This window comes from Phocoena phocoena, chromosome 9 (assembly GCF_963924675.1).
Source record: "Phocoena phocoena chromosome 9, mPhoPho1.1, whole genome shotgun sequence".
NCBI classification, from domain to species: domain Eukaryota; kingdom Metazoa; phylum Chordata; class Mammalia; order Artiodactyla; family Phocoenidae; genus Phocoena; species Phocoena phocoena.
This window is the reverse complement of record NC_089227.1, coordinates 22,881,855-23,026,033: the sequence shown is the minus strand read 5'-3', so window position 1 is coordinate 23,026,033 and position 144,179 is coordinate 22,881,855. Positions and strand designations below refer to the sequence as shown.

Below are 144,179 nucleotides of genomic sequence, written 5' to 3'. Positions count from 1 at the left end.
CTTTTTATGGCCGAGCAATATTCCACTGTATATATGTACCACTTCTTCTTTATCCATTCATCTGTTGTTGGGCATTTAGGTTGCTTCCATGACCTGGCTATTGTAAATAGTGCTGCAATGAATATTGGGATGCATGTGTCTTTTGGAATTATGGTTTTCTCTGGGTATATGCCCAGTAGTGGGATGGCTGGATCATATGGTAATTCTATTTTTAGTTTTTTAAGGAACCTCCATACTGTTCTCCATAGTGGCTGTATCAATTTACATTCCCACCACAGTGCAAGAGAGTTCCCTTTTCTCCACACCCTTTCCAGCATTTGTTGTTTGTAGATTTTCTGATGATGCCCATTTTAATAGGTGTGAAGTCATACCTCACTGTAGTTTTGATTTGTATTTCTCTAATAATTAGTGATGTTGAGCAGCTTTTCATGTGCTTCTTGGCCATCTGTATGTCTTCTTCGGAGAAATGTCTATTTAGGTCTTGTGCCCATTTTTCGATTGGGTTGTTTGTTTTTTTAATATTGAGCTGCATGAGCTGCTTGTGAATTTTGGAGATTAATCCTTTGTCAGTTGCTTCATTTGCAAATATTTTCTCCCATTCTGAAGGTTGTCTTTTTGTCTTGTTTTTGGTTTCATTTGCTGTGCAAAAGCTTTGAAGTTTCATTAGGTCCCATTTGTTTACTTTTGTTTTTATTTCCATTACTTTAGGAGGTGGATCAAAAAAGATCTTGCTGTGATTTATGTCAAAGAGTTATTCTTCCTATGTTTTCTCTAAGAGTTTTATAGTGTCTGGTCTTACATTTAGGTCTCTAATCCATTTTGAGTTTATTTTTGTTTATGTTTTTAGGGAGTGTTCTAATTTCCTTCTTTTACATGTATCTGTCCAGTTTTCCCAGCACCACTTATTGAAGAGACTGTCTTTTCTCCATTGTATATCCTTGCCTCGTTTGTCATAGGTTAGTTGACCATAGGTGCGTGGATTTACCCCTGGGCTTTCTATCTTGTTCCACTGATCTATGTTTCTGTTCTTGTGCCAGTACCATATCGTCTTGATTACTGTAGCTTTGTAGCAGAGTCTGAAGTCAGGGAGTCTGATTCCTCCAGCTCCGTTTCATTCCCTCAAGACTGCTTTGGCTATTCGGGGTCTTTTGTGTCTCCATAGAAATTTTAATATTTTTTGTTCTAGTTCTGTAAAAAATACCATTGGTAATTTGAAATGGATTGCATTGGATCTGTAGGTTGCTTTGGGTAGTATAATCATTTTCACAGTGTTGATTTTTCCAATCCAAGAACATGGTGTATCTCTCCATTTGTTGGTATCACCTTTAATTTATTTCATCAGTGTCTTATAGTATTCTGCATACAGGTCTTTTGTCTCCCTAGGTAGGTTTATTCCTAGGTATTTTATTCTTTTTGTTGCAATGGTAACTGGGAGTGTTTCCTTTATTTCTCTTTCAGATTTTTCATCATTAGTGTATAGGGATGCAAGAGATTTCTGTGCATTAATTTTGTATCCTGCAACTTTACCGAATTCATTGATTAGCTCTAGTAGTTTTCTGATAGCATCTTTGGGATTCTCTATGTATAGTATCATGTCATCTGCAAACAGTGACAGTTTTACTTCTTCATTTTCAATTTGGATTCCTTTTATTTCTTTTTCTTCTCTGATTGCCATGGCTAGGTCTTCCAAAACTATGTTTAATAAACGTGGTTTGAGTGGACGTCCTTGTCTTGTTCCTGATCATAGAGGAAATGCTTTCAGGTTTTCACCATTGAGAATGATATTTGCTGTGGGTTTGTCATATATGGCCTTTCTCATGTTGAGGTAGGTTCCCTCTGTGCCCACTTTCTGGAGAGTTTTTATCATAAATGGATGTTGAATTTTGTCAGAAGCTTTTTCTGCATCTATTGAGATGATCGTGTGGTTTTTCTTCTTCCATTTGTAATATGCTGTATCACATTGACTGATTTGCGTATATTGAAGAATCCTTGCATCCATGGGATAAATCCCAGTTGATCATGCTGTATCATCCTTTAAATGTGTTGTTGGATTCTGTTTGCTAGTATTTTGTTAAGGATTTTTACATCTATATTCATCAGTGATATTCTTTAATTTTCTTTTTTTGTAGTATCTTTGTCTGGTTTAGGTATCAGGGTGATGGTGGCCTCATAGAATGAATTTGGGAGTGTTCCTTCCTCTGCAATTTTTTGGAAGAGTTTGAAAATGATGGGTATTAGCTCTTCTCTAAATTTTTGATAGAATTCACCTGCGAAGCCATCTGGTCCTCAACTTTTTTTTATTGGAAGATTTTTAATCGCAGTTTCAATTTCATTATGTGTGATTGGTCTGTTCATATTTTCTATTTCTTCATGGTTCAGTCTTGGAAGCTTATACGTTTGTAAGAATTTCTCCATTTCTTCCAGGTTGTCCATTTTACTGGCATAGAGTTGCTTGTAGTAATCTTTTCTGATCGTTTGTATTTCTGCAGTGTCTGTTGTAACTTCTCCTTTTTCATTTCTAATTTTATGGATTTGAGTCCTCTCCCTATTTTTCGTGATGAGTCTGGCTAATGGTTTATCAATTTTGTTTGTCTTCTCAAAAAACCAGCTTTGAGTTTTATTGATCTTTGCTCTTGTTTTCTTTGTTTCTCTTTCATTTATTTCTGCTCTGATCTTTATGATTTCTTTCCTTCTGCTAACTTGGGTTTTGTTTGTTTTTCTTTCTCTAGTGCCTTTAGGTGTAAGGTTAGATTGTTTATTTGAGATTTTTCTTGTTTCTTGAGGTAGGCTTGTATAGCTATAAAGTTCCCTCTTAGAACTGTTTTTGCTGCATCCCATAAGTTTTGGATCATCATGGTTTCATTGTCATTTGTCTCTAGGTATTCTTTGATTTCCTCTTTGGTTTCTTCAGTGATCTCTAGGTTATTCAGTAACGTATTGTTTAGCCTCCATGTGTTGGTGGTGTTTTCTACATTTTTTTCCCTGTAATTCATTTCTAATCTCATAGCCTTGTGATCAAAAAAGATGCTTGGTATGATTTCAATTTTCTTAAATTTACTGAAGCTTGATTTGTGACCCAAATGTGATCTGTCCTGGAGAATGTTCCATGTGCACTTGAGAAGAAAATGTAATCTCCTGTTTTTGGATGGGATGTCCTATAAATATCAGTTAAGTCTATCTGGTCTGTTGTGTCATTTAAAGCTTGTCTTTCCCTATTAATTTTCTGTCTGGATGATCTGTCCATAAGTGAGGTGTTAAATTTCCTCACTATTATTGTGTTACTGTCAATTTCCTCTTTTATAGCACTTAGTCGTTGCCTTATGTATTGAGGTGCTCCTATGTTGGGTGCATAAATATTTACTATTGTTATATCTTCTTCTTGGATTGATCCCTTGATCATTATGTAGTGTCCTTCTATGTCTCTTTTAATGGTCTTTATTTTAAAGTCTATTTTGTCTGATATGAGAATTGCTACTCCAACTTTCTTTTGATTTCCATTTGCATGGAATATCTTTTTCCATCCTCTTACTTTCAGTCTTTATGTGTTCCTAGGTCTGAAGTGGGTCTCTTGTAGACAGTATATATACATGTCCTGTTTTTGTATCCATTCAGCCAGTCTATGTCTTTTGTTTGGAGCATTTAATCCATCTACATTTAATGTAATTATCGATATATATGTTCCTATTACCATTTTCTTAATTGTTTTAGGTTTGTTAGGTCTTTTCCTTCTCTTGTGTTTCCTGCCTAGAAAAGTTCCTTTAGTGTTTGTTGTAAGGCTGGTTTTGTGGTGCTGAATTCTCTTAACTTTTGCTTATCTGTTAAGGTTTTAATTTCTCCATCGAATGTGAATGAGATCCTTGCTGGGTAGAGTAATCTTGGTTGTAGGTTTTTCCCTTTCATCACTTTAAATATGTCTTGACACTCCCTTCTGTCTTGCAGAGTTTCTGCTGAAGGATCAGCCGTTAACCTTATGGGGATTTCCTTGTATATTATTTGTTGCTTTTCCCTTGCTGCTTTCAATATTTTTCCTTTGTATTTAATTTTTGATAGTTTGATTAATATGTGTCTTGATGTGTTTCTCTTTGGATTTATCCTGTATGGGAGTCTGCTTCCTGGACTTGATTGACTGTTTCCTTTCACATGTTAGGGAAAATTTCAACTATAGTCTCTTCAAATATTTTCTCAGACCCTTTCTTTTTCTCTTCTTCTTCTGCTACCTCTATAATTTGAATGTTGGTGCGTTTAATATTGTCCCAGAGGTCTCTGAGGCTGTCCTCAATTCTCTTCATTCTGTTTTCTTTATTCTGCTCCCTGGCAGTTATGTCCACCCTTTTATCTTCCAGCTCACTTATCTGTTCTTCTGCCTCAGTTATTCTGTTATTCATTTCTTCTAGAGTGTTTTTAATTTCATTTATTGTATTGTTCATCACTGTTTTTTCCTCTTTAGTTCTTTTATATCCTTGTTAAATGTTTCTTGTATTTTCTCCATTCTGTTTCCACGATTTTGGATCATCTTTACTATCATTACTCTGAATTCTTTTTCAGGTAGATTGCCTATTTCATCTTCATTTTTATGGTCTTATAGCTTTTTACCTTGCTCCTTCGTCTGTAAGTAATTTTTTTGTCATTTCATTTTTTTTGTTTTGTTTTGTTTGGTGGGTGGTGCTATATTCTTGTCTTACTGGTTGTTTGGCCTGATACGTCCAGCACTGGAGTTTGCAGGCAGTTGGATAGAGCTGGGTCTTGGTGCTCAGATGAGGACCTCCAGTAGGCCTCATTCCTACTGATATTCCCTGGCATCTGAGGTTCTCTGTTAGTCCAGCAGTTTGGACTCAGAGCTCCCACCACAGGAGCTCGGGCCCAACCTCCAGCCTGGGAACCAAGTTCCCGCAAGCTCCTTGGCATGGAAAAAAAAAATGAAGAAAGAAAGAAAGAAAAGGAGCAGTACAATATCAAAGAACAGGAAACAAAATAAAATTAGAAAGATAAAAAATATATTAGGGGGCTTCCCTGGTGGCACAGTGGTTGAGAGTCTGCCTGCTAGTGCAGGGTACATGGGTTTGAGCCTTGGTCTGGGAGGATCCCACATGCCGCGGAGCAACTAGGCCTGTGAGCCACAACTACTGAGCCTGCACATCTGGAGCCTGTGCTCTGCAACAAGAGAGGCCGTGACGGTGAGAGGCCCGTACACCGCGATGAAGAGTGGCCCCCACTTGCCACAACTAGAGAAAGCCCTCACACAGAAATGAAGACGCAGCACAGTAAAAATAAATAAATTAATTAATAAACTCCTACCCCCAACATCTTCTTAAAAAGAAAAATATATATATATATATATATATATTAGGAAAAATAAAACTATAATTGAAACAACTGAAACGAGGTAAAATAAAACCACAGCAGAAAAAGGGGGAGGGGGGGAGGTGGGGAACAAGCCAAAAGGAGAGATCACTAACAAAGTATAAAGAATAAAATAAAATTAGAAAAATAAAAGTTTTTTCAGGAAAAATAAAAATATAAAAGAATCAACAACAGTGAATCAACAAGGTAAAACAGAGCCCTAATCTATAAGAGGAAAAAAGAAAAAAAAAAAAAAAAGAAAACCTTGGCTCTGGGGGCCAAGTTTAGGCAGGGGATGGAACTTAGGCAGGGGCAGGTTTTAGGGTAGGGCCGGACCTACGCGGGTTGATGTTTGAGTGTGGGGCGGGGCCTCTGCTTAGGACCTGCGCAGAAGGGGAAAGGAGGGCTTCTGGAGTGTGGGGTTCTGAAGTTTGCAGGTAGGGCCCTGAGTGAGGGTGTGTGGGTGGGGTTTAGGCCCAGCTCGTTAGAGGGGATCTCAGAAGGGGTCTCCGAGTGTAGAGGTAGGGCCCTGGGTGCGGGTGTAGGGGCAGAGCTTGGGCTCTGCCCAGCAGGAGGGTGGCTCCGAGGATAGAGGATTAGGCCTGGGAGCCCAACAGGCTCCCTGGTGCCTAAGTGGACAGAGAAAGCGCTGGCCCCGTTCCCTTCCATTCCTTTGTGCCCCTCTCCCATTGTCTCCTCCAGGGTCTCCCCCATCGCCGCTGGACCCCTAATCATGGGTGTGTCCCACTGCGTGTAGGAACTCCTTCCCTCCCCCAGCCACCCCTCAGTGGTGCTGGTCCCAGAGGTCCAGCCTTTACTTTTGCTCCCCCTTCCCTCCCTTCCACTCCCTCAGGACCCGCTGGCTGGAGGGGGCCTAGGTGGGCAGAGTGTCAGGCTTGGGGTCTCAACAGGTTCCTGGGGTCCAAGTGGACAGGGAAAACCTGGCCATACTCTCTTTTGATCCTCTGCCCTCCCAATGGTTCCCCAGTATCCCCCTTCGGGCATGGGATCCCTTCCCCTCCCCCTGCTGCCCTTCAGGGGCGCCAGTCCCGTCCCACCTCCACTTCTCCTGCTTCACTTCCCCCATGCCCCACATCCTACCCAGTTGCTGGGGGTTCCTCCCGTCCCCTCAGGTGTCCGTGGTCCCCCACCAGTGCCTGGTAGGTGCCCTAGTTGTGAGGAGAGGCGAATTCCACATCCTCCTAGTAGGCCATCTTGACTCCACCCCCTCCCCCTTAATATCTCGTAAGGTTTTGAGAAGACCAAACTGACAAGACAAGGTGAAATTTTGGACAAGGTTGTAAGAAATAAGGCTAGCTAATTACAAGAAGGCTGGGTTAGGGTGCAGCTTGTCAGAGAAGTTTAAATTGGGTTTAGTATGAAATAGGAGGTAAGAGGAGGGGTTTTATATCACTAGTGATATGAATTTACCATCACCTGTTTGACTTGCTTGCAATCTAAGTAAAATCACACTTCTTATTTTCCAGTTAGTTGTTTGAGTTCTCAAGTGTCCTTATATAGAATAAGGTCCTCTGTTTCTTTTTTTAAGATGTCCCCCTACATTCCTGCCCCACCCCTCACTGAATTTTCTAAGAACCAAGGGGCTTACCCAATACAAGTGAGATTAGTTCTGTTTCCAGACACCAGACAGGAAGAGAGGATGGTACAGTCAGATTAACCCACATCCACCATTGGTTTGGTCATGGGCATTTTACCCAGTCAGATGATGTTTCTCCCCTCCTGCAGGGGTGCCCTTGTCACTTCTGATAACTGATCAGGATAGAGTTGTGACCATCTTTCAGCTTCAGGAATACATATCTTAGATAAATATTTTCTCAGACATTGTTTCCTAAAACAGGACACCATACCACACTGGCTGGGTCTGAACTCATGCTGACTCACAAGGGAGCAAGACCGCAGAGATGTTCTTAGAGGGTGAACTCAAAATTCCACAGGCTCTGCCCCCTGGCAGCTGATCATGGAGTAAACTTTGCTGCCCTGCTGCAAATTGGCTTCAAGTTTAACAATACCAAGTGCTCTTGAGGATGTGAGTAATCTGTAAGCTTTAGAGAATGCTGGTAGGAGTACAAATTGCTTACACACTCACCTTGAAAAACAATTTCACATCTAGTAAAGTTCAAGATGTGAATTTGCTTGTACGCACTAATTCCACTTCCTAAATATATGCCCAAGAAGAGCATGTTCATGGCGGTATCGGCAGAAGAAGGGGAAATGGTCGAAATGTCCTGCAATGGAGAATGACTATATAAATTTTGATACAGTCATGCAATGGATTAAAATTCAGCAGTGAAAATAAATGACAAAGAGCTACACATGCCAGCATGGATAAATCTCACAAACAATGTTGAACAACAACAAAGGCAAGTCATAGAAGAACACATGCAGTTTGAGGCCATATACATCATTTCAAAAATGTGAAAAACTGAACAATATATGGCTAAAGGATATGTACATGTGTGGTAAATTAATAAACACAAGGGAATAATAAACACAGACTTCAGGGTCCTAGTTAGCACTTGAGAGGATGGAGAGAACTGTGATCAGAGACAGGCATATGGGAGGCTCCAAAGATATTGTTAACTTTATATAATGTAGAGAACAAAGTGTTTGTTTTATTCTTCTTTAAACCAAACATAGGCATTTTATGTTTTGCCCACACCCATCTACAAACACACATATATATAATTTCATAATTAAAAAATTTTCAAAAAATCATTTAAGTAGGGAGATGAAGAACTATTTGCATAAGGATCTCAGGGGCTCTCTGAGAGAGTAAAGACCAAAATATCACCTCCTCCCTAAATGTTCTCTACAAACAACCACAGATATTTGTAACTGTGTCATCAGATGTTCAGAGAACTTCCTCACGTGAAAGGCTTCCTGTGGATGACGGGACCCCCACATCTTCCCACAGTTTTATCTTCAAGTGTCTCCTCTCCAGGCAACCATGCCTCTTGTTTACCTCTTCCAACTTCTTTTTTCCTTCTCTCTTCCTTTCTTCACCTACTTCCCTGATTTTTTTTTAACTTTATTCTCTACTTGCGAAATCTTAAAGCTCAAAGTAATAAAGATTAGGTAGGAAGAAGAGAAAAAGAAAGAAGTACTTCCAAACAAGTTCTAAATATACTCATTGTGTCCCTGTAGGTATTTGAGGGGGGTGGAGCTTCCCTTTTTAAGTATAGCAGATATTATAAAAAATGTGTTTTTTTTTTAACATCTTCATTGGAGTATAATTGCTTTACAATGGTGTGTTAGTTTCTGCTTCACAACAAAAATGTGTTGTTTTCTAGCAGGACATATCAGAGTCTTTGAAAATCTAAGAGGAAGATTATAGTATGTTTATTTCCAAATTTGTTTGACAAAAAATTTCCCTGTTTTTCACATGCCTATCTTGGATAATACTGTGTTCAGTGGGAAAATTATGGGAAATATGGAGTTTGAATTATGACAAAGAATGTTCTCACAGAAAAAGAGGAGTTAAACATACTTTTTCAACATTACATATTGGTCGCAAAATACTTTAATTGGATTCTCCCACTTTCTACAATGGATTCTTTGTTGATATGGATAATACAAATTCTTGATGGTAAATATTACAGTTTAGTGAGTACTCTCTCAACATAATCACCTTTTAAAAAATTTTATATCATGCTTTCTCCCCCACTACTGAATGAGTCCCCACTCTATATTAGAATCTTAGTGCTAGGGACATAATAGTAAACTATAGACATAATTACTGATCTCATGGAATTTACATGTAAGAAAAAAATTGTTAGAAATTAATCACCCCTCTATTAAATGCACTTAATGTAATAGTAAAATAAGGAACAAAATTTTTAAAGGCAACTTGAGTGTAATTTTTAGTCCCAAGTATCTTTTTTCCAAATTATTACAACTCTATGCAGGTAAAAGCCTGAATTAGTTACCTGGGTGTTCATTACATATTTGAATTCCCCATAGTAAAAAATCTTGCATAGGGAAGGAAAAGTCATCATAAGATGAAAATTTCATTTAGAGCTTTTGGTTCACTCTGTGCTCAAACACCACTCTTCTGTTAATAGCACTACATTGATTCCCCCATGACAGCAAGGTCTTTACCCATCCAAGATTTTAATTTTGTATTTTATGACCTGATGTTCTATGCAAATACAATTCAAGCTATGAAATAAAATTACCAATGTCATTGAGACTCTAAGATTTAATGCAATTGATGAAAATAATGTTGGAAAAATACTATAAAGAAATCCCATAAAGAAAATCTGTCAGAATAAGAATTGTTAGCAAATAAAGGGAAATATTTATAAGAATAACAAAATAGATTACTCAGGGGCGAATTATTAAGACAGTTGCTGGAGAAATTTGGTATGCTCTCAAATATGTTTTTAGAAAGGATTCTTTAAGATCATTCCACAAAAACCAAATATAAAGGCAGTTATACTCTTACACATTTTTTTGTAAAATTCTATACCGAAAGAGTCAACTCTTTTGCTTTACTCTTTGTTCAACAAATTAGAGCACAATTGAAATGTAATCTAAATTTTGTTAAACGTGTATTTTTAGAGTTTTCCATTTCATCTGTCAAGAAAATATCCAGTCAACCTTGTTTATCACTATTTATTATGGGTTTCCCCCTTATCTTAAAGGTATTCATTTTAAAAGTCACATTGAAGTTTGGAGCCCTGTTTTCTCAGTAAATGAGTTCCTTATTCTGGTGTTGGAAATTGTAGTTAGCTGACTTAGCCATGTGCCTGAGATTGTTAAAATATTGAATCTTTCATCTTTAATAGGACAATATTTGGTTCCAAGTGCTATGCTTTTGACACCAAAGCAATGAAAACAGCAAGTTTCTGTAGGCTGAATATTGGCTCCCCAAAGATGTTTATGTTCTAATCCTTGGAACCTGTGGGTATGTTATTTTACATGATAAAAAGAACTTTGCAGATGTAATTACATTAAGGATCTTAAAATGCAGGAGAGGATCCTGTATTATCCAGGTGGGGCCCCATGTAATCACAAAGGTCCTTAGGAGAGGGAGGCAGGAGGGTCAGAACATTTATAGAAAATGTAAGGGTGGAAGCTGAGTTCAGAGAGAAGAGATTAGGCTTCAGGTGTTGAAGGTGGAGGAAGGGGCCACGGGGCAAGGGATGCAGGCAATCTCTAGAAGCCGGAAAAGGCAAAGAAACAGAGCCGGGAGCCTCCTGATGACATGCAGGCCTGTGGACCCATTTTAGACTTCTGACCTCCTGAATTGTAGGAGAGATTATCTGCATTGCTTTAAGGCACTAATTTGGTGGTCATTTGCTACGGCAGCAAGAGGAAACCGATACAGTCTCATCTGAAATTTTCATGCTTTCTGCAAACTTCACCTTCCCCTGCCCATTTCCCTTTTAGGGGAAGTTTGGCAAGGAACAGAGAAATGGCTTTCCTTTTCTAACCATTCCTTTTATGGGTCAGTTCGAAAGTCTTTTCCTCCTTGAGGCCTTAAATCTATCCCCTGGCCTCTCCTATCAGGTTGCTTTTATTTACAGTGACCATAGGTCAATTCTGAAGGTGCAATGGGATGAAATTAATAATTATGCTACAACAGGGACAAACTGGAACAGTGCTGGGACATATGGTCGCCCTACGTATATTTCCACTGCAGTACTCATTTTGTCTCGTATTTAAATTACCAGTAAATTCTTGTCTTTCTTCACATCTCCTTCCTCCTTCTGCCAGAGGTAAGAGAAGTTTTACTCCTCACCTGTATTCTCCATAACATATCCATCATCATTATTGCCTGCATCATCATCGCCATCATCACCATCACTATCATGGTCGTTACAGTAGTTGAATCTTCCATCATACTTACTATATCTCCAGCACATAGTCACATTACGTGTAATAACTCAGTTAATCCTTGCAACAACTATAGGAGGATGGCACTATGTTATCCTCATTTTAGAAAGAAATTATTTGAGGCTTGGAGAGGCTCACATGCTCAGGGTCACACAGTAGGAGGTGGCAGGACCAGGATTCAGTTGCAGACAGTTTGGTTTCTTTATCACTATTGCCCCCAAATAGGACTTCTCATAGAGAAGGTGTAAATAGTCATTTGAAAAGTAAGGGACACCCAGATTCACATGCTTATACCCCTAATTCTGAATTTTAATAGAAAAAAACATTTAGGAAATAATTTCAGTATAATAATTTGTGTTCTATCTATTGCAAATATTAAAAAACAAAGCAGATATGCATACAAAATGTTGCCCCTGGTCTTCTAATAAATTATTAGAATTGATTTGGGAAAGTCAGAGTTATTGGAAGGAGCATACACATTTTTGTTTATTTTCCAGTTTTGTTGAGTTATATATAATTGACATACAGTACTGTCTGTGTTTAAGGCACATGGAATAATGATTTGACTTACATATATTGTGAAATGATCACTACAATAAGTTTAGTTAACATCCATCATCTCATATTGAAAGAAAAAGAAAAAGGGTTTTTTGCTTGTGATGAGAACTCTTAGGATCTACTCTCTTAATAACTATCAAATATACCACACAGCAGGGTTTACTATAGTCATCACGTTGTACATTACATCCTCAGTATTCATTCATCTTATAACTGGTAATTTATACCTTTTGATCACCTCTATCCAATTCCCCCACCCTGCTCCCCCCACTTCTGGTTACCACAAATCTCATCTCTTTTTCTGAGTTTGGTTAGGGTTTGGTGGCAGGGGGTGGGGGTAGTGTTGGTTTGTTTTTAGATTCTCCAAATAAGTGAGATAATACAGATTTTGTCTTTCTCTGCTTAACTTATTTCATTTACCACAGTTAACGTCAAAGGTCTCAAGTGGCAGGATTGCCTTCTTTTTATGGCTGAATAATATTCTATTTTGTGTGTTTACATATCACATTTTCTTTATCCATTTATCCATCAATGGACACTTAGGTTGCTTTCTTCCAAGCTATTGTAAATAATGCTTGCTATGAACTTGGAAGTGCAGATATCTCTTCCACATAGTGTTTTCATTTCCTTCAAATATATTCCTAGAAGTAGAATTGCTGGATCATATGGTAGTTAAAGTTTTAATTTTTTGAGGAAACTCCATACTGTTTTCCATAGTGGCTGTACCAATTTACAATCCTACCAGCAGTGCACAAGGACTACTTTTTCTCCACGTCCCCTCCAGTATTTATCTCTTGTCTTTTGGATGATAGCCATTCTAACAGGCCTTAGGTGTTATCTCATTGTGGTTTTTGATTTTCATTTCCCTGATGGTTAGTGATGTTGAGCACCTTTTCATGTACCTGTTGGTCATTCGTACATCTTCTTTGGAAAAATGTCTATTCAGTTCTTTGTCCATTTTTATATTGCATTGTTTTATTTGCTATTCAGTTATATGAGTTCTTCATATATTTTTGTTGTTAGTCTCTTATCTGTTATATGGTTTACGAATATTTTTCCCATTTTGTACGTTGTCTTTTCATTTTGTTCATTGCTTCTTTTGCTGTGCAGAAGCTTTTTAGTTTGTTACAGTCCTACTTGTTTACTTTTGATTCTGTTGCTGTGCTTAGGTGTCGTATCCAAAAATAATCATTGCTAAGACTGATGCCGTCTTGCCTATGTTTTCTTCTAGGGGTTTTATGCTTTCCAGTCTTACATTTAAGTCTTTAATTCATTTTGAGTTGATTTTTGTTAGTGGTGTAAGATAGGTGATCATTTCAGTCTTTTACATAGGAATATCCAATTTTCCCAGCTCTGTTTATTGAAGAGACTGTCTTTTCTCTGTGGAGTTTTCTTGGCTCTCTTGTCAAATATTAGTTGAGTGTATATGTATGGGTTTATTCTATTCCATTGATGTGTGTGTCTGTTTTTATGCCAGTACTGTATTTTGATTACTATAGCTTTATAGTATAGCTTGAAACCAGGAAGTGTGATGTCCCCCACTCTGTTCTTCCTTCTCAAGATTGCTTTGGCTATTTGGGTTTTGTGGTTCCATATAAATTTTAGGATTGTTTTTTATACTTCTGTTTAAAAAAATGCTACTGGAGTCTTGATAGGAATTATATTGAATCTATAGATGGCTTTGAGTAGTATGAACATTTTACCAATATTAATTCTTCTCTTCAATGAAAACAGAATAACTTTCTATTTATTTGTGTCTTCAATTTCTTTCATCAGTATCTTGTAGTTTTCAGTGTAGAGATCTTTTACCTCCTTGGTTAAATGTATTCCCAAGTGTTGATATTTTATTGATTTATGCTACTGTAAATGTGGTCATTTTCTTTCTCAGATAATTCATTGTTACTGTGTATAAATACTACTAGTTTTTGTATGTTTATTTTGTATTCTGCAACTTCACTGAATTTGTTGATTAGATCTAACGGGGTTTTTTGGTGCTGACTTTAGGATTTTCCATATATCAAATCATGTCATCTGCAAATAGAGACAATTTTACTTCCTACTTTGCAATTCTGATGCTTTTTCTTCCTTCCTTCCTTCCTTCCTCTTTTTCTTCCTTTCTCCCTCCCTCTCTCTCTCTCTACCTCTCCTCCTTCCCCTCCCCCCCCCCTTTTTCTTTTTCTTGCTTAATTGCTCCAGCCAGGTCTTTTACTACTATACTGAATAGGAGTGGTGGAAGCACACACCTTTGTCTTTTTCCTGATCTTAGAAGAAAACTTCTCAGACTTTCACCATTGAGTATGATGTTAGCTGTGGGCATGTCATATATTCCTTCTATAACTAATTTGTCAAGAGTTTTTGTCATGAATGGATATTGAATTTTTTCAAAGCTTTTTCTTTATTAAGATGATCATATATTATTTTTCTTTGATTCTATTAAGGTGATGTATCACATTTATTGATTTGTGTATGTTGAACTGTCCTTGCATCTCAGGGATAAATCCCACTTGATCATGGTAAATGATCCTTTAAATGTGCTGCTGCATTCAGTTTGCTAGTATTTTATTGAGGATTTTTGCATATGTATTCATCAGTGATACTAGCTTGTAATTTTCTTTTCTTGAGAGTCCTTTTCTGGCTTTGGTAACATGGTAATGCTTGCCTCCTAAAATGAGTTTAGGAGTATTTCCTCCTGTCTGATTTTTCGGAAGAGTTTGAGAAGAATTGGCATTAATTCTTCTTTAAATGTTTGGTGAAATTCAACAATGAAGTCATCTAGTCCTGGGCTTTTCTTCACTGAGGGATGTTTGATTACTGATTCAATCTCCTCAATAGTAATTGGCCTGTTTGTATTTTCTGTGTCTTCCTGATTCAGTCTTGCGTTTTATATTTTGAAAAAGTGTCCATTTCTCCTAGGTTGTCCAGTTTGTTGGCATTTAGTTGTTCATAGTAGCCTCTTATGATCCTTTGTATTTCTGTGATATCAGTTGTAACGTCTCCTTTTTCTTTACAATTTTGTTGATTTGGGTCCATTTTTTCTTGGTTAGTCTAGTTAAAGGTTTGTTGATTTCATTCATCTTTTCAGAGAACCAACTCTTAGTTATGTTAATCTTTTACATTGTTTTCCTGTTCTTGGTTTCACTTATTTCTGCCCAAATTTATCATTTTCTTCCTTCTGCTAACTTTGGCTCAGTTGTTGTTGTTTTTTTCCCCTAGTTCCTTGAGACATAGAGTTAGGTTATTTGAGATCTTTTTTTTAATGTAAGTGTTTATTGCTATGAGCTTCCATCTTAGAACTGCTTTTTCTGCATCCCATAAGTTTTGGTATGTGTGTTTTCAATTTCATTTGTCTCAAGATACTTTTCAGTTTCCTCTTTAATTTCTCCTTTGATTCATTGGTTGTTCAGGAGAGTGTTATTTAATTTCCATGTATTTGTGAGTTTTCTAGTTTTCCTCCTGTTAATGACCTCTAGTTTCATACCACGGTAGTTAGAGAAGTTACGTTGTATGATTTCAGTCTTCTTGAATTTACTAAGACTTGTTTTGTGGCCTAGCATTATGGTCTGTCATATAGAATGTCTCGTGTGCTTATGAAGAATGCGTGTTCTGCCGTTGTTGAATAGAATGTTTTGTATGTCTGCCAGATCCATTTTGTATAGAGTGCTATTCAAATCTATTTCCTTGTTGATTTTCTGTCTGGATAATCTATTCATTGCTGAGAGTTGGGTATCAAAGTCCCCAACTATTACTGTATTGGTGTTTAGTTCTCTTTTCAACTCTGTTAGTTTTTGCTTTTTATAATTAGACACTCTGATGTTGGGTACATAAATATTTACAATTGTTAAATCTTCTTGAGGGATTATCCCCTTTATCATTATGTAATGATCTTCTTTGTTTCTTTTTACCAGTTTCAGTTTAAAGTCTATTTTGTCTGATGTGAGTGTAGCAACGCCTGCTTTGGGGGCAGGGGTTACCATTTGCTTGAAATATCTTTCTTCATCCCTTCACTCTCAGTCTATGTGTGTCTGTAAGGCTAAAGTGACTCTTTTGTAGGCAGCATATCATTGGATCTTGTTTTTTATCCATCCAAACATTCTAAGTCTTTGGAGAATTTAATCTATTTACATTTAAAGTAACTATTAATAGGTAAGGACTTACTATTGCCATTTTGTTAATTTTTTTCTTTTATAGATCCATTTTTCTTTTTTCTTATTCTGCTGTCTTTTTTTGTATTTCATGTCTTTTAGTATCAGTATGCTTTGACTACTTTATCATGTTCTCTTGTGTAATTATTACAGGTTTTCCCTGTGGTTACCATGGAGCTTACATAAATATTTCAAGATTATAACACCCTATTTTAAACGATAACCACCTAACTTTGATAGCATTCCTAAAGTTTACATTTTTACTTCTCCTCACACTCACATTTTAGGTTATTGATGTTATAGTTTACATATTTTAATATTGTATATCCAATAACAGATTATTATAGTTATGGTTACTTTGCTACATTTGTTTCTTAACTTTTAGAATTGTAAGTGAATTATCACCGCCACTACCATATTACATATTTCTTCTGAGTGGTCAAGTCTGCTTTTGAAGCTCTCTATTCAGTTCTTCAGGTCAGTCATTTTATTTTTCAGCTCTAGGCATTTGTTTAACTTCTTTTGTTCATGTATTATTCTCTTAAATTTGTTTAGTTGTCTGTGTGGTCTTATAGTTCACTAAACTTCTTTAAGAGAATTATTCTGAATTTTTCGTGTGACAGCTCCTAGATCTCCATTTCTTGAGCGTCACTTATTGGAGCTTTGTTAGTTTCCTTTGGTGCTGTCATGTTTACCTGATTTTTTGTGATTCTTGATTTCTTTCATTGGTATCAGCACATCTGAGTAAGTGGTCTCTCCTTTCAGACTTTACAGCTTCACTTTGGCAGATAGTTCTTCACCAGTCAGCTCAGTTTGAGCTTCTAAATGTGTCCGCTTGTAACATCCTTGGGCAGATGGAGCTTGCTATCAGGGTCTGTTTTCGGGTGAGTCCACTGCCCAAGCTATGAGGTTGGGGCGGGTGTGTTGTTGGCTGAGAAGAGCTGGTTCCATGACTGTGACTGCTTTCTTGGTTCCCTGCCCAAGCAAGTCTGAAGGATGGGTTCTGCAGTTGCGTGGGTCCTCTGGTCAGGCTTACTAGATGGTTGGGACAGAGTCCTATACTCAGTAGTAGGTGGGTCTATGAATTAGCTTCCCTGCCCTGGTAGGAGAGCGGAAGGGGCCCCAGGGCCTGCATGGCTCATTGTTTAGGGACCTAAATCAAGCAAGACTGTGCCCTGAGTTCCCTAGCTAGATGAGAACACCAGTTTTGCTCTGCAAATGGAGAAAGCCCTGGGCTGGACACTCTGTTCAGGTGCCACTGTAAGCAAGGATGTTGCTGTTTGTGGTCTTGACTCAAGCTCACCCATGCACCAAGTTTTCTGCCTGAAACAGGCCACTGACTTGGCTTTGCAAACAATCAGCTCTGCCTGACAGACTCTCTGCTCACGTGTTGCTGGGCTGTGAAAATTTCCAGTTGCTACAACCAGGCTTTCTAGTCAGGCAGGGTTGGGAACTATACTTAGCAGTGCACTGGGCTACGACTCAGACTCTCACTTCCCCACCCCCAGCCTGGGTAGGGGCAGACCAGGCTCCAGAGCCAGCAAGGTCTTTATCCGAGCACCTGAATCAGGCAGACCTGCATCCCGCCAAGTTCCCTAGTCTGACTGCACCACCATCTTGGTTCTGCAGATGAGCAAAGCTGCCGGTCGTGTCAGTCAGTCTGTCAAGATCCGAGTGCTGGTTTGTTACAAACCCCTCCTCCCTTCTCCATCACAGTCACATTCTAAGTGGTCAAGCCCGGGACATCCACCAGTTAATTTCCAGGGGGTGAGACTGGAGTTGGGGCTCCCAAGAAATAACCCAGAGTGTGGGTGGATGTCCACCCTGGGCTCTCTTTTCCCACTGAAGGAACTGTAGGCTCAGGGGTGCTGGGCGGCCTAGGGGAGGGGCAATGCGGTCAGCATGTAGCGGCTCCTCTTACTCTTCGAATGCAGTCTGTCCTGGTCTCTGTGTTGCAAGGGTGTGCTTCAGTCTCACCCCTGTGTTCTAGGGTTTTCTCAGTGGTGTCTTGTCCATGAATAGTTGTCAGTTGTTTTTCTCATGAGAGGGAGCAAAATCAGGAAGGACGTATGTTGCCATCTTGGTGACATCATTCCTGCATTTTTAAGTTGCTTTTTGATTAGCAATTAACCATAGTGTCTCTAAGTGGAGCTGGTTTAACAGGTCAAATGCTTTCCAGCTGTCCTTGACAGTAACTAAACAGAAAGGACATTTTTGCCAAAGGTTCAAGGAAAAAGGAGGTAACATTTAATTAGAAAATATGGTACTTTTATATGGCTTATTAGATGAACTCTTGCCAAATTTGAGGCAAGTCATGTTGAGAAAGAGCTGTGGCCTGGAACTGCCAAGCCAAATGTGTGACGTCTTCTACTGCTTAGTAAACAGAATAACCATTGATTCTGATTATCCACACACTAATGCCAAGAAAAATCACAGGCCTAAAAACTAAAGTTGGACTCTTAAGAAATTAGGTAGAGGAATGCTGCTGCTTTTTCCTATGGAAAATAATGGTTCCAGTGTGAACAATGATGTATTTAAGTAAAGGTAAATGCAGTCTACTCATTTAGTGATACGGAGGGTAGAAACAGACTTACCAGAATGAAGAAAGGACTTGTGTATGAGCTTGATTTGATCTCCTAAAGATGGATTCTTTCAAACATTAGATTGTTTGATATAAAAAATGAATATAAATTTACTTGAATATTAATGCCTTTAATGGATACATAATCATTTAATTAAATGATAATTAAGTGGCTATAAAACCTATTCTTTTTCTTCCTATAATTGTTAGAGCAACTTAAATCAGCTTTAATCATTTAGGCTATTCCAAACTTTAAAAAACCCCAAACTAAACATATTTCTAAAATGTGTCTTGATAATTTCAACTATTTACCAATGAAATTATTCACATATCCCAATATAGTTTTATTTGGTACATGTTGTACTGAGTAGAAAACATTATATTTCTCATGGAATGATTTATGTATGTATACTCTCATTAGAAGTATGGCTAAAATATGCATATATGTCAAATAATCTTTCTCAGATTGATACTATTCAATTAATGAACTCAAATCCTGAGGGAACTTTGAGAATCTAGAAAGCTTCGATTATACAGAGAAACAGATGTGATTTTATGGAAACTTAGAAGAGATGTGATTTTATTGCTGTCTTCTGTCTTGATGAGAAATACAAAGCATGCATCTAAGACCTTGGAATATTTGGTGTCCTGTCTTGATTTAAGCCCTGCAGAATATCAGATTCCTGTCCTCCTCCACACCTCCAGGGAGCTACTCTTTCTGAAAAAAGTTCAGAAGCTTTTTTAATGCATGACTGTACTCAGCCCAGTCCTGTGGGAGGTGTGGAGGAAGAAAGGAATTTGGCTGGGGGAGTTGAAAAATATTAAAAAACAAAACACAACACAGTAACAACATTAAAAAGAACACTAATATTGTGATTTGGCTTAAGAATGCTAAAGAGATGGGTTTGTAAACCAGGATTTAGTAATTTTCCAGTGCCCTGATGCATCTACTCCTATTCCACTTATTGGAACTAAAAATAAAGATACAGCTATTTGAAAAACTCAGTTTTAGTTTTAGAGTATGGATTTAAAATGTGTATTGCTCTCTTTTATTACAGCTGACATATTTGAAGTGAGAATGAGATAGCCAACCCCCTTCCCCTGAAGGTAAAAGCCATATTACACCAAACCAAACCATAGCATTTTATAACTGGAGTAGTCTTCAAGTCTTAGCTTTTTATCCATGGTATCTGCTTCTCTTAAACTTGGGAACTGTTCCATGGAATGCAAATAGAGTTGTTGTGGAAGAAAAAAATCAGTGTTTCACTTCCAAGTAGAAAGATAATGCAAGATGCTTGAGTATTTTATATATTCCATGAGGCACATTAACCAAATAAGGAGGAACAGGTGGAATTTTAAAGATATATTTAATTTAACTCGGTATATCCAAAATATTAATTTAACATGTACATTCTTTGTTCGCATAAATCTTGGAATTCCTGTGTGCCTTTGCCCTCATGCCACACCTCAGTTTGGACCAGCTACATTTCAAGTGCCCTGGAGTCACATATGGATGGTGACTGCTGTGTTAGCACAGCTCTAGGTTTGTAAATCAGCGGGTTAATACACACAGGGGCTTCTTTACTGAAGGACTTTTCATGGCCATTGACACGCTAATGTACACCAGGCACACTTCACATCTGCTTAGGCAACACTATTTGGGACACACTGCACAACACCCTGCGGCACTCTTAGGGAAAAAAACCTCTTGATGCGACTGGATTCTGAAGCCATGGCTAACAAATGACTTTCAGCCCTGGATTTTACTCCCACTCTGCCATTTGCCAGGGATTCAGCATTACACCAGATACTTAGCCTTTCTTAATTTGTCTCCTTATCTGAAAAATGGAACTTTGACCAATGACATTGCAGGACTTCTCTGATGACTAAATGGGAGCATTCGTAAAGCACCGTGAGAAGTCCTGGGACACAGCAGACACCAAGGAAATGTATTATGTATGCATTTTCTATGTATAGTTATGATATTAGAAGGGACAGGTTATGTGTAATATATTAGAAACTTATGTATAAGCTTATCGTGTTGAAGGAATCCTTATTATATTAGTAAAACTTTTCAAGGGACTCAATTTAGAACTATGTTGGGGTTTTGTCCTATATAAATGAATAAATAAATAAATATATTTAAGCTGAAGTACAATTGATTTACAATGTTGTGTCAGTTTCAGGTGTACAGCAGAGTTATTCAGTTACACACACACACGTATATATGTATATCTATCCATCCATCCATCTATATTCTTTTTCAGATTCTTTTCCATTACAGGTTATTACAAGATATTGAATATAGTTCCTTCTCTACTATACATAAAACAGACAAAGAACTTTGTTGTTTCAAATCTGCCCTTAGAAGCCTTAGGTGTAAGAAATCAGAGGTGGGGTCTCAGAGAGAAGAAAGGACACTTTATATTGGTTCTATGCTTTCCCCTCTACCTTTGTCCAGAAGAAGTCTTTAATCATTAGATGTTAGATGAGTTTCCTTTTGACAAAAAATATACACAGTTAAAACTAATTGGTAATCTAAAATAATATGGAATTTAAGAATGGAGTAAAATATATTCCCAAGCCTGCAAAAAAGTTCCATTAATTAGAGGTTAACTGCCTTGTAGATTGCTATGAGAAATGGTCACTTATATTAACAGGTTACTTATGTTTGTGAAAAAGGGAAACACGTTATATTCTAGTGGAATGCTGCACGATGAGCACCACAAATTAGATAAAAGAATTTGCTGCTGGGATGGTCCACATTCCACAAGCTACAGAATCAACAATTCAGTACTATCGGGTTGGCCAAAAAGTGCCTTCGGTTTTTAAGTAAAAATAAAAGACAGTTTTCATTTTCATCAAGAACTTTATTGAACAACGTATTCACCCTTTTGTTCTACTACCTTCTGCCATTTTGCAGGCAACTTCATAATTCCGTCTTCCCAAAACTTTTTATCTTTTTGAGCAAAGAACTGTTCCAGTTGCCTTTTACAGTCTTTTACAGTCTTGCAGGGAATGGAAATTTTTTCCATTAAGAGAATTTTGTAAAGACCGAAATAAATGGAAATCCAAAGGTGCAATGTCTGGTGAATATGGCGGATGAATTAGAACTTAGGGAGGAGCTCATAATAGAGGACTCCCTTCTAATCCCACCATATACACATTACCTTCTTTGGATAGAGACTGGCCTTGGGTGCTGTTGGTGGTGGTTCATTTCACTTGCCCCATGATCTCTTCTGTTCCGCATTATTGTACAGTATCCCCTTTTCACTTCCTGTCACAATTTGTTTTAAAAATGGAATGTTTTCATTACATTTAAGTAGAGAATCGCATATGGAAATATGGTCAAGAAGGTGTTTTTGCTTAACTTATGTGGAACCCAAATATCAAAGCGATGAACATAACCAAGCTGGTGCAGATGATTTTCAACACTTGATTTGGGTATTTTGAGTATGTCGGCTATCTCCCGTGTGGTATCATGCTGATTGTTCTCAATTAATGTCTCAGTTTGATCACTTTCAACTTCAACTGGTCTACCTGACCGTGGAGCATCTTCCAGCAAGAAATCTCCAGCACATAACTTCACAAACCACTTTTGACATGTTCGATCAGTCACAGCACCTTCTCCATACACTGCACAAATCTTTCTTTTGCATTTTGGTTGCATTCTTTTACGTTTCTTGAAATAATAAAGCATAATATGCCGAAAGTGTTGCTTTTTTTCTTCCATCTTCAGTATTAAAATGGCTACACAAAAATTCACCAATTTTAATGTGTTTTTTTACACGCACGCTGATATGACAGCTGTCGCATACAGTCTAACAAAATTGTTTCGAATGAAGCTAAAGACAACTAAGTGCTACTAGAGCCATCTTACGGAAAAAAGCAAATGAACCTTTTTGGCCAACTCGATATTTTTTTTCCTTGAATGAGTACATTTTTATTCACAAATAGAATTTTAAAGGTGGAAGGACATCAGGCGTTTATTCCTTATTCTACTTATTTTTATTTAGATATAATTGACATTGTTTTCCACAGTGGCTGCACTTATTTACATTTCTACCAACAGTGCACAAGGATTCCCTGTTCTCCACGTCCTTACCAAGGCTTGTTATTTCTTGTCTTTTTTATAATACCCATTCAACAGGTATGAGGTGATAGCTCATTCTGGTTTTGACTTGAATTTCCCTGATGATTAATGACTTTGAGCACCTTTTCATGGACATGTTGTCCATCTATATGTTTTCTTTTGAAAAATGTCTACTCAGATCCTCTGCCCATTTTTAAATCAGATTGTGTGTATTTTTTGCTGAATTGTAATGAGTTCTTTATATATTTGGTCTTTATATATTTGGATATTATCACCTTATCAGATACATGGCTTACAAAATTTTCTCCCATTCTGTAGGTTGCCTTTCCAGTTTGTTTATGGTTTCCTTTGCCATGCAGAATCTTTTTTAGTTTGATGTAGTCCCACTTGTCTATTTTTGTTTTGTTGCCTTTGCTTTTGGTGTCAATTCTAAAATATCACCACCAAGACAGCTGTCACGTAGCTTACTGCATATGTTTTTTTCTAAGAGTTTTATGGTTTCAGTCTTACGTTCAAGTCTTTAATCTATTTGTAGTTAATTCTTTTGTATGGTGTAAGGTAGTGGTCTTGTTTCATTCTTTTGCATGTGGCTGTTCAGTTTTCCCAACACCATTAATTGAAGAGTCTGTCCTTTTGTCACTATATATTCTGGGATCCTCTGTCATAAATTAATCGATATGTAGATTTATTTCTGGACTCTCTATTGTTCCTCAGATCTATGTGTCCGTTTTTAATGCCAATATCGTACTTTTTGATTACTATAGCTTTGTACTATAGTTTGAAATCAGGGAGTGTGCCTCCAGGTTTGTTCTTGCTCAAGATAGCTTTGGCTGTCTAAGGTCTTTTGTGGTTCCATACAAAATTTAGGATTGTTTGTTCTATTTCTGTGAAAGACGCCATTGGAATTTTGATAGGGATTGTGTTGAATCTTTAGATTGCTTTGTGTTGTATGGATACTTTAACAATATTAAGTCTTCCGATCCATGAGCATGGAATATCTTTCCATTTATTTGTGTCTTCTTCAGTTTGTTTTATCAGTGTCTTATAGTTTTTAGTGTACACCTTTTTGGTTAAATTTATTCCTAGGTATTTTATTCTTTTTTGTTAATTTCTCTTTCTGATTGTTTGTTATTAGTGATAGAAAGGCAACAGATTTTTGTTGACATTTATAGTGACTTTATATCCTGCAACTTTACTAAATTTGCTTATTCTAATAGGCAGCAGCTTTTAAAATATGAAAATATATATAGTCCTGTGGGACCACAAGCATAAATCCTACTGGCCATCAGAGCCAGGTGATCTGAAGCCATCTTCTGGAAAGCAGTTGCAAAAATTGGGGCATGAGATGAGTGTGCAAGCCCCTTTCCAGGAGATACTGGCAACGTGGAGTGAGGCAGAGGGAAGCACACAGATGGTGTCTGCTTGGCCTCCCTCCCCTACACTTCAGTAGACCTGTAGATATATGCGAAGTCAGAAGCCTGCCCCATAGGTTGCAGCTTCAGGACAAGCAAATAGGCCTCTTTCCCATAAAGACTGGGGGTGTGTTTCAATCTGCTGTCTGCGCTGTTCCCTGGTGGTGGTAACCAGCTAAGAACTCTCTCTCCATTTGTTACAGTCCCATGAAACCTATGGATGAAAGCCCCATTTGCTACCAGAGACAGGCAGTCAAGGGGCATCCCCTGGTTGACAGACAGAAAAACTGGGCCACCAGACGTGTGTACAAGCTCCCCTCTGGCAGGTACTGTCACTCAGGAGCTCAGCAGAGGGAGAGTGAAAAGAGAGTGCCAGCCTTCTGAAGTGTCTGGAGAGGATTAGAGTTGGCCCTTAGATGTGTGTTTAATAAGCAGCCTGCCCCTCAGGCTGCAGCTATGAAGATGAGCTAATGTAGCACTTTCACAGAAAGGGCACAGCAGTCTCTGCTCTCTTGCTGGGTCCTGGGGATGGTAGCCCGTTAAGAACTCTTTCTCTGTTTGTGACAGTCTCTTGGGAATGGCGAGTGTAAGCCCCACTGGCCACCAGAGCCAGGCATTCTAGAGGTGTCCCCTGGGCCGCAGCTGCAAAAATTGGGGTACCAGATGAGGGTGAAGTTTCCTTTCCAGGAGATAACACGTGACCTGGAACAAGGCAGACGGAGCCCACTGTCCTCTGTCCCTGGAGAGTATTTCAATAGGTCCCTAGATGTGTGTTACGTTAGATACCTGTCTCTCAGGTCCATGCTTTAAGATAAGCATAAAAGCCTCTTTCACAGAAAGTTTGGGTGCTTTTCAGTCGGCTGCCCCTGTGGATGGGCTGTGGCATTGGTGTGTCTGTGCTCCATCCCTCTGAGAAGTGTTTCTGTTTGCTATAATCTTGTGGGTCTCATGGACATGAGCCCACTAGCTTCAAATCTAGATGTTTTGGGTGCTCATCTCTGAGGTGCAGGCCTTAAACGTTGGGGTGCCCAATGTGGGGTTCAAACCCGTTGCTCGTCAGGGAGAAGCCTGGGGTTTTGAGTTCTGTTCTGATTGTGGGTTGCCATGCCGTGGCTGGGTTTTATGACAAGATTGTGTCTCAGTTTCCCTTACGTGGTTCGATGTGGTTTTTTTTCTCATTTGCCCAGTGTGTAGGAGTTGCTCAGCTAGTTTTTCGGTTTTTTTCCAGAAGAAATTTTTCCACATGGAGCTGTAAATTCAGTGTGTCCGTGTGAGGCGGCAAGTTCAGGATCTTCCTATATTACCCTCTTGAACCAGAACCCAGGATTATTTCATTCAATGAAAATTAAAGACAGAATTGTTTAGAAGCAGCTTTGACTTCACTCAGTTTTGATTTTCAAAAGTAAGGAAAAGGATCAAAGTTGAAATTACTGTGATATTTTCACAGAAAATAAAATTCAAGAGGGCATGACAGAAAATTCCAGGTAAGATCCAGTCTTCATAGTGGCTTATTTGTAAGACTGGCTTTACAATGAAATTGTACAAATATGTCAATTTAGTAAAAATTAACTGCAAAATCGTACACCTGTGTTGGAAAAGGACTTTCTTTGGTTTGGATTCTTAGGTTCTCAAGAGTTCTACTCCACGTACTTACTTTCAGGTGAGGCACTATGCAGTTCAGAAGGATGTGGTACCTTCTTTTGCTAAAAGTGGCACTACCGCCTGCTGAAATAATAGTTAAAATCTGCTTTGACTGATCGTCTGCTAAATGCTAGCATCTCATTTTTAATCAGTTACAGTGCATTCTCAATTTGAACAACTATCCCTTGGCAATGTTTCCATTCAGTTTGTTGGTATGGAGACCCAGGAAGATGGCCAGTGAATCAAAGAAGTTGAAAATATTTGACCTTATATATGGTGCTCGAGATTTATAACACGGTAGGCCTGTCGCAGTTCAGGCCTCCTCAGCCCTGGCCTGCTAGATTGCAGCAGATCCCTGCCTGTGCATATCTGGGTGTTTCTGGACTTGATGAAATGTGTTTCATAACTTTTAAAGTAACTAAAAAATCCAAGTAAATAATAGAACACATCACAACAGCAAGCAGTTGTTGGTTAAGGGAAAAATGCCTAGGAAACAGGCCAATGGAGTTGTAAAACATAAAAGTTTTGATATAAATACCATTTTAATTATTAAGATGGGGGTTTTCAGAAGCAAGAGAAAATTTCCCAAATTAACTTTAAAATAACATAAATCTCGCATATTTTTGGTTACGTTAAATAACATCATAATAAATAACGCAAATAATAAAAAAAAATAAAGATAACAGAAGTGTCCTGAAGTTAAGGAGGTGCATTCTTTTTCTTCTCACATTTTTCCGATTTCATTACCAATGTGAGACACTCTGAAGTTTTAACTATAAAGATGAATTATGATAGTTATCTTGTTTGGAGACATTTCATTCAAAGCTCATATCAACAGCTGCTGGTCAAGCACTGATTATGACTTTAAAGGCACCCCCAAATTAAATAGTTTTTATAGTCTAATAGCAATAATACTTCCTGAATGTTTACCACATGCCAGGCTCACTTCCAAGTACTGAACATGCATGGGAACTTAATATTAATGGTCTGATTATTTAATCCCTATTTTTTCAGATGATAAAAAGGAAAGCGAGAAAAATTAAATAACTTGCCCAGGTTTACCCAATTAATAAGAGATAGAGCCAGGGTTTGAACTCAGACTGAATGCCAGGGCCTAGGCCACCCCCACTACTTTCAACTTCTCTCTAAAATAACACATTAAGCAATGACAATGCTAACATCTGTAATAGAGATTACATTATTAAACTCCTGTACACAAGGCACCATGGGTGGTTCTGTAGACAATAAGTGATGTAAAAATGCCCATCACTGTTTGTCCCCTTAAGTGCCTTCAAATCTAATGGGTGTTGATAACATAAATAGCTTTGATACAAGATATAATAAGTATCATATATATTGTTTGAAGTTTTAATGTATTTTTATTGATCATATAACATTATATTAGTTCATGTGTACAACATAATTATTTGCTATTTGTATATATGGCAGAATGGTCACAATAAGTCTAGTTAACATCCATTACCATATAGTTACATATTATTTTTCTTGTGATGGATGAGAACTTTTAAAATTTACTCTTAGCAACTCCCAAATATGCTACCCAGTGTTATTAACTATAGTCACCATGCTGACTACAGTTAGTTAACTATAGTTAACTGACTATAGTTATTAACTATAGTCACCCATGACTCATTTCATAGCTGGAATTTTGTAGTTTTGACTTTCTTCACCCATTTTGCCCACCCACACACCGCCTCTGGCAACCACCAATCTGTTCTCTGCATCTATGAGCTGAATTTTTTTTTTTTTTGGATTCATATACAGGTGGTATCACATGATATTTTTCTTTCTCTGATTTATTTCACCTAGCATAATGTCCTCTTCAAGGTCCATCCGTGTTGCCGAAAATGGCAAGATTTCATTTTGTTTTATGGCTGATATTCCTCTGTATATGTGTGTATCATGTTTTCTTTATCCATTCATCCATGGATAGACACTTAGGTTGTCTCTCTGTCTTGGTTATTGTAAATAATGCGGCCATGAACATGAGGGTTCATGTCTTCTTAAGTCAGTGTTTTTACTTTCTTTGGATAAATACCCAGAAGTACAATTTCTGAATCATATGGTAGTTCTATTTTTAATATTTTGGGGAACCTTCATCCTGTTTTCCATAGTGACTGCCCCAGTTTACATTCTCACCAATAGGGCACAAGGGTTCCTGTTTCTCCACATCCTTCCCAACACTTGTTACTGGTCTTTTGAGAATAGCCATTCTAACAGGTGTGAGGTGATAGCTCACTGTGGTTTTAGTTTGCAGTTCCCTGATACTTAGTGATGTTGGGCAATTTATTATGAACCTCTTGGCCGTCTTTATGTCTCTTATGGAAAAAATAACTTCATATTCTCAGGCCATTTTGTAATCGGGTTTTTTTTTGCTATTGAGTTGTATAGTTTGGGTATTAACTAACCCCACATGAGATACATGATTTGCGGTTTTTTTCTCCCATTCCCCAGGCTGCTTTTTCAGTTTGTTGATGGATTCCTTTGCTGTGCAGAAGCAGCTTCTCAGTTTGATGAGGCCCCACTTATTTTTGCTTCTATTGCCTTTGGTTTTGGTGTCAAATCTAAAAAATTATCACCAAGACCAATGTCAAGGAGCTTACTGCCTATGTTTTCTTCTAGGAGTTTTATGGTTTCAGGTCTTACATTCAAGCCCCTAATCCATTTTGGGTTTTATTTTTGTGTGTGGTGTAAGATAATGATCCAGTTTCATTCTTTTGCACGTGCTGTCCAGTTCTCCCATCACCATTTATTGAAGTGACTGTCCTTTCCCCATTGTGTATTCTTGGCTCCTTTGCCATAAATTAATTGACCACATATGCCTGGGTTTATCTTTGGGCTCTCTATTCTGTTTCTCAGATCTATGTGTATGTTTTTATGCCAAAAGAACACTGCTTTACTCTAGTTTTCTAATATAGTTTCAAATTATGGAGAATGATGTGTACAGCTTTGTTCTATCTTAAGTATTTTTATTCTAAAAATATTATGTTTCAGATAAACTCAGAAGGCGAGAGTGGGAATGGTTAAAAGACTACTTAGCCGTTTTCTGGAAATAAGGTAGCGTTATTTGGAGTTCTCTGATAGGCATGAAGTCAGAAGTCATAGGTTTGAAACCTTCATCTTGCTCGTTAATTAACCTCTCTGAGCCTTTTTTGATATATCTCACAGTTACTGTTGGCATTCAGTAAGAACATATGCATTTTATAGTATGGATTTTGGGGGGGAAAAGACTGAAACTGAATGAATGAGATGAAGCATGAAAGTATTTTTTAGAAGGGTACTGAAATAGATGGAAGGGGATTTTAGAAACCAGAAGAGCTTTAGGAACTTTGGGAATGGGAACTAGGACTGTGTGGTTGGTTCAGCTGGGGTGCTCGCCCAGTGATTCCCCAGTCCAGGGAGGTAAGCACTGTGATTGGCAGCCCTATCAGAACCATGCCGTTCCCAGGAGGGTGGGCTGAAGAACAGATGCCAGTTGATCTAAAAAAGAGACCACAGGGCTTCCCTGGTGGCGCAGTGGTTGAGAGTCTGCCTGTCGATGCTAGGGGACACGGGTTTGTGTCCCGGTCCGGGAGGATCCCACATGCCGCGGAGCGGCTGGGCCCGTGAGCCATGGCTGCTGAGCCTGCGCATCCGGAGCCTGTGCTCCGCAACGGGAGAGGCCACAACAGTGAGAGGCCCGTGTACCTCAAAAAAAATAAAAAAATAAAAATAAAAAAGAGACCACAGACAAAAGTGCTAAGAAATAAAAATAACAACATTAACAGACCTGAATGAACATTTCCCATGTTCCAGGTATTGTTTTGAGCATATTTCAGGTAGTATGAAGTACAATACTTGAAGGAAAGCCCAGGCTATGCACAAAGTATTATTAGAATGTGAGGGAGAGAGGGGGGACATAGTGAAGTGGGCTCAGATGATGAAGAGCCTGGAATGGAAGGCTAAGTTAGATTTCACTTTATTGACAAGTCAGAGCCAATGCACGGAAAATAACGCAGCCAGAGTTCTAGATTAGGATAAGTAACCTGGATTAAAGAAGGGAGAAACTGGAAGTGGGGAATGTAATAAGACATTTTACGTGGAAGTTAAGCAAAGACCTGAATTCAGTAGGTGGTAGTGGGAATGGAAAAGAGAAAACAAACAAAAAACACATGTGAGGCACTGGGAAAGTAGACTTGTGAGCAAATGGTGACTTATACGGCTGAAAAATTCCCCACTGAGGGATTAAATGAATGACCAAGTGCATGACAAAGTCAGAGGGTGAGAACTTGTTGACAGGGAAGATGATGAATCTGGTTTGCACATACTGAATTGGAGCAGGCAGTCACTTCTCAGAAGGGGATATCAAGCAGGCAATTCCAAATGTGGTACCACATCTCATGAGGAAACTTGGGGCAGGGAAAACTCAAGCTTCTGGAGTAGATGAAATTGCAGAAGGACAACACAGAGAAAGAAGAAATGAACACACAATAGACTGATATATAATGGTAATGCAAAACATGTATTAGCCAACAGGTTTGTAAAATTTTAAAAATTCAAATTTATTAGGTTTTATTAGTAACACAATTACACAGACTAAAGTTCAGGAATTCATCAATTATGGTCACCAATATGTGCTTCTTGTGGCGTTTTAAACTTATTTCTCATGATTCAAATTGATTTACGGGATAGTTGAACTTCATACATAGCTTCATAATATGAATACAACAGGTCTTCCATCCATAAAATTAATGAAAACATATCTTTCATCAAAGGCACATAAAGAATCTAAACTAACACATTTGAAGAATTTTGTTAAGAAATTTTTGAATTTCTCTACATTACAAAGAAGAAAAACAAAGCCCCAAAATGAAACGGTTATACACACGTGCGCGCGCACACACACACACAACCACAAAGAGACTTCAACAGAATGACGGCACACAACTAAATTTAGAAACTACTTACCCATGAAGCTTACTGAAAGACTAACTTTTTCAAGATGAGTAAAAAAGAGAAGTAGGGTATGGAATGCTATTCACTTTGCTGAAACAAGGTCATAGAGACACACCATGAATAATTAAAAATGACTATCAAAATTCAGTATCTAGCAGAAATGGAACACTTACTTGAGGATACACACAATCACTGACTTAATTAAATCCTGCTACTCATTTTCTAAGTGTAATTGCCCATTTCATTCTCAGAAATAATAGCACAGTTTAAAAAGAAATAATACAAACTCAGGCAAGTGGAGGCAATTTGAATAATCTAAGGGAAAAAAGTAATTTTAACAGCGTGATAATTAAATTTGAAACTAGTTACTTACATGTATGAATTTAAAGCTTGCATTTTATCATCAGCAGAATATTCAAAGACCTTTCTTGTTATCTTCTAAACAAGGAGCTATCATGTATAGTAGGTACAAGGGATTTCCCAAAGGAAATACGCAAATGAATGTCTCAAAATTCATTATGCTAACTTATTTTTTACCCACAAAAATGCTCTCACACCCACCTAAACTTAGTTATAAATAAAAATGTAGTTATTTAAAGTGTATAAAAATCTGGCATCACCTTTAAGGCAATGCATGAATACCATCCAAATATTAAAATTCAAAGTGAAAACAAACCAACCGAATAAAAATTAAGAATTTATAATAAGTCTGTAAGTATATCCTCAAAAATCTGAAATTTGTTTTCAAACCAAATCTAATGTAGAATCAGATTAGCATGCATTCTTAAAAGAAAAACTGAAATGCATACAATGTTTAACTGATCCAAAGGCAGGTAGTATACTCCTCCACTTCAAGAACGTTTCAATGAAACACATTAAATTTAAAGAACAAATCATGTTATTAAAATAGTCTGTGCAATGTTTGTACAAATAACATTTTTATGATTACAAGTATACATATAATCAAGACAAGGGCTGCAATGTGTCCTAATATTAATGACTGTACTTAAAAATTTACAGGATATGAACATAAATAAAGCTGTTTAAAACTGGCAAACATAATAGTCTTTCAGTACAAAGTACTTAATATTTCTGTTATTTCCCAAGCCATCACGCTAAAATCATAAGTTGCCACTCTTGATACCTAAAAGTAATGTGGAAAACTAAAGTCATAAATACATGTATACATACATTTGCATATTTACACTTACACAGAAGTCATCAGTACACTAGAGTCCAGCTTTAACACTGCCCTTAGTTTCACACTGCAGGACCACCTCTCACATTTAAGAAAGGACCTTCCATTACTTCCAGTTAAAAAAAAAAACCAACAAAAAACCAATGCTGGTCAGGTCCCAGATGCATTTCCCACATACTACATTCTGTGTTGCTGCAGGACTCTAGTGTAGAGAGAGCCACATATAAGTACTCATTTGGTTTGAAAATGCATTCTACCATTTACTGCAAAACTCAGAAGAGACCACAATCTTTTAGATTATTTTTTATGATGACATCTGTTACAGCATCAAAGACAAACTGCACGTTCTTGGTATCTGTGGCACATGTGAAGTGGGTGTATATTTCCTTCGTGTCCTTTCTTTTATTGAGGTCTTCAAACTGACATTGAATATATGCAGCTGCCTCTTCATATGTGTTTGAGCCTGATATGGGAAAAGGAAAGAAACATAAGGCGAAGTTAAAATGAGTATACCACTAAGCAACATGGACTTTAAAATACTGAAATCAGTTTCTTATGTATAAAATATGTGGACTCTATAATCGTCTTTGCCCTTCGAGACTAAGATAAACTATTTCTTCTAAGTGAAACATACCCAATGTTAATCACCCTGTAATGACTATAAGTTACCCTTAAAAACAAAAAAGCACGGTATTCCATGTTCCCCATGATCTTTGTTCTTGCCTCAATCTCCAACTGTCAGAGTCCCTTTTTTTCTAACCCCTTATACTCTACCTCCTAACATGGTGGCAGCACACTATTTCACTTCTGAGCCTAGTGGCTGGATCAAGAAATGTTGGCCGATGCTGACTGGTACTTTTTATTCCCCTTCCTATATATACATTAATTAGCATTTCTCAATTTTTGTATTCAAAAACTGTACAAGGGTCTACAATGTGGTTTATGCCTATGAGGTTACAAAAAAGTGAATGACACACTTCTGCTTTCAGGTGACTGAAGATACAACACTTTGATACTTGGCAGTATCTAAAGATAATCACACATACTCTGTGACCCAAGAGTTCAGTTTTCCAGGTGTGTCCTTGACAGAACTATATACATATGTTCACTAGAAGACACATAAAGACTGTTAACAGCAGAACTTCTACTTTAGGAAACAACCCAAAAGTTCATTAACTGTAGACTGGCTACAAAATCCTGGTATATATTCATACAATGAGCTGCCATAGAGAAATGAGAATAAAAGAACTACTGCTACACACAATACTATAGATGAGCTTCATAAACATACTGTTGAACAAATGAAGGCAGACACAAAACAGTATATACTGTAAACAACTAATGTTTAGAAAACAAGTTTGGAAACAATCAATATTAATCGATGAAGACAAGTCATAATAGTGGTTAACTCTTTGTGTGAGTAGGTGGGTGGATGGAAGTTGATCAGTTAAGACTGGGGAGGGGCATGACAGGGTTTCTGGGGACCTGGAAATGTTCTATTTCTTGACCTGAATGGTGCATATTATCAGTGTTTTCACTTTTTAAAATTCAGTAAGTTTCACATTTGTGCTAAGTATGTGAGTATCTATATACTTTATCTATATAGTTCATATATGTATACATATGATACTTCAATAAAATGTTCCTTTGAAAAAAACTGTTAATTCTGTCTCTTGCAGTAATAACACAAAATTATATGCCTGGACTTCAAGGTCCTCTGTTACCCAGCCTGCTTGGTAAAGCCATTCTAAGACCCTCTGTTCCACATCTGAGGCTCACTCCATGTCAGGAGGAAACCTGTATTCAAAGTACCACCTGTGTTACTGCAGTGCTTTCCCTCCCCTGTACTTCACCAGCTGTTTTCATAGCTTGGCTACTCTCTAAGTAATGCTGCAGTGAACAGAGATGTGCATGTATCTTTACCATAAAGCGTTTTCATTTTCTTCAAATAAATACCCAGAAGTGGAATTGCTGAATCATATGGTAGTTCTATTTTTAATTTATTGAGGAATCTCCATATTGTTTTCCATAATGGCTGCACCAATTTACATTCCCAGCAATAGGGTACAAGGGTTCCCGTTTTTCTACGTCTTTACCAACGTCTGGCATTTCTTTTCTTTATGATAACGGCCATTCTAATGGGAGTGAGGTGATAGCTCACTGTGGTTTTGATTTGCGTTTCCCTGATTGTTAGTGACGTTGAGCACCTTTTCATGGACATGTCGGCCACTGGTATGTCTTCTTTGGAAAAATGTCTATTCAGATCCTCTGTCCATTTTAATAGTGAAATTGTGTTTTTGTTACTGACTTGTATGAGTTCTTTATACAGCTGGCCCTCTGCATCTGTGGGTTTATAACCAGCAAATATGGAGGACCAACTGTCCTATGCCATTTTATATAAGGGACTTGAGCATCCATAGATTTTGGTATCTATGGCAGGTCCTGAAACCAATCTCCCAAGGATACTGAGGGATGACTGTACATTTTGGATATGAACCCCTTATCAGATAAATGTTTTGCAAATATCTTCTCCCATTCCTTAGGCTGCATTTTTATTTTGTTGATGGTTTCCTTTGCTGTACAGAAGCTTTTTAGTTTGATGATATCACCCAACTTGTTTAGTTTTGCTTTTGTTGCCTTTGCTTTTGGTGTCAAACTTAAAAAACAAAATCACGACTGTCAAGCTTACTGCCTGTGTTTTCTTCTAGGAGTTTTACGGTTTCAGGTCTTACATTCAAGGGTTTGAGGTCTCACGTTCGAGTCTTTAATCTGTTTGGGTTTGTTTTTGTGTATGGTGGAGAAAGCAGTCCAGTTTCATTCTTTAGCATGTGGCTGTCCAGTTTTCCTAACACCATTTACTGAAGAGACTTCTTTCCCCGTTGTATATTCTTGGGTCATCTGTCATAAATTACTTGATCATGTATACATAGGTTTACTTCTGGGCTCTCTATTCTGTTCCTCAGATATATGTGTCTGTTTTTTATGCCAATACCACACTGTTTTCATTACTGTAGCTGTGTAATATAGTTGGAAATTAGGGTGCACAGTGCCTCCAGCTTTGTTCTTCTTTCTCAAGATTGCTTTAGCTTTTGGAGTCTTTTGTGATTCAGAATTTTAGGACTATTCTCTTTCTGCGAAAAATGCCATTAGAATTTTGAAAGGGATTGCACTGACACTGTTAGACAACTTTAGGTAGTACGGACCTTTTTAACAATATTAATATTCCTCCAATCCATGGGCATGGAATATCTTTCCATTTATGTGTATCTTCTTCAATTTCTTTCATCTATGTTTTAGTTTTCAGTGTACAGGCCTTTCCTCTCCTTGGTTAAATTTATTCCTAGAAATTCTGTTCTTTTAATGCAACTGTAAATCTGACTGTTTCAGTTTTTCTTATAGCTCATTACTAGTGTTACAGATTTTTGTATACTGATTTTGTATCATGCAACTTTACTAAATTCACTGATTATGCGTTTTAAGTTTTTTTGTGAATCTGAGATTTTCTATGTATAATACCATGTCTTGTGCAAATAGTGGCAGTTTTACTTCTTGCTTTCTGATTTGGATGCCTTTTCTTTTTCTTGCTTAAACTGCAGTGATAGGACTTGTAAATACTATGTTGAATGAAAGTGGTGAGACTGGGAAACCTTGTCTTATTCCCTGTCTTAGAGGAAAAGCTTTCAACTTTTTACTGTTGAGTATGATATCAGCTATAAGCCTTTATTATATTGAGGTACATTCCCTCTGTACCCATTTTGTTGAGTTTTTATCCTAAATGGATGTTGAATTTTGTCAAATGCTTTTTTTTTTGCATCTGTTGAGATGATCTTGTGATTTTTATCCTTCATTTTGTTTTGCAGACAGTGAACTATATGCTTGCATCCTCGGAGTAAATCTCACATAGTTGTGGTGTAATGATCCTTTTAATGTATTGCTGAATTCAGTTTGCTAATATTTTGTTGAAGATTTTTGCATTTATGTTTATCAGGGATATTGGCCTGTAATTTTCTTTTCTTGTGGCATACTTGCCTGGTTTTGGTAACAGGGTAATGGCGGCCTGGTAAAATGAGCTATGGAAAAGGAGAGAATGCTTCCAATTTTGGAAGAGTTTAAGAAGGACTGCTAACAATTAATTCTTTTGTGTTTAGCAGAATTCACCAGTAAAGTCATCTGGTCATGAACTTTGTTTATTGGGAGGTTTCTGATTACTGATTCAATCTCCTTACTAACATAGGCTGTTCAGATTTTCTATTTCTTCATGATTCAAACTTGGTAGGTTGTATGTTTGCTTCTATGAATTTTTCCAAGTTGTCAAAATAAGTTTAAATTTTTATCTCTTAAGTTGCTAGCAGACAACCATATACTCTACAAATCAAATTTTAACTTATTAAATCATAATAAGGTTGGTACTCTGAAATTCTAAAGCAATAAACAATGTCTTCTTGATTCACAGAAGCTAATACAACCTCTAAATTAAAAACATGTTTTGAGAAAACAGCTCGCCCTGAGTGCATGGCTCAATTTGCTGTATCTATTGTGGGCAGCTGGTTAGATTACTGAATCCCTAGAACTACGAGATACATTCCTCAACTTGATTTTAAGTTTTGGAAAAGAATGACTAGGGGGAAGGTGACAGATATTTTCTAACGTGATAGAACTGTCTTGAATAAAGGTTAAGTACAGATGATAATCTGGTTCAATACTGGAGAATTGGGTGCCTGGTGATACAATTCAAAGGGAGATAAAGGAGATTTGAATAAAAAAAAATAACATGAATTCAGTTGGAGTCTCAGGTGCTAAAAAACATGGACAGATTCAACAAGCAGTTGGGAATGCAAGCCTGAGCCTCAACAGAGAAATTAGAGTTGACAACTGAATTTATCATGCTGAGAATAAATATGACTATGAAAGAATGGAGCGCTCGAAGATTATAAGACTACAGATGGAATCTGGTGAAATGCCAAAATGTAAATAGATAAAAAGAGGAGAAGGCAGGAGCAGAGAGAGGTAGGGGATAAATCAAGTGAGTAGCTCCGAGGCTACGATGGGTTCTCCTATAGCAAACATAGCCACAGGGATTAAGAGTTGAGGGTGCAACAAGAGGTGACAGCATCAATACTTAGCGTGTGCAATGAAGTTTTTAATTATAGTCTTAACACTGGGACTATGAAAGAATTATGTAATACTCTCCTTGCTCACAGGGCCTGAGATCAGTGATTCTTATTAACTCGACAACATACGAGGAACATTTTGAACACAATGCATACCTGGCAAAAAAAGAGCTAACAACTATCTTCTTGGCTGCTCTAAAAATCCCTGCAAGTATGTAATATGTGAGGATTGATTGGGGTCCTCTGATAATATTAGCACAAAAGGGCTACTTCACAATAGAAAATGACAAAGAAAGATGAACTAAAAGACAGAGGAAAGTAAAGGCCAAACGGAGCCACCTTGATTCTGGGTAACTTCAATCTTGCAATTAGAACTATAAATAATTTTATTCCTATAAAGCACTAAAAATGTTTCTGAATAAGGTGACTTAGGACACTGACTTGCAAAAAGAAAACAAAACTAAGTTAATTCTGTGCAATTATTTCAAAGTATAACTTTGCGATACATAGAAAGGGCTGTAGTAATGAGAGGAGGATCATACTGATGGGAGACCCTCCTGCTTGGCCTCCATTGAAAATATATAATTAAATGTATTCTGGTTGTTAATGTCCTGGATGCAGGAGTGCAACAGACTTGGGTCTGGATTTGGACTCTATTGCATCATTAAATCACAGTGCTCTCACCTACATAAGTGGGATGTGAAAGCACTGATATCATATGGTTGTTTTAACACTGCCTGTGAAAAGGCAGTACAATTTACTGAACACAAAATTGACAAATTTTGTTTATAATGAAACAAATTCCTGAGACTTGGGCAGCAGTGGGGGAAGCCAGATTCCATGACAGCAACAGCAGGGATCATGGCAAGAATCACGGCTTGAAGGCTGCCCCCGGTGGTCTCATCTTCCTGCAGCTTGTAGACCCTCAGGCTTAGTGGAGCTGTTAACAGAGGCAGCGGTCACCCGGAGCAGCAAGAGTAGCACCAGCAAGCTCCTTCCCCTGGAACTACACTCAGCATCACGGCATCAAGATGCCATTTGTCTCCGTGTGGCTGACAGGGACTTGATGCCTGGGCCTGGAGGCAGGCCTGAGCAGCTGAGGTGGGAGAGCCCAGTTCAGGACATTGGACCACAGAGACCTCCTGGCCCCATGTAATATATCAATCGGCGAGAGGTCTCCCGAAGATCTCCGTCTCAACGCTAAGACCCACATCCACCCAACAGCCAGCAAGCCAGAGATCTCCATCTCAACTCCACCCAAAGGCCAGCAAGTTCCAGTGCTGGATGACCCATGCCAATCAACTAGCAAGACAGGAACACAACCCCACCCGTTAGCAGACAGGCTGCCTAAAATCTACTAAGTTCACAGATACCCAAAAACACACCACCGCGCGCCGCCCCTCCCACCAGAACACAGGCACGAGTCCCCTCCCCCAGGAAGCCTACACAACCCACTGAACCAACCTCACCCAGTGGGGGCAGACACCAAAAACAACGGGAACTACGAACCTACAGCCTGCGAAAAGGAGACGCCAAACACAGTAAGTTAAACAAAATGAGAAGACAGAGAAACACACAGCAGATGAAGGAGCAAGGTAAAAACAAACCAGACCAAACAAATGAAGAGGAAACAGGCAGTCTACCTGAAAAAGAATTCAGAGAAATGATAGTAAAGATGATCCAAAATCTTGGAAATAGAATGGAGAAAATACAAGAAACATTTAACAAGGATCTAGAGGAACTAAAGAGCACACAAACAGTGATGAACAACACAATTACTGAAATTAAAAATACTCCAGAAGGAATCAATAGCAGAATAATTGAGGCAGAAGAACAGATAAGTGACCTGGAAGATAACATAGTGGAAATAACTATTGCAGAGCAGAATAAAGAAATAAGAATGAAGAGAATTGAGGACAATCTCAGAGACCTCTGGGACAACATTAAACACACCAACATTCGAATTACAGGGGTCCCAGAAGAAGAGAAAAAGAAAGGGTCTGAGAAAATATTTGAAGAGATGATAGTTGAAAACTTCCCTAACATGGGAAAGGAAATAGTCAATCAAGTCCAGGAAGCACAGAGAGTCCCATACAGGATAAATCCAAGGAGAAATACGCCGAGACACATATTAATCAAACTGTCAAAAATTAAATACAAAGAAACATATTAAAAGCAGCAAGGGATAAACAACAAATAACACACAAGGGAATCCCCATAAGGTTAACAGCTGATCTTTCAGCAGAAACTCTGCAAGCCAGAAGGGAGTGGCAGGACATATTGAAAGGGATGAAAGGGAAAAACCTACAACCAAGATTACTCTAGCTAGCAAGGATCTCATTCAGAGAAATTAAAACCTTTACAGACAAGCAAAGGCTAAGAGAATTCAGCACAACCAAACCAGCTTTAAAGCAAATGCTAAAGGAACTTCTCTAGGCAGGAAACTCAAGGAAAACATCTACGACAACAAACCCAAAACAAATAAGAAAATGCAAATAGGAACATACGTGTCGATAATTACCTTAAATGTAAGCAGATTAAATGCTCCAACCAAAAGGCACAGACTGGCTGAATGGATACAAAAACAAGACCCGTATATATGTTGTCTACAAGAGACCCACTTCAGACCCAGGGATACATACAGACTGAAAAAGATATTCCACGCAAATGGAAATCAAAAGAAAGCTGGAGTAGCAATTCTCATATCAGACAAAATAGACTTTTTAAAATAAAGACTATTACAAGAGACAAAGAAGGACACTATGTAATGATCAAGGGATCAATCCAAGAAGAAGATACAACAATGGTAAATATTTATGCACCCAACACAGGAGCACCTTAACACAAAAGGCAAATGCTAACAGCCATAAAAGGAGAAATCGACAGCAACACATTCATAGTAGGGGACTTTAACACCCCACTTTCACCAATGGACAGTTCATCCAAAATGAAAATTAATAAGGAAACACAACCTTTAAATGGCCCATTAAACAAGATGGACTTAATTGATATTTCTAGGACATTCCATCCAGAAACAACAGAATACATTTTCTTCTCAAGTGCTCATGGAACATTCTCCAGGATAGATCATATCCTGGGTCACAAATCAAGCCTTGGTAAATTTAAGAAAATTGAAATCATATCAAGTATCTTTTCCAACCACAATGCTATGAGACTAGATATCAATTACAGAAAAAAATCAGTAAAAAATACAAATACATGGAGGCTAAACAGTAAAATACTAAATAACCAAGAGATCAATGAAATCAAAAAACACCTAGAGGGCTTCCCTGGTGGTGCAGTGGTTGGGAGTCTGCCTGCCAATGCAGGGGACACAGGTTCGTGCCCCGGTCTGGGAGGATCCCACATGCCGTGGAGCGGCTGGGCCCGTGAGCCACGGCCGCTGAGCCTGCATGTCCGGAGCCTGTGCTCCGCAACAGGAGGGGCCGCAGCAGTAAGAGGCCCGCGTACTGCAAAAAAAGAAAAACCTAGAGACAAATGGCAATGAAAACACGATGACCCAAAACCTATGGGATGCAGCAAAAGCAGTTCTAAGAGAGAAGTTTATAGCAATACAATCCTACCTCAAGAAACAATAAACATCTCAAATAAACAACCTAACCTTATACCTAAAGCAATTAGAGAAAGAAGAGCAAAAAACCCCCAAAGTTAGCAGAAGGAAAGAAATAATAAAGATCAGATTTAAATGAAAAAGAAATGAAACAGATCAATAAAACTAAAAGCTGGTTCTTTGAGAAGAAAAACAAAATTGATAGACCATTAGCCAGACTCATCAAGAAAAAAAAGAAGACTCAAATCAACAGAATTAGAAATGAAAAAGAAGTAACAACTGACACTGCAGAAATACAAAGGATCATGAGAGATTACTACAAGCAACTCTATGCCAATAAAAGAGACAACCTAGAAGAAATGGACACATTCTTAGAAGAGCACAACCTTCTGAGACAACCAGAAAGAAACAGAAAATAAAAACAGACCAATCACAAGCACTGAAATTGAAACTGTGATTAAAATTCTTCCAACAAACAAAAGCCCAGGATGAGATGGCTTCACAGGCAAATTCTATCAAACATTTAGAGAACACCTATCCTCTCAAACTCTTCCCAAATATAGCAAAGGGAGGAACACTCCCAAACTCATTCTATGAGGCCACCATCACCCTGATACCAAAACCAGACAAAGGTGTCATGAAAAAAGAAAACTAGAGGCCAATATCAGTGATGAACATAGATGCAAAAATCCTCAACGAAATACTAGCAAACAGAATCCAGCAGCACATTAAAAGGATCATACACCACAATAAAGTGGGATTTATCCCAGAGATGCAAGGATTCTTCAATATACGCAAGTCAATCAATGTGATAAACCATATTAACAAATTGAAGGAGAAAAACCACATGATAATCTCAATAGATGCAGAAAAAGCTTGTGACAAAATTCAACACAAATTTATGATAAAAACTCTCCAGAAAGTAGGCATAGTGGGAACCTACCTCAACATAATAAAAGCCATATATGACAAACCCACAGCCAACATCGTTCTCAATGGTGAAAAACTGAAACCATTTCCTCTAAGATCAGGAACAAGACAAGGTTGTCCATTCTCACCACTATTATTCAACATAGTTTTGGAAGTTTTAGCCGCAGCAATCAGAAAAGAAAAAGAAATAAAAGGAATCCAGATCAGAAAAGAAGTTAAACTGTCACTGTTTGCAGATGACATGACACTCTACATAGAGTATCCTAAAAATGCTACCAGAAAACTACTAGAGCTAATCAATGAATTTGGTAAAGTACCAGGATACAAAATTAATGCACAGAAATCTCTTGTATTCCTATACACTCATGATGAAAAATCTGAAAGAGAAATTAAGGAAACACTCCCATTTACCATTGCAACAAAAAGAATAAGATACCTAGGAATAAACCTACCTAAGGAGACAAAAGACCTGTATGCAGAAAATTATAAGACACTGATGAAAGAAATTAAAGATGATACGAACAGACGGAGAGATATGAGAGATATACCACGTTCTTGGATTGCAAGAATCAACACTGTGAAAATGACTACGCTACCCACAGCAATCTACAGATTCAGTACAATCCCTATCAAACTACCAACGGCATTTTTCACAGAAGTAGAACAAAAAATTTCACAATTTGTATGGAAACACAAAAGATCCAGAGAAACCCCCTACCTAAATGTAAGGCTAGACACTATAAAACTCTTAGAGGAAAGCACAGGCAGAACACTCTATGACATAAATCACAGCAAGATCCTTTTTGACCCACCTCCTAGAGTACTGGAAATAAAAATAAAAATAAACAAATGGGACCTAATGAAACTTAAAAGCTTTTGCACAGCAAAGGAAACCATAAACAATATGAAAAGACAACCCTCAGAACGGGAGAAAATATTTGCAAATGAAGCAACTCACAAAGGATTAATCTCTAAAATTTACAAGCAGCTCAATATCAGAAAAACAAACAACCCAATCCAAAAATGGGCAGAAGACCTAAATAGACATTTCTCCAAAGAAGACATACAGATTGCCAACAAACACATGAAAGGGTGCTCAACATCATTAATCATTAGAGAAACGCAAATCGAAACTACAAGGAGGTATCACCTCACACCAGTCAGAATGGCCATCATCAAAAAATCTACAAACAATAAATGCTGGAGAGGGTGTGGAGTAATGGGAACCCTCCTGCACTGTTGGTGGGAATGTAAGTTGGTGCAGCCACTATGGAGAACAGTATGGAGGTTCCTTAAAAAACTAAAAATAGGACTACCGTACGATCCAGCAATCCCACTACCCGGCATATACCCTAAGAAAACCATAATTCAAAAAGAGTCATGTACCACAATGTTCACTGTGGCTCTACTTACAATAGCCAAGACATGGAAGCAACCTAAGTGTCCATCGACAGATGAACGGATAAAGAACATGTGGCACGTATATACAATGGAATATTACTCAGCCATAAAAAGAAATGAAACTGAGTTGTCTGTAATGAGGTGGATGGACCTAGAGTCTGTCATACAGAGTGAAGTAAGTCAGAAAGTGAAATACAAATATTGTATGCTAACACATATGTATGGAATCTAAAAACTAAACAAAAAAAGTGGTTTTGAAGAACCTGGGAACAGGACAGGAATAAAGATGCAGCTGTAGAAAATGGACTTGAGGACACAGGGAGGGGGAGGGGTAAGTTGGGACGAAGTGAGAGAGTGGCATGGACATATATACACTACCAAATGTAAAATAGATAGCTAGTGGGAAGCAGCCGCATAGCACAGGGAGGTCAGCTCAGTGCTTTGTGACCACCTAAAGGGGTGGGATAGGGAGGGTGGGATAGGGAGGGTGGGAGGGAGACGCAAGAGGGAGGGGATATGGGGATAGGGGATATATAGCTGATTCACTTTGTTATACAGCAGCAACTAACAGCATTGTAAAGCAATTATACTCCAATAAGGATGTTAAAAAAATAATGCAATAAATGTAATATTTCACTTTCACATTTTTCAACCAAAAAAATTCTTGAGACCTTTTTTTTTTTTTAACAATGAGGATGGAGTGAGGGTAACTTGTATCAATTAGCTAAATTACCCAAGCTTCATAATGTTTAGATTTAGAGATGAGATAACTATTGGTAGTCAAACTTTTTTAGGCATCGAACTTTCTTCATTAAAATAAAATAAAGCCTTATTCAGAAACCCAATATGCAAAACAGATGAAAGCTAAATTACTCTGCCTTAGGGAGGGAGAAGTTGAGTGTGGAGGGGGGCAGGGGGTGGGGGGTATCACTGTTCCTTGCACCCACTTTCAATAGCAGCCAGGGAAGTGTTCCAAGGAACTAAACTTAACCAATGTTTTAGCCCAACTTCTGATTTCACAGATGGGGTAGTGAGACCCCATTAACTGCCTTGTTCAAGATCAAAGAGCTAATTATGGAAAAGCCAGGACTGCATCTCAGGTCTCCTTTTCTCACTGCAGACCATTTTACACAGCAGTAAAATTAAAGTACCACTAACAGTCTCATTCCCAAAGCCTGGATTTCTTGTGAAACCTTTCCTGACTCCCCTGAGGAGTTAGCTAACTCACAGACTCCTTTCTAATGTGTTCCCCCTTGCAGTTACTATCCATGTTCCTTTGTACTCGTGTGCTGCAGTGCTGTCGTGTATCTGTTTGTTTAGGAGTACCTCTGTCTTTGATATTAAGTCAGTGACCAGAGACACATCTATGTATTGTGCATCACACAATACCTGACATAAGATCTGTTAACTGGATGAACCAATCAATACCGTAAGCTTATGAAGACTTGGAGTCATCATAGAAAATTCTCTAAAAGCTTTTCCCTAAAATGAATGTTATTTTCAATCATCTCACCCACAACTCAAGGAACTACTTGTGCTTAAATGCAGTTTGATAAATAATTTCTCTTAAAGGTTAAGAATTACTAAGCCAAAAGATTCAAACCAACAACTGAAATCTTGCCTTAGGGGAACGTTCGCTTAGAAGTATACGAGCTGACAAGTTATCTACAGAGAGTAAAATACCTGCATATTCTGGATAGCATATAGTGAGAGGGCTCTTTTTGATTTTTTCTTCGAAGAGATCCTTCTTGTTTAGAAAAAGTATAATAGATGTATCTGTAAACCATTTGTTGTTACATATGCTGTCGAACAACTTCATGCTTTCATGCATTCGGTTCTGTAATAGAATACAGCCAGTTTGTCATAATGGCAAGGATTTTAAGAAATATTACTTTTAAAAAATGAGCGTGGAAAAAAAAAGTATGGTAATACAATAGAAGTTAGCTGAAAAATAGGTAACATCCCACAAAAACATATTTTTGCCATTTAAGAACAAGCACACACTTTGATTTTAGGCAAGATGAGTGTCTACACCACTCATCACTTTTTCGTATTCAACCAGTACTTGCTGAGCGCCGGCAGCGTGTCACTGTGCTGCAGGACCCTGCGATCTAGAAATGCAAAGTGCAAACGTTTCAAAGGAGACCTCATTATTACAGAGTGAACTGAAGTTTCCATTAAAGGATAAGTAGAGTTTTTTAAACATTAATAAATTAAACTGAAAAAGCTGAAACACAATTAGCCCAGTACCCTAAATATAATGGTGTATTAGGGAAGGAAACCTCCAATTCCTGTTTCCTGCCCTTCCAGGATCTGTGGTTTCAAAAAGGGCACTAATATATTTTATAGTGCCAGAATGACAGAAATGAACATGTGCACTACACCTACTGCATGATAATTGTATATAAATTATTTTAATAAAAGAAACTGACACTTATAGCTTTTTTCTAATTAAAAATATTTTCCCCAGATTAATGGTACACTGAAACACATCTGAAAATTACATGACAGTAGCAAAGTATAACAGAGATCAAGGATTACTGAGCTGGCAGAAGTAATAAGTTAAGAAAAATAAGCCTTGGACTATAATGGAACTAACTTTATTTTCATTTAGTATGTGGATACCAGATCTCATAAATGCCTAGTTAAGCAACTAGGGTTGAGGTGAGATTAACTTTTTGTGTTTTCCCTTTTTCCAGGATCCATCTGTTCTTTGTATTCTAAAAGGGAAATATACTAAACAAAAGTTAGAGAAAACAGCCTGAACTTTCAATTAATTTAGGCATTAGTAAGAATTCTTCAAGAATTTTTCACAGAAAAATTCTTGGCAACATCTCCAGCCCTTCATATGCCATGCTCAATCTTTAAAAGTGGTTCTACTTGCCATTTCTTCATCTTCAGCTAGAACCAGGTCATAGTCACTCAGTGCCACACAGAAGATGATGGCGGTCACTCCTTCAAAGCAATGAATCCATTTCTTCCTCTCAGATCTCTGTCCTCCCACATCAAACATTCTGTAAGAGGAAAAATAATGAGTTTGACATCACGCTGAATGTTCAGAGGCTCTGAGGAGTTCTATAAAAATCAACAAAAAAGCTCCAAATCGCATAGGGAATGTGGGATGGAAAGAAAGGAGAAAAGGATTTTATGGGAGGAATATAATGTCACAAATTGATTTTCACAAAGGAAAAAAAGTCTGCTGGTTTTTAAACCATTTTGTTTTTATCTCACAGTAAAACAAAACAAAAAACCCAAAATACCCTAAAAAAAATAACACATTCATTAACATATGAGAACACTTTAGAACAGAACATGAAAACAAATACAAAAGAAGGGGCAGCACTATAAGAATGCAGAGATAATAGAATATATTCAATTTGCTAAAGTCACAGAACATTAGAGGCAGAGAACATGGTCCCCTCATCCAACTACAAAATGTTTTCTCTCAGAAGCAATACAGCAAAGGAGAAACCATCCCAGGTAAGAAAACCTGGACAAGCAAGTCATATTTAAACAGGGGCAAACAAGCTGCCTAAATTAAAAAGTAAAACCATGGTATAGAAAAAAAAAAAAATGAGATGAGATAAATGGATGGCCTACTGAATAGTCTGAAAATGAGGACTGAAAAAAACTCAATTTTTACATGATACACAACAGTAGACCATTGTAGGTTACTGTACAGGGTAGTAACACAAACAGTATAAAAACAATAATCTTCCTCCTTTCCTTGTTAAGAGTTTAAGTTAAGCACAAGTTGAAATTCACATAGATTACGTTATGCAACCTAGAAATAACCACTTACATAATGGAAACACTATGCAAACTGGTACATTTTTAAAGGCTCCATTTATCTAGATACTGCACTAATTAAAATAGTCCCTATTTAATTCTCAGGCAAAAAGAATTTTCCCTGTAGAACAGTTTTGGCCTATAAACCAAATCTGAGTACATAAGATCTGTACTCATTACAAAAGTAACTAGTATTGTTACTTTTATCATCATTTAAGTGCCATTCTTTCTATTAGTTTAGCTAGTAAATTGTTCATTAAGTTTAAGTATGCTATATAACAAAATGATTCTACTACACACTAAAATGGGTAAGATATAAAAAGGACAGCTGGTAGTAAAGATCAAAAGAAATTAAAATGATTACCCATTTGTTAAATTGCCAAGGAACACAATTTGAAGACAACTTTACCAAAAAGATAATATATTTTAGCTGACTTCTCTGATCAAATGTCACATATTTCCTGACCACTCCATGTAAAATAACAACAAAACCCACCCTGTCCCATATTATCCCTCTGTTGATGGCTGGTTTTATGTGTCAATTTGGCTAGACTATCATACGCAGCTATTTAATCAAACACTAATCTGGGTGCTGCTGTGAAGATATTTTCTGGTTATGGTTAACATCTATAGTCAGTTGATTCTCAGTAAAGGAGATTATCCTTGATAATGTGGGCAGCCCTCATGTAATGAGTTGAAAGGCCTTCAGAGCAAAAACTGAAGTTTCCCAGAAGAAAAAAAAATTCTGCCTCAATACTGTAACATCAGTTTCTATCTGAGCCTGCTGTCCTGCACTACAAACTTCCAATTCGCTGGCACCTACAGTCATGTTAAGCCAGTTCCTTGAAATACACAGAACCTACTGGTTCTGCTGTTTGCAAGAACCCTGACTGACACAAATTTTAGTAGCTAGAGTGGGGTAATACTGTAAAACTAATTCCCAAAACTGTGCAAGTGGCTTTGGAAATGGGTAATAGGGAAAGGCTGGAAGAATTTTGAGTTACTTGACAGAAAAAGCCCAGAATGCCTTGAAAGATAGTTGGTTAGAAATACGGATATTAAAGGTGATTTTGATGAGACTTAGATGGAAGTAAAGAGGATGGTAGAAAAGCTTCTATCTTAGAGAACGAATATATATCATCATGAACACAGCGTTGAAAGATATATGAATGTTAAAGATGTTTTTGTTGAGGTCTCAGAAGGAAATGAGAAGTATATTATTGGACACTGCAGAAAAGGTAATCCTTGTTTTAAAGTGGCAAAAACTTGGCTTAACTATTCTAGTGCTGGGTATAAGGCAGGACTTGTAAGAGATGAACCTGGATATTTAGATTTAGCTGAGAAAATTTTCAAGCAAAGAATGCAAGGTACAACCTTGGTTCTCCTTGCTGCTAAAGTAAAATGCAAGATGAAGGAGAGAAACTGAGGAGTGAACTAATAAGCAAAGAAGAACCAGACCCACACAGGGAAGAAGGCCAAGGACTGGAGTGATATGACCGTAAGGCAGGGAACACCAAGGACTGCTGACAACCACCAGAAGCTAAGAAGAGGCAAGGGAGGATTCTTTTTTCGAGCCTTCAGAAGGGGCACAGTCCTGCTGACAAACTGATTTTAAACTTCTAGCTTCAACTATCAAAGAATGAATTTCCATTGTTATATGCCACTAGTTTGTGGTAATTTGTTACAGCAGCTTTAGGGAACTAGTATATCCCCGCCATCTTGCTTTATTTCTCTTTGTAGCAATTATCACCCCCCGAATCCTAAATAGTTATTTCATCTCCTCTCCTCCCCCATCCCTAAAACAACATAAAGGCAAAGACTTTGTTTTGGCCACGTTATATCCCATCCACTGGACAAACACACGCACTTCATAAACGTTGAATGAAAGAATGAACAGTGTCTACAGAATATTTTAAAACACTTTCAATCAATAACTTTCAAAACACTTTCAATCAACTATTTTTTACCAATGGCATTTTTCACAGAACTAGACCAAAAACCTTTAAAATTTATCTGGAAACATGAAAGACCCCGAATTGCCAAAGCAATCTTGAGAAAGAAAAACAGAGCTGGAGGAATCAGACTCCCTGACTTCAGACTATACTACAAAGCTACAGTAATCAAAACAGTATGGTACTGGCACAAAAACAGAACTATAGATCAATGGACTAGGATAGAAAGCCCAGAGATAAACCCACACACCTTTGGTCAATTAATCTATGACAAGGGAGGTAAGAATATACAATGGAGAAAAGACAGTCTCTTCAATAAGTGAGGCTGGGAAAACTGGACAGCTACATGTAAAAGAATGAAATTACAACATTGTCTAACACCATACACAAAAATAAATGGATCAATAATAGGTTAGTTTTACCATGTTGAAGATCTAGACCTTCCAGTTATGCTGTGGGAATGTTAAATATAAAAGCACTTTAACTTGATAATCAAGTAATATGAATACAGAAGAAATCTTCAATTTATTTAATGTAGAAATGAATGAGGGTCATTCATATACTGGTCATAAAGAACCTTTAATCTAAGCCACTGCTTCTCAAACTTTAGTGTGCATTAGAATCACCAGGTGGGTAAGTTGATGCTGCTGATCTGGGGACCACATTTTCAGAATCACTGGCCTAATTCATAAGTCAAAGAGCAAAAATGACTAAGAACTAATATAACAAAGGATCAGACTGTGCACAGAGCATTTTCATTATTTCACAAATAGAGAATTATCTTCAAATTCTGAACTTCTATTTCTTTAACCCAAAACAAAGCAAGATTATAGTATGTTCTCCTTCATATGAAAAGATGAGACTTTTGACTAGTATCAAATAGTGAGTGAAATTGCATTTTCTTAGGTTTCTCTTTTTAGAGGGAGCAAGGGGAGGGAGGGAAGATGGAAGGGGATATATTGGCTATCCTGGGCTATGCTGTCTTACCCTCAGACTGTCATCTAATTCCACTGTGACCAAGGCTGAGACAATTCTAGTTGACCATATATAAATACGAACCCCATAAATGACATTCCACCCCAAAACCAACTGCACATTACATTACTAAAGAAAAGGAATAGAAACATGTTATGATGATTTTCTAATAGAAGGGATGCTTTAATTCTATATTCAGCAAAAATATAACAAGATAAAACTGTTATTCCTTTAAAGCAAAATAATCCTCATAGACACTTTGCATAAATGCCTAGTCACAGAGGTGATAATATATATTGTTAAGTTATAATGCCTTATTGCCTCAATTTGAATTTGTTAATTCCCATACCACAAAATAAGTGAAACTGAAATTTTATATCAGCAGTTAAAAATCAGACAATGAATTTATACCACAAAACACACAAAATGATAAGCACACTCGAGTTTCCAGTAGAATTATTCTAAGTATATTTTTGCCCTCATTCTTCTGAGGCTCACTTAATATATAAAAAGCAAAGTTGAAACCATATGTTAGCAATGATAGTAATTTAACAGAATTCAAATCCAAAATAAGACAAAGTTTATTTGAAGTTCCTGACAGACCTATGTTTATCTGTGAGTCAGCAAGTGAAAACAGTAACTAAAAACATCCTGTGAAATTTCACCTCACCCAAGGAGACTAAATAGAGCAAGGTAAGTGGACTTCCTGGAAGGATCATGATGACAGACAACTCCTGATGTTGAAATGGCAACTTTGAGAAACCTAGGCTGGAAGTGAAGTGTATGGTCTGGAAGCAAATGTTTAGGGCGCATCTACTGAAGAACGAAACTGAATTTTGCACAGTTAGACTGCCCAAAGCACCAAATAATTGATGTGACACTTACCTTTGCCGTTTCCCATCATTTACAGAGCTCACACCTCTATGTTTCCTTTTATAGACAGTAACCATTTTATGTATAAACCTCTGACAATGAGCAAGATTGGAACAGTCTGTTAAGAATCTTAAACAAGTTTGCCCTTACCTAACCAGGGGCCTACGTCCAGAATCCTTACTTGCTAACCCTAACCCCATGCATTTTCTCCTGAAACTTCATGGTTAGAATAAAGTCATCATCTGAACGTAACAATTTAAATTTGCTATAGAATATGGTCTTAAAGCAAGGTAAATAAAAACCAAAAAAAAAAAATCAGAATTTAAGGTGTACTAGGATTAAAAAAAGACCCAAAAAAGCTTAAAATCTAATAGTGAATTTCCTTATAATTAAAATCACTTTATAATTTTTAAATACATCTGGCAACAGTTATCAAATAAGACAAATCAGATTATTTCAAATAATACTATTTTAATATTCCTCAGTTTGGTTATTTAATATTCTCCAAATAGGAAGCAAACTATAAGATTTCAATAAGAGATCATACCAGCAGGGAAAGGAAAAAAAAAAGCCCACTGACAGCAAAAAAAAAGAAAACAGAAAAAAATTAAAAGCAAATGCAAAACAGTATCATGTTACAGTACCAAAAGTTACACGGTCAGATAAACTAATTATGATCGATCTCTGTTTAAGAAAGCAGGGTAATGTTTGTTTTTTTGGAGGGAAGCTGCCAGGGAAAACTGAAATTAAATTTTAGTTTTCTGGAAAACTTAATTACATTAATCACTGAATGTGGGATAATGTAGTGATAAATGATAGTAACAAATGTATTATATTTAAAATACTTATGGAGAGAATCAGAGGTATAGTTGCATATATTTAGCTGTGCTCCCCACAACTTGTAATATTGAGCTTCTTTACGAGGTGAGCTGATGAATATCTGTTTTCAATCTTTCACTAGGAGCCTTTCTTTAAGATGGTTTCAGAAATTCTCCTTTACTATCATACTGTTTCAGAGCACTGGAGTTAACTGAAGCAAAATTCAGCAGTTTTTCTCATACTTTGAAAACTGTTACTTATTGGAAAAAGAAAAACATAGTTCTGTAAATCTGAATGTAATGTTTAAATGAACTTCCCTCAGCCCAGTTCATTATACAATGAGCGGACTAGACAAAATGAACTCCAGATTCCCTTTCATTCTAAAGGCTACCACTTAGTGCTTCTCTGTTCAGACTTAAGTTATAGTACACTGTAAATTAAATGAACATTTTTCATCATGAAATAGTACAAACATGAGTTTGCATAAATAAAAATCTTCATGAAAATTTTTAAAAAGGTAACTTTTAAAAATATTTCCATAAATAAGCATATATTCTATCAGTGAAACCTAAAACTGGATGGCAACACTTTCCCAAAATATAAAATATTAGAGCAGTACTTTCTTTTAAAAATAAAAGCCAAAAACTATTTTTATTTAAGTCACTGTGAAAAATATAGGCAAAAGGAATTTGCATGGCTATTTTTTCTTAAATAAAAATAAAAATATTCCTCCTGAATGTTTCTTGACCTCTTTCAGACCAAAATTCTTTTGTCCAATCAGGTGTGAAACATTTTTTGTAATTTCAAACTCTAAACATTTAAAAACTTTTATTAGTATACCTTTTCTTCCTTAAACAATGTGTTCTGTATCTAAATTCATAAATCATATGTTTTGAAGATACTCACTTAAAATGAAGATCTTTGAAAGTAAAATGGGTTTCAACAATTCCTGTAGTTTTCACCCGGGTTCTGAGAACATCTTGTTGAGTTGGGATATAATTTGGTTGTGCAATTCTGTCCAAGTCATTCAAATAGCTGAAAAAATAAACAACAATATGCTAACAGCTAACACTGTCAATAAAGATCATCTAAACCAAAGAGTAAAACATTCTGATGCATGCAATACTCCAGATTACTGAAGTTTTTATATTTCTGTGGAATGATGTAATTTTAAGTCTATATCTTACACAACTCTCACAGAAATGAAAATTTTTATACTTCTCCAGCCACAAAGTTCCTTAAATATTTTAGTAATTCTCCTTGTTGGAAAAGAAAACAAAGTAATAACTTTATGAATATCCAAACTCATGGCACACCATGAATTTGTCCCTTAAAACTCTTTATTACACTTCTTTGATGTAGCACTGTGTTTATGTTCCAGACATTATTCGTTTGATGAGAAATCAGAAAGCCTTCCTAAGTAGTGAGGAAACCTCTGGCCAAAGGCTGAATTCAATATTGTTCCTTTTCAACCAACCTTAAGTAACATACAGGAAAACATGACACATGCTCCTTCCTATACTCTACATTTTACTGCCTCTATGAATCAGTTTTCATATTTTACTTCTCATTGATTTCAGTCACTCATTCAACACTTTCTGCCAATGATGCAAAATACGTTGTGCTATAAAAATGTAGTGGTGTCGTACCATGCAATTCTTTCATTTTGTGTCCACTTATGTAGTAGAATCAATAATGTTACAGTCCAGGTATGGAGAGATTAAAGTGAACCTGAGTGGTTCAAGAGGGCTTCATGGATAGTGAAGGGCATAAATAGAAATCTGACAGGTGCAACGGATAAAAGGGAATGTCACTCACATCAGGAAAAGCAGTAGAACAGTGTGGAGGTAGGAAGAGTCACGTCTTGTATCTCAGAAAGTAAGTCCACTAGTAGGCTATGCATGGAATTAATCCTAAGGTCAGTTGAATGTGGGCAGCATCACTGGAGTGTTTTCTAATACTAGAGTGGAAGAGTCCAAGATAATTTAGACGATACTCTAGGTTTATTATAGAGAGGCACCAACTTTTGCAACTTTAATTGATGTTATCCTCTGAAACTGTTCCTTAGCCATTTAGAATGGGGTCTTACAAACAAAAGGAGCTCAATAAATATTTTATTTCTGGAGATGGGGTTGGAAGGCTATCCTGTGAATTAGTAATCAAAATGTTTTAGACAGTTAAGTCTATGTATGTGATGCTGATACCAGAAGCTGATACCAGAATACATGGATATTATAGCTTGAGTTATCTGTATTATATTTACTGAATTTAAAATAATCAATGTATTACTGCATTGGTGATAATCCCCTAGTACTTCATCTGTGTTTTTAGTTCCATATATATAACATTCACCTTATTGTAAGAAAACCTGACTTAAAAAACAAACAAACAGGCCATGGCTAGATTTTACTAATTGTCCCTTTGAAATAGTGAGCTATTCTTATTTAAAATTTACTGATTACTTCTATGTACATTTCTTTGCTTAAAACTGCTATAGTTCTATTAGCCTCTAAAAATAATGCACATTTATATTTCAACAAGACAAAAAAGAAAAACAGGCACTGTGAAAAACTCCAATTGTTTTAAAAGATCACAAATTTAAAATGTAAATTGGTGGTCAGATGGTCATAATGGGCAGCTTGGCAGCATCCCCTATCTCCGGTCAAGAATTCAGAAATCAAGATAGCTTGTAACTACCACAGGGAAAAAAGATTTTTATGATTTCCTTCATTCTTGAAAAATGGCTCCATTATTGCCATCTTAAGATCAGAACGACCAGTAATGAAATAACGGGGAGCCAAAGTGACACGTTTCTTTCAGAGCGTGTCCAAGCACTGTGCACAGGAAAAAGGGTCTTGGTAAATATACTGAGGGGGGTCCAGAAAGATAGGGGGAAAGGAACTTCAATCTATTGTCCCTAAGAACCACCCCTTAATTATTCAAATAGTTCCCCTTGCTGGGCTCAGCTCAGAGAAACCTTCTCACCGTGAGTGACTTGCACTTAGATCTTTCTGCAGGTTCTGGTGGTGCCAAAGCAAGTATGGTGCACTAAGAGCTGTGTCCTTGCCCTAAGAATTTTTTTTCTAATTTTCTCTTCTGGCTTCTGTAAAGTTTGGTTTACTAATTTAAGGGCATGTTGCGTGATGACCATGTATCAGGCAATGGAGATACAACACTGGGAAAAAACAGACCTTCCTGAATTTACAGTGCAGTGGCAAAGATAAAAAAAGAATCAGACAGTCGCAACATAAGTCAAATCACCTCAAAATAAATGTAAATCTGTGAGTAGTATGGAAAAAAATACATCACATCACGAATACCTAACAGGGAGTCAAAGGCCTACGCATTGAGTCGAAGACTATTTCCTTGTAGAAGTGAGGACACCAGTTGGAGAGATGGGCTACACAGCGATAAGAAGATGTTACATACACATATATAAACTATGTATGTAATAATTTATATGTTTATACACTTGTAAAACACTAAAAATACATATTGAGAAATATAGCACTATAAAAACTGTGACGGGTTACACAGTAATTTGTATTACTTATTCATTCACACTAAATCATTTACCTAACACTGAGTACTCTGACGTGCAATACATGACATGCTATACGATAATACGGTCCTCAGGAGCCACAACCCGTTGGTTTTCCACTGTGGCAAACTAGGTGTATTTACCTGGACCTTCTAATACCTGTCATCTTCTATTTAATCCTCACTTGTGTTCCTAAGAGCCAACAGCTCTGTCAAGAAAACTGAGTAAGTTTGGAAAGTAAAATGAGTGCAAGGCACATGTTTCTAGTCATATCATCTTTGACATTTCTGAGTGTGTGCGCCAAGTAACGGACACAAATCCTTGATTTTTTTTTTTTTTTTTTTAAATTCTACGTGGATCATCAAACAGAAAGCTCCCTGATTAGGTTTTATCAAAACTTCCTTTATAGACTTTTCTGGAGCCACCACCTGGAAAATCAGGGCAGGTTTTTCTTCTAAAAAACTAGACTTAGATATCTGTAAACAATGTCCAATGCAACAGGGCACATACAGTTGACAACTTTCAACTAAATCATTTACCTGAGTACTCTGTGTCACTGAGTACTCTGTGTCTGTCACTGGACAAGTAACTTCTCAGGCACTTAGTAAACAAAAAGCACACAAATCAGTTACCCTCCCCTTTGGCTAGCCCCAGGTAAACTAGAGATACACCCAAATTCAGAGTGAATTTTGGCAAGTTCCAATTACTTTCTTGGAAATATACTGGAAACAGCTCCATTCTGCATGTTTCAATTAGTTACATGAGTCCCTTGAGACAACTTTTGAACACAAGGGAAATATGAGCCTTGCTACCTACACACACACATAAAAAAGACAGAAGTTTTGAAATACTGTCATCCTAAATATCCTGAGTTGTATAAGAATGTGTCAGCCAACTCTGCATTAAAAGTGACCTGGAGGTATACCTGACTTCCAAGTAATTATTCATGATAGTGTAGTTCTGAAGTTATGATTACTTACTATGCTGCAGAATCATTAAGCTGGTACTCTCGGGACCTGTTGAAGCAGGCTTGTACACCACTGTCTTTCCACAATCTCTTTATAACTCCAGCAAGTTCTGCAGTCATAAAACCTTCCTCAGCAGCGCCAGCAAGCACAAAGAGTTGGCGGGCATCGTCCTGAAGATTCAAAGTCCATTTTTATTTAAAAAGTAAAAAGGCAGACACTACAGATAAAGTATATTATAGATTACAAAAAGTGCAATAGTGAATTTCCTTTATGCCTTTTATTGGTGTCATAACTTGGATTTCTCTAAAAGAACCACTTAAAAAATTGGCTTAATCAAAAAAGCATAATCTTAAATCATGAGTCCATGTTTTGTGATATTAGTAACAGCTGTCAAGGCACTAAGGAGCTGAAAGAATGACGACACTTGCAGCTCATGAGAGAATATATTAACCAACTACCCACTGACAGTCTGTTGTACCCTTCTGAGAAAACAGAAGAATGTATGCTTTGCCTCTCCCTTACCAAAATGTTTCTAATCTAAAAAACACATTAACACCATTAGAGGTTATTTTTAGAATCTAATTAAATGTTAGCTTTGTGATATACTTCACAGATGCAAAATAAGTTCAGAGAAGGGAGAAATCAATGTGGGATAAAGCAAGAATAGTTCCACAGAATGGTGTGAGATTTTTCAGAAGACCTTAAAGTATGTATACCTTAAAATCAATGGGCCAGGAGATGGGGATAGCTGTCTGCTAATCCAGGCAAGGAAACAAAATAAACACAGCTCTGGAGTAGAAATACTCATGACACATACAGAAGAGAGCATGCAAAGTTTTTAAATGAAGGAATACTACACATAAATTTAATTAAATTTTGCTTAAGTTTTGAGGCTACAATATTTAGTTATTCTGATCCATAGTTAATCAAGCCCACTAGGTCAGTGTTGTCCAAAAGAGATATGAGCCACTGACACAATTCTAAATTTTCTAATAGCACATTTTAAAAAGTGTAAAAAAAAAAAAAAGTAAAATTAACTGTAACAATATATTTATTTAACCTGTATATAAAATATCATTTCAAAATGTAATCAATATAAACTTGAGATATTTCATATTACTATAGGTATTTAGTCTTTGAAATGTGGTGTTTCTTTTATACGGACAATGCATCTCAAGTCGACACATGTCAAATACTCAGTAGCCATATATAGGTAGTAGCTACAGTGCTCTATAACACAACTCGAATCTTCAGGTAATAACACAGTTAATACAAAAGTAAGGGATATGTGAAGTTACCATCTTCACAAAGATTCTTTCTGGCCTGAGATATGCAGCTTTATGTTAACTGGATACAGTCCATAATTTTTCTCTAGGGGCATTTTTTCCAATGTGGTGTAGTAGCTCTTTATAAAGTGATGGCACACATTATGATAAGGCATACAGAAGGGAAGCATTTGGTGACATAGGCTAGCAGAGGGTACTAGCTGACAATATAAATTCATTTACTGCCAGTTTGTGAAACATTTTCTTTTCAGATGGAACCCATCGTGAGAAATAATTAAGTCACTCAGCATGGGAACGTTATTATTCAAGCATATGTTTCCCTTTTTAGTAAATCACAAGAGAAATGCATGCAAGCAAGTAACACTTGTACCATGTCCTTAATAAACCCCAACAGAACACAATTTCAAGTCATTTTTAGCACCATTTACCGAATTCCAGTAAACAGTTATTCAATTTTCCAAATGACTTATGAGAAATTTCTAAATTTGGTTATTTTTATTTTTAAGTGACATCAAACATACTTTTCTCCAACCATTTTAGAAAAGTGCTTTTCACTTAAGTGAGCTTTAAAATGAGCTTTCATTATGATATATTTATTCAATCTCCATAAAATGTGTTGACAGAAAAGACTAATGCCCTCTGATATGGGTCATAAGATCACGTTCTCTTCAAACTTTCCAGGAAAGAAGCCTGAAGAAGAGACCTGGGAAACTGTAGAAGCTCTATTTATAAACTGCGGCATTCAAAAATGTCTCCTCTTCACAAAATGTAAAGAAGCCTCTTTTCCTTAAAAAACGAACTGGAATACTCCTCTCCATGTCATTAGCAGGACATTCAGATGTCTGCAGATGAGCTTTAAGTAATAAATTTAAGCAGGAAGGTACTTTAGAAATTATTCTACCTAATTTTTTGTTTTGTTTAAAAAGAACCTGAGACATAGATTGTGCAATATATTTAAAGTTCCGCAGGTAATTAGTCACCCAACCCCACGTATTAGTCAACAATTACTAAGCAGCCACTGCCTAAGACAAGATAAATCTGACAACTGCAGAATGATGACAATAATCCTATCTTGTCATGGACTGAAGTCTTTTCAAGATTCATTTAAAATGTTACTTAAGAACATTTAAGAAAGAAAGACAAACTTGAGTGTACTAAAACAGTATGACATAGTGTCGAAAAAGGGTAGGGATTACTAAAGGGCTATAGGTAAGTAAAGCAGTTTACAGGAACTCTTTCTGTAGTGTTAAAAAGAAATTTATTTGCCAGGCAATTATTTGCAAGTAGCAAGGGAAAAAATCCTCGGATGTAGCCGAGTCAGTATGTTTTCATATGACTGAGAACTAAATGAAAATAAGATGGTTTGAAGAATGTAAATTCTAGTTCATATAACTGCATGTTTGGGGAACTCAGAAAGGAGATACAAAATGCTATCCTGTCAAGAGACACATAATAGCCTCTTCTCGGTCAGGGAGCACCTGTTAGTTAGTGACAACACATTTTATTTGAAGCCGTCACCTATTTTGTGAGAATTATGGGGAAGAGAGGACCTTGAGGGACCATGATGGCTGTCTTCTGATATATCAGGAATCATCAACGGTAAGAAAGAACTGACTTTGTGCTTAGGTACAGAACAGAAAAAAAGAATTCTGAGGGCAAACGATACCAGATTTCAATTCAGTAAGAACACTTTTTCACAACCAAAGCTATCCAAAAACACAAAAAAAGGAGGGAGAGTGAGAGACTGAAATTGTTAAGCAAAGGCTAGATGAGCGTTTCAATAGAAAACATCAGAAAGCCCTTCTACAATAGAGTCTAAGTAATATGATAAAGGAGTGTCAAAAAAAATAGTGCACCTTTGGATTTCTGACCACAGGGATAATGTACTGATGTCACGATTGATACAGGTACAGAAATCCTTAGTTTCAATGGTTTAGGATAATTATTTCATTAATAACATCAGGCAACAATACCGAACACCACATACAATGAGAATTACTGTCATATTTAATCTACCACATTTCTAGAGCTGTAGTACAATCACTCCCATAAATTTTTTTTTTTTTTTTTTTGCGGTACGCGGGCCTCTCACTGTTGTGGCCTCTCCCGTTGTGGAGCACAGTCTCCGGACGCGCAGGCTCAGCGGCCATGGCTCACGGGCCCAGCCGTTCCGTGGCATGTGGGATCTTCCCGGACCGGGGCATGAACCCGTGTCCCCTGCATTGGCAGGTGGACTCTCAACCACTGTGCCACCAGGGAAGCCCCACTCCTATAAATTTAAGCCAGTTATACTGCTTTCACCAAAGTTAGTGTACTGGTAAGGAAATCTTGAGAACTTTAGTGAAGTCACCTCTCCACGGCGGCTGGTGCTAATCCCAGATGTTAAAGAATTGCTTTAAGAAATAAACAAATGTAAAACTTTTTTTCTCTAAAAACACAACTGTAACCAAAGTAAAAATGACTGAGGCAAGGAAAGAGGAAGTTGTTTTTCTTTTCTTCCCCCATAACACTGCTTAAGGGGGAAGAGGTGGGGGAAAAAAGTAAAATCATCTAAATTAATTTTAACTAAATTGCAGACGGCAAAATTTTTGACTAAACTGCAGTGAGCATGAGCTTCATTATGTCAAGAAGAGAAATTATAATAAGTATGTTACACAAATATAACTTTTATGTATATATATATATATGAATCTTATAACTATAGCTTTAATTTTCAAATTAATAAAATAAACAAACTCTTCTTTGTATGCACAATAGAACCTATTGTGAAAAGATAGACAAACGTAATAAATAATACATGAACTGAGCAAAGCAGAAAAATACTGTGCTGGAGGCATATAATACATTTCAAATGAAGGTTAGTATCACTTTGTCACATATATAAATCAGTATTTCTCAGAATCAAAAACAACATAATATTAGAACTTCTTCATCTTAGTTCTCAATGATAAACCAGACTACTACTATAAATAATTCAAACATTCATCTGGAAAAATGATAAGCAGAAATAACTAGAAACATTTTGAAAAAGAATACTGGGGACAGAGAGCTGAAATGATCAGATATTAAAAGTCTACATACAATATGTAGAACATCTAGTATTAATGCAGATCAACAGGGGGAGAAAAATCCCAAATGTGAACTTACATGACAAAGGTGGCAAAATAAATCAGTAGGAAAGAATACAATTATTAAAAAAACACTTGTGAATAATTAGATAGCCATATGAAGAGGAAAAAAAATAATGCAGCTCCTTATTCCATGCATACAACAGAGTTTCCGAGGGATTAAAAAACTAACATAGAAACGATGTTGAAATCCACTCCCTAAAAAACTTTTAAAATAGCACAAATATTCAGTAAATCTTTGGTTGAGAGAAGGTTTTCTAAATTTAAACACAATGGAAGAAATAATAGGGGAAAAATTTTTAAATGACAACCTAAGATTAAAGGCAATAAGCCAAATGTGAGAGAACATTTGCATTAGTGGACAAAGGGTTAATATACAAGTACATACAAAGAAGCAAATACATAATCAAAACACCAAGACTCCAATCCGTAGATGAATAAAGGATAAAATAAGCCACTAACATAGAGAAATAAAAACAGTCAATAAAGAAATGGAAAACTGCACAGTTATATTAAAAAATTGAAAATGCAAGTTAAATTAAAATAAGACTTACTAATAAATTAGCCAATATTTTAAACATGTCAGACTCCAAATGTTGGCTACCCAGAGTGCTAAGAAAAGGCACTGCTGCTAGGAAAGTAAACTGACACAGCCTTTCTCAAAAGCAATCTGGCAAATCTGGCAGAGACATAATCTAACTAAATAATGAAATTGATTTTAAAGTTAGAGGAAGAGAAAAGTGGCCATTATGCAGGAGCACGCTGAGGTCTGGGGGTGAAAGGGAGCTTAAGTCAATTCTAGGCAAGGTTTTCTGTTCCTTACAGCCCAGCTTATTCCAAGGAAGTGCTTCTCAAGCTTTCTGGGATGAAAGATCTGTCTTGTGTTTCATTTGTTTCATTTCCTTTTATTTCCAATCTTTCAAAACTAATACTATTGGAAAAATAACATTTAAACGACGTAAAATATAAATACATTTTTGTAAACTATCAGAGTTAACATATAAATTACTCTGTCAATTGCTGTAAAAGTTGGTCTAATCCCTTCCTTTACTTCTGTACTCACCTGTGCACATGCCTGTGTGCAGGCACTGTCCACGGACCACACTCTGAGCAGCACAACTCTAAGTGATGCAGTGACATGTTGATAGGCCCCTGTTCAACACTTCCCTAACTGTACATTATTAAGAACAAAATAATTTATCAATAAACTGTCATCCACAGATTGACTACACGCGTTATAAGAGTTTTGAAAGGATATTAGGCACAAATTTTGATTGCTCTATGCCAGCCTTGAAAACAGTTTTGTTTCCTCTCATTTTAAATAACTAATGTGTAATCTGCTTTGCATATCTGGTAGCTGCCAAATACGAAGCAAACCACAGCAAATTGTCACTGTCTCTTAAAATTTTACATCTTTTAGTCAGTTCTCACCCAGTTAACCTACATATTAAAATGTAATTCCAATCAAGATACTGACAGGCTTTTTTTGTTTGTTTCAAAAGGGATGTGAGGAATTAAGTTGATTCCCAAGCTTATCTGGAAGAGAAATGCATTATAGCCTTTCTATTTTGGTTAAAAAAGAACAATGGGATGGGTGCACTTACCCTACGAGATACCAATATCCTATGAAGCAAGAGAAACTAAAATAATGTGACTCTGACAAAAATAATAGTAGTATAATCATTATAAACAACAACAGCAATAACAAACATTTACTGAGCATCGATTATGACCAAGGCATGTAGTAAAGACTTGTCATTATTTCTCAGAACCCTATAAGGTGGATGTTATTATTATTTCCATCTTATTATGAAAATAAGTGACTGAGCTAGGGAAGAAAACAATATATCAATTAAAAAAAATGGAGTTCAGAAAAACACTCAATTTAATGCTAAGGGTAGCATTTTCAAGTCACTCAGGAATGGAGTATTTAATACATGGTTGTAGGCAAGAGATGATCAGATTATAAAATATACTTAGATTCCACTTAGAAAAAGGAAGATAATATTTTAAAAGTAACTGTAAGCTGAAGAATGTCTGACAAGGCACAAAACACAGAATTCACAACTGATTGAAGAAAATTAAAAGTTCTGTAACAAGAAAAATACTGTTTCAAAAAAGTAAAAGAAATATGCTGAATAAAAACATCTGTAAAACATAAAGAAGTAATATCCCTAATATTCAAAGAGATTCAGTGTGAAAAGAACAAGGAATTTAACAGAACTGAGTAAAGAATACTAAGAGGAGTCCACAGAAGAGACACAAAAAGACAAGATTCTCAACCTCACTACAAATCAGGAAAATAAAAACTAAAAAAGAAAGATATTAAAAAATTAAAATGTTAATGTATCTAAGTTAATGACACTCTGGGAAAGTTGACACTGATGCACGGTTGCTAGAAAAGATTATTCACTTCGTGTTTTTTCTAAAAACAGAAAAAACTATGGTACCTATCAAACTTAAATATCTGGTTATCCTTCAACTTAAAAGGTTAATACTTCCAGGAATTGATACTGTAGAAAAAGAAATATATTCAGCCTTTCTCTATACTGTTTCTTCTTTCTAGAATGCTTTTTCCTTGTTTTGGTCTAGAGAACTCTTAAGACATGTTCCAATACCAAGCTCAAAGTCCCCTCCTCCTGTCTAAACCATGTTTAATTCATCTTTGTATTCCTCAGCACAATTTCAATAGCCTCATAGTATTTTAAAATTCGCAGACTTCCCTGGTGGTACAGTGGTTAAGAACCCGCCTGCTGATGCAGAGGACACAGGTTCAATCCCTGGTCTGGGAAGATCCCACATGCCTAGGAGCAACTAAGCCCGTGCGCCACAACTACTGAGCCTGCTGCGCTCTAGAGCTCGCGCGCCACAACTACTGAGCCCATGTGCCACAACTACTGAAGCCTGCACACCTAGAGCCCGTGCTCCACAAGAGAAGCCAGCACAATGAGAAGCCTGCTCACCACAACGAAGAGTAGCCCCCACTTGCCACAACTAGAGAAAGCCCGCAAGCAGCAACAAAGACCCAACGCAGCCACCAATAAATACATTTATTAAAAAATAAATAGAAAAACAAGATTTGCGTAGAGGCAAGGCAACAAAGACACGGAGTAGACCAATCAGAACCAATGAGAGAGACTGAAGGTGTTTATGTGAAAGAGTTAACAATGGCTAACGGTAACAGAAGTAACAGTCGGAAGGTAGGAAGAAAACAAGGGACCCAGGGACAGCTAGAGAGAGCCTAAAAAGAGTGGGTGAAACTAGAACCAGTGAAGCAAAAATGACCAGCTCAGGCCCCCATGTAGATTCCAAAGCATCAGAAAACCAGTTTTAAAAAAAAGCTTGTGGTGAGAGAGCAGTTATTTCCAGTCAGTCCTGAAACAGCCCAAATCTGCCCCAAAAAGAACAGAAAATGACAATATTCCTTGAGAGAAAAATATGAAAATAAAAAGACCTCATAAAAAGCAGCTTGCATCGACCCATCATTACCTCATACAATGGAGGCTACAAAAACCTCTCTAATAATCACATGTAAGATCTGAACACAGAATACTGTACACATGAATTGGAATTAGAGTACAATTTATTCAATTCTTTATCATAGGGTAGCTCTCTTTTGTGTAAGACTAAGAGCTCAAAAAAAATTTGCTGAATGAATAAAAGATAAATGAGTAAGTTACAGCCTGAATGCATAGTACTGACAAGGCAAAAACTGTCTGGATATGATCAAATCTTATTTCAGATAATTTAGAAGAATGCTATGAATTAGTATCAAAAATGATCTTGAAATCTATTTGAAAATTTTAATTCATCACACTAAGCTTTTTAATCTGTTTAAAAGGAAAAGCTTAGTAAATTAATATGGCCTAGCAACTTATAAAGAAATATTAGATTAACTTATAAAAAATAAACCAGATTTGCTTTACAGATTTCTCCAATGTATGTTCTCTACTGTTGCTTTCATTCATTTTTTTCCCTGTTAAGCACAAATTGAGCCTCTATGTAAAAATAAAAACCTAGCAGAGATTAAGAGGACAACAAGTTACGGTCTCTGTGCAAAAAATCTTCACAGTATTATCAGGGAGATAGCACACACATATTGAACACATAAAAATAAAAGGGAACTATAAAAAGGGGTAACAGTAGTAGCAGTAATAATAAATCTACTTTGTACAAAAACATTAAAAATTAATCTAGAGATTCAGTTAAAGGTTTCTGGGAAGGTCAAGTTTTACATCAGTTATTAAAAAAAGAATCAGTGAAGAATTAAACCATAATAAAATAATAATAAAACTTGAAATAAACAGATTAAGCAAGCAAACTGGGACTGGGGGAAAAGGAGAAAAAGAAAATACCCTATGGACTGGCTGGGGCTACTTCCAATCAAACTGAAAATAAGTTACACATTGGGCCAAACAAGGAAGCACAGGCACACTGCATTGGTTACCACCGTGTGGTAATCTTTCCTTCATGTAATGTCCTGGGTTCCAGTTTCTTTACTGATGAAATAAAGAGGTGAAACTAGCTTGTCTCCTAAGGTCCTAGCTGTGAAATTCTGAAAGATGTTTTCTAACAGCCAGTATTTTCTGATTCCAAAGATCAGCAAACGTGTATACTGTTTTCATTATCTGAGACTAGACTGCTTTTTAGTCTGGGCATGAACGCAAATAATTAGATCATCTCAGCACTCCAGATCACAAAAACAAATTCTGAAGAATGCCAGTGTAGGCAGTATACTAAACTCAGCAGTAACTACTAAAAACTGCTATGGAGATACAGAGGTGCCCAATATGCCATGTTATATAGAAAACACTGCAATGGATATTGAAAGGTCCCAATCACCTTATGGATAAGGAAAGTATTCTAGCTCTAAAGGGAAGATCACGCAAACCTGCGTATTCTTAGTTCACTCACTTCTAAAGCTTCTGATCTACTTCACTCACTACCATCCTTCTGGTCCTGAGACAGTTGATAAATCTATGTTATACAATATGGTGTTAATCATGCAAGTTGTTTTTTTACTCATCAGGTCTGCTCCAAGGACTTGAGGAACTTACAGCCCGGGCCGAGTCACCGAAGTCTATCTTCAACCTCCCCATGGCCCTAATGATAGCAATAATTGACTGGATGGTGTTACTGTAGACCACTGCTTTGTACTGTTTACATTCCTCTTCTGAATAACCAGCTTCATGGATAATTCTAACAAGACAAAAAGAGAAAAGTTAACGCTTACTTCCTTTGATGGAACAGTACACTAAACATAAAAAAATTTAATGTTTTAAATCTACTTACTTCATCTGCTTCACAATTGTACTTTTCCCAGATTCACCAGCACCTAAAAAAAGGGAAATAAATGAGGGATTTCTAATTTTATCACTTATGTATATCCAACTCCCAACACACACTCTCTCTCTCTGTCTCTTACAGTTAATTTTTAAAAAAATTTTATTGGTGTATAGTTGACTTACACTGTTGTGTCAGTTTCTGCTGTACAGCAAAGTGAATCAGTTATACATATACATACATCCACTCTTTTTTAGATTCTTTTCCCATATAGGTCATTACAGAGTATTGAGTAGAGTTCCCTGTGCTATACAGTAGGCCCTTATTTATTTTATATATAGTAGTGTGTATATATCAATCCCAATCTCCCCCGCCACTTCCCCCAAGTTTGTTTTTTACATCTGTGATTGAATTTTTTTATATCAAAATGATCTTTATTGGTTTCCAAACATACAGAAAATTTCTTAAAAATAAGTCCCATCTGTTTATTACATCATAATCCTTAAACTCAGCTAAAAAAAAAATGCTTTCATCGATGTTTTTAATGTATTCCCTTAAGTATTAAAAAAATTCTTTCTTCTATAGCTTACACTGAAGCAGTATAAATAAATTTTACTCAAGATTTTGCTCCCCACTGGAAGATGTTTAACTGTCTGGCCAACTATCATAATTTCAACCTTTGCCTCATGTGAAGTGGACAGACCAGTGGTGCCAAGAAACCACGAAAATTATTTTTAAATATTACGTTATAATAAAATAGCTATCTCACGCATTATATACTCAGCCACCATTACTGAACAAGTGACACACAGCCGGCATGCTTCGCTAACACTGGGGATGCGGTGGTATGGCAGAAATGTCTCCCCCTATGTTTTTCTTTATTCCCTGTCATAAACCCATTCTCAAAACTCTCCTTCACTCTCTACATATTGATGACCTCCTCACAATTTGAGTCTCTAGAATTATGCCATCGTAACACGAAAATATCACTAACAGAATGGCCCTTTATAAAATTAGAGCCCTCTAGATACTGTGAACATCTGAGCACAGGACACAAAACAAGGAAGGTATGACAAGTCTACTGTTTGGCTTCATACTGTCTTTGACCAGGGCTACAGATCATGGAGCTGTTATTTCTGTCTGAGAGACAGGGCTCAGGATTTTCATTGTCTAGGCCTCATATTCCCATTTTTCCAGAGCCACTGCTACATGCTCTATGCTCCAGTGTCACTGAACTTATAGTACTGACAACACCTACTGCTGATGACGCCACCAATCTTCAAACATACTGTTCCTCCTGCCAAAGTGTAATTTGCTCTGCTTCCTAGAGCTCCACTGGTGATGCTGTATCAACCACCAAACCTACCCCCTTCCCTCAGTCTTTCCTGACCCACTCCCGCTATGATCCCTTTGAACATTTTCTACTTGAATGCTCAGCAGCTAACCTGTGCTAGACACACAATCAACCAGAAATGTACCTGAATGTATTCAAGCTATCTGTGGTAGATCAGTTAGACGGCAAACTTCTGGGCCTCATTCCCTTCTCCCCTTCCCCCTCCAGCTACACACATCCAAATCATCAGAGGCGTCTGAGAATAAGTCATAGTTAAACGGCCTATTTGAAAACCTGGGGGGGAAACTGCTTAAATTTTACTTGTGATTTGATATTCAAGAAAATTTCCCAAGATAGCTGCATATTAAGTAGAAAAGCAGGCACTGAATAAACAATGAGGGCATTATTCATCTACAGACAGCCTTTGAATCTTGGCAGGGCATCTGCCAATACAAACAACTCCAAGATAAACAACCCATTATATATTAATCAACAAGCCATATACTTGGCTCTATGAAAAGCACAATTGTAGCCATTATGGCTCACACATTTCTCTAATTCAAGAGAAGCCCACCCAAGTAACACACCCTCGGCAGTTTCCCGCAGGGCTATCTTCAAGGGGGCCTCTGTGCTTCCAGGGCACGGCAAGTTGACTCAGCAGCAGCCGTGTTTTGCCGATAGGACATTTTAGATCCCAGCATCCATTCACGGGGTGGTGATTCCACATGCACAGTGAGCTTCGATGACCAGCCACCCATGGCCCATTCTGTTAGTGAAACAACTCAGAGGTTCAGAGAAAGGCTCACATGATACAAGCTCGTGAGGTCTGAGAGCCGTACAAGGGGAAAATCAGAAATAGTAAAGAATAAGATGGTTACCAGCTGAACTCTATGGATGCAGATGAGAATTTTTAAATCTTAATGAGAAAAAAGCAAGTTTTCCTAATGTTAGACATTATCTTTAAATTCTAACTCACTTCCTGTCTCATAGAATAATAGTTGGTGACATGGGACATTGAGCTTACTCCAAAGTGAGCATCTAGTCAATGGTTTGAGGTTCCAAAAAATCCTGAAATATGTTTAATATTAAAGAGTGGAGATGGCAGTGTTACTGGCTGGATTTCTACCTAATTTCTTTGCTAGTTAGACAAGGTACTCTCTGTGGACCAGATTTCCTAAAGACAGAAATACTGGGGAAAAAACTTTCATAATTTAGCAGTTTATATAATTAGAATTAGAATTTTCAATTCTTACTTCCATGCAGAGACTCCTAATAGGAAAATTAGAAACGCTGCACGGTTATGGTCCCAGCATTCTAAACACTGGTATTCTTTCCACATAGTGTACAGGAAGAGTTAAAGGTTGTCCTCCAGAAATCTCAGTCAGCACAGTCCTGTTTGAGAGACTGACAGGAAGCAATATTGTAAAAAAAACAAAACAAAACAAACAAACAAACAAAAAACCCCTCAGGGGTAGTGGAGGCAGGAGAAAGGAGAAAAGGGTAAATTTTCCTAGCAGTATTCGGCTAGGCAGCTACTGCTTTTCAGTTCAATCCACAGGCAAGATTAAAAGAGTGAGAGTACCCTTCTTTCAAGAAGAAACAAGGAATATGTAACACGTATCAGTCAGGCAAGATCAAAGCGTGGGACCGCTGCGGTCACAAAGCTGAGATGGTCAAGGTGACTAGGTGGCCTGTAAAGTAACCGTTGACAAGCTGGTCGCTGTGAAATGAACGAGACTTTAGGGTAGTGGGAAGGGAGGATGTAGCTCCCCAGGGCAAGAATGTGTGCAGTGTCGCCACAGTGGGCCAGGAACCATAAAGCCACTGAGGGGGATCCCCCAGACCTCTCTTTAAGGAGGAAGTGGCAGATGGAAAACTGCATATCTGAGAGTAAATACTGAGCCCAGCAGGTGTGTGAAGTGGAGCCGGGCACCTGATAATGCACCACACAGATAATGGGAGGGCAAAGGAGCATCACCACAGTAACACGGACAGGGACCCACCTGCGGCTCTGGGCTACACACGCAGGGCCGCTTATTAACAGGGCTCGGCAAAGCAAAATATATCAAGTGAGGACAAGTAGAAGGGTGAGGGAGGGGAAAGACTAAAAACAAATCACGGTCTAAGTAAAGTAACCCCGTGGCTAGATTACAAGTCCTTGAACAGAATTATATAAGTTACCATTATAAAAATGATAATCAAATCGTGCTCACCCCTGATTTCTGTTGAGGGGCAGTCTAGAGAAATTTGGAATTTTAACTGTGGCGAGGTTTCAAAGAAAAAAGAAAACACCTCTGACCCCAGAAAACACATACTCCACCCCCCGCAAGAATATTCTTTATCCAACTTCGCTTGGGTTCACATTTATATCATTTATTTCCTGGTTTCAGCTCCCTAACATCAAGGCTGTTCGGCATTAAAACGGTGATTTTGTCGAAGTCACCTTATGCTGAATTCCTGACGCCACTACTCCACTTTTAAAAACACCCAACTTTTACGTACAACTGAACCATTTTTACGTTCAATAAGACTAAATTACAGTTCAGTTTAAACTGGAATAAAACCAAATTTACAAGTGCATTTAAAGTCGCTTCTGTTTATCATAATGCTACTGTAAGATTAGTAAGATCAAGGTCCTTATTTTTAAGATAGAAGCAAATACAGAGGATGCAAGGGCAAATACTAATTAAAGATAAGAGGCTTAATTATCCCCCTTGAAAGTAAAGGAAAATTTCCCTCCCTTTTTCTTAGGACATTTACTTTAGAAAAATTGTAAATGTAAGTGCTTTCTCCTCTCTTTGAAATGTATATACAGTTGACCCTCACCAACCTCGGTTTGAACTGCATGGGTCCACATATACGTGGATTTTTTTTTTTTCCCCAATAAATTCATAAAGCACTACACAGTCTGAGGTTAGCTGAATCTGTGGCAGGTCCTGGAACCAATCCCCTGCAGATACCAAGGGACAACTGTATACCCTTTTGAAAACTAAACAGGCCTTTTTTGTCAGCTTCATGATCAAGAATATCTTTCTCAAGAACCTGAGAACCATCTCTTTGAAAGGTAAACATCACAGGAGATAGCACCCCTATCTTCCAGTTTCTGCAGGTAGGTACGAGTCTACCTCGGGTGGGGGTCTTGCTCCAAGTTGCAAAACTACCTCGTCATAAGATAAGTTTGTTTCTCTTCTGGATAAGGTCAATTAGCTAAAAGATGGTTACCTCAATTACCAGGCAAAGTTAGGATGAACTGTGTGTGACATAAGGTGTTGTAAAGCCTCTCATTTAGGGACTAGTTGTCATTTATCTCGAAAACATGTACGTAACCGGTTGAATCAGCTTGGCTATGTTAAGTGGATGACATACCTTTCTGTCTTGCAGTCTCTTAATGGACTGCTTGTGATGCAATCCATTCAATAAAAAAATGTTTTCTTTCTCCACTACCTTTGTGAAGATGATTTCTGGGTTGGGAGAAGACTTTGTTTTTAATTATTATTCCCCAACATGAGAACAGTCTAGAAATCTTTATTATTCAGCCGTGAGAAACTGTGGACTTACATTTATATAAATATATATGTATTTATAGGCTATATCTGACATTCTGGGATATAAAAATAATGACTGTAAACAGCAGAATCTAGATTCCCCCAAATGATCCCCTTTCTCCAAATATTAACTCCCCATAAAATTACTCCCCGAGCCATTCATGTCTGAGATGGGGATCACACTATTACACTGCACCAGGATGATTACACACACACGATTACTCTAGCATCCACGTAGGACAAAAGAAAGGAGAATTGTGGGCAACACAGGAAGCTTTTTCCTGGCAGCCTAGTCAAAGAGACCACAGAAGTAACTAATTGAACTGAGAGATCAATGTTTCTTCGAGTCGAGTCTCAAGACTCACACGGTGAGGGTAAGGAAGGATAGAGGACTGGGGGCCACAAGTATACGCTTCGGGGTCTACAAGTTTGCTGCAAGAAATTTTAATTCAGTGTTTTTATTTGTATAACAAGAATAATTTAAGAAATGCTGAGTCATCTGAATGCTTCTATCTAACTGAATTTCAGGATCTATATTTGAGTTTGTGTTTATAGGTCCTGAGATACTCAAGCAAGTGCCAAACACTGTACCTTGCTTGAGAATCTATCCATCCATCACTCTATCTGGTTTGGCTGTCAATCACTAGACCCCCTATCCAAAGAAAGGGCCATGTGTTTCCAGCAGGCCAATCCGAGCTGTGTTTGAGAGTAAAATTCCCTATGCTTATACATCTTATACAAACCATCAAACAGAACATTTTACAAATTAATATATGTAAACATATTTATATATAATATACATAAAATATACTAAAAACTTAACAAAATAATCACTTTGGATACACTGATTTTTTTTTTTTTTCCCTCCAAGAAAAGAATGAGATCTAGGTGCCAGAGATTTTCCCTGGCCTTTTATGTGAAGATTATCAAGAAAAAAAAATCACAGCACTTCAAAGCATAATGTGAAATCTGGCCCACAGAAGTCATTTTCCATGATCACATCATGGAAAACAACATTAAAGGATGGGGCCAAAACAGAGGGAAGCAACACTGAGAGAAAACTAGGATAAGAGAAGCCAGACAGCAACCCTTGAGCCTTTAGATATAGTCATATTTAGGGAGTCATATTACAATTGACCATCCAGAGTGGAAACACTGTTGAGAGTTAAAGGGGGCACAAGCATAAACTAGGACTGACCTGGGAAAAGGAGAAAATATATCACTCTAGTCAGAACTGAAGACAATTTCAACTTGATTTCCAAGCTATGAGTCAGTTACGAGTTTGCTTTCTGTCACATGGACCCGAAAAGAGTTTTGGACTAACCCTGTGCCAAACAGTATTACTTTAATTATCTTGAGCTAATGAAGGAAAAACAAAGGTTAATGACGCATTTGTAGCAAGTAAAGGTCAAATGATAATTCCTGCATGCTTTGCAAAAGAAAGTTACAGAAGTTCAGACAGAGAAAAGATGTGGGAAAATCAGTCATTGTATAGCCCACTGTAGAAGAGGGATGCCTTAATCCAAGAGTCATACTTGCGAGTACAATTTATTGTGACTTATATTGGATTGGCCAAAAAGTTCGTTCGGGTTTTCCTGTAATGTTACAAAAACCCGAACGAACTTGTTGGCCAACCCAACCACCATTATTTGTCTTACTAAATTCATATTAACTTTACTTTTTAAATGTTTATATACATTATGTTATAAAATTGTTTTTATAGTTCATAGAAGACCTATAAAGCATAAGGAACTTTGTTCCCAATGACAGTTACACACATTTGTGAAAATAATTTAGAATTACACAGGGGGGAAAGGTTTTCCTTTATCAGGGGGCCATACACTGCACTGTCTAAAACTCAAGTCTAACTGTGCTCCTGTTTTTGCTCAGCTGTTTACTATTAAGGACCAGTAAATAATTAACATATACAAGCTCTCAACTTTTCCTATGTTGCCCTACAATTCTCCATGGGTCTCTGTCACATTTCCGAACACATGTGAGCAGAGGCACCGACTGCCTTTATTCTCAACCATCTTTTCAAGGATGTTTATATAGAGAATAGTCTTAGAAGACAAGAGATAATGCTTCCCTCTGGAACAGAGAGCAGGTCTGTTTGTTGTCTACCATCGTAAAGATAACATGCTCTGGGACAAAGATCAGGTGGGCTTACTGCACATTATGAAAAAAATACTGGGGATCCCCAACTTAAGGGCTCCTCTACTGCAACATAACCCATTGCTTGTGCAGCCACGGCTCTCTTCGTGTTGCCCTTAGGGAACTGGGGCTGGGTAAATCGCCATAAAGGCTGATACTCTGGCAACTGCAATTGCTATCTATAATAAAGTCATTTTTGTCCCTGAACCAGGCCTCTCATGTCTTCTGCCAGCAACCATGAAACTGGGGTGGGAATTCTCCAGCAGTCCAGTGGTTAGGACCCCATGCTCTCGCTGCCATGGGCACGGGTTCGATCCCTGGTTGGGGAACTGAGATCCTGCGAGCCGCGTGGTGTACGCCCCTCCCCCCCCAAAAAAAAGAAAAATGAAACTGGGGTAAGCTAACTTGTTAGTTTGTAAGTAGGGTAAAGTCTCAGGTACTGAATAATTCTTGACATGCTCTTCTGCTTAATTTTTAATTAATTCCCAAATTTCTGACAACTAAGGACACTTCCAGCCATGATCTCTACACCTGTACTACTTATCTTTCCTCAAATGGCAGCTTAATCAGGTTCGTCCAATAAACCCAAAGAAACAGCTAGAACAGTGGTTCTCAAAGCATGATCAGCAACACTTAAGTATCAGCAACACTTAAGAAATGTATATTCTCAGGTCCCACCCAGAATTTACTGACTCAAAGTCGGGGAGTGGGGCCCAGCAGTCTGTGTTACAACAATCCCTCCAAGGGATTCTGAGAACAAGGGAGGTAGAAGAAAGGTCTCCTCCTTTTTTCTTGATTGCGATCAGAATTATTATAGTGATTAAGTTGCTGACGAGCTATAACAAACTATTATTTTTATGAAATATTTATATTTCCCTCCTCCCCCTGAAAGTGAGACAAGTAATATTGTTTTACATTTCTGCAAATAGCTTATTAAAAGACAGCTTAACTCTCCTATCTATGTCTGCATTTAATATGATACAATGTATTACTTTGGTTGAATGAAGAAAATCCATTTCCACATATTAATGTAGTTAGAAAATGAAAGAGCATTTTAATAGCATTTGCAGATAATTGTGGATAGTCTTCTTTGATTCTATACCAAACTTTGAAAAGGGTAGCTTAAAGTTTGGTTATAATGCATTTCCGTGAACTTTGGTAGCTTAAAATCCATTGGTCTATCTTGTACTTGGAATGGATCTCTTACCCATGTCTTAGTTGGAAATTAGTTCACCGAGTTATGGAGAACTGAATGTTGACATATTTTCAATATAAAAAAAAAAGAGCATTTATTTTTAAATTGCCTTTTTAATATTATACATAATTTCACCAGAAAAAGCTTTAGGTCATAAGATGATATCAAGCTCCCAGTGGTAGGGACATGATTTTTACATTTCTTTTTTCCTTTTTTTGGCTTGAAAGCTCAAATTTTATTATTGGCAACAAATACTGTTTGCTGTTTTCCTTGAAGTGACAACTGACTAACTGCCAAATCCCCAAGTCGGATTAACCATATTTTTCTATTAGTCTTTCTTTCAAGTGAAAATGGAATGGTATTCCAGGAAAAGAGCAACTAGTTCAATTCACAATCAATCACACAGCTGCTATTCCTCACGACAACCAACGTGCTCTGGCATATGCAAAAGTAGTTTGGGAGTACTTCCCATTTGGTCACACAGAATATTAAAGACATATGTACTTAATGGTCAAGATTTGATAAAAATCATCATGCTTATGACTTCAGCATTTTTTAAATCACAAATGCTTAGTAGTGAAGAATACAATGACTACTGGTACAATCTCATGCTACTGACATGATTCAGCAGTTTGACCATTACTACTTTTGTACCATTAGAGCAAACAACGCAATAGAAAAGGCAAACAACATCTTAGTATTACTATGAAAATGGTCTCAGGGCTCCCAGGGTCCACAGATCCCTCCTAAAACCAGATTTAATGTCTTTCTCACCCACTAGACTATGAGCTATGAGGGAAGAGAGCCCCTGGTTTCTGTCACCATGATATCCCCAAAGCTAACTCCTATGGCAGGAGCACAAGACACTTATTCACCAGCTGGATGACAGGAAGAGAGGGAGGAGAGCGGGAGGGGAATATACAACATGAAGAAAGCATAAGAAAATGTAACTGAATATTTACATGAATTGTGGAAAGGGAGAATTCTGTTAGAAGACCAGAAGAAACAAAGAAGTGGGTGGAAGCTTGTGACTGCCCCTTAAAAACAGGTTCTCACACACACACACACACACAAAACAAACGAACCCAACAACAACAACAACAAAAACAGGTTCTCTCCTTCTATTGTAATAAGAGTAGTGGCTTGGAACATGGCAGCTGGAGACTGCATTGCTTATCTTGCCTTGCTGCTAGCTGTAGCCACTTCACCCCATTTCTCACCAAATCACGATGTGTGTAAAAGGAAAATGCAGCCTTGGACGCTCTCTCCTGTTCCTACGTACGAGCTAGAAAATGGGTGTCCCTGTAGTCTTGTTCCACCATGTGAATTAAGACAATGTCCAGGGACAGTAGGGCAATGAGAGGGCAGGAACTCAGGTCCCCGAATGGTCATGTGAGGCAGAGCACCCCAGCTCTAGTTAACCCTGGATCCGTTACACAAGAGAAATAAACACCTATCTTCTTTAGGCCACGGTCAGGTTAGGTTTCTCTGATACAGAGCTAGGCCTTCATGCTGACAATTCTTTAAAAAGTGGTCTAGATTGAAATATACAAGCCAATATAAAACAAACTAAAAAGTCCCCAAACCTACAAATGTTTTAAAAAATTACCATAAGTAAAGTAGAAAGGCAAACTACAGAATAGGGAAAACTATCAGTAATTAATGAGTAGCAAAATGTAGATTTTTTTTTTTCCAGTGCACAGCAAAGTGATTCACTTGTGTGTGTGTGTATGCTTTCTCAGATTCTTTTCCATTATAGGTTATTACAAGATATTGAATATAGTTCCCCATGCTATACAATAGGCCCTTGTTTATTTTATATATAGTAGTGTGCATATCTTAACCCCAAACTCCTAATTTATCTTCTCCCCTCCCCCACTATCCCCTTTGGTAACCATAAGTGTGTTTTCTATGTCTGTGGGTCTATTTCTGTTTTGTAAATAAGTTCATTTATATTGCTTTTTAGATTACGTATGTGATAACATATGATACCTGTCTTTCTCTATCTGACTTACTTCACTTAATATGATAATCTCTAAATCCATCCATGTTGCGCTAATATATATATATATATATATACATACACACACACACACACACACACCCCACATTTTCTTTATCCATTCATCCGTCAATGGACACTTAGTTTGCTTCCATGTCTTGGCCATTGTAAACAGTGCTGCTGTGAACACTGGAGTGCATGCATCTTTTAGAATTAGCGTTTTCTCCAGATATATGCCCAGGAGCGGGATTGCTGGATCATATAGAAGCTCTATTCTTAGTTTTTTAAGGAGCCTCCATACTGTTTCCATAGTGGCAGCACCAATTTATATTCCCACCAACAGTGCAGAAGCGTTCCTTTTTCTCCAACCCTCTCCAGCATTTACTGTTTGTAGACTTTTTAATGATGCCTATTCTGACTGGTGTGTAGCTGTCCCGTTTTCCCAGCACAACTTATTCAGGAGACTGCCTTTTCTCCATTGTATACTTGCCTCCTTTATCATAGATTAATTGACCATAAGTGCATGGGTTTATTTCTGGGCTTTCTATCCTGTTCCACTGATCTATATGTCTGTTTTTATGCCAGAACCATACTGTTTTGATTACTGCAGCTTTATAGTATAGTCTGATACAAAAACAGAACCCATAGATATGCTTCCTACAAGAGAACCATTTCAGTTCTAGAGACACATACAGACTGAAAGGGAGGGGATGGAAAAAGGTATTTCACACAAATGGAAATCAAAGAAAGCTGGAGTAGCAATATTTATATCATACAAAATAAACTTTAAAATAAAGCCTGTCACAAGAGACAAAAAAGTACACTCCATAATGATCAAGGGATCAATTCAAGAAGATGATATAACAATTGTAAATATATATGCACCCAACAAAGGTGCACCTCAATATATAAGGCAAATGCTAACAGCCATAAAAGGAGAAATCGACAGTAACACAATAGTGGGAGACTTTTACACCCCACTTACATCAATTGATAGGTCATCCAGACAGAAAATCGATAAGGAAACACAGACCTTAAATGACACATTAGACCAGATGGACTTAACTGATATTTATACAGCATTCCATCCAAAAGCAACAGAATATACATTCTTCTCAAGTGCCCATGGAGCACTCTCCAAGACAGATCACATGCTGGGCCACAAAGTGAGCACCACAAAGTGAACATCAGTAAATTTACAAAAACTGAAATCATATCAAGCATCTTTTCCAACCACAGTGCTATGATATTAGAAATCAACTACAAGAAAAAAACTGTAAAAAACACAAACACATGGAAGCTAAACAATATGCTACGTAACAACCAATGGATCACTGAAGAAATCAAAGAGGAAATTTAAAAATACCTAGAAACAAATTAAAACAAAAACATGAAAATCCAAAACCTAGGAGATGCAGCAAAAGCCGTTCTAAAAGGGGTGTTTACAGGGATACAAGCTTACCTCAGAAAACAAGAAGAATGTCAAATAAACGACCTAACCTTACATATAAAGCAACTAGAAAAAGAAGAACAAACTGAAATTAACAGAAATCATAAAGATCAGAGCAGAAATAAATGAATAGAGATGAAGAAAAATATAGAAAAGATCAATGAACCTAAAAGCTTGTTCTTTGAAACGATAAACAAAATTGATAAACCTCTAGCCAGACTCACAAAAAACAGAGAGGGCCGAAATCAATAAAGTTAGAAATGAAAAAGGAGAAGTTACAACGGACATCGCAGAAATACAAAGCATCATAAGAGACTACTAGAGCAATAAAATGGACAACCTGGAAGAAACAGACAAATTCTTAGAAAGGTACAATCTCCTAAGACTGAACCAGGAATAAATAGAAAATATGAACAGACCAATCACAAGTACTGAAATTGAAAATGTGAATAAAAAACTCCACACAGGGCTTCCCTGGTGGGACAGTGGTTGAGAGTCCGCCTGCCGATGCAGGGGACACGGGTTCGTGCCCTGGTATGGGAAGATCCCACATGCCGCGGAGCGGCTGGGCCCGTGAGCCATGGCCGCTGAGCCTGCGCGTCCGGAGCCTGTGCTCCATAACGGGAGAGGCCACAACAGTGAGAGGCCCACATACCGCCAAAAAAAAAAAAGAAAACTCCACACAAACAAAACTCCAGGACCAGATGGCTTCACAGGCGAATTCTATCAAACATTTAAAGAAGAGTTAACACCCATCTTTCTGAAACTGTTCCAAAAAATTTCAGAGTTAAGAAAACTCCCAAACTCATTCTATGAGGCCACCATCATCCTGATACCAAAACCACACAAAGATACCACAAAAAAAGAAAACGTATATTTTTATAACTCATAATGAATTAACATTAACTGACAAGAAAAACACCAATACTCTAAATAACAAAAGACATAAACACAATTCATAGAGGGAAAACAGATACAGTAGTTTTAAACTGCATACAGATATATATATATATCTTCATACTATAAAAAGTACCTTGAAAGAAATACACTGAAAAGTGTATCTGACTAATGCAATTTTTTGCCTCAAACATTTGTGTAATTCCAAATTTTTAAACTGTCAGACCGAATCAAAATTATGCAATTTATTTATAAAAATTTGGTCATCCCTCTCCAATGATTAAAGTTGAATAAGATCATCTTCTTTAATCTCGTTTGTTTCAACCCACGTTCCCATCTCATCACTCATGCACATAAATCTCACATTCTGATCACAGCAAATTACTTTTACTTCCAAAGTTTCACAACCATCCCCGCCTCCATTCCTCCCCCATACTTTCTCCCAAGTGGAGCCTTTATCAACATCGGCACTACAAAGGACCACACCATGTTCAGGCAGGGAACATCTGGGATTGAATTTTCCCAACCAAGGCACATCCAATTCTCAGGGACAGTAAAAACTGAGCAGACAGACACCAGGCCTGCTACATGGCCCAGTATGGCAGGCGGGAAAACCACCCAGCCCGCAGCCATACAGAGACTCAGGTGAGAGATTCCGAGGCCTGCACTTTGAGGCAGCTCAAACAGGCAGGCTCTAAGCAGGCCATGAGTTACAACACCAGAGACTTCAACTGTGATACCAGGAGCACCTAGGTGAGAGCCATTACCTCCACGATCAGAGGAGGAAGAGGGCGTTACATCTAAGGGACTAGACCCTGTTCCCGCTGCAATGAGCTCAAGAAAGTCACTCTTCCCTCCCTGCCCACTCACAGTGCCCCACACCAATTACGGAGAACAGCAGGAAGGAAGGATGACAAGGGATGAAACATTTTTATCTGAACACTACATAAGTAGACTGTTTAAATAATCAGATTGGACCAAGGCTTAAGCAACATTGAACATTTTGTAATTTTCCCTGCTAATCAGCAGGAAGTAAATTGATTTTAGGCTAAATTAAAATTAAAATAGTGTGAATCAACTCTTGTAACCCTCACTATTAATATACAGGCAATGATCTTTAAGCATATTTTTAAAAAGACAAGGATATTATACTTTCCCCCATCAAACATCCCAAATTTTACACACTATCTCCATAGCCTGTTCAGAGGAATTATTAAACCAGACTTGGATGACCACATGTCTCATATCTGATGTGAGCTGACATCATCCTTTCACCACTTTGAACATTTCCCTTCAGTACGTAATCCGATGAAGATTCCCTTTTCTACTTTAACCAACTCAGAATAAATCAATTCCGTGTGGTGCCAAGCTTTTGCCAAATTTCCATGTACCTTAAAGTTTTAATCAGGATCCTGGTTCAGGCAGTGGAAGTGGTTTAAACACGAGAGAAAAGAATTCCATCGCTCTTTCACAAAGCAGTCCGGGGCTTGCGGTCAGCTTGATACTGTGAGAGACCCAAGCACCTTCTATCTTATTGCTCTGCCACCTTCATGACATGGCTTCCGACTCAGGTTAGGTATATCTGTTCAGGATTCCACTGGCCCATGAACTTGCAGTCAGTGGGAGGGACAAGGAGAGGAAGTGAGGGAATGTGCTTTCTCTTTAAGGGGACAACCCAAAAGTTGTAACTCATTTCTCCTCATATCCCTGTGACCAGAACCTAGCTTCCTAGCTTCACCTGGCCACCAGTACAGCTGGGAAATACAGTCACTAGCTGTGTAACTCTGTGTCTAGAAAATAGATATGGAGGGACTGTGCATACTGGGGTATAACCAGAAATCTCTGCTTAGCTAGCCCATAAGCGTATTCTTTTCTTTCTTGTGCCATCTGTTCCACCTTTAAGTTAAAAAAAAAAGCAAAAACTTTTCAAATGAAACATTATGCCAGTCAATATATACAAAATGAAAGAGTTGGGTTTGTGTTTTGTTTTTTATTTGTTTTGGTTTCCTCCTGAAAACTAAGTTGGATGCCTTGGAAAAAAGTAATAAAGCAAGCTATTTTAAAAGGCCACTGAATTAGATAAGTGTGAGAAATTGTCCAACAGAGACAAGCAAAAAAATTAAATCTAAAAGGATTCTTCATTCATATTTCTTTGCAAGTATCTTTAATTGAAAAAAAACTGGACACAAGGGGTTCATTTTGGATATGCAAAAAAGACAGCTGTGAACTACAGTGATTCATACTCCCCCCAAAAAGGCCATGATCGTACATCAAAAGATTGCTGAATGGCATTATACCTATGTTTTCAACTAAAACAAAATATTCAAGTTATATTTGCAGTTCTTTTTAGGGTTTCCCCTTAAGACAGGTAAATTCTGATCCGATCAGCACAGAGAGTTTCTACGAAGGAAACTTCCCCCTGCATATCAACATATTCAGAATTTAATTACCTTTATCTTCCAATTTCTATACTCCTCCCACAACTATTTTTCTAAAATGTTTAAATTTGTATCAACTGTTTAACCAAAAACTTCTGAGCATGGCATTGCAAGGATGCTAGGATTTGGACCCACATGCCTTTTAGCCTCATGTCTTCTATACTATACACCTCCAATCAGTCTCTAGCCATGTAAGTCTTCAAAATAATCTAACCTATACAGCCAGAATTCTAGCATCTATGCGTCAAGGATTATGTTAGGCAATCAAGTCAAAGTTGAATAAATCATGGGTCCTGACTCTAGAGAGCTGTATCCAGAATCAAAAGAGATAGTCAAGAAAATGAACAATTTCAATATACTTTCTTTCATTCAAAACATATGAAATACCCACGTGATGGCAAGCACAACTCAGGGCATCGAGGGCAGAGCGAGTGGGAGTAAGAGCTGTGGCCCCCATCTCATGGGGGAGGAAAAGGTGGCAGGAAAACACTTCAGGTCTTGGGGTGAGGAAAGGCTAGTTAGAGGGGGTGACTGACACATGCAGATCATTTACTTAAAATATCAATACCTGCTACTAATATATCTCAACAAATTGATGTATCCAGTAAGTCAGTGGAAGAGCTCAATTAATGAAAGGAAGAAAATGACAGTAAAAGGTTACAGAAAAGTTAGTACAAACAAAACGTGTACAAGTATGTAATTCCAAAGTATAATAACTACAGCCCTAATATACTTTTCACTGGTCCAATAATGTCTAAATTACCCTCTTTAACCACTCTCCTAGGAAGGACACCAATAGGATTATGTCCAGAGAGGAGGTGTAGAGGACTATAAACTCCTTCATTTGAGCAAAGGCTGATGGAGGGAGGAATGTTTAGAAAAAGACCAGGAGACAACAGGATGTCTGATGAACAGCTGAAGAGCCCTCTCATGGGAAGAGAAGTTATACTGTGTGACACTCAAGAAGGCTGAATTAAGATCAATAACAAATTACACAGAAGCAAACCTCTCTCAGTAAAAGGAATAACCTATTAATAAAATGATGCCAGAATCTATAAAAACACATCATCTGTCAATAGGATTATTATTCCCCCCAGTTCTTTATAGCAGGAGGCATATATATATATATATATATATATATATATATATATATATATATAAATAATATAAAATTTTGTTAGATGTCATTTTACATCATTAAGATATAAGTTAAAAAGAAATGGTGCAACTCCCCATTTCCCACAGTTAAAAATATTGTACACTTGGGCTTCCCTGGTGGTGCAGTGGTTGAGAGTCCGCCTGCCGATGCAGGGGACATGGGTTCATGTCCCGGTCCGGGAAGATCCCACATGCCGCGGAGTGGCTGGGCCCGTGAGCCATGGCCGCTGAGCCTGCACGTCCGGAGCCTGTGCTCCGCAACGGGAGAGGCCACAACAGTGAGAGGCCCGCGTACCGCAAAAAAACGCAAAAAAACACAACAGGATACTACTTCACACCAGGGTGCCTGCCATATAGCACAGCGGTCCCCAGCCTTTATGGCACCAGGGACGGGCTTCGTGGAAGATAATTTTTCCACGGACGGGGGGAGGCGGCTCAGGAGGTAATGTGATCGATGGGCAGCGGCAGATGAAGCTCTGCTTGCCCACCACTCACCTCCTGCTGTGCCACCCAGTTTCTAACAGGCTGCGGACCGGTACCAGTCCATGACTTGGGGGTTGGGGACCCCTGACATAGTGGTTACCAGGATGGCTAGAATCTAAAGGTCAGATAATAACAAGTGTTGGTGAGTATGTGAAGAAATCAGAACCCCCATACACTGGTGGTGGAAATATAAAATGGTGCACTGACTTTTAAAAACACGCTGACAGTTCAAAAAGTTAAACAGAGTTACCATTTGATTTAATATTTCCACTCCTAAGTACGTACCCAAGAGAAATGAAACATAAGTCCATGCAAAAAGCTATAAATCAATGGTCAAAGCAGCATTATTCGTTAACAGCCAAAAGATGGAAACAACCCAAATATCCATCAATTGATTAATGGATAAACAAAACGCGGCATATCCATACAATGGAATATTATTGGGCATATAAGGAATGAAGTACTGATAGAGGCTACAAACATTATTATGCTAAGTGATAGAGGTCAAACAAAAGGACCACAGAGTGTATGACTCTATTTATATGAAATGCCCAGAAATGTCAAACAGAAATAGGAGTAGTGGCTGCTTAAGCCTGGGGATGCGGGGGGCGGGGGGGGGGGGGGCGGGGGGGGGGGGGGAAGGAGGAAATTGGAGGTGACTGCCCAAGGATACAGGTTTCTTTTGGAGGTTATGAAAATGTTCCAAAATTGACTACAGTAATGGTTGCACTACAATGTGAATATACTAAACAACACTGAATTCTACACTTAAAAAGGGCAAATTGTATGGTTGGGGAATTATATCTCAATAAAGGTATTTTAAAATTTAGTAAAAATTTGATTGTCAATAATTATAATTAAAAATATAATTTTAAGAATACTTTAGTAGAAAACAAACTTATGACTACCGGGGGGAAAGCTGGGGGGCAGGAGGGGGGATTAACTGGGAGATTGTGGTTGACATATACACACAACTATATATAAAATAGATAACTAATGAGAACCTACTGTATAGCACAGGGAAGTCTTCTCCATACTCTATAATGATCTATAAGGGAAAAGAATCTAAAAAAGAGTGGATATATGCATAACTGATTCACTTTGCTGTACAGCAAAAACTAACACATTGTAAATCAACTATACTCCAATAACATTTTTTTAAAAAAGAATATTTTAAATACCAGATTACAGACATTCCATTTACCTCCTTCCTATGAAACTGTCTTGAAAATTGACTAACACTTGGTTCCCTGCTCATAGAAGACCAAATCTTTTCTAAATGGAAACTTTGTTGTACCTTTCCTTCTATAGTGTAGCATTTCTGACCACAGTTTGCTAAAAGACTAGTGATTTTATCTAAAGCAGAAATCCAAAGATTTTATACCTAGCAGATTAGTGGTGTCTGTTATGAGAGAATGATGTATTTCTACCACTTTAGTCTTAATCTAGTACTAGCAAAATACTCCGAGGAGGAAATTTTAGTCTGTAAAGTCTCTAGACTTGCAAAAGTTATATGCTTTTAGACCATTAAACAGTCATTTTAGAGCTTCATTAAGGAGAGCCAGAGGGCTCCTACAGGGGGCAAGTGGATGGAAAAAGTCACCCCAAGTGCCAGATGTAGGACAGGATATGGGATCTTCCTAAAACTGTCATCTTTAAGTCATGATTCTTGCTCCCTCTTTTAAATCCAGGAATATTTAAAAAGATAGAAATAATTATTTTTTCAATTCTGATAGACAAAATACTTAAAACTACAAGAATCGGGAAAAGAACTACAGAAAGAGGGTAATGAGAAAACTATTATTTAAAATACTTAAACTAGGTAAGATAAAACCAACAAACTAATATAGAGTAAGCAACAATAAAGAAACAAAAAATAAAGCACGAGAATGGCAAGCAGAGGAAATATAGAAGCCCTGTAAACTTAAAAAGATAATCAATCTCACTAATCACCAAAAAGAAAAGTAATAAAATACTTTTAGCCAAATCAGTATGGTAAATTGTAAGAAATGGTGTGGGAGTATAAGTAAACTCACATACTATTCCTGAGAGTAGAACTGTTACAACCTTTTGGAGGGCAACAGACTATATATTTCAAAAGCCTCAATAAATACCCTAATCCAAACACTATGATCCTTTTTAGAGATCTGTCCTAAACATATTTATATATTTTAACAATATGAAAAGAATATACTCAACTTAAATGTCCAGTAACAGGGAGCTGATTAAACAAATCATGCTATAGCCATATAAATTTATTCTTATAAGAGCATTAAAAACGTGATGGCTCTATATGAGTCAACATAGAAAAATGTTCAGGATACATTATGTGAAAAAAACAGGATGTAAGAGTGTATGGATAGATTAAATATGTGTTTATGAATATACACAATCAGTATCTAGAAGGATATATACAAAATTGTTATTATCCCTTGAGACTAGGATTATGAATGCTTTTCATTTTCTAATTTACATACCTTTTTTGGTAATTCTTTTTATAATAATCACATATCACTTTATAATAAAAATAATATTCGAAAAATAGCATTCAAACCAAGTAAATGATATATCAAGTGGGCGAGTGCAAAAAGAGATAAGACATATCATGGTTAAAAATAAGAAAGACTGAAAAAGAAAACAAAGCTAAAATAATTTCAAAATTTAAAAAGAATGTGCTTATATTTAAGAATAAAAATGACTGCATAACACAAATTACAAAATAAGTAAAATATTTTAAAAATTAAGTAGAAAAATGTATGTGAAAGGAGACTGATATTATAATGGTGGGATAGCTAACAAAGACTGATATTATAATGGTGAGATAGCTAACAATTCTGAAAGTGAAAAGTTTAAAATCTGGTAAATTAAGGAGTTCCCTGGTGGCCTAGTGGTTAGGATTCCAGGCTTTCACTGCTGTGGCCTGGGTTCAATCCCTGGTAGAGGAACTGAGATCCCGCAGCCTTGCATTGCAGCCAAAACAAAACAAAGCACACACACACAAAAACCAAAAAACATGTAAAAGAACGAAGTTGGGGGAGTTCCCTGGCAGTCCAGTGGTTACGACTCTGCACTCTCACTGCCAAAGGCCAGGGTTTGATCTCTGGTCAGGGAACTAAGATCCCACAAGCTGCAGGGTGCGGCTAAAAAAAAAAAAAAAAAAAAAAATGAAGTTGGATTCTTACCTTGTACCATATAAAAAAGTTAACTCAAAATGCATAAAAGGTCTAAACATAAGGGATAAAACCATAAAACTCTTAGAAGAAAACAGAGGGGAAAGCTTCATGGCATTGGCTTTGATAATGATTTCTTGGATAAGACACCAAAAGTACAAGTAACAAAAGAAAAAATAGCTAAATGGGACTTCATCATACTTTAAAACTTGTGCATTAATAGACAGTAAAAAGAAAAGACAGCCCACAGAATGGGAGAAAGTATTTTCAGATTAAGTATCTGATAAAGGATTAATATATCCAGAATATATAGAGAGAACTCTTACAACTCAACAACAAAAAGACAAATAACCCAATTAAAAAATGGACAAAGGACTTGAATAGACTTTTCTCCAAAGAAGATATACAAATAGCCAATACGCACATGAAGAGATGCTCCACATTACTAATCGTTTGGGAAATGCATATCAAAACAGCCATGGGATACCATCTCACACCCATTAGGCCAGGTACTTATCAAAAACCCATAATTAACAAGTGTTGGGAAGGATGTCATGGGAATATGAAATGGTGCAGCCACTATGGAAAATGTTATGGCAGTTTAAACTTAAAAAATATAATTTTTTGATTCTAAAAAATGAAAATAAAAAATAGAATTACCATATGATCCAGCAATTCCACTTCTGGGTATATACCCAAAAAGAATTAAAAGTAGCGTCTCAAAGAGATATTTATACACCCATGTTCACAGCAGCATTATGCACAATAGACAAAAGACTCAACAGCTGAAATGTGTATCAACAGATGAATAAACTGTAGTATATACAAACAATGGAATCTTATTCAGCCTTAAATAAGAAGGAGATTCTGATACGTACAACAAAATGGATAGACCTTGAAGACATTTTGCTAAGTGAAATAAGCCAGACAGAAAAGACAATTATTGCATGATTCCAATTATATAAGGTATACAGAACAGTCAAATTCATAGAGACAGAAAGTAGGATAAATGGTTGCCAAGGGCTGGAATGTGGAGTTATTGTTTAATAAGTACAGAGTTTCACTTTGGGATATGTAAAGGTTCCAAAGATGGACAGTGGTAACGGCTGAACAATGTGACTACACTTAATGCTACCGTACTGCAAACTTAAACATGGTTAAATCATGAATTTTATGCTCTGTGTATTTTACCATAATTAAAAAAAGAAATTTAAAAAGTAGTATCTGGTGTTCTAGGTGTGTTTTCTTATGCATGGGGGCTTGTTTCTAATCTATTTCTAAGTAATTTAAAAATAAAATCTAGTAAATTAGTGAAAAGGGGTTAAATAAAGACTAAAGATTTCTACAGCACATTTTACATGCACAGGTTCATGTAAGTTTTTTGACCTAAGGAAGTTCCCAGGGCTTCAAGGTGCTGGTAAAGTTATACTGGAATCAGCACAGGGCACAGATTCTCAAATGGATGGTGCGGCCTCATGGGCATTGTAAAGGAAATTTATGAGAGCATTTTTGGTTATTGGAGTAGCTGGGTGTATTACTGCAATATACAAAACAATCCTATCAATGACACATTGTCCTGTGTTCGGCACAATTTTCTAATGAACTTCTGGACATCCCTGTTGCTCAAAAAAAAAAAAAAAAAAACTCTACTCAATACTGTGTAATGGCCTATATGGGAAAAGAATCTAAAAAAAGAGTGGATATATGTATATGTATAACTGATTCACTATGCTGTGCACCTGAAACTAACATACCATTGTCAATCAACTATACTCCAATAAAAATTTAAAAAGGAAAGAACAAAAAAGAAGGCAAACAACACAATATACAAGGGCAGAAGACTGGAAACCTCCAATAAAATGTTAAGAAAATATGTCATCATGGCCAAACAATATTTATTCTGGGGATCAACGAATGACCCAGTATTAGGAAATCTATTAATATAAATTATTATGTTGATAGTTCTGAGGCAAATAATTGTACATGTGTCTCCACTGATATATTTTCAAAATTCAACACAAAAGAGAAGCAAGTGAGCTTATCTGTATATCAACTGACAACGTATCCACACAGAAAAAATTAATACAAGTAACTGGATCATATTATTTTAAATGTATACCCTTAATAAAACAGGTACTAAGAAAAAAAGAAACACAAAGATATCTCGAACTTAAAAAGTTCATAATCTGAGTCTAGAACCTAATGCCATTGCTCATATAAACACAAAGGCCTTTTTGCATCGTTTTAATATATACTGGATGTTTCCTGGAAAGCGACTACTGCATAAATGGAGAGAGTAAGTCCTTATCATTTAGAAATTTCAGGAAAGTTGAGCTCCATTTCTGACAATCTCATGTATCAGCGGCACACATACTGCACTTTGCAAGTGTAGCAAACTACAAATGATTCTACACGCAGAAACAAGTATCTGACTTTTATAATCACTTGCAGTGTGGCTGAGTCACATACTGAAAAACATAGTATAAATTACTTTGTTTCTCTTAATACATTTATAGTTAAGAGTGTTATACGGATTGTTTTTTTAATAAGTATATAAATATAGGTTATTATTATCTACAAATTTTGTTTCAGAATATTATGAGGCACATTAAAATTATGTGCCACAAAAGGGGGCATTGGGTCTGATAAGGATGGGAACCATTGCTCTAGAGCAAGTAAAATATAGACCTCTTTTCCTTTGTTAGACACTGGACTCCATCTTCACTTCAGAACACTGACCCCTGTCTCAAGTACAGAAAAAAGAAGCTAGACTCCACGTGACTTTCGCTGCACATTAAGGACATTGTAAATGTCTGTTTCCCACAGAACGCCAAGCACTGCAAGGAAGAACTTTCTTTTCTTCCTTCCATCCATCCATGTACAGTGCTCAGAGGCAGAATGCCCACCAATCACAGATGCAGAATGATGAAGGTCATTCCTACAATAGCTGAAGGCAGGACAAGGGTCAACTCCAAGTTTCTTTCTAACTCCAAGAAGTCTGTGAAACTCCCAATGATTCTAAGGTAATTTTAGGTTACCGAACCCCAGAACACAGCAAGCCATTAACCTACCCACTCTCAATGTTTTTTGTTTATAAGATGTCAACCACTTCATCAACTCCCATGGTTAGCAGACATCTGGTCCTGTCCAAAACATCCATAAGACATTTGGTTCATAAGACATTTGATCCATGCCAAAACGTCCTTGATATTTGTAGGAACATTTAGTCCTAGTCCAAAAAGTCCATCAAACATTTATTCGGTCCATGCCAAAAGGTCCTTGATATTTGGTCCTGTCCAAAACCATGTGGCATGGACCGAATACACTCATGGATATTTTAAATAGGACCAAATGTTCTACAAAGGCTCTCACAGGCAACATACTGCCCCAGGTGATACATCCCAATGATTGCAAATAAACCTGTCATGACAACCTTTATAGATCTTGTCAACCTATAAACCAGAAGACTGGAAAGACCATTTGGAACCTGCTTTGGGAACTGTAGCACATCATTTTTAAAAACCACAGGTATATATTTTATAGAGGATAATGTGTAGAAGAAGATCCATTTTTATCCCCAACCAATGACATTAAGAATGGTGGGGGGGGCTTCCCTGATGGCACAGTGGTTAAGAATCTGCCTGTCAATGCAGGGGACACGGGTTCGAGCCCTGGTCCGGGAAGATCCCACATGCCACAGAGCAGCTAAGCCCGTGTGCCACAACTACTGTGCCTGTGCTCCAGAGCCCGCAAACCACAACTTACTGAAGCCCGCGTGCCTAGAGTCCATGTTGCGCATCAAGAGAAGCCACGGCAATGAGAAGCCCGCACACTGCAATGAAGAGTAGCCCCCCACTCGCCGCAACTAGAGAAAGCCCACGTGCAGCAACAAAGACCCAACTCAGACCTAAATAAATAAATAAATAAATAATAAGTTTATTAAAAAAAAAAAGAATGGGGGCAGGGGGGATGAAACTAAAAATAAATTTATAAATATATATATTACTGTCAAACTCCCACATAGTTTGAAAAGACTAAAATTAAATTATAATAGAGTTAAAGCAACAAAATTAGAATGGAGACTCAATCCGAGTAATCATAAAGTCAACCTAGAATACTAAATTAATATCAATATGTAAATATTCACAATGGAATTGTCTGTGACAAGCACTATGCTAAGCATTCTGCATTCATTTTCCATCGATCTTAATAAGCACTGAGCCATTACCATGTTATATTATAAATGGTAAAACTGAAGCTTAACAAAGATTAAACCGATTGCCCAAGGTCACACCACTTGTAAGTAGAGATCCAGAAGTCAAAGGTTTTATATTAATTTACCTTCTCTGTCTTTAATTCTCAATGAAGTACAAAGTAATGAAGGTCAAGTGGAATGACACTTCCTGTCTAAATGGTGCAGTAACTGTTATGGAAATATTTTATGCATTTACTTTGATATTCTGACTATATCTATTATTTATTTTATTTCCAAACCAGAAAAAATTTGGGATATTCTCAAATAGCATTTGTTCTTTTGAGATAGATAATATGACCAGCTTAAGAGTAATCTAGTTTCTAAAAAGTACTATAGTGAAAAATACCTCCAGTTGTAGAATAATTTAGCTAAAAAAAACTACCTACTAATGAAATATTTGAAAGATGAACTAAAAATAAATGTATGGCATATTCAATTTCACAACAGACAGAAAAATGTTCAGCCAAAACTCTTTTTTTTTTTTTTTTTTGCGGTACACAGGCCTCTCCCGTTGCGGAGCACAGGCTCCGGCCCAGCCGCTTCGCGGCATGTGGGATCTTCCCGGACCGGGGCACAAACCCATGTCCCCTGCATCGGCAGGCAGACTCTCAACCACTGCGCCACCAGGGAAGCCCCCAGCCAGAACTCTTAAGGTGAATTGAAAAATACAGATTGTCATTAAAAACAATTTTCAAGTATCTCCTGCCATTTAAATTACTGAAATATTATATGAAGCATTTATATTTTACATAAACATATTGAGTTTTATTTTTATACAGAATAGTACACTAAACTGCATAGTTACTTTTCCATTAGCAGATTCATGATGGAATGTTAATAGCACTTTAATTGACAGAAAGAGAAAAAATAGGAGTGGCTCTAAGGCATCAGATCTCTAGGTGTGAGGTGAGATTTGTCAAAAGACAGAATCACTGGGCCAGAAAGGACTTGTAAACGTCAGCCAGTATCTCTGTTAGCCTTGGGAAGCACTATAAGGCTACACCATTACTGAGAGATGAAAATCTGTTATTTTTAGAGACTTTAGAGGGGAGGGAAAAAAATCCTACTTCCTCTAAAAAGTCACTCCAGAGATGAACAATTTATTTAGAATCATAAAATCTCTATTTATCCTCAGTATAAATCTTTGAATAATCCAGCTTAAATCCATTTCCTTTTGTTCGGTCTTCGTGGAATGTGCAAAACAGCTGGCCATCACACTACAAGTAAAGTTTTCAGATTTCTCTTCTGGGGGGACAAATATGCCACCTTTAGCTTTTTCTCATAGGCTTTATTTTCTAACCTGTTGTAAATCCTCTTCCCTTATCCCTCTCCATTCCTCTTAAAAGGCCAAGTGAGGAGGTAGGTGGTTTCTCATGCTCTAAAATGTCAACCCGCTGTTATTAACCCATCGTTCTTGCTCCTCCAATTGCTGGTATCTTTGTAAAGTCATCAAATGAAAACTGAGAGATCATGGAGAATGCTAGAGAAGAGAAGAAATGGGCAAGGAGGAGTGGAGAAATTAAACAGGCCTGGAATCAATTTCTGACGATTTTGAAGACAACTCACTGAAAGGTAAACTGTGAGCACTCAGAACAGAAATCCCTGACGTGAGGAAGTAGCACAGGTTCACTAAAAAAAGTCGGTCCTGTACTGATGAGATTATTAGACAGAGAAAAAGGCATGACTACATTTGAGCCCAAGAGTAGCTTTAGTTTCAGAAAGGCTTTAACAAATGTCCCATAATATTCTTGTGCTCAGTACAAGAATACAATGCTTGACTCTAGTTCATTTAGGTGGGTTTGTATCTGGTATCTATTTAAAGAATGTTGATTAATGAATTATTATTTGTGAATAATGTGTTATAAAATTTATACTTTAATCATGAGGTAGGGGAAAAAAATAGAAGGAAAACCAGTATCTCTTAGTATCTCAAAACTCAGTAATAAAGGACTAGAACAAATTGTCTTCACATATGTTAAAATGGATGTAAAATACAGAACTTAGACTCAAAATGTCCAATTTTTCAAACATGTTTTACGGGTTTGAGCTAAGTAGTTACGTAATGAACTTTAGTGGAATACAATTAACGTGTTAACAGTGAAGTTTGCTAAGCACAAAATACAGCGATGGAGAATCTACCCTAAACAGACCGTATTACTAGAGGATGTGCAGAGATCAAGCAGGGTCTAAGTACTTACTAATGTACAAATATATCTGGGGTTTGCAAATAGGTGTGGGCCCGCCTACAGAAGGGCTATTAGGATGCCAGTGTGTCTGGGGGTGATGTGATAATGGTGATTACAGAACAAAAATTATTTAACTTAAACAAAATATTGAGAGGTTTTAGGGTAGGGACCACTGTGTCCTTTAAACATCTAAAACCCTTTCAGATGCTATATAAAAGAGAAGTGATACATATACTGCCAGAGGGAAATGAATACAAGGACCACAGGCACACGTGGAACCTAGATGTGTCAGCCTCCCTTGGGTCATCTCAGCGAGTCAGCTCTGAGTCTCCCATGAAACTGCAGTCAGTATTTGGCCTAAAAATCAAATCCAGGTTCCCACATTATTTTTATAAAGTTTAATAAAGATTCTGTGGGGAGACAAGGAATAAGATGTGCATCACACAATGCATAACAGAAACCATCCATTCTTCCTTCCCGTTTCTCTTCACTGAAAATCACCGCAACCCTCTCCCATTCTCTTCTCATATGCTTTCTCAACATCCAGCCACCATGCTCAGCCACTGCAAATCCGAGTGTGCGGCTGAACAAGGACCATTTATTATTTCTCCCAGTTATCTTAACATCTCTCCCCCAAACTCGAGGAGCTGTTCAAAGTACTCCTTCAACCAAAGAAGGGTTTCTTTTCTAGGTGGAGAGATTTACCACTGCTACTGAAATAATAGCTCCAGGAGCAAAACCTCTTTGAAAACATGAAACTGAAGACAATTCTGCTGGTTTTGCTTGCGTATCAACAAAGCCAAGTCCAGAAGAGGTAGCAGAGAGTTCTTTTCCTGCCTTTGGTATTAACACTGGTATTCAGGTATGTAGTCTCAGTCTGAGATGCATGAGAAGAGTATCCGTTTCCTCATCGATAAAAATGAGTATAATAATACAAACTTCCTCAGCCAGTTGCTGTAGGATTTAATAAAATACCTTAAAGATCCAGGCAAACGACCCGGCATATTAGCAGACACCCGATAACTATTAATGAAATAAGCTGATATTTACAGATCCCCTGGGACACTGTCTGGAAAATGCTAAGCAACGTATAAGCAGCTGCTAATAAATAAAACAACTGAGCACCTTTCCAGTGACTTTCAATCATGCTATACAATTCCATGATGCAGGAGGAATGCGGCAGGGATAAGTTCAGCTTTTCGAAAAGGGAGATGGACTAAGGGACATCGAAAATCTCTTTGAACTCAACTTCCTACCAGTCTATGATTCAGTGTTTTGGATTGTGGGGTTCACACTTTAGAAACAAATACAGCCTGCCTTAGCAAACAGTAACATTATACTTTAACATGTATTTTTAAATTTAATAAGAATCCAAGGAGTTTATATAGCAGAGCCATAATGTACTTTTAAAAACATACAACATTTAAAGAAATTCCTTCTTGTTGACACAAACGTAATTAAGCAGTGGAAATTTTCACTTGCGTGCCCAGTGGTAAATAGCTGACATTCTTAAACTCTCATTCTCTAAATCAATGTCTTCTAACAGATTTCTTTTTAATCACCAAAGCTGTACTCAATTAACTGCTAAAATACTTCTCAAAACAACACGCTACTGCTGATTTAAGATCAAATTTCCTTCTCAACATAAATCTCCAGCTAAGTAAATACATGCCTTTATAACACAGCCACAGTTTCTCCAACATTCATGCACCTGACTAGTAAAACAATACCTAACAGGGTTGTGAAAATCAAAGGAGGTAATAATGCAACAGTACTTTTATAAACTGCTAAGAACTACATGACTGAGCTTCTCACAAACTACAGCCTTGGAACACTAATATTATGAAGAATGCCCATAGGTGTTCTGTGATAACCAGGCTGTATAGTACAAGTGAGTACTATACCTACTTTTTGAGGATATACACAATGCACATTAGCATATTAAAGACTCAGAAGTGTCCTACATTTTAAAGTCTGTTAACTCTAACTCAGCACTTCTTAGAGGTAATTAACTGAGAAACCATTTTACTTGATTTATGGAAATTCAGAAAACTGTTCCAAGATATACTATACAGTATCAACTATGATGTTAGCTATCAAAACATTTTCTTTTCTGAAAAACAGTATTACTAAATGTAAGGAATATAAAAAATATACTTCCTGTCTTCCTTAGAAAATGCTCAAATTATTTTATCAAAATATCCCCTTTAATAGATTTTCACATTGCTCTCAAGAATATGCTATAACAATTCAAGGTAATATTCTTCTTTAACTGGTAAAATCACTCCAGATAATACATTGGCAAATAACTTGAAATGAAGTCTGATTTGCAGATGGATATCATAAGTACTATCCATTTTTTAAATTTAATGGAAACCTTCAAAGGCAACAACCAAAAGGGGTCGGATGCTGTTGGATCAATTTCCGAACTCTGACTGTATTAAGTTTCTCCTGGATACTTCCGTATTCCAGGATGGGAACACCAGAATACATCTTACTTACGTGCAAGCCACCTGCCTAAAATACAAAGTTGAGCAAAGTAGATCTTGTCTTACAGAATAACAAATTTTTATTTTTATTTTTTTAGCATGGAAAAGTTCTTCAAAGATCACCTGGTTCATTCCTCCTATTTTTTAAAATAACCAAACTGAGGTCTAGAGAACTACAGAGAAGCTGGGCTCTGTGAGCTGCTGCGTTTTAATCTAGACTCTGCTGAGTGTCACATGCTCACATCATGTGCAAACAGTTCTAATGTTTCCCGCCACATTTGAAAGGAAAATTGTCTGCAGTGAGCTACCAATACATTATATGTAAAAGTCACTTCTGGGGTGGTTGGTGGGATCATTTAAACAAGGAGCAGTCATTTTCCAGAGAAGCTGCAGGGAACTGATTTGCAGTAGAGCCGCCTCTAAGCTCAGATCTATCAAAGTAACAGGAGGAATTCATTTATTTACTGATGATTAATGAGCAATCCAACCAACTCAGGAAGGTCAACATTAGCTATCACGTAATAAGCATCCAGCATGTGCAGAGCACTTGACGCATACCTAATCCTCACAACAAACCCTATGAGACAGATATTTTCTTACAATTTCACAGATGAGGAGATTATGTTCCCCAGAAATGTAGAAATGTGTCATGCTCATCCCACCAGTGAAAGTCTTGAAGTCGAGATTCAAGCTGAATTCTGCTTGCTTGAAAACTAGGATCTTTTAGCACAGAAAAGTGAAATGGAGAAAATCGACCTGGAGACAATCACAGTTAAAGATCCTCAGCCACCCAAACAGGAAACAAAGCATAATTCAAAATGTTAAAACAGTTTGCTGGGGCTTCCCTGGTGGCTCAGTGGTTGAGAGTCCGCCTGCCGATGCGGGGGACATGGGTTCGTGCCCCTGTCCGGGAAGATCCCACATGCCACGGAGCGGCTGGGCCCGTGAGCCATGGCCGCTGAGCCTGTGCGTCCGGAGCCTGTGCTCCGCAACGGGAGAGGCCACAAACAGTGAGAGACCCGCGTACCGCAAAGAAAAAAACAAACGAACAAAAAAAACAGTTTGCTGAAAAACAAAGAACTATGGAGCCTCAGAGCTATGGTTCTTAGCATGATGTCACACAGCCAAGCCCATCTGAACTTGGGCCTGAATAGGGCACAAGGGCACTGCAGTAAACAAGCAAGTAAAACTTAAACAGAACTCCTTCACAGAAGTCTCTGTGAGCATGGGAGAGCACAAGGCTCCAGAACCTGTGCCAGCAGCTGTGGCCCAGGACAATACTCTCAACCTGACACGGGAAACATCACAAGAGACTTGGAGAGATCTTGAGACAGACAAAGCAAACTCAAGCCTGGGCACCGACAGTACCAGCACGTCGGGTGGGCAGTAAGCAGTGCCCAAAGCTAGGCTACCTCTGACCTCAACAGATATTTAGACGACATCACCACTGTGAGCCACAGCAAAAGGGCTGGGCAACAACAGAGTTCACCTGGAAGCCAAGAGCAAAGACACAGCAGATTTGATTCTCCCTAACAAATCTCAGGACGGACCTGGAGGAATTTAAAAAGGATGGATTTCCTGAGGCTGGCAAGAGTAGCTTGGTGCATACTGAGAATACAGTGTTTTGCCATCTGCACTGTGACTTTTTATTTAATGTCACTCTTAGGAAAAGAAAAGTTTAATTACATATCTAGAAACCTTGTTAAACAGTAGTATACTGATTAAGCATGCCTCATTAAGAGTCCTGGAATTTGAAGGAAATGATGTCATTTCAGTACTTAAAAGCCCTTCTTTAGAATAACTATACTTATACCTGGGGGTCTGTTTCACCTAGAAGGATATCTAAATCTCTTACCACTAGATACAGGGTACAAGAGCCTTCTCTTCCCTTGTTTTCTTTCACTGCTGCCAACAGTATGCATGGCACATGATAAGCCCACAGTAAGTACTTACCGATGCAGCATATTTATTTAAGACAGAGGGAAAGTGTTTGGGAGAATTATGCAAAGGAGCATGGCATCCTCGACAACTAAAGACTGCTCCAACAGCTCTGATTTTAATGTCACCGGGAAAAGAGGCAAACGTGCCTGCTCATATGTACATTCGCTTTCTAATAGTCTGCTCAGTGACACACTGGATTGTTCTCTTAAACATCTAGCTGAATAACTCTGTTATCATTCTTTCTGGAATGCCATTGCTACTTAAAATTTCAAAACCTCAATTATAATCACTGATCTTTAATAATAAAGACACCAGCCTACTACTTGCTGTCTTTGACACCTTAATGACTAAGAGTGCAAAGTCTTGAAAACTAGACTACATAAAATATATTTAAGGAAGGTAAGCACATACGAGTTTTTGTTTAACCTTGATGAAATCATATGATTCAGAACAAAAACAACACCCCACAAACCAAATTCTGAAATCACTAAAATCTTTAACTACTATAGACCTGGCACACACACACACACCCCAAAAAATCATTTTTATGCTTTATACATGTATTGTCTGATAGAAATACAGAATTAGAAATTATTTGAAATTTACAATACTAGCAAAGAAAATTTTGTTTCCTTTATTATGCAGTAAAAGGCAATTCAATTATGATTAAGATATTGAAGAACAAAACAATTCATGTGCTTGATTAATATCAACTCTCAGAATGCTTTATCCTTATTCATGTTAAGGAAATTCTATTAAAAACATTAAACTTGGGCTTCCCTGGTGGCGCAGTGTTTGAGAGTCTGCCTGCCGATGCAGGGGACACGGGTTTGTGCCCCGGTCCGGGAGGATCCCACATGCTGCGGAGCGGCTGGGCCCGTGAGCCATGGCTGCTGAGCCTGCGCATCCGGAGCCTGTGCTCCGCAACGGGAGAGGCCACAACACTGAGAGGCCCGCATACCGGAAAAACAAACAAACAAACAAACAATAAAATTTTCCTTTTACCAAGAAAAGCTCAATAATTCAAAAGTTGGATAATCCCACTTATTGAATCAATAATTTTGGAAAATCTCTGCGCTTTAGTTACAAATACAACATTCAGAGGCAATCCACTTAAAAATGAATTCAAAAACTGGCTAAAACTGAATAAAGAATAACCAGCACATTATTTTATTTTCCCCATAACATGTAATAGGTATTTCTTCTGTAGCAGTACATCTCATTAAAGATGAAACAATATTTTATAAAAAATAATCTACTTTAAAAAATATTGTATCTGTAACCTAATAAGTCCAAGTCTTTCACAATTAGACTCCACGTATAATTCTGGAACACAGGCCAGAAAGCCGTTGCTGAGGCCAAAGCTGTGGTTACAATAATCAAAATCTTTCTAAGTTCTTGAAACTTGGAAAAAGCACCATTTTCAAGAGATATTTTATAGTTTTCTCTTAAATGTAAAATGTACCCATCATTTGCTTTATTATAACAAAGAAAACAACCTTAATGATACAACTGAAATGTATTATTTGTCAACCATGAACCTATATAAAGTTACTATATAAACCTATATAAAGTTACTCTGGTAAAGAATATAAATTATGGTACAAGATTATTTTTTTTTTTTTTTTTTTTTTTTTTTTCTGTACGCGGGCCTCTCACTGTTGTGGCCTCTCCCGTTGCGGAGCACAGGCTCCGGACGCGCAGGCTCAGCAGCCATGGCTCACTGGCCCAAACGCTCCGCGGCACGTGGAATCCTCGCAGACCGGGGCACGAACCCGTGTCCCCTGCATCGGCAGGCGGACTCTCAACCACTGCGCCACCAGGGAAGCCCGGTACAAGATTATTTATCTAAGAAGTACCCAAATAAAAAATGAAAGCTCAGATAACTTCAGTCTGAAAATTAATGTATACAAGAGTTCACAGAATCAGGTTCTGTCACCCCACCCCTTCTTTCCAGGGCAAACTCCCCAGAATTTGGGGAAGATTAGGGCTTTATTTCTCAAACCCCTGTGCACAGAATGCAATCCTAGTTTACCATAACTGCACCAAATACAAAATTCACCGTATTTGCATAGAGGCTTTAAAGTATAACCTTAACAAAACATCTACAACCCAGAACTCAAACACAAGCCATTATAACCATAAAAATAACAATCAAAATAAAGGTATACCTCACCATTTTTCCGTAAAAAATCAAATCAGTTGAGTATATAAACCTGATTTCCACAGAGACTTTGTAAGTTGGCTCCTGGAAATATTTCTAGGAATTATACTAAAGGAAACAAAATAGAAGTCACAAAAGATTGAGAGTAAGAGAACTAGACAATCTACTAAATGCGAGGGGAAAAAAACATATTACTTTCAGCTCATTAAATATTTTTTCCTCTCCTCGACCATGGAACAAATGATGTATCTCTTTTTTTGATGGTTTCTGGAGTAAAGTATCTAGGGCCATATTTCAGAATGTTAAGGCCATTAACTAATAGGACCCCTCAAAATAAGCTCACCAGAAACACTCCTTTATATATTTACAGGATTTTAGCATTCTGGAGGGAATAAGCATCCTAGCCCTAGAACCTCTAACTTACTAATCATCTCACTGTTTTTCTTGTACAGAATCAGAGCAAAAATAACCAGGTTATTCCTGGTTAACCTGCAGAAATGGAAATTTGATAATTAAACATACCAGTGTTCAAACAGACTTACAAAGTTAGAAAAATACAAGCATGAACTACGCTTACCAATTTTTAAGATATATATTTTATAACCAAAACCTTAAACTAAAAATGTAAAACTGTGTATTATGCCTATATCAAAGAAAAAAGGAACTCAAAGTTAAAATGAATACTTTGATTCTTCTTGAGGTGTACATTAGACATGACAGGCTTGATTATTCAATCTGCCCTCTTAGAGTCTCCATCATTATCAAGCAGGGGCCACTGTGTCAATGAGACGGGTATTTTTACATTGTGGCATATTCTTAAAAATTAAGTGTTTTAGTTACCTTGGTTAATGGGAAAGTCACTGATGTAGAAAAAAGTCGTTCTAAAATAAAATAGCCCATAGTTTTTCTATGGTATAGTAAAATTAGTAAATATGGTATAGTAAGTATAATTAACTCTTTCTTCAAAGATTCAGGATATTTAGTTTAATTTTTTAATATTTAGTTTTAATTTTTCATTTGAAATACTTCAGCTCTAGATTTGGAGATGGAAGAGACAAGACTGAATCTACATTAACCCGAGATTAGATCCAGAGGTTGGTTTCTCATACTCAACATTGACACTATTTTAATGAACATGTATGATTTAGTCTCCCCTTAACAAATATCTAGCTAAAACATCTCATTTTGCATATCAGTTAATATTGGTGTTTTAAATTATAGTAATTAATCCTTTCAACGTAAGACATAATTGTTAGTTAATTTATTCAACCAACATTTACTAAATGTCTGCTCTTTACCAAGCCCTGTCCCTCTAATGTACCCTTTAATTTCACAAATGCAGAAACCCACATGAAATAACACAACAGTAGTTTACTTTAGATCTAAGCTAAGAAAGTACTGACAGGCAGTATATGAAGAGTGTTAAGAACCTGGAATGTGATCAAGAGATATCCAAGACCCAGCCTGGCTACTTACTAGCTGTATATCCTTGGGCAGATTACATACGAGTATAAGCCTCAATTTCCTACTTTGTAACATGAGGTTAAAATTACCTTCCTTAGTTCTAGAAAACTGAAGGAAATAGGTCCATGAAAAAGAAATGAAGAGAGGCAATGAAAGGAGAATGAAGAACATAAATATGAAAGTAGAGAAATCAACTCAAAATAAACACATTGACCTAATATTTTTGCTTGTATCCTTTAACAGCTTAAGGGGTATTAAATGAACAGCTCTGAATTTGAAATCCAGGTGTCTCCATATATATGTTCAAATACCCAGCATTTATTCCTCCTATAAATAATGTTTCCTTTTGCTTTTATATTACCACTAAACTCTTTGAGGGCAGGATCCATGTCTGATGTGTGTATGGATCCATACACTTGACAGAGCCCATAGCAGATAGTAGCTAATATTTATTGGTGATACCTGGATTTAAGTCTAGATATACTTTTTTTCACATACAAAATTAGGCCACTTGGTGGAAACACTAATGGAGCCTTATGATTCATGATATCACAGATGATGCCTCAACGAAGCATTTATACCAATGAAGGTGGGAGCACTACAGAAATGAGGGTTTTCCAATAATTCAATTACAGAAGGGGGAGGAGAGAATTGGGACATTTTGTGGCATCCGGTAGCACAGGCATGCCAAATGCAAAGGCAATATACACCTGACTCATACCACAACCAGCACAGAACAAACACTGTTAATGACAATTGTATACGCAGTTTTGTTTGTAATTCTTTTGGCTTTGTGGTTGCTTAAGAGTAAGAAACATGATTTTTTACACCTAATTACATGTTTGCACAATTGTATATATTTAAGTGATACTGCAATACATTTAAATCAGGAATCTATAAGAATTGTTAGGAATCTATAGGAATACAGAATTAGGAATATTATTACGAATATTAGAAATCTATAAGAATTGTTTCCTCTTTGTTAAGGATCCAGGTATTATTCAATTTTGACGAAAGTTGTCCCAAAGTCTACTCATGAACATACATGGGCAGGACTGGAAATAGGTAAGGATGGAAGGGTATTCCTAAAAAGAAAAACAGCATGAGGAAGAGTATCAACATGGGAAAGTATATGAAGTGCTCAGAGACTGGCAAGGGATCATCGTGGGAAATATGGAAAGGCAGGGTGGAAGCCAAACCGCAGAGGCTCTTGATTACCAAAGTAATAAACAGGGGGATATTCTGTCAGTAATCACAACTACTGAAGACTTCTAAGCAGTTACTGATAAGATGAAAGCTGTCATTCACGAGGATTAATTTAGAATGAAGGGCAGAAAGTGCGTGAGTAGGAAGTCCAGGTAGGAAGGAATCACAACAGATTAATTTATATGAAAATGGAAAAAAGAAGATGACGGACAAGGCAATGGAAATGAGAGTAAACAAGGCTTGGGAAATAACAGATGTGAAAGCACAAAGAAAGAGGATGCCAAAATTGGCATGAATTCGCCTAAAGTAACAAAACTTCTGTGTACTTATGAAATATTTCAGTCATACAGAAATACCTAGAAAATAAGAGAATCAACACCTGTGTAGTGCATCCAGCATGAGACATAAAGCACTACGTACCTCTCTTACATCCACTTCCCTCTCCCCTCTCAGAAATCACCAGCACTCTGAATTTGATATTTATCCTCCCCATGCATTTCTTCATACTTTGCTATATACGTGTGTACCTGTAAACATCTGGTATAGTTCTGAAGATTTTTTTTAACTTTACATGGATGTGCCATACAGCATATCATTTTACAAACTGCATGTGTAACTTAACATTATCACTGAGATTCATCATACGTTCACTTTCTCTGGATAGTATTTCATTTGTATAGTTGTATATATTTCATTGTTAATATATACTCGTATTTATTCATTCCTGCTCATTTATTTATTCACTCCTGAAGATGAGTAAATTCTGATATTTCCAAATTTTGCTTTTACTACTAACAATATTGCAGAAAATATTTTTCTTGGTATAAGTATACTTATACTAAGTATAGTATAAGACATAGTTCTTAGGTTGTATATCCTGAAGGCATATATAACTAAGTGAATATAAAAATATCAAGGCATAGTTATATGGTCTAACAATTTAAACAATTCTCAATCTTTTTATTTAACTTGAAGTAAGACAAGCAATGTATGTCAAAAAGCAAAATCGAGAAAGAAGCACACAAGTGAGGAAAAATATATGCAAAAGTATGCAGAGTATTACAGGACAGGTTCTGATGAATCTCAAAATGGACCAGATTAACTTCTTTAGAACAGAAAGCCCTTCTACTGCCCTTTAGTAAATCCAAGATTGCAGATTAAAGTAACAATGTGAAGCCATTTTATTCAATTTAGTACTTTAGTATTTATGAGACTACTCAATGCTAATGAGTGTGAGGTGAGACAGCAGCCTCACATACCACCTGTAGGGGTACAAACCTGAACAACTGGGGAAACCAATTTACCTGTATACGTAAAGCCTTTAAGCTGTTCAAACCTTTTAAGCCAGTAATTTAAGGAAATAATCAGGAATACAGGCAATGATATATGCATAAAATATGATCATCTCAGCATAATACCTGATCATAAAACTCAAAGATCTCAATTTTCAAGATTAGTGTGATTAAATAAATCATAGCAGATCTATAAAATGGATTATTATGTAGCTAGTGAACTTGAAATTTACAGAAAACATTTAATGACAGGTAAACAATTAAGACAAAACAGTTTTTTACACACACACACACACACACACACACACACACAATTATGTCAGCTGTTTAAAATGCATCAAGAGGACTTCCCTGGTGGCACAGCGGTTAAGAATCCGCCTGCCATTGCAGGGATCACAGGTTCGAGCCCTGGTCTGGGAAGATCCCACATGCCACGGAGCAATTAAGCCCGTGCACCACAACTACTGAGCCTGCGCTCTAGAGCTCGTGAGCCACAACTACTGAGCCCACACTCCACAATTACTGAAGCCCGCAAGCCCTAGAGCCTGTGCTCTGCATCACAAGAAGCCACCGCAATGAGAAGCCCGCACACTGCAACAGAGAGCAGTCCCTGCTCGCCGCAACTAGACAAAGCCTGCACACAGCAACGAAGACCCAATGCAGCCAATTAATTAATTAAATTAAAAAGTGCACACCAAGAGAAGAAACTTACTCAAAGGTTTATTTTCCCAAATGTCCAAAGAAACTTACTCAAAGGTTTATTTTCCCAAATGTCCAAAGTGCACATATAAAGGATTTGGAAGCACACACCATGCTTTTTTTTGTTGTTGTTTCAACAGAGTCTGACAGCCCTTTCCTTGGCTTTACTGAGAAGCAGGCTCAATGACCCTGCACTACTCTCACACCACAGCTGCCTAGCCCAGAGAAGAGTGAGCACTTGACCTAAAGGTAGCCCAATATTCACCTACCAAAGACCTATGAATCCACAGCTTGGGGAAAAAGCTGAGATGGGCAGGTGATTTGTCTGATTTTGGAAAACTAATTAAGGGTTTGAGGCAGAGAGGGGTTTGAGCTGAACTTAAAAGCTCTAGGAATGAGGAAACCAAAGGCTGGATGGAAGTCACTGAGGCAATGTCATGCAGCTCCAGAACCAAAGGCACCAGTCTTGGTTCCTGACACACCAGCTTTAAAGAGTTTGAGCCTTGGGCTTCCTCTGAGTCTTCTGCGATAATGATGCCTTCTTTGCAAGAGCTGGTTTGAGGAGTATCACTTCCTAGCCCATAAAGAGCCCCACCTAAAAACAGAAGTATTCTTCACACACTTATCATGTCAGATATTTACAATACCTATCAGCACAGATGCCAATTTATTTTTAAGAGAATGATATATAAACATTAAATATCACATTAGAGAAACAGCTAGGAAGGAAGAAAAAACACTTTATGGACGTTTTACACCCAAGAAAGTTGAAGAATGTATCTTTTATAAAATCTCAATACTGAAACTGTAAAAGTAGACTGCATTAAAATATGAAACAATCTTGGATCTATATTATATAGTCCAATATTAGCAGAAAAATGCATTCAAAGAGTACTTTCAATAACTCAAGTGCTCTGGCTGACTGCTTCAATTTAAGACATATACATCAAGTTTTAGAAACTTTATAGTAAACTAAACTGTGAAAATGCAACAAATGTAAATGCTATATACATTACTAAAAACCAACTTTTCTTCAATCACAGACTACTTATATGAGAAACACATGACAAGTAATTATACCTCTATATTTGTACTCAAAACGTTCTATCAAATAAGGTGACTTTCTTGGTTGCAAACTTATCCACATAATATTTAACGATTAAAACTGTCATAAAATCTAAATACCTAATCTTAACTTTCAGAATCCAGATGAAACCATTATACCAAATTATTTTTTAGAATACCATATGATTCTTAAAATACTAAAGTCCAACTCTCAACTTATTCCCCCATGTACATGGATCCATTCTAGAAATTCCTCATGGCATTTGCTATCTTTATTCAGAAAAAATAAGTTGCATATCTGACAGACTCATTCTCTTTGAATTTTCTAATGTTTCTGTTTTGTAAAATAACATTTGTCCACAACGAACAAAAACATCCACCCCCCCCAAACAAATTCAAAATCTACACAAGTCTGTGAATTATAAAGCCTAAGTTCAGCTGACTCTCAAAAGGTAGCCACTAGGAAGCGTCTGTTTAGAGTCTCATATTTTTCAGAATCACTCTTCGTATACTTCTTAGATTAGAGCTTAAGCTATTTCAGATGTGACTGCTAAAACTACAATGGGCTACATTTGTTGACTGATAACTTTTCAGGAAGTTTGTTCTGAAATTATACTAAGCATCACTAAGTGCACAGTATAAGTTACTGTGGAGCTCATTACTTATTCTCTGCTCTGAAAGTTTTTTAATAGCTTTTGGCAAAAAGCAATAAAATTCAACTTGACGTATAAAATGCAATCATCCAAAGCAAAGTTAAAATGATCTACCATAAAGGCTTACTAAGACAAACAGCAGAGTGGAAGAAACCCAGAACCCATTGTTTTATACTTAAACTTATAACTAAACAAGCCAAAATAACCATATTGTTTTTATCTAATAGTAAAATGCTTAAAGAATACTTTCTCTAATTAATTTCCTCTTCCCAAAGATTTTTCCATTCCCAGATACCTAAATGCAGGCCATAGGGCTGGCATTCCATAAATATTTGTTGAATGAATTTACACATTTCATAAGAACCAGATGTCATAACTAACTTAAAGTAAGCCCAACCAACTAATGGTACTATGATGAAAGCAGAAGTTACAGAACATTTATGCTATATTTAATCACATTTTGTAGGTCCCTGTCAGTAAATATTAATGTGACGGATAGTTTTCTAAGATCAGAATTCCCTTTTAAGGGCAGTGGAAAATGTGTTGTATGTGCATATAGACTAGGAGAGCTGAGATTGTATACAAATACCAATGGCTATAAACTTGCTCAGAATTTGCAACCATCTTTTACTTACTTCTAACAAAGGAATTTCATCATGAACTTTACCAGATGAAAATGTCCATAAAAACATTATTATAAGGTCACATTCAACCTGACCTGAATAATCATATCATCACAAGAAGCAATCCACTGTAAAAATTCTTACTAAATACACAGAAGATTCATTATCGCTAATTACAGTTTTTGATCACTTTCCAGGAAGCGCATGTTCCAGGAAGCGCATGTTTCCGTGCAAGAAAACATCAAATAGTTTTTTCTCAAAATGTACCTACAAAAACAAGATTCCAGATTAACATCAGAAGTTAACTATATAATACTAAGTAGGTAGGCATTATATATGTGTGTACATACATGTGAATGTATAAAACATAATGAGTGCTTCGTGCAAGGCACTGTTTTAAATACTTTATTAATAAGGTTATGGGAGGCTTCATGAATGTGGCAAAGACCGGGTAAGCCTTGAAAAATGCTTACGAAATGGATAAATGGAAAAGATCCAGGAGGATCACCTCTAGGTCTTTGCTTCTCGAAGTATGGACTGGACTGTGGGTCTGCAGCCAAGGCATCCCCTCTGAGCTTGTGAGGAATGCAGAAACTCAGGCCCCATCCCAGACCTACTGAATGAGAACCCATTTAAAAGATGCCAACTTATTTCTATGTGTATTAAAAAGTTTAAGAAGAGCTGCTTTAGGAAAATGTGAGCACATATGGAGCAGCAAGAACATACAACTGTGGAAAAAACCAACTTTGGAGCAGGAATGTAAAGGATAAGAGAGAATGTAATGCGAGAGATACTTTGAAAATCACTGTGGGTTTTTTTTATCTTTTGCATGTACATGAATAAGGGGAAAGAGGCAGACAGAGTACCTTAGTGTCATCTAGATACAAATGGATGAATACAAGTGGTGTACTCTCCAGACGTCACATGGCAAGACTGTAACCCTGGCAGCCACAAGGGACCCAGTGGCCTAGGAGCAAACTGCAGAAGGCAGATGGGGATAAAGGAGGCAGGGAGTCACCTCTATCCTGATCTCTTCTTTGGGCCAAAGTTTCAGGGGTGAATGGTACGTGAGAGAGGATGAGGAGATGGCTAAAGGCAAAGAGGCCTATTTGGGATCCTGGGAGAAGAAAGTCGCCTAGGCAGCAACACATCCACGCAGCCTGGCGGAGACGTGCAGTTCTGCGGAGAGAACACCTGAGCTCATCTCCCCCAGCACCGTGGCACCGCCCCAGAATCGATGCAACTCAGAACCTGCAACGTGCTTGAGGGGCTGCAGAAAGCAGAGCACTCGGGGCTAAGAGCCTCCCTTCTCAACCTAAGCAGAGACCACGTGAGCAAAGGGTGGAGGGAGGCAAAAAAACAGCACAGGAATAAATAAGTTCAGTGCTGCTGGATGATAAGAAGTAAGGCAGGGAAATAACTAAAATATTTAGAAAATAAAGTCAATGGAGATTTTGACTAATGTGGTGTGAAGACAAATAAGAAGTCAAGGACTGGTGGTGCCGGGAGCTTAAGAAGAAGAAAACAGGAAGAAGGAGAAAGTGCAAATAAGTGGGTGAGAGATGATGCCTTCAATTTTGGAACACCATGTTAGGTAAATGAGAAATAAACCTGCCCTCCACCCTCCACCCACAGGACTAAAAGGAGAACTGCAGCCAGTCCAGGGTGCCCAGGATTCACACAGGCCACGTGTTGGTTAATATATGCTCACAAAAAAAAATTACAAGAGGATACAATTTACTTACCATGAGATACAGTCAAGACCCTACAAGTAGCTGAACAGCAAGATTTTTTTTTTTCAAAAAATCAATTTTTTGCAAAGAGACTATGAAGTAAGTGTAGTATTGATCAAAGTTACTTTTTTAAAAAGATAGAAAATACAATAAACTATTTTTAAAGATTAGAAATAGTTTCTAGAAATAAAAATGTCAGCATTAAAAATAAAGACTCAATTATGTTAAAAGGCACATTAGTTGATTACTGAAGAGAGAAAGTAAATTAGGACATATCTAAGTAGCACACAAAAAATAGGGAGATAAAAAGCAGGAGAGAGGAGAGAGGTTGAGAGAGAGAAGTTAGAACGAGATGCCCAAACTAATTATAAAAGAAACTCCAGTGGAGAGAGAAAAGTCACAAGATACTATCTCTTTAAAAAAATATATTGATGTGTGTTCCATGAGTGTCTGTGATATTTCCCAATACTTCTGTACCACTGGAAAAGTCCACAACTTTAAAATAAAAAGCAGTTTAAAGACTGAATGGAAGGTGAAAAAGATGGGAATGCAGCCTAATATTTTGAAAAGGTTAGATGACAAAATGTGGGATGAAAAATTATTTAAGGAGGGTACGAACAGTTTTGTCTGGATTTTATTACTTTTAATGCTGGGCATGTCTTGAGAATGCTTACGGAGCAGGACACAGGAGTCTTTAAAGAAGCGTGAAGATGGTAGAGAGAATCATGGAGGATGGGAAGGTCCTGAGGGTAAGAAGGGATGAAGGAGTGGGGGTGAGTACAGAGCGCTGGCCTAGAGTTGGGGGGGGGCACCTTCTCATCAGTTCCAGCAACTCAACTGACCGGCATCACCGCTTTGTACTGTCACAACACATCTCTTGCAGGCATGTCTTGACCTGGTTGCTGATGACACTGATATGCTCAGTTTGTGAACACTCAGTGGATCAATTTTCAAACTGCACAGAAATATGTTATGCTTCAAAAGATTAGCTTCAGAACTACCGATCAGAAGGCAGTTTTCTTCTAACTCCTATCATATTATATTAATCTTAAATGTGGTTTCCTTACAGGTTGCATGCTTCTTAAATACATGAAACGCTATCAAATAAAAGGCACAGGCCCAAACAAGAAAAAATATAATGTACTTTAGATAAGTATATTACCAGAAAGAAAAAAAAAAAGAATCTGGAGGGTACCTTAGAAAGGCAAGGTAAACAAAGGAATTCCAGGTAATTCAAGAGTCACTTAAGTGACTCTTTTGAAAATTTATTAAAAGGCGTAAATACTCTCACAGATTCAATGCTTGTTTCTATTTCAAGGTTACGACCACTTTTCAAGAGATGTTGCTTCTCTTTTAAAAGTAAATTCATTGTAATTCTGGAGTTTCATTAGTAATCTCTTTGAGTTATCAGTACAAGGAGTTTCAGGAAAGTTTTAAAATTTGTAGGAAATAATCATAAACTCCCCTGATAAATGGCACATTCATTTGAGTCAACTCAATGTTTCGTAACTTATATCAACAGCTGTGTTTTATTTTCCAGAAAGATAAAAGGAAAGTTTGCAGGAAATTACTGCATTTATTCTAAAAATGGGTACTAAAACGGAGAGAAATTACTTTTAAATCATTTGCAAAGTTTTCTAATTACTCAAAATTCATGCTCTATAGAATTCTTAACCTAGCACAGATATTTACCTGGTCTATTCCCAGTGGGGAGTCTGTTAACAGAAATCCAAGCCCCAGAAGGAAGCTGTGGTGGGGTCAGAAACTAGTAATTACAATTGATTTTATACTTCTTGAAATCTTTGCTATGTGCACACCCTCTGCCTAGAAGAGCCAACTAAAGGATTTAATGTCTATGACCATAAATGGATCTATCCACAAGGAGGCGGGGGGGAGGGCTGATCGCAAAGAGTCTCTAAAGTATTTATATTAACAGCTTATATTTAATAAAAACTTGTGCCAGGTACAACTGCTCTAAGTACTGTAGATACATTAGCTTACCTTGTCCCCAGCCCTATAGGGTAGGTACATTTATTATCTGGAATTTATAGAAAACTGAGGCTTAAAGAACTGGATAACTTGACCAAGGTCTTAAGGAAAACATTTTACAGCCCAAGTTCCTTATACGTGGAAAAAGTAAGAAAACTAAACTATAGATGGCAAAGTCTCCTCTAGATTGCAGGTTTCTGTATAATACAGAGCTTACAACCAATCAGGATCCAAAAGTCTGCTCAGAAATACATGAAGGGGTTTCCCTGGCAGTCCAGTGGTTAAGACTCCGCGCTCCCACTGCAGGAGGTGCGGGTTGGATCCCTGGTCGGGGAGCTAAGATCCCGCATGCCGCGAGGCACGGCCAAAAAAAAAAAAAAAAAGAGAGAGAAATACATGATGGCAATGGACAGATCCTTAACTGCTTAATTTCTGAGAGGCATGCTACCTACACCCTCATCCCACAACATCAACAATGCACACTCCGATATTACAGCTCATGTCCCCGGGTATCTGTTTATACCACTTCTTCCCCATTTTCCCTTATAAGGAGTTATCTTTATGCACACATTTTCTTTCCCTAAGTAGACTGTAAATTCTCCTAAGGATTTAGTAAACTTAAGACATAACTGGATACCAAAAAAATGAAAGACACTTTAAAAATGCCACCAATGACAATTCTCACCACACAAGGACAGGCAAGGACCTCCCTGGTGGGGCAGTGGTTAAGAATCCGCCTGCCAATGCAGGGGACACGGGTTCAAGCCCTGGTCTGGGAAGACCCCACATGCTGCGGAGCAACTAGGCCCATGCGCCACAACTACTGAGCCTGCGCACCAGAACTACTTAGCCTGCATGCTGCAACTACTGAAGCCCACGTGCTACAACTACTGAAGCCGGCACACCTAGAGCCCATGCTCCGCAACAAGAGAAGCCACCACGATGAGAAGCCCACATACCGCAACGAACAGTAGCCCCGGCTTGCTGCAACTCGAAAAGCCCATGCGCTGCAACTCGAAAAGCCCATGCGCAGCAACAAAGACCCAACATAGCCAAAAATATAAATAAATAAATTTATTTTTAAAAAAAAAGACAGGCAAGACATAAACAGACCATGGTGAGCTTCTGAGTGCCCTGCTGACTCCAGAAAGCCAGAGTTACACATAATCGCATCATCCTGTAGGACAGATATGGTTGTGAGAATATATTTAATGCCTTGTTATTAAGAAAGCATTCAAAACAACAAAGCATTCAAATAACATGTGGAGTAGCAATGTAACAATCCTGTTAAAAACAATGTGTTCAGAATATAAAAATCACGTTTCACTCCACCACTTAATTTACCAAGAGTCAAAATATTTTTCTGATCATGCAACAAGAATTTGTTCCTCCAAATTAATTCTATTTTTCAGAACTCTGTTAGGAATAATGTAGTAGGCTTTAGTTACTCTAAGTAGCAAGCTAAGAAACATATAAATGGGGATACAATGGGCCTAAATTTGCTAAAATTACCCAAAACCCAAGGAAAATGTAGCAACTTTTTCCCTTTAAAAGACTATTACTCAAGGGGTTTCCCTGGTGGCGCAGTGGTTAAGACTCTGCCTGCCAATGCAGGGGACACGGGTTAGAGCCCTGGTCCGGGAAGATCCCACATGCCGCGGAGCACCTAAGCCCGTGCGCCACAACTACTGAGCCTGTGCTCTAGAGCCTGTGAGCCACAACTACTGAGCCTGCGTGCCACAACTACTGAGGCCCGTGTGCCTGGAGCCTGTGCTCTGCAACAAGAGAAGCCACCGCCATGAGAAGCCCGCACACTGCAATGAAGAGCAGCCCCCGCTAGCTGCAACTAGAGAAAGCCTGTGCACAGCAGCGAAGACCCAACGCGGCCAAAAATAAAAAATTAAATAAATTTAAAAAACAAAAATAAAAAAAGACTATTACTCAAAATTAATCATTTAATTAGTCACTCATTTAATTACCATTTATGAAAAGACTAGTACGTGCCACCTCATTAGGTGAAAAACAAGTTGGACAGGATTCGTGCTCTGACGAGCCAATCCCCATGGAGAGATGCAACAGACAATCAAAAAGTAAACGCACAAGATGATTTCAAAACGGTCTAATTTGGAAGGGAGAGCAAAGAAGACTAATTTAGACTGGATGGTCAGGAAAAACTTCACTGAAGAGGAGGCAAACAAAGGAAAGTCTTATTCGTTCACACTAATCCTCAAGTGAAATACCATGAGTTCAATAAGAAACACCAGAAACTGGTGGGTTTGCTATTACCATAACAGTCACATAAATTATAAGGGACCAAAGAATATAAAATTACCATCGTTATGCATTCCCTAAATTTATACATGAGGTATCAATGAGGGTATCTGGAAATAGGGTGTTGCCACAACAAACACTAAAAATGTGGAAATGGCTTTAGAATTAAGCAATGGGTAGAAGCTGAAAGAATTTTGAGGACCATGATAGAAAAAGCCTAGATTGCCTTGACACGCTGTTAAAAACACAGATGTTAACGGCTCCCCTGGTGAGAGCTCAAAAGAAAGTGAGGAACATGGCAGAGAAAACTAAATACGGTCATGAACAGACTATTGATAGATATGTGGACTTTACATGTGCTGCTGGTGAGGACTTGGGATGGAAAGGAGGAATATATTATTAGAAACTAGAGGAAAGAGGATCCTTGTTATTTTGTGGCAAAGCATAAGTGAATTATGTCCTGCAGTTATGTGGAAAGCAGAACTTGTAAACTATAAATCTGAATATTTAGACAAGGAGATTTCCAAGCAAATTGTTGAAGTCGTGGCCTGATTTTTTTCTTACCGGTTATAGTAAAATGGGAGAGGAAAAGATAAATTAAAAGAGTACCTAATGCGGTGGTGGTGGTGTGATGAATTGGGAGATTGGGATAGACATATATACACTAATATGTATAAAATAGATAACTAATAAGAACCTGCTGTATAAAAAATAAAACTCACCAAAAAAAAGGGTACAAAATGAAAGAATGTTGTCAGATCACCATCATACAGGCAAGAGGCAGGCTGATAACATGACTGCTGCAAACATGTGCTACCTTTGATTGAAAAGGAAGGATGACTTGAAGGGCAGAGTCCAGAAGCCAGAAAGTCAAGCAGAGTCACCAAGATTACTTGTAGGCCTTGAAACCTAAAGTAGTTTGGAAAGTGCACAGGACTGAATACTCACTCCTTTTTCTTTCCACTTTCTCCCTTTCTGAACGAGAGTGACTATAACTGGTATCCTATGCCTGCTCTATCACTGTGCCCTCCCACTGTATTCTAGGAGCAGGTAATGTGTTTTCTAGCTTCACAGGTTCACAGAGAGAAAGAAATTTGGTCCCAGTATGGATTATATGGAGAATCTCACCCATACCAGAGTTAGATTCTGAGATCTGGATGAGATTTTGGATGTTGAGTTGATGCTGTAAGGGGATGATGAGACTTTGGGAGATGTTGGGACAGGATAAGTGCATTTTCCATGAGGGCAGACTAAAGTAGACAGAATAATAGCCTCCAAAGATGCCCATGCCCCCAGTCCCTGGAACCTGTGAGCATGTTATCCTACATGGCAAAGGAACTTTGCGGATGTGATTAAGATAAGGATCCTGAGATGAGTCTGTTATCCTGGATTATCTCGGTGTGCCCAACTTAACGACAAAGGCCCTTAGAAGTGAAGGAGGGAGACAGGAGAGTAATGCTACATGAGAAAGACGCCACTAGCCATTGCTAGCTTTGAAGATGAAGAGGCCAGGAGGCAATGAAAGCAGGTAGCCTCCAGACCAGGGGTCCCCAACCCCCAGGCCGCAGACCGAGAGCGGTCTGAGGCCTGTCAGGAACCCGGCCACAGCAGGAGGTGAACGGCAGGCGAGCCAGTGAAGCTCACCTGCCTCTCCCCACTGCTCACATTACCGCCTGAATCACCTCCCTGCCGCCCCGCAACGCCCGTGGAAAAACTGTCTTCCACAAAACCGGTCCCTGGCTCCAAAGAGGTTGGGGACCGCTGCTCTAGACAGAGGTTGGAAAAAGCAAATATACGGATTCTCTTCTACAACCTGCAAAAGAAAAGCGGCCCGGCTGACACCTTGATTTTAGCTTGGTGTAACCTTCTGACCTACAGAAATGTAAAGTTAATAAATTGTGCATCGTCTTAAGCCACTAAGTTATGGTAACGAACATTTCGTTTTAAAATTGTTTTTGCCCCATTTCTGTTAAGATTTTTAACCCTATTTCTGTTAAAGTTTTTAATTAGTATTTAACAAATTATGACAGAAAGCAGCCTAAGCGCTACAAGATTAGGTGCAGTTGACCTTAGTTCGTTCAACTCAAATGCCATCCGGGATCTGAGCTTCACCAATGTCACACTCCGGGAAGTCAGACATTGGGTAACTGCGTGCCAGAACACGTGACCAAGAAATTTATGCGTCCTAGAAATGTGACAGATACATCAGGTCCTCCCATGTGAATCTGTGGTATCTTGAATTTTCCAAGGCAGAGAGAATGCATAAGAAAATACAAATTAAGATCGTGGTTGGATACTCAATTTTTGTCTTAAAAATTACAGTGATCTTTTTCAGGTTTGAATAACATCTTCGACTAAATCCTATAATGTAGGTATTGTATTCCCATTGATAAGTTAACAATATTCATGCTCTTGATAGCTAAGAGGCCAAAAATAAAGAGTAAAAAAACCTGAGATCTATCCTTACCAAAAGAAATTATTTTAAGGACTGACACTACACTATAACAACATAGAAGACCCTCCTCCAATGAATATCCATTGTCATTTTCTTGAATTTATCTAACCTGTCAAATAAATATAACGACTGTGAAAAGTTCTTATAAATACGAAAAAAAAACTTAAACCAAACAACTTACTTTTAGATACCGCGCGCTTACTTTGGTTGTCATTTACTTTTACTGTTCCCCTTTTGTTTACATTCCCATCAATACTGAAAATGGCAAAGTATAAGGTTTATATTCTAGGTAAATCCTAACCCTACACAAGATGTTAACATAACTAAGAACTAAATATGTTCATGACAAAAGGAAAGGGTTGTTATGATGACCTACAAAGATCCTGCCCCTGAAGTCTCACACTAGTGCCGGAAGCAGGCAGGGCATAAAGCTAATTCACACTAGAAACCAGAGTGCAAATGTGCTCTGCCATATGCCAACTATTCCTGTTTGGAGAAGAACGGTGCCCTGAGGAAAAGAGTATGAGGCTAGAGGGAAGCCAGGTCTAGGAGAAAGTTTTTATTCTGCAGTCAATGGAGAAGTCAAGCATGGTTTTCCGAGCAAGGCATTAGCATGATACCTACTGCAGGCTAGAGGCGAAGACCAGAAGCAAGAAAGTCTACTGGAACTAGGCTGCCAGAGGCAGAGGAGAACTTGAACTATAAAACTGAGAAGGAAAAACAAAAGATACAGAAAAACCAGCACTTTCAAAACATATGTTAACACCACCTGTGGCTTCTAGTAAAGTAATTGCTAATACAAAGTAGGTGAGGGAGAGAGAAGCACATAACCCCTACAGAAATACCATATGCATTCACTCACTTAAGGAAAGGGGCTTTCTGACATCTAAGATCCTGAGCCAACTCTAAGGAAACGGCTAAAGCAATGCAAAATCAAAAGTTCTGCAATGCCAGAATTTCTCAACTAGGGAAGTCACAGGGCAAGTTTAAAGAAAGCCAAAAACATGAACGGTTTAGTTTCTCAAATAGCTGGTGGGTGGTAGCAATGTAAAAATATTCACCAAGCAGAAGAGATCCAGTCCCTCACCTCATTTTAAGAAGTTAAAGGGTATGGATTTGTATTTGTTTGTTTGTGGGGATGAGTTCAGTGGAGGGAAGGATAATGGGTGGAGGGAAGGATAATGGGAGGAGTGAAGGAGAATACAAGCACAAAACTTCAAAGTGAAGGGACTTCCCTGGTGGCGCAGTGGTTAAGAATCCGCCTGCCAATGCAGGGGACATGGGTTTGAGCTCCGGTCCGGGAAGATCCCACATGCCGCGGAGCACCTAAACCCCTGCACCACAACTACTGAGCCTGTGGTCTAGAGCCCGTGAGCCATAACTACCGAGCCCGCATGCCACAACTACTGAGCCCACTTGCCACAACTACTGAAGCCCGCACACCTAGAGCCCGAGCTCCGCAACGAGAAGCCACTGCAGTGAGAAGCCTGTGCACCACGACGAAGAGTAGCCCCCGTTTGCCGCAACTAGAGAAAGCCCACGCATAGCAACGAAGACCCAATGCAACCATAAATAAATTAATTAATTAAATTTCAAAAACTAGAAAAAGAAACTCCAGAGTGAAATAATTTAAGAACAATTAATTCATAAAAATTTTACTTCTATGTACCCTACCCTCATATATCTTTGAAAATTACCATAAGATATTTAATAAGTACCCATATGTACAATGTAGTTTCACTGAAACAACCTAGGCCTAATGCTATACCCTTAAAAGGATAAGTTGTAACATCCTCAAAGATATAACAATAAATGTTTTCTCTTGAGACAATCAGCCATATACAATGGAAAGAAAACTTTAATTATTAAAATAAGTTTCATTATTTAGGATTACTATTCTAATACTAAAGCCTGAAAGCTAAATCTTTAGAACCACTCAAACCCTGACCTGATTTCCTTTAGGTCAAGGGTTAGACTAGGTCCTCTTTTTTTTTTTTTTTAAGGCCTAATTCACTGCTCCTAATAAGGATAGTGAAATATCTCTGAGTTTTAAAAATATATATATATATATATATACACACACACACAATATATATATACACATATATATACATATACAGTATATATACACATATATGTATAAAATAGACATCCAGTGCCCAAATCTTTGTATGTGTCTTATACCCGAATCTCTCAACCCAATGTCTGAAATGACAACACATGCCTTAAGGAAAATGAAATACAATGAACTATTTACTATACCATCTTAAATGTGCTGTATACCTTAAATGAAAAAAAAATCATTTGATTAGAAAAAAAAATAAGTGAAGAGGAGGAAAATCTGATGTAAACAGAATTGACATTGGTTATAGGTTACCTAGAGACCATTTTACATTTCACATTTCAACTGATTCAGTTGCCGTGTTTTACATGGACTGATTTCACTGAGCTCCTTACACATATAACTTTAGACCTCCAAAAAGGAACCAAAGGTCAACCCTCCACTGCTAAAGTCAAACTAGAAAAAAGAAAAATGTTTTCAAACATTCCAAGAATAAGCCAACATTCTGTTTATAGGAACTAGAATGCTGGAACTCTGGGCAAAAGGGTAGAGCAGAATGGGAGTAAGACAGACAAAGAGGATGACTGCTGGGCCAACAGGACAGGGATGCTGTGACGGGAATTTCTACAGAGAAAAGGTGTAGAGAACAGCAAGAGACTAAAGCTAGAAAAGAGAGCTGAAGAAATTCAGTTACCTGAAGATTTTTAAATCACTGTGAAAGCTTTCTAATGTTATTGGTATGGAGAAACAAAAATTCCCTAACTTCTGAAAATCGCAAGTAGGCTACACCTTTCTCATGGCTCTCACTATAGTTCGTGGTAGAGATGCAACTTTGGGTTCTATGTTACACATTGAAGTATATTTAATTGTTAGTCTAGAACAGTGATTCTCAGCCAAGATTAAATTTTGCCCCCAGGGGACATTTGGGGGATATCTGGAGACTTTTCTGGGTCACGAGTGGATGGGGGCTGCTCCTGGCATCTAAAAGGTGGGTGCCAAAGATTCTGCTTAACATCCTACAACGCACAAGACAGCCCGCACAACAAAGAATTATTCCACCCAAAACATCAATAGTGTTGAAGTTGAGAAACACTGATCTCTTCTGAATATAAGCAAAAGCCAACTTGTCGGACCTTGATCCTAGGCCATCTCTCTAACAGACATCTATTAAAAGCATAAAACAACACCAGAGGACTCATTTTCCAATGCTTTAAACATGGTGGATGGCTGACTCAAACTCAGAGTCACACAACACACTGAAATAATATAACAGAGCAGGAGTGCAGAAACTGCAGGAAAAGAACTTTTCAACCCTTTTTTCCATTTTTGTCGCAAGCACATTGAATTCAGAAGAGGACCTACACGTTTCCATACAAAGGTGTGTCTCTTCTGTGCTCCATACGCTAAAATACACTGACTTTCTCAAAAGACAATATTTCTCATTAATGTAAAAACCTAAGTAAACAGTATTAACTGAGAAAGATTTACGTTGGGGTGCGGGGGTGCAGAAAACCACCAGGTCTTTAAAATGCAAAGTTATTTCACAGTTACTTGCAGAATGACTCAGATCATTATTACTTTTAGTCATGCCAAGTTTGCTGCTTCTAAGCCTACTAGTAATGGAGAAAAAACCCACCATTTTTCCTGCAGTCATTAAACCAATGAAACAGAAGCTTACCGAAAACAGGTTTGTGCGATAGTATTTGTTTTATTGTAACTGTTACAAAAATAAAAGCAGTCTCTGCCAGTGCAAATAAAGATTCTGAGAAATCTTTCACCTACTTCACTGCCTACAGGGTGTGTGTTTGGGGGGTATGGGGATGCAAACAAAAGAAAACCCTAACTCACACATCAACAAATCTTAAGCTGCGGGTATTTTCCTAATGCATCCCTTAATCAAAATCCTGGCTTACTCTTTTTACGTTCCCTCCCTTCAAACAACTGCAAAAGACCTCCACAGAGCGTTTCACCAGGAGTACAATACTAAGAACAAATAAGAGCCTTGCGTGTACCTGGCAAATCTCATTCATCTGAAGCCTTGGCAGCAGAGAAGAGAATCCTGTTGTCCAAAGTGACCCACTCACACCTTTCACAACGGTTTTCACCGCTCGAGTATCATTTTGAAGCCAGTGTGACCTAACTTTGATGGTTTCCATGTCCCCACCGTAATAAAAATCCAGCGTCCAGCATAGCCTACTTCCTGACGCAAGATAAATATAATCAGTGCTCCCCTAACACTTACTGAGTCGCCACAGGAAGTTCAACAGAAAAACACAATTCAACCCTACGGAGACCCCACAAAAGGTGCACTGATTTCACAAAACGTGGCACTCGTGACATGAGGAAACAACAACCGCGATACGACACCTTGTAGAAAGGGTTTTCGCGCGGGGGAGGGGTGGAGGGTGGGATGTGCTTTTACTTCCTTGCAGCCAGTGCCCTTTCATCTTCACAAAGCTGAGCTAACTTCAGAGAAAAAGGGGTTCCTCGCGATCCGCTCCTCGGCTCCTGGCGGGATCCACACCGAGGCACGCGAGTGAAGCCCCTGCTCCGCCGCGGGCGAGTTTCCCCCAGCCAAGGGAACAGAGAGGAAGGGGACCGGGGAGAGGGGCACCCGCCTCGGCTCTGCGCCGCGCCGCACAAGCTCACGCTCCGAAAGCATCCTCGGGCGCTACAAGACGAGCCCTCCGCCGCTTTGGCACGTCCCCTCCGGGCTTCCCAGTGCCGAGGAGCCCGCGCCCAGCACACCCGCCAGACTCCCTGGCCCCAGGCCGGCTGGGGGCCCCCGCCCGCCAACCCGGCCCGGCCGCCCTTACCGAGCAGCAGCAGCTTGACCTCGCGCGCCGCCTTCTCGCCATCCTCGCGGAGGTTCCGGTCGATCATCTTACTCCGCTCCACCGCCGCCTTGTCCTCGGCGCTCAGCGTACAGCCCATTGTGCCAGGAGCGAGAGTTGGCCGCCGCTCCCTTCAAGTCCGGCGCGCTGCCTTGAAACACAGGTGAATTCTTTCTTCCTGGATGCCGGCGTTCGAATTCCTCCCGACGCCGGCCACACCACCCCCACCCACTTCCGAAACGGACCTAGGGAAGCGCTGTCTGCAAAGGAGCTAGCAGCACCGCGCAGCTCTTGCCTACGGCCGGGCTCCGCGCCTCGCCTCCCTCCGCGGCCCCGAAGTCTTGCGTTTCCAGGCTCTGGGTACCTCCTGCTGGTGGCCGCGCCGCAACCTCTAGAAGCCCGGCGCTGCTCGGCGTCCGCGCGCCGCCGCGGCCCCGCCCCTGCTCGCCCCTCCCGCCGCCCCGCGACCACTCCCAGAGCGCGCGCCCGAACACGAGCCCTCGGACATTACCCCCTCGGACGGGTGCGCGCGCCCACGCTGCCGCGGACGCCGGTGCTCCACAGCCCCAGAGGACCGGCCACCGCGCGCGCCCTTGGGGAGCGCCCCCGGAAGGCCGAACGTCGCGGCGAGGTCCACTACCTTAATTCCTCCGCGGGAGTGTGATAATTTCTTCCCGTTTACTCACACCCAGGGATGTGTTCGGACCTGCCCCTTAGGGGTGCGGGTGGGAGAGCTGCCAAAGTTGGAAACCGAAAAAAGCCAGTCCTGGGCGTTTGAGCATGCCCAGCTCGGGCAGGCGCGCGAGGGTTTTCCAAATGTAAACGCGCGTCAGCTGGCCTTCAGGGGTGAGGGAAATAGAGGGAGCTGGGGCCGGGAATGGAACCGTGGAGAAAGCAGAGAGGGTAGAGTGGGGAACAGAAAAGTCTGGGGACGATAGGAGGTCAACTTTCTTCCGCTTTTTTCTTTTTTCCTTCTCTCCTCCCTCCTTCCATCCACTCTCACGTCCCTTTCCACAAGCAAAGAACATTTTGAAGGATTTCCTCAAACCTGAGAAAATGTAAGATAAAGAATCAAAGAGCATATTTTTTTTTCCTATCCATGCAATTTTATGTGCCATAAATTTTATTCAGAAAGTCTTTTCCATACTGTGTCCATTCATCCCACTTTCAAAATTATCCACAAAATGTCCAAGGATTGCCAAAATGATGGGATACTCTACAGCATTAAAAGTTATAGAATAATATTTAGTGATATAGGAGAGAGATTTATATTTTAAATGAAATAGAATTTTTAAAGCAGTGTGCAAAGTACGATAATTTTTTCTTAAATAACAGATACATGTTGATAAAGTTATTTGAAAGAACGCCATTTAACATTAGAAGAGACCATAATCGTCACTTAGCCCAACGTCTCCATGCTACGCAGATTTCACAGCTGCTACCTATTCCCTCCTGCCACAGATTCAGACATATTCCTGGCTTACATGTTTTCATTGACTGAGAATTCAGAAACGCAGGGACATCAAAGTCTACTGTTAGATTGCTCTCGGATATTTCTTACTTGCATTAAACAAAATCAACCCTTAAAGGATTGAAACAATAGAAACGTTTTATTTTCTCTACAGTACCAGGGTAATTATATTTTCGAATGGATAAGCTTTAAAAAGGAGCATATTTTTAAATAAAACCAAACAACACACCCACATAAACAAATCTCCACACCTTAACTGACCTCCTCTGGGGTGACATGGAAACTTCCAGGCCAAGTTCTGAACCAATATTTATGACCATGTTAGTAAATCATAAGCCACTGGGCATGTCATTCCTTATTGCAGGCCTTGGCTTCCTCACCCATGAAATGAGATGGAGTTGATCCAGACCATCCTTCATCCTTCCAGCTCTACCTGGTCTGGGGGAAATAGCTTCTGTGGCCCTTGGAGGCATTTCACCCAGCACGGTATGAATGAGCATAGGTTTAAGGTCTGGTCTCTCCCGGTCACTTGTATGACTACACTTTTCCCTTATAGACATCGCAGGAAATGTTAACTGATTATAAGATGGGGTTGGTAGCAAAGAAAATCATCTTTGATGTGTTCAAAAATTAGGAAATTGCTCTGATGGAAACCAAAGAGCAACCATCTGGAAGTCTTATTTTCTAAAAAACATTCGTAAAAACTGGGGTTGAGTTTTCCAAGAACGTAAGGCTGAGCTGATGTTACAGGAAACACAGCCTTAGAGTGGGTCTCCTAAGCAAGGCCTGTGGGCTAGCAGAGGTTGCCAGTTTCCTCCTTATTGGACATGCCCTCTCCTGTTCTCCTGCAATAGTCAACCCTGCTGGGCTCAAGAGCTGCAATTTCAAGAACTGCCTCAACTTTTCCTATGGCCTTTTGTAATATACCAACAAAAAGGAACAAGCTTTAAATTGTATTTAATCACCTCCTACCCTCTTTGTATTTCTTGGCAGTCTAAATGCTGATGTTCATCAGAGAGTCTGGAATTAAACTTGACAGAGTGAGCTTTCAACATAGTGTTTACATATTACTACTTGGGATTATCTGTGAGTCTTTCCTATAAGCTTTCACGCCATATGGAGTATGGGACCACCAACTGCAAGAAAAGAGGAAGCAATCATGACTGAGTACTAGTGGAAATGACTACAAAACTTGTTTTGGAGAAAAGAAAGCTGAACAGAATGATACACGTTACCCCTCTGATTTGTCAAGTAGGTGAGGAGTTAAAATACAATATATGGATGAATAAGAACTGAAAATTAGCTTTATTATGAAGCTAAACTTCTGAGAGGATACAGAATAATGGAGTGAGCAGTATGAGGGGAAATTCCAAGAGGAGAAAGTTTTGAAAAAACTTTAGAAGGAAGACATGACTGGGAATTGATGGGGAGTTTCCAGGGCTTTTTGTTGGTCAACTCAGGCTGCCATAACAAAATACCATAGGCTGGGTGACTTAAACAAGAGGAATTTATTTCTCACAGTTCTGGATGCTGAGAAGTCCAAGATCAAAGTACGAGCCAATTTAGTTTCCCGGTGAGGACTCTCCTCCTGGCTTTCAGATGGCTACCTTCTCGCTGTGCTCTCACTGTGTGGAGAGAAAGAGCTCTATTCTCTCTCACTCTTCTTATAAGGACACTAATCCCATCACGGGGGCCCCACCGTCATAACCTCATCCAAACCTAATTACCTACCAAAGGCCCCACCTCCAAATTCCATCATACTGGAGTGAGGGCTTCAACAAATGAATGGGGTTGGGAGGGGGGCACAAACATTCACTTCATAACAGGGTATATTTTAAGAGGAATAATCAGCTAAAAGGGTTAAGTGCAAAGTACATGATGGAAATAACAGTTGTTTTATAATCAAAATGTAGTTTGGTTGTGAAGAATGATAGGAAGTATGGCACAAAGTTGAAAGAGAGCTTTAAATGTTAAGGTGAAGAGGTGGACTTTTTTACAACGGGCACTAAGTGTTCCCTACATTCTCCTGAGCTGGGTAATAGGTGTAAAAAAAAAAAAAAAAAAGCTTTTACCCAACAAAACAAGTGGTGTTACCGGCAAGTGGATTGTGTTAATAGTCCAGATATGAGGTGGTGAGAATCATTCAAATTAACAATTTACATAATTATGATGTTGAAAGATATGATTCAACAACCTTGTCAAGCAGGTGGAAAAAACAGTATTAACTCATCTATTTTATAGAGAGTGAAATTGATATACAGATGTTGAAGCAATCTACCTCAGAGTACTGTTTTCCCTTATGGACATCATATGTTTTAAGCAACTATATTGAGACATAATTCACATACCATACTATTTATCCATTGAAAGTATAACATTCAATGGTTTCTAGTATATTCACAGAGTTGTGTGACCATCACAACAATCATTTCTCAAACATTTTCATTACCTGCAAAAGAAACCCCATACCCTATAGCCATTATTCCCCCAATCTTTCCACCTTCCCTGCTATGCCCAGTCCTAGGCAACAAAGAATCTACCTTCTGTCTCTATAGATTTACGCATTCTGGACATTTTATATAAAAGGAACCATGTATGTGGTCTTTTGTCTATGCCTTCTTTCACTTAGCGTAAAATTTTCAAGGTTCATCCATGTTGCGGCCTGTATAGTACTTCATTTCTTTTTGTTGCTGAATAATACTGAGCATCATATATATGTTAAGAAAGAGACATATGTTAAAAGACAAATTGAGACACATTCAGCTGAGAGCACCTAGGTCTTAAAGTAATTCCAAACCGTGTCATAAGGAATAATTGAAGAAACTAGGGATATTTAATGCAGGAATGAGAAGATACAAAGTGACATGATAGCTATTTATAAATGGTTGAAGAGATATCATAAATCAGAGGGAACAGACATCTGTCTGGGTTCAAGGTGGTGGATTTAAGACCTATTGGAAGAAAGCTACAGGCAACAAATTTTACCTTGAAGTGAAAAAAAAAAGTGTACAATTGCCGCTGAAGGAAATAGGGAAACTCAGAAAGTCGTTTATTCTTGACTAAGATGTAAAACTCTAGACTGGATGATCATATATTGGGAAAGATCTAGAGATCGATGAACTTTTGGGATCCCTTACAACCTTGAGATTCTGTATCAGTCAGAAGCCAAATGGGATTAGTGTGAGAAATGATATTAAAATCCAGAAACTCCTTCTGTTCTTCAACCCTTTTCTTACTCATCCTGCCATGAGATATACAAGGAGAAGGGGGAAAGGAGAGTTTACGTGAGACATGTTGGCTTGGTGTATTGATGGATTAATGTGGGGATGCGGATGAACCAGAGAAGAGAGAGTCAGGACAACCAGATGTGTACACACACACACACATACACACACACACACACACACACAGACAACCGAAGGGCAGTGTGTGTCTTTGGCTAAGTTGGGAGCAGACGTAATATGCAGACACCTTTCCATTGTCTACATTGAGGGTTTTGCTCTCTAAGTAAGGAGAGAGTCTGGTTTGGGGAGAGGCTATAAATAACTGGAGAATAGCGGGGCTAGCATGGCATCCGTACCTGTCTATAGTTAGAAAGGCCCCAAACCAAAACCATTTTTGTTAGAGATGTGGTGAGATTCTGGGCAAAGGTTGAAATACAAAAGCTCATTGAATTATTACTGAAAGACTTTAAAAGACAAGCAGCACCCTTCGGTTTGCAAGTTACAACACTGTGGGGCAGAGATAACATAAAGGCCATCGTCTCTGCATGGAGCATATCACCACCCAGGCACCAGCACGTTGGTGGACTGAAAGCACACAGAGACAGCCCTTGAGTATGGACATTTACATGCTCCTGATGGGCACTGCACTACTGGCAATGCTCAGTCTCCCTCATTTAGCCTCACAGACAGCAGCCATGACAGAAGAGAACTGGAAAAGAAGAGGAAAAACATGTAAGGTATTAGGCAGTGACTTCAACCATCAGACTGGTTTGCGAGCACATGTGAATATGATGCCAATTTCCTGCTGAAGCAGGTAGACCTTGAAGTCACTGCCCATGAGGCCAGGGGGCACTGAGGAATATAACAGTACATAAGTAAAGGAGGGAGATGGTTAAGAAAAAAAAAAGGGTAATATATTATTTCAAACACATCAAAAATACTCCCAGGGACAAGTATAAACAAAAGAGAATTGGAAATAGTATTATGGTAGAAGAAGCTCTAAGCAGGTAATCAAATAACCTTGGAGCAATTCAAAGCTCTATTTTCAACTGCATATCTATCTTTGAAAGTCCCTTAACTTATATAAACTGCAATATCCCTACCTATAAAAGTGTGTTGAATTAGATCATCGGCAAGATCCCAATAATTCTGAATTCCTTTGAGTCTGTCATTTCAACAGTAGATGGTTGGTACAGATGAACCGGTTTGCAGGGCAGAAATTGAGACACAGATATAGAGAACAAACATATGGACACCAAAGGGGGAAAGCCGCGGCGGGGGGGGGGGCGTGGTGTGATGAATTGGGCGATTGGGATTGACATGTGTACACTGATGTGTATAAAATTGATGACTAATAAGAACCTGCTGTATAAAAAAAAAAGTGCCTTCTTGATAAAATGTTTAAAATAAAAAAATTTTTTAAAAACCACTTTGTGGGCTTCCCTGGTGAGCAGTGGTTGAGAGTCCGCCTGCCGATGCAGGGGACACGGGTTCGTGCCCCAGTCCGGGAAGATCCCACATGCCGTGGAGCGGCTGGGCCCATGAGCCATGGCCGCTGAGCCTGCGCGTCCGGAGCCTGTGCTCCGCAACGGGAGAGGCCACAACAGTGAGAGGCCCGCGTACCGCAAAAACAAAAACAAAAACAACAACAACAAAAAACCCCAACTTTGCTCTATGTATTTATTAAGAACTTTGGGGGAAAAAAAAGAAAAAAAAAAAAAAAAGTAGATGGTTGGCAAATATACCAAAGTCCTTTGATGTACTGCTGTGAATGGAAGCCATACCATGTAAAATTAAGGAGTAAGTGCTGAGAATGCAGAGATTAATGAGGAAATTTTCCAGAATTTTTAACCATGGAAAGTGGTTGACACATGGGATGGTAGAAGGAGAAGTGGGTTTGGGATTTGTTGTTGCTTCACTTAAGCCATGACTCTTCTTCCCAAGTATTAGGCAGGGGTAGAAAAGGAAATTGTTACTATGCTAAGGAAAGAACATGGCTGCCCCACTCTCTGACCTCTACCTCTGATTTTTCCATCTCACGCCCTCTGAAACCTCATCACCATCAATTCTTCAATCCACAGAGACCTTCCATCCATTGACCATATGCCTTTTCCCTGTCCCTCATGCCCTGTCATGTGATAATTTCTCTCCTTAAGCAACTTATGCATCTTGTGCCAGGATAATCATTCTTTTGCAGATACCCTCAAAACATCCCCACCGTTGTATTCAACAGAAAAACCTCAAATTTGGTTAAATCAACTCTTGGCCTATCTGTGTCTGTACCTGTACAACTGAGCTTGACTGGAAGAAAACACAGTACTCGGCAGTTCTATCCTTCCATTTGCTCAGGCCAAAAAGCTGGCATCATCTCTGATTCCTCCCTTTCCCTCAACCCCCGGAGGAAATCCTGTTTACTCTGCCTTCAGATATATTCAGAATTTGGCCAAACATCACCATCCATTGATATATCCTAGTTTGAGATATTGATGGAATATCACAATTGCCTGCTTTCTTGGCCCTCTGTCTCCACCATTATCCCCTCCTATTTACTATCTAGCAACCAGAGTCATCCTTTTAGAATTGTCACTCCTTTACTAAGAACTACACATCCATTTACTTTCCATCTTACTTAGAGAAAAATCCCACCTAAAGTTCTTATGATGACATACAAGGATTTACCTGGTTTATCAAGTTCACTTCTTTCACCCTAAATATTACTTCCTACCATTCTCCATGCTCTCAGTGGTTCAGCCTCACTGACCTGTACGCTATTCTTTGAACTTGCCAAACATGCTTGTCATGGGAGCTTTGTACTTATGTTCTCCCTGCCTGGAACACTCTTCCTCCAGATAGCTGCTTGGATGACTCTCTTACAACATTTCAGTTAAATGCCACCTTATCAGGGAGATATATTGCTAAACCACCCACATGTCACTCTTCATTCCCTTACTATGCATTGCCATTTCTTTATAACTCTTATCATATCACAACTTATTTTTGTGATTTGTTTACTGCCTGTCTTTGCTCACTTGAACATAAATGCAAAAGACAAAAAAAAATTGTCTCTTGTTTACTGTTTTATCTCTAATCGCTAGCACAGTAAATACCCATATTAAATAAATAAAGGGAAGGAGCTGGATTTAGAATATAAATCTAGTCTTCTATACCATTAATTCATTCATTCAACAATATTAATTAAAGACCTGACATGAGTCAGGCAATGTTCTTAGCACTGGAAATGAGGGGGTGAATAAGACTTATTTTGTTGGGATGGAGCAATGGTAGAAAACAGGTGTTAAATAGGTAGGTAAGTGGATCAATTAAACAGGATACAATTAAAAATAGTTGTAAGTGCTATGAAGATAAAGAGTTTTACAAAAAGAGTATACCAGTTCACGTCTTCTGAGAAGCAAACTCCAAGACAGAATTAGACGTGCAAGAGGTTTATTGGGGGAAATGCCTGTGAAGGATAAATGAGAGCAGGGAGAGATGGGGAGGACCTTCAAATGGGATGCAGCTCTGACATCTGGGGAAGGAGAGAAGGAAAGAAGAATTGGGTAGGAAGAGTCTCAGACTATGGTACGACTCTGAGAAAGTCTTGGCCAGGCCAATCGGACTCCCTTCCCTGACTCCTGAGGAAATACTGCTCATTAGAGGGGTCCTGCCTTGGGCAGAAACGGCCTGGGTCTAGTATCCCTGTGATGCTCAGGGATGGACTCTGGGCGGCCTCAGACGTGAACAGGGCAGTTGGAGGTGGTCAGCCAACTACACTCCCCTAAAGTGGGATCTTAGTGAGACGCTTTCATGGCTACAACAGGGAGTTACTCTGAGAGAAGAATTGCTTTCAACTGAGGGTTCAGGGAGATCAGTCTGAGGAGGTGACACTTTTGAACTGAGAATTGGAGGAGAAGAAGGAACCAGATGAGGGGGAAGAGGATTCCAATCTCTCTCATTGCAAAGTACCAGTGCCAAGTCCCCAGGATAGAACTGAGGTTGGCCTAATCAAGGAACCCACAGGTCGGTTTGGCTGAAGTGTAATAGTGAAGAAGAGAGTGGTGGGAATGAGAACGGAGGGGGCTGCAAGGGAGGTGGGGCAGATCCTGTAGAGCTGGGCAGGCCATTCTCAGGTGCTCAGAATTTATTCTAACTTTATTCTAAATTGGAAGCTGTAAGCCTCAGTTTCTTCCACAAAACTGGATATATCAGCAGATGTGTTTTCATGATTAAATAACATCAAGTGTAACACAGTTCCTGGCACATCATGTGCTCCTAATTATAGTACTTTTCCTTTCTGCTTTGTCAGATCCAAGAGTTTAAGTATTTTACTTTTACACAAAATAGGAGAGAGAAGAGATTAAGGTGAAGAGGACAACTAAGGGCATTGAGGGCCAAGATGAAGGGTTTGGGTAAGATCCAGAGAGGAGAAATTATATAATAGTCAAATTCATGATATACTATCTATTTGTATCGTGATGGACAATGCTAAAAATTTTGAATGTTTTTGGGATTCCTATTTGTCTTCTCTATTCCCGGTACTGCTTCTCTTTGTGAGAGAATAAGCCTAAGAATAAGGTCATGTCTTTTTTTTTTTTTTTCCCTCCCATTTATTTGTTTGACCTTGCCAAAATTTCAAAACGCTGTTCTAAAAAAGGATCAAGCAAACCTTGGGCCGAGCTTGAAGCATAAGCTAACTTCTCAAGGAAAGAGCTACCTGGCTTTATTAAAGTCTATGTGTTTATTTACTACACTGGATTTAAAAAGAAAATAGGTATGTTGACACCTTCCCCGCGATTTATGCTTCCCGCTGGCTCAGCGGTTCTTCTGTAGCTCTCTCTTTAAACTGTGAAACTGGCATGTGTGTCTCTTGTTCAGCTCAGCATGAACTGCAACAGAAGGGTTTATAAGGACTGGAATTAGGAGCCAGGCCAAGGGAATTCAGGGAAGCACTTACTGCTTTTCTGTCCTAATTACCAGTATTGGCAATATTATTCCAAATCACGGTAGTAAGGAGTTTAGCATTCGCTGACTATCAACACCTTATTAGGCTATGTATGGATTAGGGGCTAAAAGGGACAAAATTATGTTTTATATTAAGTTATTAAGAAATGAGTTCTTTGTAAGAGTTCAGGGTCACTGAATGGGGAAAAAAAAACGTATGAGGAACTTCAAGGCATGAAATTTTCAAGGTTTTCCTTGAAAAAAAACCACAGTACTCAACCACTAATTGACTATTTTACTCAACCACGGGAAAATAGAGAGTCAATCAGTCAAATGCTGAAGATCAGACCTTAAATCTTCTATGAGAATAGCGACTGGGGGTAAAACTTATGTGTTAGCAGAAAATCTCTGGTCACCCCGCCCTGGGCCTGGCCTATCCTTGCGCCCTCTATTCCCAGCTCCCTGTTACTCTACGCTTGACGTCCAGGAAGAGAAATTCAGTAACTCAGGAACATGGCATGGGTGCTGGTACGTACATTGGTTTCCACCTGGGATCCATGCTCTCCTTGCATGTCCTGCTTCTAATTCCCGTGGGCTGGGCAGATGGAGGCCTGGCCTCGGCAGAGCTTCTCTCTGCCCTTTGATGCGCTCTGGGTAGGTGCGTGGGCTCAAGGCCTGCCTGGGGTATACTGTTTTTCACAAGCATGCTGAGTGCGTTGGCCCACAAATGTTTAATACGTGTTGACTGGGAAGTGCTACTTAGCCCTCAGGCTTCAGCCACAAGTTCACCCTCATCGTTTTACCAAAGCTCTGCTTCAGACACCTGGTGCTGCACAGCTGCTGACGGAGTGGTGCTCTGATTCACAATGCGCTCCTGTTCCTTTCCTGAACAGCTCCTTCTGAAGACCTGGGTGAGCGAGAGTGTCTACGTTGGTGGAGCACCTTCCAAGCCCTTCTTGGTCCTAGAAAGTAAAAATTTCAATAATTATCAAAGCTTTACCCTCAGCTTCTAAAATTGTCAAAGCAGAGAGACAACTGATCTATCCTATGTTGAGTCACTAGCAATGGCTTTTTCAACAACAAGAAGTTGTTTATGCTGAGAAAAGTATCTAAAAATCACAAAACAGAGCCAGAATATTGAGAAAGGTAAGGTAAAAAAGGGCACTGGCTCTTTTTTAGAAGTTCATCAGATTATTCAGACTCCTTTTTAACGTATAGTGGTTGAGGGAATTTCGGCGAGCATAGGAAAACAATGAAAAGGAAAATGTAGCAATGGAAGTAGCGATTGCAGTGGAGTTAGTATTCATTTTCAGAATGATTTTATTATCCTGAATTTATACACAATTAGAAATGTGATGTTGTTAGTTTTTTTTTAATTGGGATATAATCCATGTATAAAATTCACCATTTTAAAGTGTACAATTCAATGATTTTTAATAAATTTATAAGACTGTGCAACCATTACCACTAAATCCAAGATACTTTTATCACTCCATAAAAGAGATCTCATACCCTTTAGCAATCATTCCCAATTCCCTACCCACCCCAGCCCTTGGCAACTACTAATCTACTTTTTGACTCTATGTATTTGCCTATTCTAGACATTTCATGTAAATGGAATCATACTATATATGGCCCTTTGTGTCTGGCTTCTTTTATTTAGCATATTGTTTTTAAGTTTCATCCATGGTGTAGCCTGTATGAGTCTTTATTTCTTTTTATTGCTGATAATATTATTCCACTGTATGGATATGCCACATTTTGTTTTTCCATTCATCAGTTGGTAGACATTTGGGTTGTTTCCACTTTGGGGCTACTGTGAATAGTGCTGATATGAACATTTGTGCATAAGTATTTGTTTGAATACATGTTTTCATTTATCTTGGGCATATACTAGGAGGGGAATTGCTGGGTCATATGGTAACTCTATGTTTAATTTTTTGAGGATATGCCAAGTTGTTTTCCAAAGTGTCTGCACCATTACATTCCCACCAGCAATGTATGAGGGTTGATGAGGTTAGTTTCAGAATCTTAACTATTCAGTTCTGCTGCTGAAACCGGATCAGGCTTTGTGTGACACTGCGATTTCAAAGAGTACTTAAAAAAATCAAAAACACTGTGAACTGCATGGTCCTCCATTACTATTTAGTCTTTTTTATTTTACAATTGTAAGATTCACTTTGGTCAAACTATTCTTGCTCAGAAGCAAGGGGTTGTCAACCTACTACAGCGCTGGTCACAGAATAGGAATTCAACAAATATATATTAAATGAGTAGATGAATGGATAAGAGGTAATCTTAGTGGTTTCATTAAAAGCGTTTAAAAAACATTAAAAGCATTTTGTGAAAAGCAATGTCTTCTTGATTCTTGCCACTAAGGTATGCTACCCCTGTTCTGTTAGTGTCATAACATTTGAAGGAAATAAAGAAAATTCAGTGCAGTAACATGAGCCCAGGAGTCAGGAAACATATAGGCTTCGGTCCTGCTCTGAGACTAATTGCCCATAAGACACTGGGTAAATGATTTTTAGTTTCCTCATCTGTCAAACACTAATGATGTGTGTTAATTACTTGACAAGTTGTTGCGCAGATCATAGGGAATAATACATGTATAGCCCTGACTCAGCTGCTGCCTCGCTGCCCTTGAGATCCCGGGTGGTGTATGCTCTGCCTCTTATAAGCAAGGGGCTTTTTCGTTTCTGCATACATTTCTTCTCTTCCTTACTGATCTGGTCCAGACGAACTTAAGTTACACACACACACACACACACACACACACACACACACACACACACACTTACCTCATTTACATAATGTCTACAGAGCAGACATATAACCCAAATTACACAGAATCAATTAAAAACCACATTGAGTTATTTTCCTCCTTAAAGGACTTTTTTGGGTTAGATGGAAGCTGAGGCTTATTCTACCACCAGGGAGATTTTTACAACTTCTATACTCCATGCTGCTTTGATGCACAGCATTTCTTGGACTCTTGGCCTCCCTGTCTCCTTTCTTCTTTTTCCTCCCCAGTTGTCTTAAGAGCTGAATCCAATGCCTTTCATTTTCTGGAACAGAGAACCCTCAAGCACTCTTTTGTTCTTGGGACTCAGGTGGTACCCACACCCTCAAGATCTCACATTTCTTTCGAATAGCTTGCCAAAGTATTTTTTTCTCCTCAACAAAAATAATTTCATCCCTCAGAGAATTCTATATGTTGTGTATTAAAACATTTTTTCACCTCACTCACATGCGAAAATGCTTTCGAAAGTAAAGGGGAATAGTGGATACCTAAGGGATTTGATGTCTGACAGCCCCTTTTCTAGGGAAGGAGAAAGGGTCTATCTTTTCAGTCTATTGGAGAAGAGCAGTATTCACTGAACAGTCGTTTCGTTTGTCTTGTCCTTGATCATTGCTCACAATATAGGGCATGGGTGGGCACGTGATCCAAGCATAACCAGATTCCCCGTGAATTTGTAGTTGGAAATGAAAGAGATCAGTGTGTTTAGGTGGCTGGATCTGTAAAATATATGCTCTGGATCTGTGGGTAGCCACATTTTCATTCATGGAAAAGCAGAAGAAATCTATCTTTAGATTAAAAAAAAAAAAAAAGCTTCAGGCAAATAGAAGAGAAGAGAGAAGTAACTGGTTTCAGTTTTTTTCCTAAGATCTTGATGTGCTCCTGGTTTCATATACCAAGAGATGATTTTGCATCCTTATATTACAAACCTCTCTCCATGTTTTGCCCCCCTGAAGCTTCTTTCAGTTGATTTCTTTTGCTTGCAATCAGAAGATTCCTAATAAAAGAAATACTTACAGGGCTTCCCTGGTGGCGCAGTGGTTGAGAGTCCGCCTGCCAATGCAGGGGACGTGGATTCGTGCCCTGGTCCGGGAAGATCCCACATGCCGCGGAGCGGCTGGGCCCGTGAGCCATGGCCGCTGAGCCTGCGCGTCCGGAGTCTGTGCTCCGCAACGGGAGAGGCCACGACAGTGAGAGGCCTGCGTACCGAAAAAAAAAAAAAAGAAATACTTACAAAATGAGGACTTGTCATTGTTATTACTAATGAAATTTTTCTAAGCTTCCAAGAATAATCTCTTTTTGTTTACAAAATGTATTTATATGTTTTACCTCATTTGATTCTCATGACAACCCTGTGAAGTAGGTAGCACAAGATGTACTGTCCCCATATTATATATGAGGAAATTAACTTTCAGAGATTAACCGACATACCCTTGCTAAAAATCAGTAACTGGCAGAGCCAGAAATAGAGGACAGACCTTCTTTCTGGTGCTTCTATGACACTGTAGGAATGATGCAGAGACCAGTGGCTTCTAACTGAATTACAATGTGTTTATATAAAAGGTGTAACTGTTAGAAATTTAACAATGCCTAGGTCCTACTTATTATCTATATAACTTGAGTGAAATGTGGGACACAGGAGGCAAAACCCTTACTGCTGAAATAAATGGATGAAAAAGATTCAACTGTACTGCTCTTAACCAAGAAAGTCATATGATTTTATTTATGGGGTAAGTAACATAACTGGTTGAAATTTTAAGAGACTTTTTCTAGCAATGCTAAATATGGTATTATATTTTATTTCCATATAATACCATAAAATATTTTTTCTTCTGTATCTGTAGTTTTCTCTATATTAAATTTCAATCTTTTCTGTCTAGGAACCTACCAGTGGCCTGACAACACTGGAATTCGTAATTCACACAATACTGAAACACTGAGCATATACTGGACTCAAACCTCTTGGAAAATCAAGACAGTCCTACTCTGTTTATCTCCCCTAATGTGGAAAGCATTAGAAGTTCTCTGGAGACAATATTGTTACCTATTCTGGACACCTGGAGCAGATCTGACATTTTGGAGCACAAAGTTAAAGGCCTCCCTGAATTAGTCTGAGAACCATTCCATTCCACAACCCTTGGCAAACCCCTGAGGTTGGCCTAGATGGGTAAATTCTGATCTGTTCTCAGTGGGGCTGGACCAGAGTACCTGTCCACACAGGCTCTTTGTCTTCTGACGTTGTACTCACAGCATCTTCTAGAGTCAGGCAAAAATGACAGATATCGGCCAGAGCATTCAGCCTCTTATATCCATGAGCTTATATTCTGTTTTTAAAAATAGCAGTATTTCATTTATCTAAAATTATTTTTAAAGTGTTCTCAGAGAGATGAAATCATCATATAACATATTTTTCCAGAAAATTAGAACTGTCTTAAATAGAATTTTAAAAAAGAATTTAACTGTTGTTGATAGAAATCTTCATAATATGTTATTTACTTTCTGTCTTAATAAGCAGAAGGTATGAAACATATAAAATCTCTTATTTTTTATTCGTAGGGACATGAGTCTATTAGAACAATATGTGTAGGAGTTGGGTAAGGTCATTTGGACCAAATGTCTTCAGATAACCTTGATGCCCTTGATTTTAGCCACTTCGGTCTTCTGCTTGTTACTGCTCCCATTGTCAATGAAAACTCTTCTTGCCACCACTTGTGTTCCTCCTGGAACCCACTGTGACTGATTCTCCATCCATTCTTTCACCATTATGCATAGTAATCCACTACTTTTGCTTTCCATTATTTTCATTACTTCAATGATTATTGAAAAATTTCTCCTTGCCTTCAATTGCTTTAAAATTTAGCATTGAAGGTGTTTGGCCTTTATAACCATCGCTTATGCATAAACATCCCTTAAATTATGTCCCTAGCATTGTATTTAAAGTGAAAATTTAGAAATCATCTAAATGTTCAGTAATAAAGAATATATCTAATATTCCACACAGTGAAATAGTAAACAATCATTCAAATAAGCTAAATATAGATCTGTATTTATTGACTTCAAAGGATGTTTGTACAATATCATTAAGTCAAGGAAGTAGTTTATAAAAGACTATGTTTTATAAAAACCTATATATGTGTAAGCATATGTATATATAAATATAGATGTATATGTATAAAGTGATATTCAATAGAAGTATAACGTAAGCCACATATGTAATTGAAATTTTGTGGTAGCCACTTCAGAAAAAATAAAAATAGATTAGATTAAATATATTCTACTTAGGGGCTTCCCTGGTGGCGCAGTGGTTGAGAGTCCGCCTGCCGATGCAGGAGACACGGGTTCGTGCCCCTGTACAGGAAGATCCCACATGCCGCAGAGCGGCTGGGCCCGTGAGCCATGGCCGCTGAGCCTGTGCGTCCGGAGCCTGTGCTCCGCAACGGGAGAGACCACAACAGTGAGAGGCCCGCATACCGCAATAAAAAAAAAAAAAATTCTGCTTAATCTATTATATCCAAAATATTAACATTTGAACATGTAATCCATAAAAGAGTTATTACTAAGATTTTTTGGAATTTTTATATTGTCTTTAGAATGCAATGTATATTTCACATTTACAGCACATCTCAATTCAGACATTGTATTTTCAATAAAGCAAAATGTAGTCATGCCAAATAATAAAGTGGTGTTTGGAAAAAAATATTTTATACTGCCTCAATTTGAATTTTAGTTTTATTAAAAATAAATAAGTAGGGGCTTCCCTGGTGGCACAGTGGTTGAGAGTCCGCCTGCCGATGCAGGGGACACGGGTTCGTGCCCCAGTCCGGGAAGATCCCACATGCCGCGGAGTGGCTGGGCCCGTGAGCCATGGCCACTGAGCCTGCGCGTCCGGAGCCTGTGCTCCGCAACGGGAGAGGCCACAGCAGTGAGAGGCCCGTGTACCACAAAAACAAAAACAAAACAAACAAAATAAATAAATAAATAAATAAATAAGTAAGCTAAAAATTCAGTTCCTCATTTGCACTAGCCATGTTTCAAGTGCTCAATGACCATATGTAGATCTCCGTGGGAAAAATCTGGAAATTATGTAATAAAACATTAATTGAGGTTTTGACCAGTTGATAGGATAGCAGGTATTCCTAGATTATTTTTCCTTATAATATTTTCTAAGATTTCTGCAATTATATATACATTTCTTTGTAACTTTTCAAAAGGAAAAATGTGTCCCTTTAAACTTAGTATGTTTATTTTTTGTTCTCTCAGCTGTACTGTTGCTCCGTATGTTCTTGGATTATTTACATTTTCTGAATTTTCTAGACAATTGAGGGTATTGACCACTTAGTTTGGGTTAGATTGTGATGTCATCCAATTTCACACTCCTTGACCTTTTTCATATAATAAACATACTTTATAAATAATCTATTCATTTAGTCATATATTATTCAACAATTACCTATCAAGCGCTATACAGGGCAGACATTGGCCTGGGCTTAAAAACAAAAACTGATCCAGGGAGATAATGTCCCTGTTCTCCAGAAGCTTCCATTCAAGTGAACATTCAAATGGATAAAGAGTGAACAAGAAACCAAATCAGGGGACTTCCCTGGTTGGTCCAGTGGTTAAGACTCCGCACTCCCAATGCAGGGGCACAGATCTGATCCCTAGTCAGGGAACTAAGATCCCGCATGCTGTACAGGGCGGCCAAAAAATCGGATGTTTTCAGGTGGTGTGAGATAGGTGTAGGGCAAAGTAAACAGAGTGAGAAGATAAAGAGTAGTAGGCAGAAGCTACTTTAAATGGTTTGGGTAGAGAGGAGGACTCTGCAAAAAGGAGACATTTGAGCTGAAATATAAAGGATGAGAATGAGTCAGATGAAGGTTAGGACTGGGAGGAAGATCATTTCAAGCAGAGAAAGGCAACGTGGATACTAGAAGGGCAGTACGAAGGCCAGGTGGCTGAAGAATGGAATGTAAGCAAGAAGTGACACAGAGGACCTGTATTTGCAGAGGTAAATAGGAGCTTGATCATGGAAAGACTCCATGGGGAACAATTAGAGGAGAACAAACAGATAAGTGATATGATCTTATTTATTTTAGAACATCACTCTTAATACAGTTTGGAGAATGGAAGAATTGTTCATGAGAGCAGGGATTATAATTAAGAAGATTTTGTAATATTTTAGGCAACACAGGGAAGATAACTTAGAACAGGGCTGGTGCAGTGCAGAATCACAATTGACATCTTTTAGATAAATTCAAGCCATATTTTAGAATTAATTGGACCAGGAGGACTTGATGATCAACTGGATTTAGGGATGATGGTGTAGAACAGAAAGGAATCAAGTATGATTTTTAGATTTGTTTGTTCGTTTTTGTCTTGAGTAACTGGCAGAGCCATTGCGTAACATGGGAAAATAGAGAAAGAAATAGGTTAGTGGAGAGAATCATCAGCTACGTTTGAACATTTCTTACCAATTAGGTATCTAAGAGATGATGTCAGATAGGCAGGTGAATACATGAGTCTCGACTTCGTGAGCCAGGATTCAGACCTAGAAGATAGGTCTAACATGGAAAAATAGACATGGAATGTGGGAGAACAGGAATAGTATCTAAAGCTATGAGAAAGAAAAGGCAACCTAGGAAGAAGATGTGGCTAATAAAGAGAAGGAGACATACTAGGAAGGCATTTAGGAAGATCTAAATCAGAAACAGACTTTGAGGAGACTGTGAGGTAGGAGGAAAAGCCTGAAACTATTAGGTCAAGGAATCCAGGAGGGAAGGTTTCCAGAGGAACAGCATTTCCAACATGTTGAATACTGTCAAGAGGCCAAGTAGGTTAAACACAGAGAAATTCCTCTTGGAATTGGCAGCTCGGAAGTAGTTGGTGACCTTGAAAAGAATAGAGTCAGTTGAAAGGAGAATGAAGTCATATATGTGTAGTTTGATGTATGAGTTGCAGAAATGAAGTCGGGGAGAGTAAGTAAAGCCGCTAAATAAAGAATGTTTTCTGGGAAGAGGAGTAGAAAAATAGAACAGTAACAGGAGGAAATGAGGGGTTACGGAAGGGATTTTAAAATAGAACTAGTGGAGAATATCTGTATGCTGATAGAATTATGCCAGTACATAGGAAGAGACTGATGATGGAGAGATGAACAGATTGAGGAGGTAGGGGAGAGGAGGCATGGCTGAGGAGTGAAGTTCTTGATAAGGCAAGAGGGCATGGAGGCCAGTGCATGCAAGAATAGACTTGATAGGACACTCGTTCCTACTCTAAGTAGGAGTGCAGAGAAAATGAATAGATTTGCTGCTGGGAACGTGAGGGAGTTCCCCTGCAGTAACTTTTCTCAGTGAATGATGGGGTGGGGTGTACATCAGCTGAGAGTTAAAGACTGTGGGAGAGGGAAGGCAAGAACCAAGGAAATGGACAATGCGGGGAACAGTGAACTGGGAGTGGGGTGGGGAGGCAGCATTCTCACTAAGGAGGAGGGGATGTTTCTGTTGCGTTTTAATGTCATAATGAATGGGTTACTTTTCAAGACATGAAGGATGAGTGCATCAAGTAATATGACTGACATATTTTTAAAGGTTCAGGAAAATAAGGTCCCATGTAAATTTTAGCATTAGCTTTCTAATATTTGTTAGAATCAATTAATTCTGTTTCCATTTAGGTCACTTATTTTCTGTTCCATTTTTAGTGATCTGGGAAGCACTTGATTATCTGTATTTACTGACACCTGACCAGACTAAATGTCGGTCTTCAATAGAGTGATGTTTAAATAGAGTCCCTGAGATGTAATGACAAGTCTTAGAACTACTATTTAGTGTAGTATTATTGAAGGATTTACATCATATTTTATATTATTGAGGAATTCTATATCCTATTTTCCACAAGGATTTTCTAAAATATGTACATATGCACACACATGAAAATACCTTTAAAAATATTCAAATAAATGAATAAGATAAACTATAAAATAATCTGAGATCCTAAAGGAGAGAAATCACAAAAACATGGATTTTAGTAACCATAATAAGATTACATAAATAAAAAATCTAATACAAACTAAAGCAATATCTAGTGTCTTAATAATCAGACAAATTGACCAGATTAAAATTTAAAATAGTCTTTTTTAAAACACTTTAAAACACCAAATTGCCTCATCTTTTTATGTATCTGTACATTTTCAACTGGGGTAGTATATGAGCTGTGATTCAGTATATGTATGTGCATGTACATTTGTACATAGCAAAACTATTTTTTTCATGAGTAGTAAAATAAATCAATAGAGAATGTAAATATGTTAATTTTTAATCTCCTTAGTGCACGGAACTCCAATAGATTTATTTTTTGTTGAATTATGCATTATGTTTACTGGGTAAGTGAAAATATAAAATTACCTTTCTCTATATTATCTTACTGGGCTCAACTGATTTGACTAGGTCTCACACAAAATTAATATGTAACAACAGTATTTTTTTCTTTCATGTTTATTAACTTGTTAGTAGTCTGTCATACCAACATAAATACAGAAAATGTATTTTTTTTATCCTAATACTGTTTTAAAACATCTAAAATAACTACATTCAGAGGCTTCAAATGAACAAAACTCAGTACGTTTGGTAGGAGACATGCCTTTGATATGGTCATTAGCAAAGATGTTGCCCTTCAGTTTGTATCAAAACCTCATCTCCGAGGCTTCAGCCCACCATCAAGAGACCCAATGTCTCTTGATCCTCCCCACTTGAAAACGGTCTCCTACCAAACTGTATCTTTATCTTTTCTTTTTTTTTAATCCCATGAAGGTCAATACCATCTATTAACAGATGACTTCCACTAACCAACTAACTATACTAACTAGTTCCACTAATCACAATATACAATCTAGAGATGTCTACTTCAGCTCCTATTAATTTTAATTAAATATAATTAAACCCTATCAACATTTCTCTCTGACAACTACCATCTACATAGTTCAGACAACTATCATGTCATGCCTATACTACTGACATATAGTTTTGACTATCTACTTTAAATTTCAGTCTGGGATAATTTTGAGAATGAAAGGGTAAAAATTACATTGCATAGTTTTAAAATGAGAAGACAACCAACAGAATGGGAGAAAATATTTGCAAATGAAGTGACTGACAAGGGATTAATCTCCAAAATATACAAAGAACTCATGCAGCTATGTCAGAAAAACAAACAACTCAATCAAAAAACAGGCAGAAGGTCTAAATAGACATTTCTCCAAAGAAGACGTACAGATGGCCAAAAAGCACGTGAAAAGATGCTCAACATCACTAATTATCAGAGAAATGCAAATCAAGACTACAATGAGGTATCACCTTACAAGGGTCAGAATGGCCACCATCAAAAAGTCTACAAACAATAAATACTGAAGCGGGTGTGGAGAAAAGGGAACCCTCTTACATTCTTGTTGGTGGGAATGTAAATTGGTAACAGCCACTATGGAGAAGAGTAGGGAAGTCCCTTAAAAAACCAAGAAGAGAGCTACCATATGATCCAGCAATCCTACTCCTAGGCATATATCCGGAGAAAACCATAATTTGAAAAGATACATGGACCCCAATGTTCCTTGCAGCACTATTTACAGTAGCCAAGATGTGGAAGCAACCTAAATGTCTATCAACCCCAAATGGATAAAAAAGATGTGGTACATATATACAATGGAATATTACTCAGCCATAAAAAAGAATGAAGTAATGCCATTTGTAGCAACATGGATGGACCTGGACATGATCATACTAAGTGAAGTAAGTCAAAGACAAATATCATACAATATCACTCATATGTGGAATCTAATTTTAAAAAATGATAAAAATAAACTTATTTACAAAACAGAAACAGACTCACAGATATCAAAAACAAACTTATGGTTAACAAAGGGGAAACACGGCAGGGAGGGATAAATCAGGAGTTTGGGATTAACACACACACTACAATATATAAAATAGATAACAAACAAGGACCTACTGTATAGCACAGGGAAAAATCTCAACAGGTGGACTCTCAACCACTGCGCCACCAGGGAAGCCCATCATCTCACTCTTGATTACTGAATTTATCTATTAGCTGGTCTTCTTACAGTCAGCTAATCATATATCCATGCAAATAATTTTTGTTTTAAGCCACTGAATTTTGGGATGATTTATCAAGCAGCATTAATGTGGCAATAGTCAACTGATAAAATAGGTTTCTTAAATTAGCCACAACATTGTTTCTATCACAATGCTTGCTCCACCAAAATCTGTATTCATTTTATCATTGTACAAATAAATAATTGTATCTTAAATATTGAACTTTTTAATTGAATTTACAGCTTTTATGTAATGTTGTAAATGTCAGATGTTTCACCTCCAAAATTGTTCCTTTGCTTGCGTGAGCTGGTGGAAAAATCTGAAGCATTACTGGAATCAACTTAAATGAATTCTTATTTGAAGCATATAATGACACATATAAAACTGACATCAGAACTACTGCTTCACTTTACACATGTGTCCAAGAAGAATTGGGATTGAAAATAAATTCAGCTATTTAGAAGGACACTCATTTGATCCAAATGAAAACTCATGCTTCTCAAGAACAAAATGTATCAGCTATATATATTAAATTGTTGTCTTTGGGAACATTCTTCTTAAAATAAGTATTAACTTTTCAAATAGATGATGTTTCTTCAGAGATTGTGTTTTCTTGCTTTGTAGTGAGTATTAGATTTACTCTGGCTCCTGGGATGAATGGTACCCATTGATAAGCTTTCTGTGCAAGTTCACATTATATCTACTTGTTTGAAAAGTAGATGTTTAGTACTAAACTTTTCATTAAACATGCTTTTCATATTTTGAGTTCATTGTTGCCCAGAGTCTACTGCAAAATTTAAAAAGCTTTACCAAACAATATAATAAATATTTGTAATTTACAGCATTTAATAAATGACCAAACTACTACATCAAGAGATTTTAAAGTACACTATACTGCAGAAGTACCGTATGCATCTAACCTTTAATATCCCATATTTCCCATTGACCCTATTGACTGGTGGCTTCATGCATCTGCCAGACTGTGACACGGGCCACCAAACAGTTGACTAGTTTACCAAATGTCTGGCAGAGGCTGCAACTTCAAAACCATCTCCTGTCAGCACCTGAAACTGCAAAGTTAACTATCCCTAGCCTTTCATGTCCAAGTGTACTTGGTTTTATCAGTGTGCATACTGTATGCTCTTCTTGAAAGGGAGGGGCTTGTTATACTGAATCTGAACAGACTCAGGAAAAGGTAGGTGGTTATTAAAGCTTACTTTAAAGGTATAACCGTGTTCCTGACAGACAATGACAGACCTGGAAACACGAAGAGTAGATCTAACAAACTCATCCCTGATTATTTTAATATAAATAGTAATACTTTAAGAAAAATAAAAAGTTCTGAACAAATGCTAAGTAGGTGTAAGTGAGGCCTGTTCCAGCTAAACTGGGACAGAGATACACACACACACACACACACACACACACACACGTAAACACACATACAGTGGGTCAATGGGTTCCTAGTAGGATTGGGTTCCCTCAATCCACTCTTCCTGCCATTCAAAGCATTTCTCCAAAAGAAAGAAAAGAAGAAAAGGAAGAATAGGTAGGGCAAATAGTAATAAAATGTCTATTGTACTAATCAGATGACGATTTAACCTGAACCCAGACAATCACATATCCATTCTGTGGGTTTAGTATATCCTAGTGGTAAAAAACTATGTATCAGTTTTTCAGGCTTGATGGCACAAGCCACTATAATCACCCAACTAATGTCTTTGGCTCACAATAACTTTCTGATTATAATATTGCTTCCCACACATAGTTGTCCCAGGAAGAGACTGTGCTGATCAGCACACATGGATATCCTTTCTTCTTGACAATGTAATTCTTATCTTTAACAAATTGCCTTTCTGGTTTTATAAACAGTCAAACAAAAACACTTTGAATGTATCTTCCTTTTGGATATTGCCCTATATCTTTTTCTGGTCCAGTCTATTCTTGAAAGAATAGTCTTTGTCTCTAACACTGATTCATTCATTCAACAAATGTTTGTAGAGGACTCAGTGTGAAGGGAGGAAGCCTTCTAGCTAACCACTTAGTGAATTGCTAAAACAGGACCGAGTCATGTGCACTTTCCCTATTACAGCTTCTTTAGATTTGGAAATCTTTTCAAGTCATGCAAGGAAAGTGAACAGAATGCTCAATCACTTGACTATTTAAGGATATTTATATTTAGTTCAGTGACATATTAAATATTATTGAAATTATGATTTAAAATAATGAAGAAATTAGCCAGAAAAATATATCACTAATAATTACTTGATATATTTTTCTATTTTTAAAAAAATTTTCCAACTTAGAGTACTATGCAAATAAAGTCTCTTGTTTCCACTCAATCCTATACCCATTTGTTTAAACTGACTCATTTAAATGGCTCACTTATAATTTATTGATTATAAAGAAAACCCAAGATGTGAAAAAGTAAAGTTGAATATGATTTGAGCTACATTCTTTGAAATGTATTTTCTTTCCACACCACCTGGGACCTTTAAATCTTCCAGCATACTAGGTTTTTACTCCCTCAAGCATTTCTGCTCCAATTCTAATGTGCATGCAAAGCACCTGAGAATCTCATTAAATTAAAATTCTGATTCAGCAGGTCTGGGGTGGAGCCTGAGAGTCTACATTTCTGACGAGCTTCCAGGAGATGTAGACACTGCTGATCCCAGGGCCCACATTTGAATAATAAGGTCCTAAAAGACAGACCAAGATACAAATAACTTGGAATGTTTTATAAAGAGAATTCTTACAAATAAAAACATATGCAAATTATGAGAAATAATCTTGGTAATATACACTGGTGTGTCCTGAGGGTCTAAGCCTTAGGCCCAGCAACGTCCAGAGATGCAGAACCATAGAAATGAGCTTTTTGTTTTAAAAACTGAGAGTTCACCCAAATTACTACACACCAGTAAGTTAATCATTCTATGTATTATCAGATACTTAGGCATGTACAATTTAGGTTAATATTTAGGTATGCACTGATTTAGGTTAATCAGTAAAACGGACAAATTTATAGCTTGTCTCGGTTTCTTAGATGCAAACACAAAACTCAGTTTGCACACCATACTTGTGGAAACTTCTTTAAACATGAAAAATAATCAAGAATTTGAGAACAATAGCATTATTCACATCCTATGTGTGTGCTCTTATTCTATTACAAACTATTTAACATATCATTATTAATATTTGTTACTTTCCCCCTTGGTTGAATTATTGTATATTTAAAAGAAATTTTCTATTGTATAACATAAATGTTTTTTAAAAAATAACTTTCATCGTTTCATAGGAAAATAACAAATCCAGTATACAAGTACAAAATACAAAATATCATGAATGTAATGCTTTATTATCAATTAATTATATGTTGAATGAAGTATATGTAAGATCTTTCTGACGACATACTGTTTCTTCTACCTCTCAGTAAACCTTGAAATGCCTTGCTGTATTAAGAAAACAGGAATTAAACGAACTCAGTTATTCTATTTCTATGGTAATCAGAACCCTCAATTTCTATCTGATTTTTGAGTTAAAGCAGTCTCATTTACATGAGTACAATAAACATTTTTAAGTGTGGCTAGGACCATTTCCATAATTCTATATTTTTTTCCCTTTCCTTAATCTTCCTGAACCCAACAGTGTGCTATAATTTGCAAAACTAAAATCCAATCAGAAAAAAAAATCTTTAGTAGAAAAGTAAAAACCAAGAAGACAGGCACCACATTCAATGCTGCTCTGCTCTTTCATCATTAACCCAGTGGGCAGGAAGAAAAGCATCACAAAGTAGTTCAACATAAGGGCAGGATTAATTAATTTGCTAGAAAGAGACATCATTTTCATCCAAGTTTCAATTGGCTCATACCAAATACTGTGTGATTTCACTTGGAAGTGGAACCAGCTACAAGCGGCCATGTGCCCGAGCTGAATACAGAAAGTATACCTGTGCTATTACTCTCCTTTTTGGTCTAGATTATATAAACATAATGATAAAAGCAAAGAGAAAAGGCACGAATGTGAACAGCAATACTAAAG

The 144,179-nt window shown here is 38.0% G+C and overlaps 1 protein-coding gene across 1 annotated transcript; it reads right to left on the bottom strand.

Moving 5' to 3' along the window:
* Positions 1–30,167: 30,167 nt before the first annotated feature.
* Positions 30,168–119,033, bottom strand: GNAI1 (G protein subunit alpha i1). The gene is made up of 8 exons (XM_065883789.1): positions 118,596–119,033; positions 65,417–65,459; positions 65,182–65,323; positions 55,723–55,880; positions 52,108–52,236; positions 45,678–45,807; positions 44,477–44,630; positions 30,168–32,243 (listed from the first exon to the last, which is right to left on the bottom strand). The coding sequence occupies exons 1-8, from the start codon at positions 118,711–118,713 to the stop codon at positions 32,053–32,055; spliced, it is 1,065 nt and encodes a 354-aa protein (XP_065739861.1). The 5' UTR covers positions 118,714–119,033; the 3' UTR covers positions 30,168–32,052.
* Between the last annotated feature and the right edge of the window lie 25,146 nt (positions 119,034–144,179).

What these genes read in the sequence shown, in the direction of transcription:
- GNAI1 (XM_065883789.1), bottom strand. Translation starts at nt 118,713, where the DNA reads ATGGGCTGTACGCTGAGCGCCGAGGACAAGGCGGCGGTGGAGCGGAGT. An exon ending in TCGGTGACTCGGCCCGGGCT is followed by an intron (nt 55,881 to 65,181) that starts GTAAGTTCCTCA and finishes TTGAATCTTCAG; the next exon opens with GACGATGCCCGCCAACTCTT. An exon ending in TTCAAAGATCTTCATTTTAA is followed by an intron (nt 45,808 to 52,107) that starts GTGAGTATCTTC and finishes TTCCTCTTACAG; the next exon opens with AATGTTTGATGTGGGAGGAC.